This window comes from Lonchura striata, chromosome 25 (assembly GCF_050655825.1).
Source record: "Lonchura striata isolate lonStrDom1 chromosome 25, ASM5065582v1, whole genome shotgun sequence".
Lineage (NCBI taxonomy): Eukaryota > Metazoa > Chordata > Aves > Passeriformes > Estrildidae > Lonchura > Lonchura striata.
In genome coordinates, this window is record NC_140727.1 from 1,259,072 (window position 1) to 1,391,990 (window position 132,919).

The 132,919-nt window shown below is 58.3% G+C and overlaps 11 protein-coding genes across 23 annotated transcripts in view; 5 read left to right on the forward strand and 6 right to left on the reverse strand.

The window, feature by feature from the left end:
• The first annotated feature begins 754 nt into the window (after positions 1-754).
• On the forward strand, positions 755-24,560 carry MEX3A (mex-3 RNA binding family member A). The gene is made up of 2 exons (XM_021532198.3): positions 755-1,464; positions 12,260-24,560. Exons 1-2 carry the CDS (start codon positions 996-998, stop codon positions 13,363-13,365), a joined length of 1,575 nt encoding a protein of 524 aa, XP_021387873.1. The 5' UTR covers positions 755-995; the 3' UTR covers positions 13,366-24,560.
• Positions 13,420-31,431, reverse strand: LOC110471567 (ras-related protein Rab-11A-like). The gene is made up of 5 exons (XM_085561010.1): positions 31,290-31,431; positions 27,620-27,815; positions 27,354-27,547; positions 27,193-27,273; positions 13,420-26,953 (listed from the first exon to the last, which is right to left on the reverse strand). Exons 1-5 carry the CDS (start codon positions 31,327-31,329, stop codon positions 26,814-26,816), a joined length of 651 nt encoding a protein of 216 aa, XP_085417136.1. The 5' UTR covers positions 31,330-31,431; the 3' UTR covers positions 13,420-26,813.
• A 559-nt stretch (positions 31,432-31,990) lies between these two features.
• On the reverse strand, positions 31,991-35,772 carry RAB25 (RAB25, member RAS oncogene family). The gene is made up of 5 exons (XM_021532206.4): positions 35,089-35,772; positions 33,995-34,190; positions 33,689-33,882; positions 33,462-33,542; positions 31,991-32,701 (listed from the first exon to the last, which is right to left on the reverse strand). Exons 1-5 carry the CDS (start codon positions 35,126-35,128, stop codon positions 32,571-32,573), a joined length of 642 nt encoding a protein of 213 aa, XP_021387881.1. The 5' UTR covers positions 35,129-35,772; the 3' UTR covers positions 31,991-32,570.
• A 94-nt stretch (positions 35,773-35,866) lies between these two features.
• LAMTOR2 (late endosomal/lysosomal adaptor, MAPK and MTOR activator 2) lies at positions 35,867-38,056 on the reverse strand. Its single transcript, XM_021532208.3, has 4 exons — positions 37,960-38,056; positions 36,572-36,734; positions 36,368-36,457; positions 35,867-36,094 (listed from the first exon to the last, which is right to left on the reverse strand). Exons 1-4 carry the CDS (start codon positions 38,025-38,027, stop codon positions 36,038-36,040), a joined length of 378 nt encoding a protein of 125 aa, XP_021387883.1. The 5' UTR covers positions 38,028-38,056; the 3' UTR covers positions 35,867-36,037.
• Positions 38,057-38,429: 373 nt separating this feature from the next.
• Positions 38,430-49,844, forward strand: UBQLN4 (ubiquilin 4). Of its 2 annotated transcripts, XM_021532196.3 has the most exons (11): positions 38,430-38,602; positions 40,444-40,595; positions 42,778-42,983; positions 43,303-43,565; positions 44,663-44,821; positions 45,481-45,706; positions 46,081-46,220; positions 46,668-46,751; positions 47,344-47,459; positions 48,087-48,264; positions 48,669-49,844. In XM_021532196.3, exons 1-11 carry the CDS (start codon positions 38,447-38,449, stop codon positions 48,819-48,821), a joined length of 1,833 nt encoding a protein of 610 aa, XP_021387871.1. In that variant the 5' UTR covers positions 38,430-38,446; the 3' UTR covers positions 48,822-49,844. The 2 variants fall into 2 exon arrangements, with proteins under 2 accessions (XP_021387871.1, XP_021387872.1); XM_021532197.3 differs by lacking the exon at positions 46,668-46,751 and having other exon boundaries at positions 38,432-38,602.
• A 3,669-nt stretch (positions 49,845-53,513) lies between these two features.
• Positions 53,514-56,230, forward strand: GPATCH4 (G-patch domain containing 4). The gene is made up of 7 exons (XM_021532199.4): positions 53,514-53,945; positions 54,232-54,305; positions 54,385-54,477; positions 54,663-54,770; positions 54,887-54,987; positions 55,100-55,150; positions 55,273-56,230. The coding sequence occupies exons 1-7, from the start codon at positions 53,870-53,872 to the stop codon at positions 55,886-55,888; spliced, it is 1,119 nt and encodes a 372-aa protein (XP_021387874.2). The 5' UTR covers positions 53,514-53,869; the 3' UTR covers positions 55,889-56,230.
• On the reverse strand, positions 56,175-58,810 carry NAXE (NAD(P)HX epimerase). The gene is made up of 6 exons (XM_021532204.4): positions 58,535-58,810; positions 58,279-58,387; positions 57,248-57,358; positions 56,997-57,110; positions 56,764-56,911; positions 56,175-56,681 (listed from the first exon to the last, which is right to left on the reverse strand). The coding sequence occupies exons 1-6, from the start codon at positions 58,768-58,770 to the stop codon at positions 56,479-56,481; spliced, it is 921 nt and encodes a 306-aa protein (XP_021387879.2). The 5' UTR covers positions 58,771-58,810; the 3' UTR covers positions 56,175-56,478.
• A 56-nt stretch (positions 58,811-58,866) lies between these two features.
• Positions 58,867-63,322, reverse strand: TTC24 (tetratricopeptide repeat domain 24). Its single transcript, XM_085561012.1, has 10 exons — positions 62,429-63,322; positions 62,139-62,357; positions 61,930-62,058; positions 61,687-61,808; positions 61,454-61,570; positions 61,238-61,308; positions 61,079-61,143; positions 60,833-60,965; positions 60,430-60,606; positions 58,867-59,827 (listed from the first exon to the last, which is right to left on the reverse strand). Exons 1-10 carry the CDS (start codon positions 63,033-63,035, stop codon positions 59,728-59,730), a joined length of 1,740 nt encoding a protein of 579 aa, XP_085417138.1. The 5' UTR covers positions 63,036-63,322; the 3' UTR covers positions 58,867-59,727.
• A 2,228-nt stretch (positions 63,323-65,550) lies between these two features.
• Positions 65,551-82,542, forward strand: IQGAP3 (IQ motif containing GTPase activating protein 3). 2 transcript variants are annotated; one of them, XM_085560979.1, is made up of 38 exons: positions 65,551-65,687; positions 66,958-67,045; positions 67,386-67,542; positions 67,815-67,888; positions 68,038-68,114; positions 68,253-68,320; positions 68,588-68,701; positions 69,106-69,284; positions 69,579-69,666; positions 69,922-70,085; positions 70,264-70,351; positions 70,494-70,657; positions 70,806-70,966; positions 71,202-71,326; positions 72,222-72,385; positions 72,565-72,655; positions 72,735-72,902; positions 73,019-73,161; positions 73,238-73,408; positions 73,712-73,795; positions 74,264-74,335; positions 74,894-74,963; positions 75,306-75,514; positions 75,716-75,868; positions 75,981-76,144; positions 77,001-77,225; positions 77,309-77,449; positions 77,912-77,996; positions 78,265-78,497; positions 78,585-78,717; positions 78,998-79,100; positions 79,256-79,400; positions 79,544-79,631; positions 79,881-80,093; positions 80,203-80,369; positions 80,523-80,624; positions 80,983-81,091; positions 81,259-82,542. In XM_085560979.1, the coding sequence occupies exons 4-38, from the start codon at positions 67,865-67,867 to the stop codon at positions 81,370-81,372; spliced, it is 4,599 nt and encodes a 1,532-aa protein (XP_085417105.1). In that variant the 5' UTR covers positions 65,551-65,687; positions 66,958-67,045; positions 67,386-67,542; positions 67,815-67,864; the 3' UTR covers positions 81,373-82,542. The 2 variants fall into 2 exon arrangements, with proteins under 2 accessions (XP_085417105.1, XP_085417104.1); XM_085560978.1 differs by having other exon boundaries at positions 65,552-65,687; positions 67,811-67,888.
• A 9,518-nt stretch (positions 82,543-92,060) lies between these two features.
• On the reverse strand, positions 92,061-103,402 carry LOC146765361 (uncharacterized). 2 transcript variants are annotated; one of them, XM_085561009.1, is made up of 3 exons: positions 100,552-103,402; positions 100,025-100,427; positions 92,061-99,028 (listed from the first exon to the last, which is right to left on the reverse strand). In XM_085561009.1, the coding sequence occupies exon 1, from the start codon at positions 102,941-102,943 to the stop codon at positions 101,933-101,935; it is 1,011 nt and encodes a 336-aa protein (XP_085417135.1). In that variant the 5' UTR covers positions 102,944-103,402; the 3' UTR covers positions 92,061-99,028; positions 100,025-100,427; positions 100,552-101,932. The 2 variants fall into 2 exon arrangements, with proteins under 2 accessions (XP_085417135.1, XP_085417134.1); XM_085561008.1 differs by having other exon boundaries at positions 100,025-103,402.
• A 3,609-nt stretch (positions 103,403-107,011) lies between these two features.
• Positions 107,012-132,919, forward strand: part of MEF2D (myocyte enhancer factor 2D) — a 77,917-nt gene continuing 52,009 nt past the window's right edge. For 4 of the 10 annotated variants that reach the window (XM_085560996.1, XM_085560997.1, XM_077789381.2 and 1 more), the window contains exons 1-2: positions 107,447-107,604; positions 131,624-131,692. The gene's annotated coding sequence lies outside the window, so the exon portion shown is untranslated. Of the gene's footprint in view, positions 107,151-107,445; positions 107,605-131,623; positions 131,693-132,919 lie in introns of those variants that run through there. The other 6 variants (XM_085560991.1, XM_085560995.1, XM_085560998.1 and 3 more) reach the window with 3 other exon arrangements.

Here is a 132,919-nt window from a genome sequence, read left to right on the forward strand (position 1 = left end):
TGCAGCCTGCTCCACCCATGGCACAGTGGTCCCACCACAGTCCCTTCCACCCATGGCACGGCTGATCTCCTTCCATCATCCTCCAGCCGTGGCACAGCACCTTCCCACGCAGTCCCCTCCACCCGTTCACTGCACGGCTGGTCCCCTCACACCTCTGTCACCCGTGTCACAGCGTGTACCCCCACCCCACGTCACGGCATGTCCCTCTGCAGCCCCTCCACCGGTGACATGGTGGATCCTCCTGCATTCCCCTCCGCTGGTGGCACCGCGTGGTCCCCCTGCAGCCCCTACACCCGTGACACAGTGCGTGCCCCTACAGCCCCTCCGCACAATGTGTCTCCCCACAGCGACGCCCCCTCCGTGTCCCGGGCGGTCCCCCGCAGCACACTCCACCCGTGTCACCGTGGGTGCCGTGCAGCCTCTCCACTCGTGTCACCGTGGGTCCCCTGGAGCCCCCTCACCGTGTCCCCCCACATCTCGCATCCAGTCGTGTCACCGTGGGTCCCCACATCCCCCTCCCGGTGTCCCATCCCGCCCGCTCCCGCCGGCTCCGCTCGCCGCCGCCCCGGTCCCGCCGCCCCGGTGCCCGCCGCCGCGGGCGGGGGTGTGCCGCCGCCGGACTACATCCCCCATCAGCCCGCGGGCCGGGCCGCTCCCGCAGCGCCCAGCCGCCTTCAAACAAAAGAGTTTCCCCCCGCGGGGCCGCGCTCCGCTCCGCGCCCCCCGCACCCCCCGCACCCCCCGGCGGCGGCGGCCGGGGGCGGGGGCGTCGGCGGGGGGACCGCGGTGGAGGCGGCGGGCGCGGGGCTCGGGTTACACGGGAAAGGGGCTTGGCCAGGCGGGGGGCGGGGGGCGGAGGGTCCTTTTCTCTCTCTCGTTCTCTCTCTCTGCCTTTTTTTTTCCCTTCTCCCTCCCGAGCTCTTTGTGTCCCCCCCCTCCCCTCCTCTCGCCCCCCCCCCCCCAGCCCCCAGCCCCCTCCCAAGCCTTTGTTAGCCATGCCTAGCCTGGTAGTCCCAGGGATAATGGAAAGGAACGGGGGTTTCGGCGATTTAGGCTGTTTCGGTGGGAGCGGCAAAGACAGAGCGCTGCTTGAGGATGACCGGGCGCTGCAGCTCGCCCTGGACCAGCTCTGCCTGCTGGGGCTAGGCGAGCCTTCCTCCTCCTCCTCCTCCTCGGCCGTGGTGCTGGTGGAGGACAGCAACAACAACAACAATAACCCGCCGCCGCCGCCGCCGCAGCAGCCCCCGCCGCCGCCGCCGCCGCCGCAGCAGCCGCCGCCGCCGCCGCCGCCGCCGCCCCCGGCGGCCCCGAAGGGCTCGGCGGCGCCCAGCGCCGGGGCGGCGGAGCCCAAGTTGTGCGCGCTCTACAAGGAGGCCGAGCTGCGGCTCAAGAGCAGCTCCAACACCACCGAGTGCGTCCCGGTGCCCAGCTCCGAGCACGTGGCCGAGATCGTGGGACGGCAAGGTGAGCGCCGGGCCCCCGGTACCCCCGATCTCCCCCGGTGTCGCCGCTCGCCGGCCCCGGGACACTCCCCCGCGGCCGGGGGGCCCCGCCGCCGCCCCCGCCGCTCCCTCCCGCCCATTGTTCGGGGCCGGGGCCGCTCGGCCCCGCCGGGGACAAAGCCCGGGGCTCCCGGGCCGTGGGCGGGTGGCCGCGCTGCCGGCACGGAGGTTTTTGGGCAGGGTGGGATGGGGGGATCTGCGGGAACGCTGCGGGGGCTTGTCCGGCCGCCGGCACCGGAGCCCCGCGCGCCGCTCGCCGGTTCTGCCAAAGAGCAGATCTCGACCGCGCTCTCCTTAAGAAAAAAACTGGGAATAAGGCGGGGGAAGGGCGGGGGTGCGGGCTGAGCCCGGCCCCGCGCTCGGAGTGCCCCTTTGTTGGCCGGGCGGAGGGGGTGTGGTGGTGCCGGGCTCGGTCCGAGCGGCCGGTGAGCGGCTGGGAGCCGAGCTCCTCCCGCCGCCCCGGGAGCGGGGGGACCCCGGAGCGGGGGGACCCCGGAGCGGGACCCGCCGTCCCGCGTGGGCCCCCCGCAGCCGCTGCCCGCGCGCCGCCACAGTGATGCTTTTGTTCTCACGGCTCCGTTCGGAGCGAGGTGGAATGGAGGAGGGCTTTAAAAAAAATTACATATATATATATCTATATATATATATATATATCTCCATACCACACCCACTCTTAAGTCACCCCTCGCCCACCCCCACCACTCCCGGGTGTGCGGTGCGGGGCCCCGCGCCTCCCGTGGGCACTGCGGGAGTCGGGGCACGGCGCTGGTGAGAGAAGTTTTGTGTCGCTACAGAGAAAAAAAAATAATAATAGTGCGGCTAAGTGTTGGGCTTTTTTTTTTTTCTTTCTTTCTTTCTCTGAACAAGTAACTTGACGCTCTGGAAGTGCGATGGGCAGAGCCTGCGGCTCCATGGGCAGATGCTCCCCTGTGGGTTGGGATGGAAGGGCCTGAGCAGAGGGTTTGTGGTGGGATCCGGGGGGTGATGACCCCCAGTGCCCCGAGAAGGGCTGAGGTGGGCAAGGGGAAGCCACGGGGAGAGGGGCACAAATGGCTCCTTGCTGGACATCTCTGACGCTAGGGCGTGCGGTTGGAACAATGGGGCCTGCGGAGGCTCTGCTTGCTCCCAGCCCTGGAGCAAGGGTCCCGTTCCCACGGACCGGCCCCGCTTCTCCGGGATGGAGAGTGGGCAGGAGTCCGGGGGGGGCTGACCTCCCCAAAACTTGGGGCGTCTGCAGCCGAGGGAAGCGCTCTTGCTCTGGCGTTCGCACTGGGATGGGGGCCCCTCACTGGGGAGATGGGCAGGAAGGGGTGAAGGTCTGGCCCAGGAGATGCCACTGGCCCTGATCCCGATCCTCCCTGTGCTGCCCTCGCTGCCGGGAGTGGAGCACGGGCAGACACGGCGGGGCTCAGCACCAACTCTGCGCTGCTGTGTGTGAGGGCATGGAGAATCAGGCCCCCTTTGTTTAATAAAGTTGGGAAAGAGGATTCGGCAGGCGGAACCAAGGGGAAATGTGCCAGGGCTGTTTTCTTCCAGGATCTCACTGCTGCCCCAGACTCCTGAGAAGGGGGTGTGTTTCGATGCGTTCAGAACGCAGCACGTGCCTGTTGTGTCCAGAGCGATGGAGAGGAACGTGGAGACCTGGATTTTTTCCACCATTTTTTGTGTGTGTGAGGCTTTTCCCGCATCTGGGAAACTGAAATGTCAGTGTGCTGGAGCTGGGGGGATGCAGCTGTGCCTGTGCTCCTTTGGCTGGTGGGGCAGATGGTGCAGCCTGTGCCCCATCATGGGGGTGGGGGGACAGATCCTGTGCTGGGGATTCCTTCAGCACAGTCCCTGTAGCTACGGCTCTTCACTCCAGCAGAGATCGTGGCCCACACTTGTTTCTGAAGGCCTGTAGGAATGTCTCCACTGTTTCCTGTGCCTTGTTTTTGTGTAGAAGGCCGGATTAAGAGGGTCTGGATCTGGGTGTGGGGCTCCCAGGGCATTGATTCCTGGGCTCTCATGGATGCCTGACCAGGAATCCCAGAATCCCAGATTGTCATCCCTTGGTAGTACCGCTCCTGTGGCGGATGGTTTTCTAGGAATATAATTGTTTTATGGGTACCTGTGAACAGGGTAATAAACATCTTGAAAGAGGGAGAGGGGGAAAAAAGTAATCATGAAATAAAGATTATTTCACAGCTTTACTTGGTAACAGGGTTTAGCTTTTTCTTCAACTCATTTATTTTCTGAAGAAACATACTATCCCTTCAGATTATTTTATAATAATGTCAACCATCTATGAAAGTGTTCCTCACAGACAGGCATGGATATGAGAGGCCTGGATCTGGGCACGGCGGCCCTGGTGCACACACTTGACCATGGGAATTCCACCTGCTATCAGGCCACCCCTCACTTTGCCAAAGGAGTGAAAAGGCACTTAAGTGTAAATAAGGCTCAATCCCGATATATTTTTATTGGAATGTCTGTAAGGCTGGCTTGTGAAGAGGTGCAATCGTGGCAGAGGGGGTGGCTTCACTGCGAGCCAGAGATGCTGCAGGAACTCAACCTGAGCTTGGCAGCTCCTGCTTTCCCCAGGAGCTGTGAACGTGCCCTGGAGGAGCCAATCGCCTGCTGGAAACCTTGCTCCAGTTTGCGCTGGGGCTGCTTTGTGCGCTGAATTTGAGCAGCACGGCCACGAGCCCGCCAGCCTGGGGGACTGGCTGGGATGAGGTGGTGGGCTGTGGAAAGGGGGGTTGGTGGGAATTGTCCAGGCAGGCTCCTCCACACCGTGCCCCAGGGTCAGTGGCAAAGAGTTGGGTGGCTGGTGGGATGTGCCAAGGGCTGCTTTGCAAACCGGAGGGCAGGAAACTGGAAAAGGAAGAATGAGGGGATGGAGTCACAAGAATCCCTTTGACTGGTGCCTAGGACCCTTGGGCATGGTTGGAGGTGGAGCCATGACCTCCACCCCTGTCCTGCTGTTGCAGTGAGGGGCAGGGGTGAGTCTCTGCCTTCCCCTGGCATCTGTGGGAACTCCAGCTGTGCTGAGTTTGGGCAGCTGAACCTCCTGCGTGTGCTCCCTGGTTCTGGAGCCAGGCCAGGCCTGTGTGGCACACCAGGGTGCTTGGTGACTCTTGTATTTCTCCTCCCAGCTCGTGTTGTGGGTGTCCTGCCTGTGCTGGCTCTCACGGCCATGCCGATTAAATTGTGAAGACAAAGCACCGGAGGGGTTTGCAGGAGGTTTTTTAGGAGATGGTGGGACATCAAGGGATGTGGGTTGAGAAGGGGTGTGGGTGCTGGGAGGAATGGAGAGTGTCTGAAGGGCATTATGTTTTGGTTGTGCAGACAGTGAAATTAGGAAGGGGCAGAAATCGTCAGTCGTTGCCGTTCTTCCCTAGAAGTGACCCGAGGTGGGTGTGGATTAGCAGAATCAAGATTTGTATCCAACTTTTCTGCCCGCTCCCACAGACAGGCTGGGCTTCTGTCAGTGGAGCCAGGGGAGAGGCTGAAGGGCACATTTAGGGCCAGATGTTGTGGTTAGGGAGACATGGTGCTGGTTCTTTGTGTGTCTGGTGTGTGCAGGTGTCGGGAGAAGGTGTGGGGTTGCTTTGGCTTCATGCTGCGCCCACTGCCAGATAAGACTTTCCCCGTAAGGGTTTTTGGACTCTCTAAGGATTTTTGGCCCTTCTAAGGGTTCTTGGTCTCATCACAGTAATAGCATCCATTGTCACCTGTACTCACAGAAACCCTTTGATGCAGCACCTCCCAGCCTGCTCCAACCAGCCTGTTGTCACCAGGAATGAGATTATGCCAGAGAGGATCTTAACATAAATTGCTCTTTCTTAGCAAGGCGAAGTCAAATAACAAGAGGCTCCACTAAACCCAGGTGATTGGGTTCTTTGTGTAGCTCCAAACATGCTCCAATGCTTTCAGCATTTAAAAATAGTCCGAGGAAAGCCTTTTCCATTGAGGAAGTCTGATGATGGCAGCTCCCCCACCCACCCTGTGGAGGTGGATGTATGTACAGCATCCGAGGAGCAGCGAGGGGAGCAGATCTTCTCGTCTCCTTGCTTCGCCGAAATCTTGGCTCGAAAGCCGCCCGATCTGGTGGGGTCTGAGGACAACCTCCGCACGCTGCTCTGGCAGCTCGGGATGGGCCTTAAAGGGAGAGAGATTGCAGTCGGTGTCGGGTTGTTACAAAGTGTTAATGAGAATCGGTCGGAATTTACACCAGGGAAAAGTGCGGAGCGGGATCGACTTTGTGCCGTTTGTGGTGGAGGTGGGAGGAGAAAACGGGTCTGGGAGAGAGACAAAGGGAATTTTCTAGGGAGACACGCACGCTCCCCCGCGCATCCCAGCGGGCTGGGTGCCGCGCTGACCGAGTGAACCGCAGCGCAGCCGCCCGGAATCTAGGGCAGTGGGAATCTGCTGCCATTGGGTGGGGGCCCCGCCTTTGTCTGGCAGCCCCCTCCCCGCGCCCCCGCCGCTCGCCGTGCCCTGCCCGGCTCCGCTCGGCTCCGCTCGGCTCCGGCGCGGCCGCGCGGGATCGTGCCGTGCGGGCACACCCACTCCACGCCAGGCATCGCTGCCGGGGCTGGGGCTTCCCCTTCCCAACTTTCCAGGCGGTGATTGTCTGCGGCGCTTTTGGGTGTTTTGGTGGGCTTTTTTTTTTTTTTTCCTTTGTTGTGGTGTTTTTTTTTTTTTTCCATAAACAACTTTCATCGCAATGTGAAAAAGCGTAAAATCGCCGCGCTGGAACAAGGCAGTTGCTGGTTTTCCTGGCATGGTGTGTTGGGTGGTGTTTTTCCCCTTCTTGTAAACACAACTTGCATCATCAGGACAATAAACCCTCCGTGCCAAGAGATTTAGTTGGTTGGTTGTGGTCCTTTTGTGTGCGTTTGTGTTTTTTGACACCACTTTCATCAGGTCTTCAATGCAGCAAAACCTTACCCCACAGGCCGTCAGGAGGGTTTATTTGTGAAGTTCTTTGTGTGCTTGTCTTTTAACAAGGCTTTCATGTTAACGGGGAAAAGAATGCCCCACCTTACCCGAGGTAGCTGAGGGTTGTTTATTTTATGATCCTCTTCAATTTTATGACTACAATAGAAAAAAAGACCAAGTTCTAATTTGCCCTTAGACCCTCTTGCACCCCACTAGCAGTGCCAGAAGGGTCTGCGTGGGGTATTTGCAGGTGTAATTGTAATTTGTATCTGTGCAGTGTAGCGGTGCCTTGCCATAAATGAGAAGAGGGATAAAAAGCTTTTGTCTGTAGCGATTACTTTGTATCTGATGAAAACAAGAAATATCAGGACCTGGAATGATTTGTGGGGTGTGTTTTCCAAAATAAAACCACAACACAGTCAATCAAACAAAAAGATCCAGCTCAGGGTTGGCTCCGGAGCTGTTTGCTGTGGCTGGTACAGCTCCTCTGGTGCTTCCAGGGTCAGGGTCGTGCTCCTGGGCTGGAGGTGCCAGTTGGTGCCCGGTGGGAGCCTCTAGACTGCATCAGTAGCAGAATATACCTGTGCAGGATCTGGCCTTGTGGCAGCACCAATGAGAAGGTCATCAGCAGGTCTAACTCTGAATTTCCACCAGAGTGAAATTATGTGAGGGATCTGCTCGGCACGCACAGCTGTGTGTGATGGCACTGTCCTGGTGGCATTGTCACCCTGGTGCTGTGCTGGGCACATCCCTTCCTGCTCTGATCATCCTCTGCCCGCTGATGGAGCAGCGCCTGGGAGCCTCGGGGCAAACCCTGCTGAGGTCCCGTGCAAACACGCTGGTTTGGGGCTGCTCGGAGGAGAACATTTGGGATGGGTTCGTGCCAAGGAAACGACAGCTAGATCAGATGCATCCAGCACCCTCGTGTCCCTTGTGAGCAGCTGTCTTTGCTGGAGAGGTGAACCAAGCTCCTAGAGCTTTCTCTGTTAATTTTGATGGATTCCTTGCCATGATGCAGGGGAAAGCAGAGAGGAGAAGGTGGCTGTGCATCCAGATCTCCCCCTGACCTCCACCACCCATCTTGGCAATGTCTAGACTCAATTTATTTATATGTTTTCAGCCAGAGATGGCTGCTCTGCGGATTAATTCCAGTTAGCTGACTGGTCTGGGCACCAGAGGCTCTCCACTCCTCCAGGGTTTGGTCCTGTGTGGGAATGTTTGTGATGTATTCTGGTAATTTGCAAACACGTTTACTTTGAGTCAATTGGTAATCAGTGAAATTAAAGAGAAAAAAGGGTAAGGGGAGGAACTGAGCTTATAGCCTCCTTCATGAAATGCTTTGGGATCTGCATTATTGACAAAACCCAGGATAATAGAAGGTAGGCTGTGGAAACACAATGAGAAAGGGCTTAATTCTCTGTTTAATATAAAAATCTAAGTGGCAGGGATCCGTCAGGGATCGACACGCTGATGTCTGTGCTCTGTCATAACGAGGAGAACATACACCAAGTTATATATTGGTGCTGCTTTCATGGGTCTCTTTCTTCCCTTAGCTTCATTTTGACACCACCTGCTAGGCAATTCCTTCCCTTCCACCTCCCTCCCCTTTGAACAGTCCCCTGAGTGAAATGCTTTGTTACATGGTGTTTTCAAATTTCAGTTATGCAGGAAGGGAAAGTGTCAAAAAAACACCCCATGCAGGACAAATTTTGTTTGGAATAAGCACATCGGGGTGTGCTGCCCATCTGGCTGGGATGTCATGGGCCACGTCCTGATCCAGATGTGCTCCATCAGAAAAAGGTGATCTCAAAGCAGGCTCAGCCCCTTTTTAGTGTGCAGAGCGGTCAGGCATGGGGCTGAGATGGGCCCGGAGCCTTGGCACTAAGTGAGTAAATCACATTTAAGCCCAGCCTGGTTTTAGCTGATGTAAACCAGAGCAGCGCCCCTGGAAGTTGTGGAGCTCTCTGGATTTGGGCTGCTGATGGTTTGGCCATTGTCTGTGCCAGTTCAGAGCTGCTGGAGGCCGGGGCCACTGAGCCCGCTGGGCTTGCTGGAGTTGGTCTAATTTCCTAGGAGGTGATTTTCTCCCGTTTTTAAGCACAGGATCTCCATCTGTCTGTCTCCACAAAGCTGGCTTTCCCGTCTGCAGGCCTGCACAGAGATCCTCCCTCCTCCTCCCCCCCTTCTCACACCACCGACTGCACCACGCGTCCTTTTGTCCGCTCCAGATCCTCCTTCCCCTCCCTCTTGCCATGCTCTCTCCTTGCCCACCTTCCTTTTGCCGTTTTGGGGTGTCTTGGCTTTGCTCCCACACACCTCATTCTCCTCTCTTGGAGGAATCGGGGTGTGCCCCTCCCTCAATTTCCACCACCTTTGCTCCATCCCTAACTCCCTTCCACTGCTCCAGCTCCCGTAACGCGCTTACATTTGCCCTCATTCATGTGTATTCCTTGCCACTGCTCCCTTCCATCTGTCCCCAGCATGGAGCCCCCGTCCTTTGTCACCGCTCTGCCTGCCTGACCCTCCCTGTCGGCTCGGCGATTGTTTCCTGTCCTGCCGGGCTCAGATCCCTCTCCCCCACTCGGCTCAGAGCAGCGTGGAGCCCAATCCCAGCCGTGCCTCACGCCTGCCCGGGGTCCTTTCTGCACAGGAGAGCGAGCCCGGCGCTCCAGAGGCAGAGCGCGGGTCACTGCGGAATTCCACGGCGCTCCCGCAGCCTGGGGTGATGCATGGGGAGGCTTTTGCAGCTTGATGCTTGCTGTGAGCACCCCTGTCTCTCCATGTGATGCTCTGGTGATATCCCTGGGGAAATGGTGGCATCTCGGTTAATCTTCCTAAGATGGAATCTCCCTCTTTGGAGAGGGAGTGAGCAGCACAGGAGGGGGCAGGGAAATGTCTGCCAGCGGTGGGTCAGGGACAGCCCACCCTGCCGTGGGTGCCAGAGGGCATGGGCGACCTCTCAGGGTTTTATCCAGCTCTCCTTGGGATGAACCTTTATTATGGATTTTGCCTGCCTGGGTTTATCCTATAGTTGAGCTGTGCCTGGCTCCATGAGGTCCTGTCCTTTGAGTTTCCGGAGAATTAATAGCACACCACTGGGTGACCGCTGGTCCACATGGGCTGTTTGAAACTTTGCTAAACAAAGCATCACAAATGTACCTCATGGTGCAAACTCTGGGGAGTAATCCATGAGCTACACTGGATTTGGCAGGGGGTAGATTTGGTTTGGATTTGGGGATTTTCCCAGATCTTTCTTTGTGCCAGATCTGGCATATCCGTTCCCCAGGAACATGGAATTCCTGTTTCAGAGATGGGTTTATTGCAGCAGTGCTATGATGTGGAGCTAAGAGGAAACTTTGCAGGAGCACAAGGCAGGAGACAGTTATTCCTGCTCCAGAAATGGGAAATGAGGCGCTGGGACCTGAGGTGGCTCTGAGGAGTTAAAAATCACAGTGGGAGTTGACAGTGAAGTTCTGATTTACCAGCATGTGTCCTGTGCTGTGCCATGCCCGGTGCCTGTGTGGTGCCTGGTGTCCGTGCAGTGCTGTGCTCAGTGCCTGTGAGGTGCCATGCCCAGTGCCTGTGCACTGCTGTGCCCAGTGCCTGTGCAGTGTCCGTGCCATGCCCAGTGCCTGTGCACTGCTGTGCCAATTGCCCGTGCAGTGCCCATGCAGTGCCCAGTGCCTGTGCAGTGCCCGTGCCATGCCCAGTGCCCATGCCGTACCTGTGCAGTGCTGTGCCCATGCCGTGCCCAGTGCCCGTGCCATGCCCAGTGCCTGTGCAGTGCCCGTGCCGTGCCCGTGCCATGTCCAGTGCCCATGCCATGCCTGTGCAGTGCCTGTGCAGTGCCCATGCCATGCCATGCCTGTGCAGTGCCTGTGCAGTGCCCATGCTGTGCCGTGCCTGTGCAGTGCTGTGCCCGTGCCATGCCCGGTGCCAGCGCTGGCCGGGCTGAGCGGGCTCCACGCTGGGCACTGCTGGATGCACCTGTGAGCCCAGGGAGTCCCAGCTGCCAGCTCTGGTGGCACCAGGCCGTTTCCATCACCACAGGTGGGGGCTTCGGTTCCTGCCGATGATACGGGGTGCTGGGATCGCTGCTCTCCAGGGAGCACCCTGATGTCACCAGCCTGTGTCTCACACGGGGAGCTGTGGCAGCGCTGAGCTCCCAGCCTGAGAGATGCTGTTATTTATCAGGATCTCTATAAATAATAATGTTCCAGCCCAGGAGCTGAGGAATCTGCATTTGGTGGTTGCAGAGGCATCGTTTGCAGGTCATTGTGCGTTGAAACGTGGTGTCAGTGGAGTGTGTGGAGGAAAACCTGCTGGTGCTAGGTAGAGGAGTACAGGAGATGGTCTTTTCTGGGCAGAGAAGGTGGGGTAGGAGGTGCTGGGGGATCTCACAGAAATCCCAGTGCTGTGTCCTCATCCTCTGGTGCTGTGAGCCCTGCATCAGACACCCAGATCCTCGGGAAACCGCAGCAAAGTGCTCACCTCACTTCATCTGCATGGGAGAACCACAGGTTTTAACTTTTCTTTGAGATCTGAGCTCAGAGCACACCTCCTGCAGAGGAACCCCCAGCCTGCACTGGAGCTTGGTGCCAGGCTTCAGAAATGCCTCAGGGCACCAAGTGAGGCTTTTTGGGAGAGGGGTTTGAGGGGCAGGACAGCAGCAAGGAGGGGGTCCAGGAGTAGTTTAGAGAATTGTGCCACATCTGTAAAAACTCTTAGTTGCTTGATGGCATCCTGGTGTCATCTGGAAACCTGAAGCCAATCAGCTGCATCAAGACCCTCCAAAACATCATTTTGGAAGACAAAACACACTGGAAAGTCTTTTGCCCTTTTTGGGAAAGCAGAAGGCTGTTTTCTGAGCTATGAGGAGCTGGGGGAATGGGCTTGGTCGGTTCTAGGGTTTGGGGAATGCGTTCAATGGGCTCTGGGATGTGGATACTGGTACCAAAAGCACTGCTTGGCGGTGATCTCGAGAGAGGGCTGAGCACCTGGAGCAGGAGCCTTTGCACAGCCTGATCTGGGGCTCACGGGAGGGCAGCCCTGCCCCATTTCTTCCTGTTTCAGCCCCAAAGCAAATCCTGCCTCCTGCTGCCCCCGGCCATCTAGCTCTGCTGGCATTTGCACTCCTGCCATATCTGCAGTGGGGAGGCCCAAACTGCTGCATCTCTGCAACTCCCCTCCAGGCTTGTCCCCCTGAAGTTCACAGCATTCACCCTAAAACCTCCTCAGTAGTACCAAAATCCTCTGGCTCTCTGGAGGGCGACTCCCCCTGGGAGCTGGCACAGGGTGGCCAAGGGGCTCCACATTGGCCATCCAGGCTGTGGGACTGGCATCCCTCTGTTCTCCTGTGACCCCCAGGCTGCTCCATGCATTGCCCCTGTCCCCAGAGCCCAAGGATGACCATTGTCTCTGGGGGGCCACCCCGGGGCTCTGGGGACAGCCTCTGTCACAGAAAGCACTGACACCCGGGGTGGGTCCCCCGTTTCTCCGCGGTGTTGGGGTGTGTGGAAGGGAGATCTTAGGGATGACTGCTGAGGGAAGGCAGTCGGGGGCATGGTGTGGTGAGGTGCAGCACACGAAATGGTGATCCCCATTGTGGGGGATAAGGGAGCACGGCACTCCTGAGGGAGGGAGTCTCTGGGCATGGTGAGGGGGGACCTCCCTCTGGGTTAGGGGGGGTAGGGCCTTTCCCTTGTTCCACGTCCCGCGCAGTGGCTGCCAGGTGGCACAGGAGATTGTGGCTGCTCAGCCCAGTGTCCTGCAGAGCAGGGCGAGCGGCGGGACATCCCCGTTAACTGCTGTGCCTTCTTCTCTCTCTTCCCAAGGCTGCAAGATCAAAGCCCTGCGGGCAAAGACCAACACCTACATCAAGACCCCGGTGCGGGGGGAGGAGCCGGTCTTCATGGTGACGGGGCGGCGGGAGGACGTGGCCATGGCCCGGCGGGAGATCATCTCGGCGGCCGAGCACTTCTCCATGATCAGGGCCTCCCGCAACAAGGCGGGCACCACCTTCGGCAGCGCGCCCACCCTGCCGGGGCAGGTCACCATCCGGGTGCGCGTGCCCTACCGCGTGGTGGGGCTGGTGGTGGGCCCCAAGGGAGCCACCATCAAGCGGATCCAGCAGCAGACCAACACCTACATCATCACGCCCAGCCGAGACCGGGACCCCGTCTTCGAGATCACCGGCGCGCCGGGCAACGTGGAGCGCGCCCGGGAGGAGATCGAGACTCACATCGCCGTGAGGACGGGCAAGATTCTGGAGTACAACAACGAGAACGACTTCCTCTCCAGCAGCCCTGACTCCGGCATGGAGAACCGCTACTCAGAGGCTTGGCGGGTCCACACGCCAGCGCCGGGCTGCAAGCCCCTCTCCACCTTCCGCCAGAACAGCCTGGGCTGCATCGGCGACTGCTCTGTTGACCCCGTCTACGAGACCCCCCGGCTGAACGACCAAAACGACTTCAATTACGGTTACCTCTTCCCCAACTACGGCGTGAACAAGCAGGATTTGTACTACGGCGTGCCGGAGTCAGGGGCCCCGATGTGGGCCGGGCAGGAGAACACCAACCCCGTCTCGGTGCTCTTCTCGAAGCAGCAGCGCTCCAGCAGCACCGGCGCCATCCACCCCAACTCGCACCGCTCGCCGTCCTCCTCCATCCCGGAGCCCGGCCTCTCGGGGCTGCCGCGGCGGTCGCAGGGGGAGCCGCTGCAGGGCTTTTCCAAGCTGGGCACGCCCGCCGCTGCCCGGACGTCGGTGGCCAGCAGCCGCGAGTGCATGGTGTGCTTCGAGAGCGAGGTCACGGCCGCGCTGGTGCCCTGCGGCCACAACCTCTTCTGCATGGAGTGTGCCGTGAGGATCTGCGAGAGGACTGATCCCGAGTGCCCCGTCTGCCACGCCGCAGCCACTCAGGCCATTAGAATATTTTCCTAAAGAGACAGAGCAGGGCGTTGGGGGGGTGGGGGTAGGAAGGGAGAGTGGGGGGGGTCCATGAGAGAAAAATGATGATGATAATAATAATAATAATGATAATAATAATAATAATGATAATAATAATGATGATGACATCTGAAGAACAAAAAAAATGAATGAAAGAATAAATTAATTTAAAGAAGAAGAAGAAGAAAAAGAAGAAAAGAAATTATTTTACAAGCAATGTATGTTATTTTTTAAAAAAAATAAGTGAATAATAAAATTAAAGTGAATAGCAAAGCCAGAAATTTTGAAGGGCGAACAATGCTCCAGCCTGCAATGTCTTTTGTAAACCAAGTACTCAGAACGCACACTCGGATCTCGCAAGCAAAGCAGTTTAGTTCAGTTTTTTTTGGTGGTGAGATTGGGACTTCTTGGTGATGACCAAGCCAGGCCACCTGGATCGACTGGGGAGGGAGCAGGGATGCAGGGAGGGCCCTGCCAGCCTTTCTCCAGCCACCTTCAACCTTTGTCTTGGCCTGAAGCCCCCACTCTCCTCCCCCCAGGGTTGTCGGCCCAACTGGGAGCTCAGAAAGAAACAACAGAAAGAAAGGAAAACGGATGACAGGGATTTAGAAGAACAAGAAAGAAACCATCAACCTCTGGGAACCTGTTAGAACGAGGGCACAACTGTATTACCTCAAAGATTTAAACAAAAAAAAAAAATCACAGCTAAAGAACTTTTATTGTTTTCCTTTTTTTCTAAAAAAAACCCAAACAAAAAACACAAAAAAAAGAAAATCAAAAAAAGAAGGTGAAGAAATAAAAACGACGCCAGTGAAACTGAAGAAGGTTTGGAAGAACCTATTGGGATCACACCAGGCGACGAGCATTTATTTTGTTATTCTGAGCCACCGTGGAGTCTGGAACTTTGTTCTTTTTTCCTTATCCAAGCAGGGATTTGTTCATCAGTCCAATCAGGAGTCACTAACAGGGTATTTCCAAAGCATTCCCGAGTTCCCGTCCATGGGGGGAGTGCATCGACTTCCACGTTTCCGTAGGTCACTCTTCATTCTTTCCTCCAAGTGATGCCAGCTGCAGCTACACACACCACACACACACACAGAGAACATTGTGCTTTTCTTTTCTTAAAAAACATACCTATTGCACCAAAACCTAAGAGAGACGATCATGCAATACAGGCAATGAGCCCATATGAAACCAACATGCATCCCAACAGAGAGCAAAAAAAACCCCCGAGTTTATAGAGATAATTTTGTTGTCGTCGTTTTTAAACTGGACCAAAACTTTTGTTACCCAAACCAAGTAGGGGAAAAAAAAAAAAACAAAAAAGAAGAAAAAGTATTTCTTTATGGACCAAAACCTCTTCAGCTGTCCTTTTCCTGGATCTTCCTGAGGTTGGCCACTTTTATATATTATATTTTTTTCAGAACGAAACAAAACAGAAAAAAAATTGCCTTGTTGAACATCCTTTAATCATTTCAAGACTCCTGGTTTTGTTAAATGAAATACTTTGAAACCATTGGGAAGTGGGAAAGGATGGGCTTCAGATCTGGCTCCCGTGCCAACGCATGCAAGGTGCAGGCCAGCACCTTCGCTCCATCAGGTTTGTTCAGCTGGTCTGTGGATGCCAAAATGCTGTGATGTTAAAAATGTGTTGGATTGACCTATTGAGTACCAGTACACCCAGCTATAAATATATGTGTGTATATATATATATAGGCACTTAATTAATCAAGCACCTATATATATATATATGTGTGTATATAAACCCATATATATAATTTTTCTCCCACTACCACCACTTCCCCATTTCCTACCCCTCAACTTCTGCTCACAGATCCTGGACCCTGATTTAGAACTGAACCAACAAGTTTCACAACTTGGCACAGACAGTTCTAACATCAAAAGAAAACAAAAAAACAAGCAAAAAAAATCGCCTGAGATTTTTTTATTCCCTTCAGTTACAGGAGACTTTATTTTCATCGTGATAATGTTCCTGGGAACATCCTCCCTTCTGCTTGGTTTGCTGCCTGTGCCCCGGCACGGTGGGCTCAGGCCAGCTGTGGCTGCAGCCGCTGAAGGGGCTGAGCTCACTGTGCTGGGGCAGGTGGTGCTGGTGCTCTGTGCTGATAAAGATCCACTTCTGATCTTCAGATACCAGTTGGAGGGTTTGAAACGATGGCGGGATGATGGGATGCCTCCACTGTTTTGCATCAACAGTAATAGATTCCGAAGGGGCAGATTGGAGGGGTGGACAATGGTCCCAGGCTGTAGCAGATGCTGATGTTTTGGAAAAAGTAAAGACAAAAGTAGCAATGCCGTGCTAGCGGGACACCGTCAGGCAGGATCGGTACTCCCCTCCTCCCCAGAGCTCTGAGAAGCCCCTGGGCGTGCGGCACAGCCCTTCACATGGATGTGAGCATTTCCTGGGGGAGGGCGCCGTGTTTTGCACCCTCTGGTGTGGAGCCTGGAGGGTGATGGAGGGTGGGGTGCTCTGGATGAACCCCCAGAGCCCCCACGGCCCGAATTGTCCTGCGGCACAGCCGTCCCTCCCCATGGCAGCGCGGCTTCAGCAAAGGCTTTGGAGCCCCGGCCAGCACTGGCCACATCCTTCCTACAACTGACCCATTCTCATCCAAAATCTGGCCTCAGTTTGGTCCCAGTGAAGGGAAGGGAGAGGGGGACATGGCTGTTCTCTGGGAACCTCTCCCCTCCCCGGTGCCACCTTCTCCATCACGCGCTGCCCTCCCCACCCCAGGGTTGTACTTTATCCGTTCATTGCGCAAAATTCTCCCGCTGAGGTAGAGAGAGTGGTTGAAGCACGAGCTGGGGGGCGGGGGGCGGGGGTCGGGGGTGGGCAGGGGGATCAGCCACCCCTCCGAGGGGCGCTCAGAAATGTTGGTGTTGGTGCTGGAGGGGCTGAGCTGGAGGCGGTGGTGGCCGCAGCCCCGCGCCGCTGTGTTAGTGAGTGAGTAGTCGTTCTTGGCTGAGTGGAGTCTGTTCGTGGTAATGTGAGCAAGTTCTTGATCAATGTCTTTATTTGATGCCAGGTTGTGAAGAGGTGGGTGGGAGTGGGGAGGGGGGAAGGAGACCCCTGTGGTGGGGACCTGGGGTGGGGGGACCTGTTCTAGCACTGACCGTAGGGGGTGAGGAATGGGGAGGGTACAGGGGGCTCGCTCTGCTCCTTGTACCTCCTCCCTCACCTTAACAAGCGAAAACGATGTAAAAGCCTCCTGCATGCTGAAAAAATGTTAGAGAAAAAAACAAAACCCCTTTCTTTAAAAAAAAAAAAAAAAAAAAAAAGAAGGGAAAAAAAATTAAATCATGACCCAAACAAACGTCCAATGCTTGCTGTTGGGAACCAGAGTGGGGCTGTCCTCGATGGGCTGCCCCTCTCTGCAGTTGAGGTTCCTACTCAAGTCTCCAAGTTGGCCTTTAATAAAATCTTCAGTTCCAATAACCTTTATATATATATATATATATACACATATATATATACATATACATATATATTAAAAAAAAGCTTGATGTAGCAGTTCTAGTTTAAAATGAATAGAAGTATTTCGGCCCCTGTTTTATTTTGATTTTTCCCTGTCCCCTGCTTCCCGCTGTACCCCCCACCGACTCCATATTTTGATGTAGCAACTTTGGAAGAAAGAAAAAACAGGCGCTGTAAATGCACCGAGAGCTACCTCTGCCTCGAGTGGGGGCTGCAGGGAACTCGGGGGGCTCGGGCCTCTCCCTGGCCCCATGGGGCACCCAGAGAGGGGCAGCCCGGGCCCTGCCTGTTGGCATCCATGGGGAGCCCGGTTGCGGGGCTTAAACAACAAATTTGCGTAATTTTTTTTCCTCTTTTTAAATATATGTATATATATAAAAATCTTTAAAAAAAAAAAATAAAAACAAAAAACAAGAAAAATGCCCATGACCTTAACTATTTGCTCTGACTTGTATCTTCCTTGATAGGTGACTAAAAATGGCTTGTTGGTCTAATTCACCAGCAATAACGATAACTAAATACGGCCCCCTCCTCCTGCACCCATCCCTTTTCTGCAGCGCCCACCAAGCCGGGTCCTTGCACTTCTCCCCTTCCCTCCCACTCGAGGATGCCCTTGGTGACCCCTTCTTGCAGTGTGAACCAACTGGACTGACCCTCGCTGCCTTCAGCTGCCCCCACGATCCTTCCCAGGCTTTTGGGGTAACCCCCTCGGGGTGCTGAAGCGACGGGGACACCCCACTTGTGCCTGGGCTGGAGGGAGGCGGGTGGAACTGGGACCCGAGGCGCCAAACTGGGTTCCTCCCTCTGCATTAGGAGCAGCAGACCCTTGTGGGAAGCCTGGTCTGTGAGACCTCTGTGCTGCAAAATCACACCCCACCAAAGCAGGGTCGGGTTTTGGGAGCGGTGACAGGACACGGGCACTCCCAGGGCGGCAGTGCCAGCGGGTGCCGCTGGCTTCCCCTCGGCCTGGCTGGGCAATGGGGAGATCCCCGGGGTTTGCATCAGCCCCTGGGGCCGCTGGAGCCGGGCTGGGGACCGAGGTGACCCGTGCCGTGCCGTGCCGTGCTGTGTGAATACTGGTGGTGTCTTTGCGAGGCAGCAACACGAGGGTACAAGCAGTGGCACCGAGGGCAGGTGCCCAAAACCTGGGGCTGGGAGCAGAGAGGGCAGAGCTGCGCTGGAAAGTGCTGAGCTGATGGCAGGATGTGTCCAGGTCTGGGCAGGACGTGTCCACGTCTGTGCAGGACATGTCAAGATCTGGGCAAGACGTGTCCAGGTCTGGGCAGGACGTGTCTGGGTCTGTGCAGGATGTGTCCAGGTCTGGGCAGGACGTGTCTGGGTCTGTGCAGGATGTGTCCAGCTATAGGCAGGACATGTCCAGGTCTGGGCAGGATGTGTCCAGGTCCAGGGGGGATGTGTCCAGGTGTGGGCAGGATGTGTCCAAGTCCATGCAGGACACATCCAGGTCCAGGCAAATTGTGCCCAGGTCCAGGCAGGACGTGTCCAGGTCTGGGCAGAACATGTCTGGGTCCGGGCAGGACATGTCCAGGTCCATGCAGGATGTGTCCAGGTCCATGCAGGACATGTCCAGGTCCATTCAGGATGTGTCCAGGTCCATGCAGGACATGTCCAGGTCCATGCAGGACATGTCCAGGTCCAAGGACGTGTCCAGGTCCGGGCAGGCTCAGCCTGTGGGGGGACAGAGGGGCTGTAACGGGGTGCCCACCCAGTTCAGCACTGGGATTTCCACTCGTGCTTTGCCAAACCGCCGCCAACTTCGGCGCTGGATGCAAAGGAGGAGCGAGGGCGTCGGGCTGTGCTGGATTTGGGACTCATCCTGTGAGTTTTCCTTGTGGACGAGACCTCCTGGGTGGGACCAAGCTGTGACAGAGCTGTGGGAGCCAGGCCCCCCAGAACTGCGTTTGTGGGCAGCGTTTGTGAGCTGCCACGGCGGGGACAGCGACTGCTGGACAGGGGACGGTGCTGGGGAGCGGGTGACAAAACGTAACCAAGGGAAACGGAGGGATAAAGTAATATCATGCTGTGATGTCATCCTCATCGACATAAATTATATAGAGAATAGTGTGTATTATAATGCATAACAAAAGAAAGAAAAAAGAACCAAAATTGGATTTATAGTTAATGAGGAGATACTATAAAAATATCTTGTCCTAGCTCCCATTTGCAAAAGTATTTTTCAGCTGGAGGGATATCTATTATTTTTTTCTCTTTTCTTTCTTTCTTAAAAAAATAATAATCTTCATACATACAAAGGCTCAGACTGTTAATATTGTTAACCTCTGAAATCAAAATACTCCAACCTGTTTTGTTTGGTGTTTGAAGGGTTTATTTTGATGCATTTCCTGGTGTTTTTTAAAGAGAGAGAGAGGAGGGAAAAAAAGATTAAGATTTTAAAATTAGAACATTTCTTTATAATTTAATATTCTATTTTAATAAATGCATTTATTACATGTAAATGTAGCAAGGAACTGGGCTAATAAAAATACTTTTTATTAGGTAATTTATTATAAGAAAAAAGGATATTTTATTTTATGATAAAGTGATCCTTAAAAGTTTAGAAGGTTTAGAATATATGTAGGTTAAAAAATACATTTGTATCCAGAGTATTGCTTAAAAAGTGTTTTTAATATATGTTTCATTTTTCGTGTGTGCGTGTGTGTATGTAAAGGTGATAGTTATGGTGCAGATAGCCCTTTCCGCAAATAAGAAATTAACACAGTTGGATGTATTTAAACAAAAAAAAAAGATAAAAAAAGGTAATTAAAAACAGAGAAGTAGAAGAGAAAAACCACTATAAACCCAAGACTGTGCCCCCATGCTGTGGCTGCTCCATCTGGGAATCCCCTTGGAAAGGGTCGAGGTCTGGGTGGATTTTGGCTCGGGGCTGGCTCTGGGGCAGTCTTTGGGCAGCATCACCCCGCGCTGGCCCTGGCGAGCCCCGGCCCTGCTGTGGCACAGAGGGAGCTGTGGCACAGCCCTTCCTGGGCATCCCTGGGCACCTGAGCATCCCTGGGCATCCCTGACCCGACCCGACTCGCCTGGGGACCAGATTCTCCTCCTGCTGTGGCTCCCTGGGACAGGGGCTGCCCGAGAGCCGCGGGCTCGCAGGGCAGAGCTGGCACTGCCCCGCTCCCTGCCCTCCTCCTCCTCCTTGTTGGCAGCACTGCCAGGCTGATCCCATCCCGGGGAGCCAGAGGAGCTTTGGCCTTGATCTGCTTGCAGGATCCATGGTGCTTTCCACAGCCTGGCCGGGCAGGACTGATGCTCGCTGCTGGCACAGACCGGCCGCGCTCCTGGGGGCTCTGGGTGGTCCCTGGTGCCTCCTTTAGGCTTTGGCTCCGTCTCTTCCTGTGCTGGGCGGGTTGCAGGGACAGCAGGGTTTGGTGCCAGTTTTCAGGCCAGGATCTTGAGAACATCCATGGTCATTCCTTTGTGCCACACCAGGGCCGTGCCCTTGCCATGGTGCTTTGGCCAGGCGGGGGCTGAGCTTACACAGAGCTCCCAGCCAGCTCCAGCCCGTGCTAGGTGGGAACAGGTCACCCCAGCTGCTCCCCAAGGCCCTGTGGGCACAGCTCCTGCTGGGCACCCACGGCAGAGTGCCCCTGGCTGGGTTCTGAGCTTCTGTGGATCCGGGAAAGCACTTCAGCATGGCTCCAGCACATCCTGAGGTGTTTCACAGGATCCTGTCCCAGGGCTGCTCGAGGGATTTGCTGAGCAGCCACGACCTCCCCGTGGGCTGGGGAGTGGGGGACGTCTGTCCCCCTCACACCCCGAATCCAGCCCCTGCCCTGCTCCCCCTCCCAAAGCAGCAGGATGACGGGGTGATGTTTCTGCTCTGTTGCCTTTCAAAGAAACATTTTTAAATAATTTGTTTTCTGTTTGTTTGTTTTTAACCAAAAATGAGAAAAAAAAAAAAAGTTTGCGTTGATGGGTATTAAAAAAATGTTAATAATAATAAACACTCAAATTTATTTCATATAATCCTAGAGTAAAGATTAAAAAAAATTAACTAGTTCAAATAGTAGATGCTATCCATATTGTTTAATCTATAGTAGATCCAAGTGATCCCAGACAGAGCAGAATGTAAAATAAACTTGTGAACACGATCATTGTTAACTTCCCCAGGAATTCTATCTTTTTTTGGTACTATTTTTCTGAAGCAAACAAATAAATGACCGAAAGCCTAACAAAATAACAACCACCAGCTGGTACCTTCTGTCAATCAAAGTCCTGAAGTTATTTTTATAGAGGGGAAAAAAAAAGACAAAAAAAAAAGGGATCTAATAATATGTATTTTTTTAAAAAGATACGTTTGGGGGTTTATGTTGCTTTTTTAATAAAAATAGACAGATTTGGCTAGTCATGGAACAAAATAAGGAAGTTTTAGGCCATTAATTTTTTGCCTTATTCTGACTTCTAGCCTTGGGCTTGGAGCAGGAAATTGCAGAAAAATGTTCCAAGTTGCTGTTACTTTCCTTGGGCTGTTCTTGGTTTTTGAACTTCTCCAAGCACCAAAGGTGTGGGAAGATCCTGGGATGGGCAGGTGGGACCATCCCAGGTGGGCAGGAGAAGGAAAGGAAGATTGGGTGATCTCCCCTCTGTAAGGTGACAGACAGAGCTCGAGGGCAGCGAGGTGCCAGGCGGAGGCTCTGCCCTTGCACTGGGCAGTGCCAGGGCATTAGGGTTGGTTTGTTCCCTCTTTGTTTTCTTTCTTTTCCTTGGTTCTCTCTCACCCCGGTGGCGTTGCACCGGGACGTGCTGTGCACCTCCAGGTGAGCTCGCTTGTTTAGCGCGTGGCATCTTCCAGGAGATTTGGTTTGTTGGGTGTTTCTTTGTTCGGCCTCCAAACATCAGCTTTGAGCAGTGGAGCTGCGGGTGAGATGTCTGGAAAAGCCTCTGCTGGCCCCAGAGGGCATCCCTGATCCCACAGCTTTGCTTCCTGGCAGCTGCCCTGGCGCTGTCCTGCTCGCGGGACAGTGACACGCGTGGCACGCCCCCGGGTTTGGGCTGCAGAAGCACGGGGGAGGCCGAAGGCTGTTCTTAGCCAGCACAGCATGGTGGCTGTGGATGGATCCTGAGTCCCTGCAGCGCCGAGAGCACGAGCGAGGCCTCCTGGAGCTGGCAGCAGGCAGGGGTGCCGCGATGGCAGAGCCACTCTGAGCGCTGCAGGGCAGGGCGGCACAGCCCTGGCACCAGCACTGGGGCAGGGCATGGCCCATGCCCCTGCCAGCTGCTCCACTCGTTCCAGAGAGAGGCCAGCACTTTTCTCCAGAGTTCTGGTGATGCTTTTCACTGCACCAAAATCTCTGCTTAAAGGAGAGAACTCAGAAGGAAACACCCAAGAGGCAACGTTGTCATTAGCAAAGCCGAGTGCCGCAAAGAAAACACCCTTGGAAGTTGCTTCCCTCTGGGTTTAGCCTTTGCTCCTCTCCTCTGAGTTGTGGCTCAGCTGTAGCAAACCCACGGATCTCCTGCAGCTTGGGAGCATCCACACCGATGCCTTCCAGAAGCACGGGGGCCGCCCCTTGCTCCCTGCCTGCCTCGGGGGGCTGGGGCAGCCTCTACCAGCATTCATCACTCAGCAAAGCCATGCAATAGGTCAGGACAGGAATGAAGACAGTTCTCATTCGGTTTCTGCATATAAATAGCACTGTGAATCTGAGATCCCTCCCCGGGACCCTCCTGGCGTGCTGGGGCGTTTCGGGAAGCAGGGCACGATGTCTCCTGCCCTTCCAGGGGGGTTCATGCTCGGTGAATCAAGCCTGGTCCTCCCCTGCCGGGGCGGCGAGGCGGCCTGTTTGCTCTTTCAGTTTTGTTTTACCTCATTTTGTTTATTTGATACTTGAAGAAGCGTCAGTGGTGGACATTGTACAGTGGTGCCCTGGACTGGAGGTGGATGCACTTTATCGTCACCTGTGTACCCATCCGAGCCCCAGCAAGGTGTCCTTGGTGGCAGCAGAGCCAGCGTGGGCTGGTTCTTCCAAAACCCTGTCTAGGATGTTAGGGAGCAATCTCTGTGTTTTAGTGTGGGGTTTTCACATCCTGTAGGAACTTGAAGTCATGTTCTGCTGTCAGAACCCAGTGAAAAATGCAGCTGGAATTGTGCTAGGCAGACTTCGGTTTGCCTGTGCCGTGCCAGCAGGAGACAGCAGAGGTTGGGCAGCTCCCGCCTCCCTCCCCTGTGGCTCCCCTGTTCCAGTGGGTTACCCTGCTGGAATCTGGAGTCACTGCAGCCCTGGCAGGCTGCAGCATCCCTCCCTGCTGGATCTGCTCCAGCATCGCTTCAGGGCTGCTAATGGAGCAAATTGAAAGTCACCCCCAGTAAAGTGACACTAATGTAAAATCTGGAGTAGTTCCACTACTGTCTGTGCGAAAATGAAGTCCCCCTCCAATGGTGGCACCGGGTTACTGACAGCAGGATGTGCTTTCTGGGCTGATGATGATGCTTTTGAAACAACTTGCAGAGAAACGGAGCGGTGAGATGCAGCAGTGTGGTGTGGCCTTTGAGATCTGCTCTTGGCTCCCAGCAGCTGGGACACAAGACGTGGTCACAGGCTGTTTTGCTTATCTGTGAAACCATCAGCATTCTTTTTTCCTTTTTCTTTATGAATTCTGTTCAAGATAATCATAAAAAAAAAGGGGGGGGAAAAGACCAGGGGCTGGATCCTGTTCTGCAGTATGGGATTTGCTCCCGGGTTAGAAAGCAGTGTTAAGCAAACATGAAAGGCAGTGGGCACGAGGGCTGGCAGCGCTGCAGAGCCGGCTCCGATCTCAGCCCCCGGCAAGCCAAGGAAATCCCCAGGGATGCCCAGAGCAGCCCTCTGCTGCTGCAGAGGACTTCCTCTGGCTCTGCCCTGGTATCAGACACCCAGGCTCCGGCTGGGACTGTGGCAGAGCAGCTCAGTGGCATTTCCCACCTGAGAGCTGCTGAAACGAGCCCCAGGCTGGGCTCCCTGCAGCAGCAGCCCTCCCCAGCCCAGCCCGCGGTGGCTTTGCTGGCACAGCATCACCCTGGCTGGTGGGCAGGGCAGCACGGCCCTCCCCAGCCCAGCCCGCGGTGGCTTTGCTGGCACAGCATCACCCTGGCTGGTGGGCAGGGCAGCACGGCCCTCCCCAGCCCAGCCCGTGGTGGCTTTGCTGGCACAGCATCACCCTGGCTTCCTCCTGCTGAGTGATGCCAGGTTGGTGTGATCCGCCCTCCCTCGCTCCGGGCGCTGTCCTGCCCGCGCTTCTCCCACCTCGTGCTGAGCCAGCTGCCACGGAGTCGCCCGACTCTGTGGCCCTTCCATTGAAAGTCCATTTCCTATTATTTGTGTTCGTTTTTTTTTTTTTTTTTTCCTCTTTTAACATCATAGGAAACCTGTAGTCGGGATTGTTACTATTGGAAACCGATCACATGTTCCATCCAGGTATTTTCATCTCTCTGGCGTTACACAAAAATAAAGGCCTGAGAGAGAGATATAACCGAACATAGAAGTAGAGTTAGGCTTGTTGTCTGAGTTTTGAGGCATATAGTATAATGGGAGAAGGAAAAAAAAAATTAAAATAAAATAAAATTAAAATAATGATGTTGCACAACTTGTAGAAAACAAAGAAGGGAAAGGGTTAATGTATTAAATGTGCTAAATTACATTAAGAACTTAATTTTATTAAAGTATTATTACTTAAGAAACTTGGTTTCTGCTCTTGATTTGTGTCTCTTCATACTTTAGGAAGGGGCAGGAGCAGTGGTTGAGAACAAGGCCCTGCTGGGCTGAGTTCCAGGGCAGTGGGGCTGGACCTCCCTCTGCCACCCCTCCTGCGTCTCCCACTGCTCACCTGCTTTTGGCAGCACTTCTGGGGCTCATTAAAGCACCTGTGGGCTGATGAGCCTCCTGAGGCAGCTGCTTCTCCCGGAGCTGGGGCCAGCGGGTCCCACGGGTGTGAGCCACCCTGTGCCACATTTCACCCTTCCCACTTCTTCATCCCAGCAGAAAACATCCACAAACTGGAAAGCCTGGAACAAAGCTGAGTTGCCGAGCCCCAAAGCGCCTCCATGAGTCTGAATGAACTGGTGATGGCATATCCAATGGCAGTGAGGCCCGAGGGACACTTGGCTCAGCCCTGGCCCTTTGTGGAGCAGCATCCATCCCCCTGTGCCCACCTCCCCAGCCGGTGGGGCTGACATCACCTCTTGGCACCGTGTTTTGCTGTGGGCAGATGGTGTGGGAGGAGGTGGTGCTTGGCAGCTCCTGCACGTTTCCAGGGCTTTTCCAGCTGAGGTGGGCAGGGGGTGAAGTGCAGCCTGTGGGGCAGGGGCCACCATTCACCTGGGGACAGACCCAGCTGCAGTCAGACCCAGGGCATTACAGAGAATGGGTCTGGCCAGCTCAGGGATGGGGCTGCCTCGGTGTAGGACACAGTGCCAAGGGGCTGGAGCCAAGGTTGAGGTGCTGCAGGGCTGGGGTGGCTGCAGTGGGTGGATAAAAAGGGGCACCCATATGGTGTGGCTGCTTCTGCACCCCATTTGTGCATCCCTGCCCTGCCCCGGGCCAGCAGCAGGATCCCATCTGTTCTAATCCTGAATTTCAAGCTTTCCCCTCTGGCCTCCCAGCAGGACACCCCCTTGCCCAGGTTACAGCCCTCCTCCTCCTCCTCACCCTTCATTGCCTGTGGATGCTTCCCAGCTGCCCCATGTGGGACTGGCACTGCTCTTGCCTCAAGGAGAGATCTGGCAGAGAGAGGAAAGGCTTCAACAGCAGCTTTATTTGGGGATTTTGCCTCAATTTCTGTTCTATCAACAAATCATGCCCCAAGGGGAACCATGGCCCAGGTCCTACTGGGACAACCAAGTGAGATGCAGAGTCTGGGGGCAGCTGTGGAGAGAGAGATCCCCCAAAACCCCACACAACAGAGGCCACACTCCCAGTACTGGGTCAATTCAAGCCTTCCCACCTGCACCCCTCTTGACTGATGGCTGCCAATCACCCCGACAGCAGCACGGGCTCAGCACAGTCTGTCCTGGTACCCTGGGTGATGCCCACCTTGGGAGGTGGCTGCTGTCCCCCAGGCAGGGGACAAGGCCACTGTCACCCTGCTGCTGCAGCAGGCACTCCATCCAGTGGTGGCATGTCCCAGGCTGGGCCACCAGCCACAGTGGCCAAACACTCGAGCAGGGAAGGGCTGAGCTACGCCAGGGGGACCTGGAGGGGGTCCCCAGTGCTGCCACCGGCTCCCGCACAGGGAGCTGTGCAGAGGGACCATGTGTCTGCCCTCAGCACCTCATCCCTGCCCTCAGCCCCCAAATCCCTGCTGCCCCCTTGTCCCCTCCTCAGGGCTTCCCAAAGGCCCAGCCCCTGCTCCCATCTCTTTCCATGGCAGAGTCACAGCTTTGCCCTTTGCTGGGGTCATGCCACAGGGAGGGGGTCACAACACAAAACCAGTGTCACCCCCACACCCCTCCCTGGATGGCCCCAGCGGCACCCAGAGGTGCTGCAGGGACAGGGCTGGGCACCACCAGCCACATCCCTGCTGGTTTCACCGGGTGGGAGAAGGAGGCACCCAGTGTCCCCCTCACACCCATGCCACAGGGCTGCACACAGGGCGTCACCCAACAGGGACTCGCCACGTTCGGGCTCGTTCAGTGCCACCCAGTCACCCAGCAACTGTGCCTGCAGGGCCAAAGGGAGCAGGGACACGGGGGATGGCAAGCCCCCAGCCTCGGGGGGAGAGGGGAGGCCCCCTGATGCTCTGCCTCCCCCGGTTTTGTTGTCCTACATAAAGACAGGCAGAGCAGCACACGGGCAGGATGCTGGCACACGCAAGAGCAGCCAGAGCTCGCTGCACTGCTCGGAGAGCTGCGGCGGGCAGAGGTGCAGGCTGGGGGGACACAGGGTGCCACCATGTGCTGGCAGCTGGGGGGTCACGCTGGGGGCACCCCAGGGGCTCAGATGTTCTGGCAGCAGGGTGCCTGCCGGCCCTCCTGCTGCGTGGGCAGCACCTGGATGGGTTCAATGGTGGTGGCGGGGCCAAACTCCGACTCCGCCTGGCCCGTGATCTGCCTCTGGGACACGATGCGGTAGATCTCTGCCAGCAGAGAGAGGGGAAGTGAAAACGTTCTTTAGGTAAGTGTTTCAGTGGGGGATCTGCTCCCTCCACAAACACACGGCTCCAGCGGGGCAAATGCTCACCTCTCCCCATCCAGGGGAGCAGGATTCCAACCCAGATCCCACCCAGGACAGCCAGGCCCCCAGGGGTGTCCTGAGGGGACACAGTGTCCAAAGCCATCTCTCCTCCTGTCCCTCCCTTTCCTGGCTGCCCCTTACCCGAGAGGATGTTGTGGAAGGCTGTCTCCACATTGGTGGAATCCAGGGCAGACGTCTCAAGGAAGGACAGCCCATTCTTCTCTACAAGAACAGAGTGAGCTCAGGTGGGCGCCATGAGCTCCAGGCAGATGGGGAGGGCCTGGCCAGGATGGGGGAGATACCTGCGAAGCTCCTGGCCTCGTCGGTGGGCACAGCCCGCAGGTGCCGCAGGTCACTCTTGTTGCCCACCAGCATGATGACAATGTTGGCATCAGCGTGGTCCTGCAGCTCCTTCAGCCAGCGCTCTGCGTTCTCGTACGTCAGGTACTTGGCGATGTCATAGACCAGCAGAGCTCCCACTGCCCCTCGGTAGTAGCTGGGGGACAGGAGGGGACAGGGTCACAGCAGGGCCCCGGGCAAGGCAGGCCTTGGCAGCAAGGGAACTCACGCGGAGGTGATGGCGCGGTACCGCTCCTGCCCGGCCGTGTCCCAGATCTGAGCCTTCACCGTCTTGTTGTCCACCTGGATGCTCCTCGTGGCGAACTCCACGCCGATGGTACTCTTGCTCTCCAGGTTGAACTCGTTGCGGGTGAAGCGTGAGAGCAGGTTGCTCTTGCCCACCCCTGAGTCCCCAATGAGCACGACTGGTGGGCACAAACACAGCGTCAGCTCCCCCAGCCACCAGGAAAGGCACCCACCCCACAGCCTGGCAGGGATGGGAGCCTCCCCACCTGCCCAGACCCCACCTCTGTCTCATCCAGGAGGAGCTGGCAGGTGAGGGGTGAAGCAGAGCAGGGCCAGCTGCCTCCCCTCCTCCCAGCAGCATCACTGACCGTGAATACCCCTTGAGAAAATCCCTGCCATCACCAGGAAGTTAGCAGAAGTCTTTATCCCTGGGGATGGGAAAGCACCACATGCATTGATATACCCAAAATGGGCAGAAAACCAGGGTCAGGACCCATGCAGGGAGAGCCAGGCCAGAGGCCAGGCAGAGCTGGGGCACCTCTTGACAACCCTGTGTGCCCTCCAGCCCTGTGGGCACACTGGAGGACATGGTTTGAAAGGAAGCATCCTCCTCTGCGGCTGCTGGTCCAGCCCATGAGCAGGGAAGTCCCTGGGTGTGGGTTAAATGCATTTTGTGCCTGTCCCAGATCTGGATGGTTCCTGTAAAACCTGGTGAAACAAGCTCTGGGGAGCTTTATCACACACCTCCCCAGTCAAGTTTGTTGAGTTTATGACTCAACAGGTTTTTGGTTTTATTTTTTAAGTTATTTTTAATTCCTTCACTGCCAATCCTATTCATTCCCCGGCTGTACTCGGACACTTCACCCACCCGTGGGACATGTGTCCCCACCAGGTTTGGACAACACCACCAGTGACCACGGTGGGCAGGACACAGGAACAGCAGCACCAGCAAGGGGCCACTGGGATGCCACACGCTGCAGGAGCCTCAGCAAGACACTGCCACACTCAGCCGAGGCTCAGCAGCCACCACCCTGCAAGGATGTTGCTCCACGTCCTGGATAACTCCTTCCCACCAGCTCCAGCTCGTAGACATGGCTCCCCTGCATGGTGCAAAGCCTCCGACAGTGCAGCCACCCTGCTACAAAACCCTCAGAGCAGGGCAGCCACCAAGCAGCCTGGCGCCAGGAGGCCCAGCAGGGATGGGACAGATCTCTGGGATCACTGAGGGAAGCTGGAAGGCTCCAGAGCACGGGGAGCAATCACTGTGTCAGCACAGCCAGCAGCTGAGAGAAGGGCAGCTCCTCCACAGCTTCACACAATGGTCTGGGTGGATGGGACCGTAAAGCCCATCTCACCCCAACCCCCTTCCACTGTCCCAGGTTGCTCCAAGCCTTGTCCCACCTGGCCTTGAACTCTTCCAGGGATCCAGGGGCAGCCACAGCTTCTCTGGGTACCTGTGCTAGGGCCTCCCCACCCTCACAGGGAGCAATTCCTTCCCAATATCCCATCTAACCCTGCCCTCTGACAGGGAGAAGCCATTCCCCCTTTTCCAAAGTCCCTCTTCACTCCCTTGGAGCCCTTTAGGCACTGGAAGGGGCTCTGAGGTTTCCCCAGAGCCTTTTCTTCTGCAGCCTGAGCATCCCCAGCTCTCCCAGCCTGGCTCCAGCCCTTGGAGCATCTCCGTGGCCTCCTTGATTTCTTTGAGGAGCTGCACACCTTTCCTGTGCTGGGGGTCCCTGAGCTGGAGGCAGCTCTGCAGGGGGGGTCTCACCAAAGAGGGGCAGAATCCCCCCTTTGCCCAGCTGCTGGGGAGACTCCTCAGCTGCTGCCCACTGCAGGGAGCTCTGAGAGGACCACAGCAGCCTGGACTACCCTGGACAAGGCAGTAGGAAATGCAGGCCGGGTTCGTGATCACTTCCCCAGCTCCGAAGTTTTGATGTGAGCTCGGTTTTTTACCAACAGGAAATTGCTGCTTCCCCAGCTCAACTGCCACCATCCTCACCCTGGCAGTGCCATGTTCCACGGCAGGCTCCAAGGGCTTTGCACCACGCCAGGGATGCAGGGAGGGTGCTGCAGCCTGTGGGGGTGATGAGCCTCCTGTCCCTGAGCTTGAGTGGCTCCAGGAGCTGGAGCAGCACCCCCCACCCCAGGCACAAAAGCACTTGACACGTTTTGTCCTCACTGCCTCCAAACATCCTCAGCACACCACATCTCAGTGTAGGAAACAGCCTGGAGCCCCACACAGGGCTCCAAGGAAGGGTCTGAGGAGCAGCCATGCCCAGAGCTGCTCCTCAGCCATCCTGAGCCCCTCCAGCCCAGGGGCCTTGCACAGCTGGAACGTGCATTGTGCTCTGCCACAACTGGTGCTCCCACTTCAGTGGAACTCGGATAATGCTGCTTCCTGCTGTGACAATCTCCCTTTCCTCACGGGGGAGGCTGGGCTCACAGCTGCTGCACCCTGGGAGCAGCTCCATGCCCCTGACCTGCATTCCCCTTCGACTTTGCTCCTGCTTTGGAGGCATCAGCTGCCCTTGCATTGAAAACTGAGTTCTATTTTTTAAACACTCCAGAGACCACCGTGAGACCCAGGAGGGGAATGAAATCCTGTGCTGAACTGCTCCCAGCCCTGGCTCCTGTAGAATGACAGGGGATGGTCAGACACAGGAGGACTATGAGCTGAAGCCCCCTCAGAGCCACGCAGCTGGCACAGCACCGGGTGGGAAGTGCAGAACAAGGCAGCTGGGAGAGCTCCTGCCTGGGCATCCTACTCAAGGCACCACTCAGCATCATCAGAGTTTCCCCCACACCAGAGGAACTCCAGGGAGGAGGATTTTCCTGGGCAGCAGCCAGGGGAGGTGTGCAAGGAGCCAGGGGCCACCAGCACATGGCTGGCTGGAATTACGTCGTGTCGGTGGCTAGAATTACTCGGGGCCTTGCGGGCAGGCCCGTGTGGGTAGGCTGACTCACAGCCACCCACCGGTGAGCTCACACCCTGGATTTTATGGCTCAGGAGGCTGTGGCATTGCCAAGATGCCCCTTTGCTTCCCCAGCACCTGCTTTGGCCAGCCTGCAGGGAAGCCTGGCACGCACAGGGATGGGGCTGCTTCATGGGGATGCTGGGCTCCAGAAATGCCAACGCTGAGTCTCCAAGAGCCCGTCCCTGTCCCGCACCGGGCCCAGCAGTGAGGTCAGAGCATGACCAGCAGCAGCAAGGACCAGCCTGGATCCCTGGATGCTCTCCCTCCACTGCAGCTGGGCAGCAGCATGGCTTTCTCTCCTGGGGGAGGTTACTCAGCTCTCAGACGGGCTCCCTTCACCCAGTGCCGCAGAGCAGAGCACCCACGGGTGCTCAGGGCCCAACACGGCACGCACAGAGTCCCACGGACCAGCCTTCCCCAGCACCCTGCCGTGGGCACAGCCACCCTGCAGGGCGCTGCGCTCCTTCCCGCAGAGTCTAGAGCGGCTGTAACGAGAACGGGGACCACAAACCATCAGAGCAGCCCCAGCGCCCCTTCCAGCACAGCAAGCCCCGCTCCCGTCCCGCGAACTGGGAATTGCGTGCTCCATCCCAGTACGAGCCCCAGATGCCAGTGCCACGCCGGGGGTGCTGCCGGAGCCAGCGCTGCCAGGCTGGCACCGGGCAGCAGACCCACCTTTGAAGAGATAATCGTACTCATCGTCCTTGCCCCGCATCTCGCCCGGCACCGCAGCCCCGCTCCCACTGGGAAATCCAGCTGGGATTTCCGGGCCCTGCCCAGCCCGGGCAGGGGCTGTCCCTGTCCCCCGGCACCCATTGGTGCCACGGCCCTTCCTGCTCCGCACCCATTGGCGCCCGGGGCTGCCCGTCACACCCAGGTGCGCTCACCTGGGCCAGGTAAGGGGGGCAGGGACGGGCCGCCACCCGAGGGTGCCCCGGATGGGGACAGCGCGTCCCACACAGAGCCGTGGGCGTGACACGGAGCTGGGCTGGCACGTCCGGCGTGGGGCACAGGGAAAGCGAGCGCAGACGCGGAGAATCCAGCGGGATCACCCCGCTTCCAGGGGTTTCAGAGCCGGCAGAGGCCGCGTCATCGCTGGAAGTGATAAAGTTCAAGCAGGGGAACTAAACTGGGGAAGGCTGCATGGGGAGGGGGCACAGGGCGAGCACGGCTTTAGGGTGGGAGGGGGCACAGGACGAGCCTGGCTCCAGGGTGGGAGGGAGTGCAGGGGGGCCTTGGCACCGGGGTAGGAGGGGGCACAGGGGAGCCGTGGCATCCAGCTGGGCTGCTTCGGAGGCCGTGATTCTCAGCACATTATGAAGGTGGGGACCCAGGGCGTTGACCACAAACACGCAGGAATTCCAGCTCAGTAAACCTGCATTTCACAAGTCCTTTAATGATTGTGTCACGCCCGTGCTGGACACAGAGCTGCTCCCGGCCCCATGGCACCGGGCCCTGCTGGGACAGCCAAGGGCTGAGTGCTGCCACTTCACACCCCAGAGCAGTCCCTGGTGGGACAGACACCTGTTGGTCAGCCTCATCCTCAGTGCAGGCACAGGGTGGCCCTACAGCAGCACCCCAGGGCCAGAGGGAATCAGAGAGGCTCCTGTTGCTGGCATGATCCTGCCCAGAACCTACTGGCTTCCTCCCCAGAGGTGCTTCAGGGGTGTCCTGGTCATTTTGCCCTGCAGGTCCAGAGGGCTGTTAGGGTGCTGTCGTGACAGTGGTGATGCTAATCAGGGCCCAGCAAAAATGAAACAAGAGAGAGAAGAGCTCCTGGAACTGGTGCTTCTCACTGTTTATGGCAGAATTTGGCCCCTGTCCAGGCTGCTGGTCCCCACCGCACCAGGACAGGGGTGGCACTGCAGGCGGGGTGACACCAGCCTGTGCTGGTGGCCACTGGTGTGTCCTGGCATTGTGGGGTCCCCTGGGGACTTCCCGGGGTGCCCAGCAGGTTCAGAGGGGCACGCAGCACGGGCGCCTCTCTGCCTGTGCTGGGGCTGTGCTCGCAGGGCTCTCACTTGCAAGTGACACCGTGTTGCTTTGGCTGCTCCTCTGCTTCTGCTTCTGCACTTTGTAGAAGATTTCTGCAAAAGAAGTGCCAGGGATTCCATGTGTCAGCCAAGGCCCCCCGAGGATGCAGGGACAGCTTCAAGCCTGCAGCCCCCACTGCTCAGTGCTGGTGGCTCTCCTTTGCTCTACGCAGCACAGGGGTGACTCGAGGGCTGACAAGGGACAAGGCGTGCATCCCTGCGGCGCTTGGGGAACACCCTGTGCTTGGCCCATTTCCTCTTGCCCAACCTGGGATTAGTGCTTCACCCTGTGCTGGGGCTGGCAGCTCACTGGGCCAGGCTGGGTCAGCGCAGCACTGCACAGCATGGCACGGAACAGCACCGCATGGCTTGGCATGGCTCAGCACAGCATGGCACACCTCGCTGCCCGGACACTGCTGGCTGCCATTCCTGGAGAGCTGCTCTTGGACTCCGTCCCTGGCCCCCCAGGCCCCCACAGCTGGTTTGGCAGGATGCTGGAGACACCAAGTCATGAGCCCAAGACAACAGGAAGGAGACTGGAGATTACGGGGCAGAAGCAGCCCCCGGGGCTTCAGGGATGCCCAGGGGCCGTGAGAACAAAGCTTCGGGTGTGGGAAGTGAAACGCCCAGCACCAAAGGCTGAAAACCAAAGCAGCCAGAAAGACAACACCAAAAGACCTCATGAAACTAGCCCCAAATAGCTCAAGTGGAGCAGGGAGAGAAGTGCTGCACATCATCTGCCCAGCCCTGCATCCCTGGGAAAGGGACCCTGCAATGCCCTGGAGCTGCTGAATTACAGCTCCAGTGCCTGTACCCTTCAGGATGGTCTCAAATGCTTCCTCAACGTTGGTGGAGTCCAGCGCCGAGGTCTCGACAAACAGCAACCCGTTGTTGTCTGCAAGGAGAGGAGATCCCTGAGATGAGGACATGCCTCCACTCTGGAGCACCTTTAGAGATGTTCAAGTACCTGCACTGGTGCAGGTCCATGTTGTTGGAGAGGTTATTAAGCCCCCAGCCCTGTGGCGGGGTGCCAGCCTGTACCTGCAAACATTTTTGCCTCTTCCATGGGCACCTCTCGAGCCTGTGCAAGGTCAGTCTTGTTCCCCACCAGCATGACAACGATGCTGGCCTCGGCATGGTCATAGAGCTCCTTCAGCCAGCGGTCCACCACATCGTATGTCTGGTGCTTGGTGATATCAAACACCACCAGGGCACCCACAGCCCCCCGGTAATACCTGTGACAGAACCCTACTATTATTCCATGCTCCAGCTCCCCCCAGCACCCTCACCCATGGGGCTGAACCCAAGCCCCAGGAGAGGCAGGGATTTGAGGCCTCCCATCCTTACGCGGAGGTGATGGCGCGGTAGCGCTCCAGCCCGGCCGTGTCCCAGATCTGAGCCTTCACCACGGCGTCTCCCACCAGGATTGTGCGCGTGGAGAACTCCACGCCGATGGTGGTGCGGCTGTCGTGGTTGAACTCGTTGCGGGTAAAACGAGAGAGCAGGTTTGTTTTTCCCACCCCAGACTCCCCGATCAGGACAACTGTGGAAGGAAGGAGAAATCCCACTGGACTGCCCCAGCTACCAGCACTGGTTGCATTGGCATCGCTCGCTGCTGTCCGGTGACCCCAGACTGGCTGCAGAGGCTGGGCAGCTGTGTGGGTTTAACCCCTGGTGTGGGCACTCCTTCAGCCCAGCTGTGCTCCCTAGTGCTGGTGTAACCCCAGAGCTGGTCAGGGGGCTCAGGGCTACCGGCCTCTGGGCAGCAGGAGCAGGGCAAGGAAGTCGGTGAGCCCTGGGTCACCCTGCTGCAGTGGGCACCCAGGACAGGTGGCACACCAGAGCCTGTCTGTCTCCACTTGCCCAAAGGGAGCACTGAGCTCCAGCAGAGTCCAGCCAATAGTACCTGGCAAAGACCAGGCGGGCCCAAGGAGCTCAGCATGGGAGGCGTGAGGCTGCGCCCCCATTTCTCCAGCTCAGCTTTGACCCCCAGGTCCTCTGCTGTGCCACTGCCCAGGTCACCGCAGCAAGTGACTTTTCAATGCCCACTGCTCTCGGGGGTCACAGGATGTCGTGGCATTTGTCTCACACACTCAGCCCCAGCTTTCACAGCCCCACTATCCCGTAACAGCAATTCGCCTGGCACTGCACGCCTTCAGCCTTGGGGTGAGTGAGGGTCTCCCCGGGTCTCTGTGGACCTTGCTGCTGCTCACCAGCCCTGGCTGGCCTCACTGCTGTCAGCGGACCGTGCCTGGCCCCCAGTCCCCTCACCTTCCGTAGCTCCCGGTGCCCATCACAGCTGCGGGGACAACCAAAAACGTGCCAGCTCAGGACACAGCCACCCTGGGGAACGGGCACCCTCGTTGCCTCCCCGCAGCCCCTGGATTTCTGCTCCACTCCTTTTGGGGAAGGGGAGGGCTGGCACGGAGCGCAGGACTCACCCTTGAAGACGAAGTTGTAGTCCTCCTCGGCGCTGCCCATGTCGCCCCGGCCGCCGCCTGCCCTCGCAGGGCCCCGGGTTTCCTCCGTGCCGCTGCCGAGCCCGAGCAGCCCGCGGGGCGGGCCGGGCTCCCGGGGCGCCGAGGGAGGAGACGGAGCCACCGAGGCTCCTCTGTGCCGGGGAGCGAGCGGGGCCGAGCGGCTCCGGGGAGCGGAGGGTCCGGGACAGCGGCGAGAGGCCGAGCAGGCGACAGCGCGGCGCCCAAGGGGTGGGACCGGGTGTCGCAGCGCAGGTTGGGCAGGTAGCGGCACCCCTGGGACCGTCACGGGGCGGCCGGAGGAGGAGCCAGGGCTGATCGGAGTGCGGGGCAGGCTGGGGCAGCGAGAGCAGCACCAGCAGGATGGGCAGCGCGGGCAGGGAGGGTGCCAGGGCACCGAGGGCACCGCGGGGTGGGACGGCAGCGAGGGCAGCCGTGCCAGGAGCAAACCCCCGCTCAGCCCGGCTCCCGCGGCTGTCGATGTTCCCTCGCCTCTGCTGCCATCGTGTGAAAGCCAGGGAAATAGGGATGGGAAGGAGCCCCCAGCACCCCCAGCTATCCCAGTGTAACAGCAGGGCTGGGTAGGGGCTCGGCTCTCTCGTAACCCCTCTCCTTTGACAACAGCCCCTTGCAACTTGTTGTTTTTCCCCAGGGCAATGGCACCTCCCAAACACTGCCCAGGCACCTCCAGCCCAGTCCGGTTGTGTTACCCCTCAGCTCCCCCAACAACAGACACAATGGACACAAGCATCAAACACACTTTTATTCCCGCCAGCTTCTGGATTCCTGCCACTGCATTCTTAAGACCCCACCAGAGCTCCAGGATGCCCATGGGGCCACTCACGCCCAACCCACGGCGGTGACGGTGACGGTGCTGGAGCCCCGTGGCACCTCAGAGCCCTCCACTGCCTGCTCACGATGCAGCCACCTGCGTGAGCGGCTCCTCCAGGTACTGCACCAGTGCCTGTGCCTGCAAGCAGAGAATGGCATGAGCCACGCTCAGGTGGGTTTTGCAACACGTGTGCCCACTGCCCACTTGCTTATTGTAATTTGTATTTCAGTTTAGGACCTTAAAAAGGTGTGATAGAGTGCCTGGGCAGGCACAGGGGACAGAGGAGTCTCTGCAAGGTCCAAAGAGAGTCCCAGACACAGCAGCTTCCTGAGCCCTTCCATCCCAATCCTCTTCAACAGCTCTTTCCCACACCAAGCAGGGATGCAGCCCTGCCTACACCCCAGCCATTACCTTGGCTTTCAGCATCCCAAATCCGACCGTCTCCTTGGCGTACATGCAGAGCAGCAGGTTTGCCACCCGTGTGATGGCCACTCGCCCCTCCTGCCCAGGGAGAAACAGCACCTGTGGCACCCCAGCTTGGCCTGGACCCCCAGCACGATCCTGGCACCACAGCCACGTCCCCAGGGAGGGCAGGCAGGCTCCAGCCCCACATACCATGCAGTCCATGAGGATGAATTTGAGGTTGTCCTCATTGAACGCCTGGTGCCCATTCTTGTCGTAGGCCACCCAGATGTTGCTGGCGATGGCTGCGGTGACCCTGGCATCAGTGTCCCCATAGCCCGAGTAGGCAAGCAAGGACCCCTCGTTGTTCAGCAGCCTGGGAAGGACACGGTAGGGCAAACCAGACCCTCTCAATACCAGGGGTAGAGCAAACCCCCCCCACCCAGTCCCAAGAACTGCTCCCACAATGCTCCCACTCTGCAGGGGTTTGGCAGGGAGTGGGGGGCTTCAAAGCCAGAAAGCTCTGCAGTGGCCCCAGGCCCGAGCAGGCCAGTGCAGGGCTGTGGTGTATCTGCCTGTTGAAGCAGCAGGACCTGCCACAGGCTGGGCATGAGGAGGACAAACACTGCACAGCCCCAGCCCTTGCACTGTGCATGAGGCATCCCAGCACCAGACATCAGGAACGGTGCAAGGCCCCAGCCCCACACACTGTGCACAGTGCCAGCACCATATGGAGCCCAGCACCGTGCAGGGTGTGTGGTTTCAATCCCACGTGTGCCCCTGGAAGGGCTCGGCCCCTTTGCCTTCCCCAGGCAGGGACAGGGAACATCCCCAGGCAGGGGCAAAGGCAAGGAGCATCCCCGGGCAGGGACAAGGGCAAGGAGCATCCCCAGGCAGGGGCAAAGGCAAGGAGCATCCCTGGGCAGGGGCAGGGGCAAGGAGCATCCCTGGGCAGGGGCAAGGAGCATCCTCAGGCAGGGGCAAAGGCAAGAAGCATCCCTGAGCAGAGGCAGGAGCAGGGGCAAGGAGCATCCTCAGGCAGCAGCAAGGGCAAGGAGCATCCCTGGGCAGGGACAAGAGCAGGGGCAAGGAGCATCCCCAGGCAGGGGCAAGGGCAAGGAGCATCCCCAGGCAGGGGCAAAGGCAAGGAGCATCCCCGGGCAGGGACAAGGGCAAGGAGCATCCCTGGGCTGGGGCAAGGAGCATCCTCAGGCAGGGGCAAAGGCAAGAAGCATCCCTGAGCAGAGGCAGGAGCAGGGGCAAGGAGCATCCCCAGGCAGGGGCAAAGGCAAGGAGCATCCCTGGGCAGGGGCAGGAGCAGGGATAAGAGCAGGGGCTGGGGAAAGGCAGGCAGCATCCTTGGGCTGGAGCAGCATTCCCAGGGCAGGAGCAGGGAGCATCCCCCGCTGCAGGGACAGGGGCAGGCAGCACCTCCGGGCAGGGGCAGCATCCCCGGGGGCACGGACAGCGGCAGCACCTGCCGGGCTGGGTACGAGGGAAGCATTCCGGGCGGGGAAAGCACGTCCCCGCAGCGCCGTCACCCCGGTGCCCGCCGGGCCCACTCGGGGAGAGCCGCCCCCCGCCCGGCCCCCCGCACTCACAGCGTGCTCTGGACGCCGCCGGTGTTGGCCTGGCTCAGCACCTGCGTCAGGGCCTTGGGCCGCAGCATGGCCGCCGCCGGCACCGCGGGCCGCGGGTGGGGCCGCGCCGGGCGGGGCCGTCACGGGCCGCGCCGCGCGCGGCACGCCGGGAGCTGTAGTCCCGCCCGGGCCTGCCGTGTCCCCGTAGGCGCCGGGGCTCCAGAGGGGCCGCGGCAGCAGGAGGGAGCACGGGGCGGGCGTGGCCCTCGGTGCCCGTGGGGATCGGGGATGGAGCCGGTGGAAGGGGGCAGCGGCGGGGCCCTGCGGGCAGCTCCCCCTCCGCAGGCTCAGCCCCGCTTTCAGCCCGCGCCCCGCTCCGGCCGCCCGGCCCGCGCTGCCGCCGTTCCTCCGCGCCGCCGGGAGGCGCCGTCCCGGCCGAGGCGGCGCTGCGGCGCCGCTCCCGGCTCTCTGTGGTGGCGGCGGCCCGGGCTGGCGGCGGGCGGCGAAGATGGCGGAGCCGAGTGGCGGCGGCGGCGGCGGCCCCGGGCCCGGGCCGGGCGGGGACGGCCAGCCAGGGCCCGGCGGGGCGCTCATCCGCGTGACCGTGAAGACCCCCAAGGACAAGGAGGAGATCGTCATCGCGGACGGCGCCTCCGTGCGCGAGGTGGGGGCGGGTCAGGCCGGGAGGCCCGGGGGGCCGGGGCGGGGGCTGACGGGCGGGGGCGGCCGCTCTGGGGGGCTGGGGGACCCAGGAGTGCGGCGAAGGGCTTTTGGGAAGGGAGCCGAGTTTTGGGGCCCGGCAGGAATTTGGGGCGCGCGTGAGGAGCGGGGGAAGGTGCTCGGGGCTGGGGGGCGCTCAGAGGGGCTGGGGGGCTCTTGGAGACCCGGATCTGGGCTGGGGCTGGGCTCGGGGGCAAGCCGGGCTTTCCGCGGCACCCCGGGCCTTTGGGCCTCAGATCGGAGGGAGGACAGGTGCTGGAGGCCTTTGGAGGGGAAACAGCCCCGAGGGCGGCAGGTGTCGGGGGGGCTCACCTGTGGCAGGGGTCGTAGGTGTCGGAAACACAGGAGTTGGGGGCTCGGAGGGCGGCTTTGGGGGTGGTGGCAGTGGGAGGGGTGTGAAGGACCGGGGTGGGGTCTGGGGGCTCGGCCCGTGGGCCGGGCTGCGTGGGAGAGTTTCCTGAGCGGAGGTGTGGGGAAGGTGGTGGGACTGTGGGCAGAGCCGCAGGGGTGCGCGGGGGGCTGCCAGGGGGACACCTGGGGGTCCTGGCGTACCTCGGGATTTCTCTGGAGGCAGATGCCCCTGGCCAGGGGAGAGGAACTGGGCAGATGTTTGGGGCCAGCTTTGGATGAGGTGGAGGGAAGGAAACATCGGCCCTTCCACGGGTGGGCTGGGGGGGCTCTGCACCTGCTAGGGAGCGGGAGAGGGCTGGGATTGCCAAGAGCTGCGCTTAGCGAAGGCTGGGATTGGCAGGGACGCGCTCTAGGGCTGGTCCTGGCATCGAGGAAGTGGCGATGCCCACTGGGACAAGGTGTCATGGGCGCTGCGTTGGGCTGGCTGTGTGCTTTGGTCGGGCGTAGGGCACGAGGTCAGCGTGTGAAGGGCCTGGCAGGGATCTCTGGGCAGCAGTTCATGGCGTGGGCATGCACGTGTGGCCCTCCTGATCCTTTCCCTGGGGGGAGCCCCTCGGACAGGAGGTGTGGAGTGAGGGCTTTGTGCAGGGGGGCCACGGAGCTGTGTGGGGAGAGACACAGACAGGGTGATCTGGGGCCAGGGCTGAGCTGTGCCCAGCCTTGATTTTAGAGTTCGGGTAAACTGAAGCTCTCTCCAGGCTGAGAGCTCTGAAACCACCATGTGTTTCACTCTCCATGCTGGCCTTCCCCTTTGAATTCCCTTTAGTTTGTGTTTCCCAAGTGCAAGGCTTTATTTCCTCCAAATCAATCTGGGGATGCCCCGGCAGGGCCAGCAGTGAGAGTCTTGCTTGCAGGTGTAAATCCCAGCACAGCACACAGTAAGGAATAGGTGTCTATGCTCCGTGGCATGCTCACAGGGAATTCAGTTGCAGAAATAGGAATTGGAGAAGACCTAGTTTATTTCCATTGGCTGATAAAGGATTATTCCCTTTTCCATAGAGCACTGTCCTGTATTAAATCGGAGTTTGGCTTTCCTTAGGAAAAAAAAATCAAATGAACAGATGAAACCAGTTCAGTCGTTCAGCATAAATGGTGTGTTTGGGTTAGGCCTGAAGCACAATTGGTCTGGCTTGGGAAGCCTTCAGCTCTTCTGAGGGAATGGCTCTGTTTTTTTCTGACATTTACTCCATAGTTTGTAATTTCAGAACTTGTCTTTGGTTTGGTTTTCATTAGCACTTCAGGCATCATCAGCAGCTGGTGACTGTGTGATACCTTCATGGGCTGTGAGGATTGTCAGTTCCTTGGGCTGTTCCCAGAATGGATTTATGTTACTGGTACCAGTCCTTTGCCTGAAAAATGCTGTTTGTTTTTCAGTTCAAAGAAGAGATTTCTAGACGGTTTAAAGCCAAACAGGATCAGCTGGTTCTGATCTTTGCTGGGAAGATCCTGAAGGATGGAGACACGTTGAATCAACATGGGATCAAAGATGGGCTCACTGTTCATTTGGTCATTAAGACTCCGCAGAAGTAAGAGCTTAGTCTTGGAGGGGCTGGTGTCAAATGGGGGCTGGGAATAACTGATTGTGATGATCCTGGTGAGCTTTCCCTGCCCCAGCCGTGGGGGTTTGTCACTAACCTGTCCGTGGATGACACAGCTGTGATGGTGTGTGGCAGGTACCTGGAGGGGCTGTCCTTTAACATTACTCATGTGTGTGTCTTGGAAGAGCCCATCAGAAATGTATACTGGTTCTAGCAAACCAGCAAAAGTTCTAGGAAAAGTTGCTGGTAAAAGAAATTACTTTCCCAGTGAGTTTGTGTTGCTGTAGAAGCCAATACCTGGGTTTTCTGTCACCTCCTGCTACATACTCAGCTCTGAGGCTGTGCTCAGGCTCCCCGGGGTGCCACAGGAGGCACACATGCCCTGGTGGGCCCTGCAGGCACGGCTGCACAGGCTGGTGCAGGCAGTGGATGCTGTGCAGCCACGGACATGGGGCAGTGTGGGGTCACCCTGTGCTGTGGTGCACCCGGGCAGTTCCCTGTGGGGATCTGGCTCAGGTGCACCACAGACCTCAGACTGGGAGCAGGACATGGGGCTGACCTCAGGCTCCTGCGGGTTTGGCTCTTCCCAGCACTTTCCAGAGAGGTGGTGGGCATGGAAGGATTTTGGGAACAGCTTCTGTGCTTTAGTTGCAGCCACATTTCAAGGCCCTTCACAGCCGTGCCTCAGGCTCTGGTCACAGCGTGCCCCAGCTCCCGGGGAGCTCCAGGGCTATGTCTCTGTGCAGTTCTGCTGTCCCCTGGGGGAGCTGCACTAATCAAAATAGGCTTTCCCCCCCTTCTTTTTATTCCACCTGTTCTTCTACAAACACAAGGAAGTGTGCTGTCAGGTTCTGCAGCCTCCTTGGATTCTGCCTCTCCAGGTAGCCTGATGCTGTTTCTGCTGTCTCCACTATAAATGTGGTATTGGTGACTGTTTCAAAAGGGGAATCACAGCTGTCCTGGGCTGCTCATTTTTCTCCTGATAATAGTCCTAGAAAAGTGCTTACTGAAGACATTACAGGCTCTTCCTGTGGGAGGAGGTTGAGAGAAACCAAGTGCCCTTTCTCTGGCTTCCTTCTTCCTTTCTTATTCAGCTTTCCATTTGCTTTCCCCACTCTTTGCCTCTCTCAGTGGCCACTGGTTTTCAGCAGCAGTCAGGTCTGTCTGGACAGTGGATAGGGGCCTTCAGGGTTGATTTTTCAAGTTCTAGAAGAGTGAAAAAGGAAAGGGAGAGAAAAGGAATAATTCTTGGTTTTGGAAAAAAAATCAAGGAATCATTGTTCTCACTGTCATAGGTATAATAGCATTATTGAGGTGAATAAAGTGAATTTTGTGGTCTAATTTAATGAAAGCTCTTCAACATGAGTCCAGAGCTTGCTGTTGTGACTGCAGAGGCTTCAGAAAATCTTTAACTGTTCTCTTCCAAATTCCTGTAACACTCTTGACGAGTAACTGGTAAGAAGGTACTAACATGGGTTGGTGTATTCAGCAAAGCTGATGTCCAGTACCTGCTGCGTGGTGGCTTACAGCACAGTGTCTCTTTGGGTGGGTTAAAAGAAGCTCCAGACAAGTTGTGGTGGAGCAGGAGCCTTGCATCAAGGTACAGCCAGTGGCAGAGCAGGAATTTGAAGTCAAATGTTCCATGGCTTTGTGAGACAGGTGCTGGCTGCCTCGTGCCTCAGTTTCCCTTTTTGTACAGTAGTGCTGATGCTTCTTTTTGCCCCAGAAGCACTGATAGGAATACTCAGAAGTGAACATTGTTGTTTACCCCATGCACTCGCCCTTTTGTAACTCCTGGGGTTTCTGCGGGAGCAGCAGAAGGATTTTGCTGTTTGAAGCACACTCATTGCTCAAAGATATGGCTGCAGTAATTAATTCAGTGGGATTCAAGGAAGAGCTGGATACAGCTCAGGTTAAGACCCATCCAGCCACTCTGTGTGGGCCACAACAGCCTGTCAGGGGTGCAGTGCTTCAGGATGGGAGGCAGATTCCAGCAGATGGAAGCACATCTGGGAGCACAGCTGTGGATCAGTGCAGGCAGAGATGGGGTGGAAGCTGGGGCTGGCTGCTGTGCTGGGAGCCCTGTCATTGTGGGGTGCACGTCCTGTGTCCCCACAGAGGACTCCCCTTGCCCTTCCCCGAGGAGTTTAATACCTTTTATCCTTTGCAGGGTCCAAGATTCAACATCTGCTGCTTCTGCCCCCAATGCTGCTTCTGCCCCCACTGCAACCCCTTCTTCTCCTGCTGCCCCATCTCAGCCCTCTACATCCAGCAGTGCTGGCCCGGACACAGGGAGTGGCAGCAGACGGAGCAGCGGGTCGGGGAGCGTGGGAGGTCCTGGAGATGGAGGCCCCAACAGTGCTGCATCCATCCTGTGTAAGTGGGCGCTGTGGGAAGGAGGAATTTTCTGGGATTAGACCAAGGAGTTGGGGTTCTTGACCCCTGTTGTTGTCTCTGCCTGCCATGGGCTTTGCATGAGTCACTCCTGTGGCACACCTCTGTGTCCCTGCTCAAGGTAATGGCACTTGGTGAAGTGTGTGTGTGTGTAGGGATGTCCTTACTCAGAGCTGGCTGCTGGACACAGGATAACTCTGGGTTTGTGGGGATGCAGTTCAGCTGCTGTGCCTGCCCTCTTTTGCAGTTGCTGCCAGTTACTGACTCATACCTCTCTTCCCCTGTGCTGTTCCCTCTCCAGCTGGCTTCGGTGGCATCGCTGGGCTGGGCAACCTTGGGATGGGCTCTGCCAACTTCATGGAGCTCCAGCAGCAGATGCAGCGGCAGCTCATGTCCAACCCTGAGATGCTTTCTCAGATCATGGAGAATCCCTTGGTGCAGAACATGATGTCCAACCCTGACCTCATGAGGCAGATGATCATGGCCAATCCCCAGATGCAGCAGCTCATGGAGCGAAATCCAGAGATAAGCCACATGCTTAATAACCCAGAGCTCATGAGGCAGGTGAGTCACACCAGGGCTCAGTAAACAGGGTTGAGGAGAGTCTTTGTGGACCAACATCAGTGTCTGCACTGCAGAGGAGGAGTGGGAATGCCAGAACAGTGGTTTTGGAGATCTCTTCCTTCCTGCTGTGAGCTCCCCACAAACAGATGGTGGTCTTGAGTTATGTGAATACTAAATACTCAACCCATGTCCTTTCAACTCTTATTTCCCTTTCAGAGCTATTGAATCCATGGTGTATTGTGGAAAAAAAGGGATGCTGGGATTTTTCTAGCATGCTGACTACAAGGCTACTGTATTGTGATTCAGGAATGGGAGTAAAAACAGTGCTGGAGAAGTGAAGCTACTGCAAAAGCTCTTTGTTTCTCTCTAGTTCTCTTGACAGATTATGTAGAGACTCCAGAGCTGTACAGTGTTCCACTACCTGTATCAGTGGGGAGCAGTAGTGTAGGCTGGTATTCCAGAGGGCTCTCATTTTTCCCAGAGCAGAGAGGACCTGTGTCCAAGAGGACTGGCTGTCTGGAAGACCAGAGGTTCATCAGAAGAGAATCCTCAGGGATCAGTGGGAATCTGGGTGTCAATAGCCATTAACAGGACTCTGCTGTTTCCTGGGAAGGCTTGTCAAGAGGGTTGTGCTCAATGGGCCTCATTTCCATCTGCTGCTCACTCATTCTGCTTTCAGCTGTGTTGGCCATACATGAAATTCCAGAGCTGCAGCGCTAAATTTTGAATAATCTGTACTTCAGCAGTTCCTCAAATGAGACCTGGATATTTATTGTGCAAGGGAGGCCTGTCAAAAGTCTGGAGAGGGTGGGAGGATCCACCTTCCCAGTTTCTGTAGGTAGTCCATCCAGACTGAGTGGGAACATTTGATGTTGGATGTCTGGATGTCCTGATACTGCTTAGGAACAGAGCAGTGTCATCCAGCTGAACTGAGGCTGAGAAGGAAGAGAGCTGAGCAAGGCTGGGGAGGAGCCTGGATCCCTGGGCTCTCTTTGCTTGGATAAATGATGTCTCTGCTCTCTGCCTGTGAACTGTGTTAAATTATTGTCTCTCTCCTGGAAGAGGAGCTTGAGCTTTCCACCTTTTCCTTCTCGCAGACGATGGAATTGGCTCGTAACCCTGCCATGATGCAGGAGATGATGCGGAACCAGGACCGTGCTTTGAGTAACCTTGAGAGCATTCCAGGAGGATACAATGCCCTGCGCCGGATGTACACGGACATCCAGGAGCCCATGTTTAGTGCAGCCAGGGAGCAGGTATGGCTGATTGTCACTGGGGTGTAGTGTGGGAAGGGGGTCTTTCCCTGTCCCCTGTGCTGATGGGGCGTTTTCCTACAGCCTGGCTCTTCATCACTCCAGTGCAGGCACTGGCTGGAGAACGTGGTGCAGTGCCTCTCGTGACATGGGTTGAGGTGTCAGAGGAGAGACCTGCTCTGGCTCCTGCAGTCCCCCAGCAGGCTGGATGCCAGCCCTGACCGATAGGCAGGCCCTGTCGCTGCTAGCCCAGCCCTCTGCTCCCTGGATTAGCTGGAGCCTGACGCCTTCAGTACGGAGCTGGCTCAGATCCAGCTGGCTGGTAGTGCAGGAGGAGGGAGCACAAGTCTGGCTGCAGAGGGCTGTGCAGACATACTCCAGTCCAGATTACCTACTGCTATGTCCGGGTGCTGGTTTCACAAGGGCGTTTTGAAGCCCTGCATTTGGGAGCTGAATCTGGGGCTGTGGCCACTCCTGAGCCTCGTCTTTTTCTGAGTGAGGTGTGTTGTGGATTGCAGATTTCTCAGGAGGCGGATCATGGCACATATTTAATAAATTCTGGACTTGGCTGAATATGATCGGCTGTTCTCTGGCTCAGTGCTGGGGTTGGTCTGCTGGGACTAACTGATTCCATCTGTTTTATTTTTTTTTTTTCTCCCTAGTTTGGCAGCAATCCTTTCTCTTCCTTGACGGGGAATTCTGACAGCTCAAGCTCTCAGCCTTTGCGGACGGAGAACAGAGAGCCATTGCCAAACCCCTGGAGCCCCACACCCCCTGCTTCCCAGAGTCAGGCACCCAGCAGTGAAGGGAGCACGGGCTCGGCAACCACCCAGGGCACCCCAACTGTATCCAACCCCTTTGGGCTGAATGCTGCCAGCATCGGCGCTGGTACGTAAGGGAGGAGCCGGAGGGTGCTGCTGGCTGAGCAGGTCACCCAGCTTCCTTGGAGGGCTGGTTCCTCTGGCGTTTGAGCCCTGTCTGTGGCTGATACCCAGAGGAGTGGGTCTAGCCTACTTGCAGACACAAATGAATTATTCTGATGCGCTTGTCGAACGGTTCCTTTGGGAACTCTGCTGTCCCTAAAGCCCTCAGGAGCAGGAGAGTGGCCAGCAGAGCACTGCCATGGCTGTCCACAGCCATGTTTGCTGCTGGTGGGGGGGTGGAGTACAGGCAGTGCTGTCACCTGTCACATTGTATTTCAGGCAATGCAGCGGTGCTCAGGCTCATCAGGGGTTTTTCTTTGTCTTCCCCTCCCCTTGCAGGCATGTTCAACAGCCCAGAGATGCAAGGACTCCTGCAGCAGATTTCTGAAAACCCTCAGTTGATGCAGAATATGATCTCTGCCCCCTACATGCGGAGCATGATGCAAACTCTTGCCCAGAACCCGGACTTTGCAGCACAGGTAAAAGTGTTGCAGTTGTCAGCTGTTGCCAGGCAGGCCATGAGCTCAGTGTGAGGTGTCAGTCTGCTGCTGGGGTCAGACTGGTTCCTCCTGCAGACACCGGAGCAGAGTGAATACACCATTTGGTTGTGTTTCTCGACAGCCTGAAGGCAGCCCCAGCTCTGAGTTCTGCGTGTTTTGCAGAGCCTCTAACACAACAGGTGGCTCTCAGAGGGACATGGGAATGGCCCTTCTCTTTGCTTGTGGCCAGGTGGCCCCTGTTCAACACCGCTGTCAGGAACTGAGCTGTCCTGTTTTGATCCCCCGTAGCAGGGCAGCATGTTGAAAGCCCAGGGAGGGAGTCAGGGGCCCCATGACTGACATGTTTTTCATGGCTTAGTTGCATAGGGTTTGACAGCAAGTGGCAGCAACCCTCTGACCCTACCTACATGTGCTGTCTCTTGCTAGATCATGGTAAATGTCCCCCTCTTTGCTGGGAATCCACAGCTTCAAGAACAGCTCCGCCTTCAGCTCCCTGTCTTCTTGCAGCAGGTAAAGGCCTCTGGCTGGCCCTGTGCTGCCCTCAGCCCCTGGCTCCAGAGCTTCTCCCCCACTGTGGCCCAGGCAGGATCTCAGCTGCTTGGTGGAGTGCACTAGGGAGCATGTGGGCTTGGGGGGCCGGGCTGAGGAAGGAAGGGGGTTGCACAGGGGAGACAATGAGGAAGAACAAGGTAGTCGGAATTAACTTGCCTGAATTACTGAAAGGTAGACTCCAGATTAGGCTTGTGAAGCTACTTGGAACCCGTGTGTAGACAGGCTCTCACTGTGTTGAGTTTGCAAAAATTGCACCGTTAATTGTGCTAGAGCAGCTGGTTCTCAGGTAAATCGGAATCCAAAGGCAAGTGTCCCCAGTTCTAATCTGATTGACCCAGTTCATTTAGGAAGCCTGATGTGAGCTCTGTGAGTGTCCCTGCAGGTGAGCCCTGCAGTCTGGAGCCTCGGAGGAGGATCCAGACACGAAGGCCAGCGCTGGCCACAGGCAAGAGGCTCAGCTTGGCGCTGGCTCAGGTGTGGCAGTGGTGGAGCTCTGGCTGCCTGAGCTCTCCCTGGTTGGTACCGTGGTGTCTCTCTGCCTTGTCCCCAGATGCAGAACCCGGACTCCCTGTCCATCCTTACCAACCCCCGCGCCATGCAGGCCCTGCTCCAGATCCAGCAGGGGCTCCAGACGCTGCAGACGGAGGCCCCCGGACTAGTGCCAAGGTATGGAACACTCCAGAGCGGGGCCATGCAGGCAGAGCTGCTGTGCCCAGCACCAGCAGGCAGAACTGGCTCTGGATTCATCCAGGAGATCTGCCTGGGGCACTCTGTCATGGGGACTTGTGCTGGTGTGTGCCTGCAGGCCCCTCTGAGCAAGCTAATTAGCACTTGCTGCTTGCTTGTGCTTCACCAGGAAGTCCTTGACCCTTTTTGGAGAAAAGGTTTGAAGTGCACTTGGTCCTTCCCCCATCCTTTGTTTGCTGCATTTAGTGTGGACTGAACTCAAGAACTTTATCTCTGGAGAACAGTACGAGATGGACAGACACAGGCACGAGGCTGGGTGGGTGTGCTGGGGCAGGCTGATGTACTCAGCCCTCAGCTCTGTGCTTACTGTCACCACGGGTCACACTCCATCACAGCAGTTCTCTGCAGGCTTCTCTTAGCTCTGCTCACTCCCAGTGCCGTGTGTGACCAGAACACGGATGCAGCTGGTTCCGTTTTCAGAGCTGCCCTGTAGCAGTGCCTTCAGTGAGGGCCAGCCTGGTCGTGCCTGCTGGCTGCCCTGCTGCCCCACTCTGGTGGGTGCCCAATGCCAGTGTCACCCTGAGCATGCCCTGCCTTCCTCTGCAGCCTTGGCTCCTTCGGCATGCCCCGGATGCCCCCGTCCTCCACAGGAGGAAGCACAATCCCGGAGAACCCCGTTCCCTCTGCTTCGACGCCGGCCAGTGCCTCTCCAGCTGGGGGTGGTAACCCTCAACAGCAGCTCATGCAGCAGATGATCCAGCTGCTGGCCGGAGGAAGCTCTCAAGTACGTAAAGCCCAGCGGGTGCTGGCATGGGCAGGGAGGTCTCCAGGGGAGTCCCCACCTCGCCTCACTCGGGGATGTGGTCTCCAGCATTCTCTTTCGGTTGTGGTACTCTGGGCTGGGTTTGGTGTTGGGGTCTGCCTGACCCTTTGGAGTGTTGAACCCTCTAAGAGGTTTAAGCTCAGGGTGCTGAGGATCCTTCTCCCTGCACTGCTGCCACCGTCAGCACCGGTCCAGGACTGACTCTGGTGTGGCTGCTGTGCCACGTCCCAGGGGCACGTGGAGGCTGTCCCCACAGGACCCTGAAGCTGAGCTCGGGGTTCCTGCAGAGCCGTGGCTGCTGGCACTGCCCACGTTGGCATGCTGCGTGTGCTTTGTCTCCAGGGTCTCTGTCCTTTCCCTCGCAGGCGCAGAGTCCCGAAGTGCGATTCCAACAGCAGCTGGAGCAGCTGAATGCCATGGGCTTCATCAACCGTGAGGCCAATCTCCAGGCGCTCATCGCCACCGGTGGGGACATCAACGCAGCTATCGAGAGACTGCTGGGCTCCCAGCCTTCCTAAACTCTGTCCTGCTGCCCCACAGGCGTCAGCACACGCATCCATACACATGCACAGGGGATCTTTCCGGAAAGCCCGCCATCATTTTCATATCTGACAGCTGTCCATGTATTTAAAACAAAAAGATACAGCTTAACCCCTGACCTTCCTACTAAGTTAAGATTTCATGTTGAAATGCTTTTTAACTGGCTTGTATGTGGATTCCAGTTCTCATCGTGGCCACAGAGACTTCAGATGTGTATTTTTTCCTAAATATGCCCTGTCTCAGACACTCTTCTCTCTCTCTCTAGATGGTAGAGGCGATACTTCTAGTTACTTACCTGAATGATTGTGTTTTGAGTAGCTTGATTTTAACTGTACATGATTCCTTTCCCTAGCCCTTCTTTCAGGCAAATATTTAAAAAATTGAGCCAAGTTTGGGGATTGGTTATTTCTCTCAGCGTCTTATTGGGAATGGATCAAAAGAAAAATTGAAATTACCTGAGAATTTCTGATGTCATTTGTCTTAATGTTTCCTGGGATGAGCCGAGCCCGTGTCCCTCGCTCAAGGTGCCTCCAGTCTCCTGGGTGGGTGAGAAACGTGCATTTGAAGTGTGGTCTCTTTACACTCTGGGGTGGTATAATGGAACCCAGGGGTGTGCAGTGACCAGGTGTGCTGTTCTTGAGCTTGAGTTAAAGGTGCTGTGCAGAGGAAGGTGTTTGCAAGGTGTGTTTCTGCCCAGGTCAGAGGTGTCCAGGGGCATTGACTCCTGTGCTCAGTTGGGCTCATTTGTACAAGTGTAAAAACTAAAAAGGAAATGGAAAAATAAGCTAACGGTCTTCTCGCTTCACTGCAAAATGTTGAAGTTCATGTTCTTCCCAGTTTAGATCCATCCTCCCCCCACCTTTCCATTCTGGTGTGTTTGAATGTTCAGACTGTCCAAGAGTCTCCACCAGCAGGGTGGTATTTCCCAGGAGCCTCCATGGCTGTGTAATTTGCATAGACCATTTTTATCAAAGGAAAATAAATGCGCACAACCATCTGTCTCCCTGCATCCCTGTCTCATCCTTGCCTGCCAGTTCCCAGTCACTTGGGACTAATCCGTGCTGTCCTGTTCCCGTGCTCAGCGCAGGCACGGGGGTGTCACTGTCCCTCCCACCTGGCCCGGCTGCCTTCCCTCACAGCCAGGAAACCTCTGACACTCCAGGAATGCTGCTGCAGCTTCCCAAACACTGGCCCTAAAGCGCCGGTTTGGAAGCTTCCTTTGAATTCGAATTGGCAATTAGCAGCTGTTGGAACTGTTGAGAGCTGCGAGTCGGTGTTACTTGGTAGTTTTGAGTTTTCTTTCCGTGTGGGAGGATGGGGCAGAGAGGGAACAGGAGGTTTGCTGCATACCTGTAAAACCTGCTGCACCCAGCCGGCTCCGGAGCTGGAACTGGGCTGGATGGGTGTTGGTGTTGCTGAGAGTGTAGGTGGTGGTGGTGGTGGAGAAAACACGGGGCTGGGAACACTCCTGCCTCTGTGTGTGCATCCTAATGAGGCTGCAATCCCTTGGAGGAGGTTTAGAAAGCAGCTTTAACCTCTTCTGAAGGCTCTGCACAAACGAGTGCAGTGCTTTGTGCAACCTCAGACGTGGGAGGTTTGCACAGAGCTGTGTAGGGATGGGACTGGAGGTCCCGGTTGGCGCTGGTGGGGTCAGAGCTCGTCCCAGATGTTACTGATTGGCCCCTTTGCAGCTCAGAACAGGCTCCTGAAAATGCCTGTGTGAGCCTTGGGATCTCTTCGGTGTCCCCTGACGACATTTAAAGTCTGCACAAGCCAGCTCTTGTGAGGAATGTGCTTGTGGGAGGATGGATGGATGGTGCAAGGAGGGAAGGGAGGTGCACAGCGTCACAGGGAGTGGGGATATAGCCCCATGGTGAGTTTAAATCCCTGAGGAGCAAAATTAGTCCCACCAGTGGTTTTGGCCAGGCAGGAATCATCCTTCCAGCCCCTCTGTGTCAGCAAGGTGTGATGTGGTGATGTCAGTCACCACAGTGCAAGGATTCTGTGCGTGTGTTGGAACAGGAACTTGGAGGGATGGAACAGTGGTGACTCTAAAGCTGGCTGGAAATAAATCCCTGCGTGGTGGAGGAATCCTGCTGCCGTGTGTGCAGGTGGCTGTGAAGCACTGAGGAGAGTCCACAGGAGTTTGAGAATCCTGGAAAGGTTTGGGTGGGAAGAGCCCTCATAGCTCATGTCATTCCACACCCCTGCCGTGGGCAGGGACATCTTCCACTATCCCAGGTTGCTCTAAGCCCCATCCAACCTGGCCTTGGACACGTTCAGGGATGGGGCAACCACAGCTTCTCTCTATGCCAGGGCTTCAGCACCCTCACAGGGAAGAATTTCTCAATATCCAGTGTGAGTCTTCGCTCTTTTGGTTTCAAACCATATAAAAAGACTTTGTCCATCAGTTTAACAAGTTCTCTTTAACTCCTGATAGGCCACAATGAGCCCTCACATGCTGTCCAGTCCTTGGTGTCTCTTGCTTGTTTAAGTGGGGAAACAAATTTCTCCTGTCTCCACGCTGTAGCATCTGCTCCTGTGCCACTTTGGGGTCATTGCTCCCCTGCTGCCAGCCCACCAGCCCAGATGCTGAAATAGAGCACAGGGCAGCCTGCAGCCTCTCGTGCCCATCCGATGCCACCTCCCGGCCCTGCAGCCTCGGCAGCAGCCTGGCAGAGCTGCCCACGAGCTCCCTGTGCTGCTCAGGTACTGGAAGGAGCGCTGGGAGGTCGGGCCTGCAGTTCCTCAGCTCTGGGACAGCCAGGCTGGGGTCACTGGGAGAGGGCTGGGCGTGGGTGCAGCTTCTGCTCTTTGCTACCCACGGGGTGCAGGTCCGGCCTTCCCAGGCTCTGGAGGAAAAGGAGCTTTGAAGGCTGGTGAGAAGGAGCCTTTGAGTGAAATCTTAATCCCCTCCAGAGCTTTCCCTAATCCCTGGTAATGTGCTCTTCAAAGACCCACTTCCAAAGGAATGACTGCACTTTCTCACTCCCAATCTCTCCTTCCCCAAGGAATTGCCCAAAGGTGTTCTCACTGACTGTTTCCTCTCATTTTCCTCTGGTGAATAGAATTAATTATTTTAAAACATAATGAACGAAGCAATTTCTGCAGCAGGTAGTGGCAAATACAGCTGATTTATTGGGAGAGATTTCTACTGTTAAGGATATATTTATACTTCGTTTCACCCCCTTTCCCTGGAGGGGATCTGCAGCCTTTTCCCCCCAATATCCCACTGTAACACTTCCAACTTTGAAATCAAACCTCAAAAATGTGTAGGAAAGATGGCAGGAAACCAACATCTACATTCCTTTCCATAAACCATTTTTTTGGTTACCAAGTTCCATGGCATGGGCAGTTTCCTGTGGCTGCAGCCCTGGCTATGAAGGGCCAAATTCAAAGTGACTCAAGAGAAGGTCATGGATTAGGACAGCTTGGAAAATATGTGTGTGTGTGTGTGTGTGTGTGTGTGTGTGTGTGTGTACAGGTCACCTCTGTGTGTGTCTATCTGTCTGTCCGTGTATCCAGGTCAGCTCCGTGTGTGCCTGTGGCACACCCAGCAGGGGTGTGTGCATCACTCAGCAGGTGAGGAGGGCTGGGTGTAGGTGTGTGTCATGTTCACACACACATGAGTGTGTCCGTGTGTGCGCTTGTGTGTGCACGTGCATGGGTCTGTGTGCGTGAGTGTGAGCACACAGGCTCATGTGTGTGAGCACGTACACATGTGCATGCGTGAGCACATACATGTGTGCCTACGTGTGAGCACGGCTGTAGATGTGGGTACAGGTACGTGTGCACGCGTGTGAACATGGCTGCAGATGTGGGTACGGGTACGTGTGCACGCGTGTGAGCACGGCTGCAGATGTGGGTACGGGTACGTGTGCACATGTGCATGCGTGGTTTTGTTCGTGTGCACGCCCGTGTGTCCCCATCCTGCCTATCCCCGTGCCGTGAATCCCATGCCTCCATGTTCATGTCCCATGTCACCATGACCCCGTGTCTGTGTATTCCCCATCCCCGTCGCCATGTCCCATCCACGTCCCCATGTTCCTCTCCCTGTCCCTGTGTCCATGTATCCCGCCACCCCATATCCCTACCCCTGTCCCCATGTCCCTATCCCTGTCCCCGTGTCCTTACCCCTGTCCCCATGTCTGTGTGCCCCCATATCGCTGTCCCCGTATCCCCCTGTCCCCATACCTGTCCCCATGTCCTCCTGTGTGTCCTCCTGTCCCCATATCCCTATCCCTGTCCCGATGTCCCTCCCCTGTCCCCGTGTCCCTCCCCCTGTCCCGATGTCCGTCTGTCCCTCCCCCGTCCCCGTGTCCGTCTGTCCCTCCCCTGTCCCCGTGTCCGTCTGTCCCTCCCCCGTCCCCGTGTCCCTCCCCCTGTCCCCGTGTCCGTCTGTCCCTCCCCCGTCCCCGTGTCCGTCTGTCCCTCCCCCGTCCCCGTGTCCGTCTGTCCCTCCTCTGTCCCCGTGTCCGTCTGTCCCTCCCCCGTCCCCGTGTCCCTCCCCCTGTCCCCGTGTCCGTCTGTCCCTCCCCTGTCCCCGTGTCCGTCTGTCCCTCCCCCGTCCCCGTGTCCGGCCCCGCCATCGGCGCATTCTCGGCCCCGCCCCTCGCGCATGCGCAGAGCCCGTTCCCGGCAGCCCGGCCGTGACCCCGCCCCGGCCGCGTGCGGCGGTGCCGGGACACACCGGGATATACCGGGATATACCGGGACACACCGGGATATACCGGGGCTAGTCCCGGGACACACCGGGATATCCCGGGATATACCGGGACTAGTCCCGGGACACACCGGGATATCCCGGGATATACCGGGACTAGTCCCGGGACACACCGGGATATACCGGGACACACCGGGACTCCCTCCGGGACACACGGGGGCACACCAGGACACACCGGGACTCCCTCCGGGACACACGGGGGCACACCAGGACACACCGGGACTCCCTCCGGGACACACCGGGGCACACCAGGACACACCGGGACTCCCCGCGACCGTCCGGGACCCCCGGCGCCGCCGGGCCATGAGCGCCGCGGAGCCGCCGGGCCGCGGGATGCTGTTCGCCGAGACGCAGCTGAGGCGGCACGGCTGGCGCCGAGGTGGGGCGGGCGGGGGTCCCCGGCCTGTCCCGTCCCACCCTGAGCGCCCCCGGTGCCCCCAACCCCCGGCTGCCCCCAGACTCCGAGCCCCGAGCCCCCAAGCCCCATCCTGCCCAGCCCCGGGACCCTGCGGCCCCCGGCAGCCCCCGGTCCCCACCCCAGACCCCGGTGGTGCCCCGGGGCCGCCCCCCGCTCCCCGCTGGAGCTCTCCCCGCGCCCTCGGGGTGCTGCAGCCCCGGTGCCCCGGTGCCCCGGGCGCGCAGGGTGACGGGTGCGCTGTGTGCAGGGCAGGGGCTGGGCAGGCGGGAGGACGGCATCGCCGAGGCCATCCGGGTGAAGGTGAAGTGCGACACGGCGGGGGTGAGTCCCGGTCCCCGCCCGGCCCCGGCGCGCTGCCCGCTGCCCCGCGCGGCATCCCGGACTCCTCTGCACCCCGCAGGTGGGACACGACGCGGCGGAGCCCTTCACCTTCCACTGGTGGGACCACGTCTTCAACCAGGCGGCTGCCAACATCGCCGTGGAGGCCGGGCAGGTTGGAGCGCTGGGGGTGGGACGGGGATGGGGTTGAAGGCAGGGGAGAGGGTCTGGGTTCCTTCGGTGACTCCTGTACTGCCACCGTATCCCCTGTGAGGAAGCAGCACCTTGCCGAGGGGCTGTGGTGGTGGAGAGGCGCTGCTTGGACGGGTCATTTCCAAGCCCTTTGCCTTTTCTCGCCAGGATGGCATCTCTGTGAAGGCGCTTTCGGAGCAGGGAGGCAGCATCAGCAATAAGAAGCCGCGCAAGGCTGGCGGCAGCGGGAGCCTGCTGTACGGCCGCTTCGTGAAGGTGACTGGCCCCCGGAGCCTGGCGGTGCACGGCCCCCAGCTCGTTGCTGCTGCGGCCCCCAGAGCCCCGTTTTCTTTGTCCCCCTTGGTCACAGTCCCTGTGTCTCTGTGCTGCAGTCAGCCACGCTCACAGCCTGTGGGGAGGAGTCTGTGACAGCGCCCGGCACCTCTGAGAGCAGCGAGGAGGAGGAGAAGCTGGACCTCTCTTCGGTCAGGAGGTGAGGCTGGGCCCATCCCTTGGCAGGGAGGGACGAGGGCTGACAGGTTCCCTGCCCCAGGCCGTGCTCCCCGCGCAGTGCTGGGCTGACGGGTCGTGTCTGTGTCCCGCAGGCTGACGGACGAGGAGCTGGTGCAGGCGTGCGGGGGCCGCACGGCACACAAGTGAGTGGCTGGGGCTCAGCTGGCCGGGCTGCCCCTCCTTGCAGGGGCTGCTGAGCAGGCTGGGCTGGGGCACACCTTCCCTGCTGGGGAGGTGCCAGTCCTTGCTGCCCGTGGTGTTGCAGGGGTGCCCGTCACGGCCTGACCATGAGTGCCAAGCTGGCGCGCCTGGAGGAGCAGGAACGAGCCTTCCTGGCCACGTACCGGCAACGGGAGCAGCAGCAGGAGCCCCCGGAGAGCAGCCAGGGCAAAAAGAAGAAAAGAAAACAGTCCAGGGACGGAGACAACCCCGAGGTGCTACAGAGCCAGGAACCAAACAGAGAACAGGAGGAGGTGTTGGGAGAAGAAAAGGTTGTGAGGAGGAAGAAAAAGAAGCAGGGGCCAAGCAGAGAAGAGGAGCTGACAGGAGAGGAAGAAGTCATGAGGAAGAAGAAGAAGAAGGAGAAGGTGATCATGGAGCCATGTGGAGAAGAGGTATCAGGAGAGGAGGGGAAGGTCATGAAGAGGAGGAAGAAGCCAGAACTAAGCACAGAAGAGAAGGTGGTAGAAGAGGAGGGGAAGGCTGCAAAGAGGAGAAAGAAGAAAAAGAAGAAGAAGCAGGAAGAGGAGGACCAGGAAGAGGAGGACAAAGAGGAGCCAGCTGAAACAGATGTACCTCTGCAAGAGATGGATGAACCAAACCTGGGACACAGCCCTACAAAGAAGAGAAAGAAGAAGAAGAGGAAGAGGGAGCCAGAGTGAGAAGTGACTTGGCTGCCATGCTGTGCAGCTGCCAGTCCCACCTGGCTGTAAGGGTCCTGATCCCGGTGCTGGTGGGTGCCATGGGCTTCTCTGAGCTTGTTCCAGATGGAGCCCAGCACTGTGGCCCAGCTGCCTGGGGATGCTGGGCTAAGAAAAGCTGGTCTGGAGCTGGATCAAGCTTTACTTCACCACCTCAATTTTCAAGAATGACCCTGGTTTCCCCCAGGCCCTGGGGAAGGGACCCATTTGCCATGGGCCTGCCACAGAAGGACACAAGGACACACGCTGCAGAGTACTGAAATATTTTTTCAAGGGCATGAATAAATCTTTATTGTAATCAGATTATCCCAAAGTGTGAGTGGCGCTGTGAGTGGCAGAACCCCAGGTCACCTTTACACCGGCAGCAGCCCCAAAGAGAGCTCTCCCTGCAGCCCCTCACCACTCCCACATCTACACCCTTCCATCCTGCTGGCTCACACCGAAGCCCAGTGAGGTGTTGAGCACCCTCCCAGCAGAGGCTTGGGCAGAATTTGGCCCTGGTGTGCAGTGCTGAAGCCGAGCCTGGCCCCCCAGCCCCTCTGGCCCCAGCTCTAGGTCAGCTGCAGGACGCAGTCTGTGCCGGGGTACGCTGGCAGGTTCAGAGCATATTTCTCCTGCAGCGCGGGGGGCACAAACCTGCCCCCAAGGAAGTGGTACCGGCCGGTGAAATGCATCGCTGCCTTCTTGGGCGCCGTCAGGGAGATGAGCATGTCGGGCTGGAGGCCGTCTGCCTTCCCCTTCTCCACATCCCAGCCTGCAACGAGCCCCGTGGCCAGGCTGGAGCTGGGACCACCCTGGCCGGGCACCTTCCTCTGGCAGGTGCAGCCACAACTCACCTGAGGGGATGTCGATGCTGGCGATGGGCACCGTGACGCGCTCCAGAGTGCTGAGGATGCTGCCAAAGGGCTCCCGCACTGCTCCCGTGAAGCTGAAGCCGAAAATGGCATCCACCACCAGGCCATAGAGCTCGTCGATGAACGCGGCCTGCGGCAGGGGTGGCAGCGGGTGAAGGGCAGTCCTGGCCACAGCAGCAGGGGCAGGTGCTGCCAGGCTGGGGGCTGCTCCTCACCTCAGTTGGGAACTCGGGGAGGAAGGGAATATCCATCTTCTTGCACTGGGTGGTCAAACCTTCAAAGAGTGGCTTGCTGGAGCGCTTGGGGTAATACACGGTTGGCTGGTAGCCCTGCAAGAGCAGAAGGCACCTGAACTAATCCCACCCTGGCACCAGCAGCAGCCAGAGGAGTGGGACCCTGGAGCCCACAGGGGTGCACAGGTACCAGCACCCTCACGGGGACCCTGTGGCTCCTGCGCAAGACTCACAAACATCTTCAGGTGCCGGGCGCAGACCAGCCCATCGCCGCCGTTGTTCCCTGGCCCGCAGACCACCAGCACAGCGGGCTGGCTCGTGGTGAAGGAGCTGGGTGGGTAGGCCTGATGGGGGGCAAGAGGCGCAGCGTTATGATGGGGAAGTGGGCTGGGATTCGCAAGACCCCCGATTTGGGACTGGCACGCCCATGGGATTGGGATGATTCCCAGGACCACCATCTGCCTCCCTGGTGCCCACCTTGGTGGCAGCACAGTTTGGTACACAATGCCAGGACCCCCAGGACCCTCCCTTGCCCCCCAGGGCCTGCAGGGTGGGGATAGTGGGGATAGGACTCAGCCTGTAGTGCTGGCACTCTCCCCCAGAACCTCCACCCACCTCCTGGCACCCGCCCTGGCAGTGGCACAGCTCAGCCCACCATGTTGGGACCCCCCTGGAGCAGCTCAGCCCACAGTGCCAGGACCCCCAGCTTGCTGCTGGCACTGGTGCAGCTCAGCCCACAGTGCCAGGACCCCCAGCTTGCTGCTAGCACTGGTGCAGCTCAGCCCCCAGTGCCAGGACCCCCAGCTTGCTGCTAGCACTGGTGCAGCTCAGCCCCCAGTGCCAGGACCCCCAGCTTGCTGCTAGCACTGGTGCAGCTCAGCCCCCAGTGCCAGGACCCCCAGCTTGCTGCTAGCACTGGTGCAGCTCAGCCCACAGTGCCAGGACCCCCAGGTTGCTGCTGGCACTGGTGCAGCTCAGCCCACGATGTCGGGACCCCCACCTTGCTGCTGGCACTGGTGCAGCTCAGCCCACGATGTCGGGACCCCCAGCTTGCTGCTAGCACTGGTGCAGCTCAGCCCCCAGTGCCAGGACCCCCAGCTTGCTGCTGGCACTGGTGCAGCTCAGCCCACGATGTCGGGACCCCCAGGTTGCTGCTGGCACTGGTGCAGCTCAGCCCACAGTGCCAGGACCCCCAGCTTGCTGCTGGCACTGGTGCAGCTCAGCCCACCATGTCGGGACCCCCTTCTGCCCCCCAGGACCCCACCTTGGCAATGGCGGTGGCACAGCTCAGCCCCGCCAGCTCCATCAGCTGGTCCACGCTGAACTTGTACTCAGTGAAGAGCTCCTGGTCGATAGCCTGGGCCTCCTCCTGCCTAGGGTGGGAGATGGCACGGCTGGGTGCCCCAAAACCCGCCAGGCCCAGCCCGGAGGCTCAGAGCGGGCGCGGGGCACGCACAGAGCTGAGCCCCGGTTACACCCGCACGCCCTGCCCGCCCGTCTCCCTCCGTCCCGCCGCCTACCCCAGGAAGCGGAGCCCCGCCGGGCCGGGCCCCGCGCTGGGGCCGTGCATGGCGCGGCGGGGAAGGCACCGGCCGCGCTCCCAGCCCCGGCTCCGGTTCCAGCCGCGCTCCCGGCCCCAGCTCCGGTTCCAGCCCCGGCCCCAGCTCCAGCCGCGCTCCGGGCACCGCCCGCCCGCCCGCGCCGCCGCCGCCGCCGCCAGCAGCCCCAAGCCCAGCAGCGCCCGCGGGCCCGGCATGCGGCGGGCACGGCCCGGCACGGCTCGGCACGGCCCGGTACAACCCCGGTACCACCCCGGTACCACCCCGGCACGGCCCGGAGCTGCACGGAGCAGGCGCGGGGCCGCCCCGGGGCGGAGCGCCCTGCACCGCCCGGCGAGCCCTGCGGGCGCCGCCGGACTCCGCGGCCCTCCGGCCCTTCATCTCCTCCCCCGGAGCCCCACATACGCAGTGGGGAACATGCAGATTTTCTTAAATATTACAATGAATATGATATGTGTAATGTTAGAAAGTTATGCTGTATTAATTCTCTTGAGTAGTGTGTTAAATATAGTTTTAGGTTCCAACATAATGTTAAAATAGAGACTATGTATGTGGGGGAGTTTTTGTTGGGTTTTTGTTTTTTTGGTGGTTTTTTTTTTTTTTTTTTTTTTTTTTTTGTTGTTGTTTTGAATGAGATACTCCGAGGAACACCTAAATCTTCCAAGAGAAGAGGAATTGATAGTTTTCTTATCAGAAAAAGTTAATTTCTTCAGGACTTGTTCAACTCAAAGACGCCTTGGGGATTAAAGAAAACAGCTGACATACAACAGAGTTCTTGTTTTAAATAGAATGTATGCATAACCATGAAGGATATATGGATATGCAACAGGCTGTTGTTTTTAAGGTTATTCCTTTGTCCACAAGGTATGTTTTTCCAAGAGCATCCGGATGTGTAATTCTTTGCTTTTTATTGTCTTGTAATTGTCCTAACTCTAAACTTTACTATTTTAATGATATTGTTAATTTTATAACCATTTTATTATTATTAAACTTCTAAAATTTTAAGAACCAAGTGATTGGTGTTTTTCACACGCAGGACGGTGGAAATGGAGCAGGGTCAAAATCGTGTTGGCCCAATGACCCACCTCCCCCAGCCTCCGGTTTGGACCTGCACAGGCCCCCCAAGAAATGGTGTTTCCCCGGTGTCCTCCTGGTCACACGAGGCTGCAGACGAGGGACAGAGTCCTGGTCCCCGTGCCAGGTCCCCGGCGGGGCCAGCAGCCAGCAGCAGTGGCACTGGGGTCACGGGCAAGGCTGCAAGGCCACGGCAGGTCCAGCAGGATGCAAAATGGAATAATCAAATCACCGAGTCACAGACTGGTTTTGGTGGGAAGGGATCTTAAAGCCCATCTCATCCCAACCCCTTCCACTATCCCAGGTTGCTCCAAGCTCTGTCTAACCTGGCCTTGAACTCTTCCAGGGATGGGGCAGCCACAGCTTCTCTGGGTACCTGTGCCAGGGCCTCCCCACCCTCACAGGGAAGAATCCCTTCCCAAAATCCCACTGATCCCTGCCCTCTGGCAGTGGGAAGCCATTCCCCTTGTCCCGTACTTCAGGCTCTTGTCCAAAGTCCCTCTCTAGCTCTGTTGGAGCCCCTTTAAGCAGTGGAAGGCAGGAGTGGGCAGGAGGTTCATACCAGGATCCTGGAAACCACCCTTAGATCTGCTGCCCCATCCATAGACACAGTTTTGGTGTTGGCTACGAAGTGCCAAAATCCCCAGCCCCTGTGCTGTTGGCCTGGGGTCGTGTCCATGCCAAAACACAGCTCTGCTGGGGTCTTCACTCATGAACCCTCCCCTCAGAGGACACTCTGGAGCCCAAACCTCCCTTGCCTACTCCCCCAAGGCATCACCTACCTCTCTGGAGGCTTCAGAGGGAGGGTTTGGTGGTTTCGATGCCCTGTGGAATGCAGTGTGAGACCCTCAGGCCTGGGCTCACTGGAGAAGTGATGTTCTGGTTGTCTGGGGTACTTGTGGAGCTGGAGGCCTGCATGGGGTGGCTTGGCCAGGGGCAGGGGGCTGGTGATCCTCGTGCTGAGAGACAAGTGAACCTCATGTGGGGGTTCTGGACAGCGTCCCTGACAAACTCCCCTGTCACACTGTGACTGAAACCCCCTAGGATCCAGCTGGAATGACCCCAAACATACTCCCAGAATTACATATCGTTAAAAATCTCTGGATTTTCACCATTAAACAGGAGAAGTCCCTTGTGCTGCAGAGGTATTTGGGTGCCAGGGGCTGTACTGAGGTGCCCACCCACCTGTTAGCCTGGGGCTCACTGTGGTACCCTGGAGCTGAGCTGGGACCATCGTCATCCTCCTCAGAGGTGCCCAGGAGGCCACTTGTGTTGCAAGGCTCCAGTGTGAGACCAGCAGTCAGAGCCACTCTTGTGCCTCCAGGAAGGAAGGACAAACAGGCAAGAGCACAGTATCAGATGTGCCAAGGGCTCAGCTCCATCAGGAATTGTCTGATGGCTCAATCCCACGTTTAGTTTGCACCCTCTCACCTGAATACCCGCGATGTGCTCCTGGCATATGCCAATACAGCTCGTCCTCAGCCTGGGCTTTCCCCCTGAAGGACATGGAGTGAAGGAAGGCTTGTCTCCTGTTTCATCTGGAAACTCATTCCAGGGAAGGAGAGAGAGGATGGCAGCTTTCCTACTCACACCTCCCTCCCCTGCAGCTGTGTCCTACAGGCATGGGGCAGTGTGGAGCAAAACTGCAGCTGGCTGGGCTCCTGATGGGATTAACATGTGTTAATCAAACATGTGTTAATCAAACATGTGTTTCCCTGAGCAAACTCGGGCACCTCTTGCCCCAAGCCCTACTGGGGTCCCAGTTCCCATCCCTCCAGAGTGTGCCATGCCCCGGGTGATGCTCACCAGGGCTGGGCTGGGTGCCCAGCCCCCCTGGTAGGAGAGGTGGCTGAGGCGGAGTCGGTGCTGGATGGCATCTGTTAGCTTGTGCACGACCCGTTTGTGGGCAGCTCTGGGGGCGTCCTGTGGTGGAGAGAACCTATATGTGTGATGGGCTAAGTGGGTTCGCCCCAGGGCTGAGGCCAGTGGCCCATGATTCAGGGGAGGGTCCGGCCCTGGGGGTGCCCATCATGCCTTACCTGACAGCGGGAAAGCAAAATCAGAGCCTCCTGATAGTGTCTGATGGCTCTCTGGGGGTCTCCCAGGTGGAAGCACGCTTCACCCAGCCCCTCGCAAGCTTGCCACTGTCCCTGCAGGTCCCCTGGGAGGCAAAGGGCTGCATCGGTCCCTGCACTGCTCAGCCGAGATCCCGGCAGGCAGCCTGACCCAGCCCGAGTCCGCCTGGCTCCGAGGTGCTGCAGGGCTGCCGTGCCTGCCCTCACCCGAGTCCCGGAAGGCTTGCAGGGCGTGCAGGTAGCTCTCCGCGGCAGCGCCGTGGTTCCCGAGCTGGCTGCAGGCGTACGCCAGGTTCCCAAAGCTCTGCGCCTGAGCCCTGCGGTTCCCCAGAGCACCTGGAATTGGGAGCACAGGGCTCCGTGCCGAGCCGGCACACGCGGCAAAGCCGAGAGGCCGAGACGGCGGTGCGAGCTACCGTGCAGCGCGGCCGCGTGCCGGTGCCAGCGCAGCGCGGAGCCGAAGCTGCGCAGGGCGTTGTGGGCAGCGCCCAGGTTCTGCAGCACCGCGGCCTCGCGGTGCCAGGCCCGCTGCGGTTCCGCGCCGCACAGCGCCAGGGCCCGCTCGAAGCTCTCGGCGGCCAGCGAGAAGATGTGGAGCTGCGAGTAGCCGAGGCCGATGTCGTTGTAGAGTTTCCCTGGGGACAGAGAGGAAAAGCAGCGTGGGAGCTGCTCGCCAGGGCGCTGAGGGCGAAGGGCGCGGCGTTACCTCGCAGGGCCGGGTCGGGGATGGTCTCGCAGAGCGAGCGGCACCGGGCGAGGACCCCGGCGATCTCCGGCGCCCGGAACCGCTGGCTCTGCAGCATGGAGCCGCCGGCCCTGCTCAGAGCCACGGCCGCGGCCCCGGGGCTCTCGGCCGCCGCGTAGGCCCGCGCCGCGTCCAGGAAGCACCGCGCGGCCCGCGCCGGCTCCCGCATGCCCAGGTAGCAGCAGCCCAGCTGCACGGCGGTCCCCGCTCGGCTGCCGGCCTCCGCGGCACCGGCCTGCCCGGAGACTTTCTCAGAACACTCCAGAGCCTTTGGAAAATCCTGGAGCCCTTCGTGCGCCGCCCCAATGCTGAAATAAAGGCTCCCCGAGTGGTCCCCGCTCTCCTCCTCCGAGGGCTGGGACTGGAGGAGGAACTCAAAGCCCTTTTTGGGCTTCCCAGTTTCCACGTAGGCGGCCCCCAGGTTGAAGGCACAAGCCCTGTGGAGCTGGGGGCTCTCTGTGTGCCTGGAGAGGAGCAGGGCCCTCCTGAAGCACCCCACTGCCTCCCGCCCGGCGCCCAGGGCCAGCGCCTGATGGCCGGCTCGTGTCAGGCCCTCGATCGCATCCATCCGCCCTGCCGCCTCATCCCCTCCCTCCTGAGCGGCTGCCCTGGCCTCAGCCTGCTTCTTCTTACGGCTCTTCTTGCAGCTGGTGGGGGCAGAGGGGGCAGTGGGGTGTGGGGGGGCTGTGGGGGAAGAGGGGACAGAGGGGACAGAGGGGGCAGTGGGATGTTTGGGGGCAGTGGGATGTGTGGGGACAGAGGGGGCAGTGGGGACAGTGGGATGTGTGGGGGCAGAGGGGGCAGTGGGGACAGTGGGATGTGTGGGGGCAGAGGGGGCAGAGAGGGCAGTGGGGACAGTGGGGGCAGTGGGGTGTGTGGGGGCAGAGGGGGCAGAGGGGACAGTGGGATGTGTGGGGGCTGTGGGGTGTGTGGGGACAGAGGGGGCAGTGGGGACAGTGGGGGCAGTGGGATGTGTGGGGACAGAGGGGGCAGTGGGGACAGTGGGATGTGTGGGGGCAGAGGGGGCAGAGAGGGCAGTGGGATGTGTGGGGACAGAGGGGGCAGAGGGGGCAGTGGGGTGTGTGGGGACAGAGGGGGCAGTGGGGACAGTGGGATGTGTGGGGGCAGAGGGGGCAGAGGGGACAGTGGGATGTGTGGGGGCTGTGGGGTGTGTGGGGACAGAGGGGGCAGTGGGGACAGTGGGGGCAGTGGGATGTGTGGGGACAGAGGGGGCAGTGGGGACAGTGGGATGTGTGGGGACAGAGGGGGCAGAGAGGGCAGTGGGATGTGTGGGGGCTGTGTAGGAAATGGGGTATGTGGATCCTGTGGATCCTGTGGGGGCGGTGGGCTGCGCTCCCAGGTCAGCAGTCTCTTCCGAATCCATGGGCAGGGGCAGCAGCCTGCCTGGAAGAGACAGACGTGCTCAGGCAGCCAAGCCAGCACAGTCCAGCCAGTGAGCACTTCAAATGAGCAGCATATTTCATATAATTTATGAAAAAATTAGGGATGTCTTGTAGGCTGTTTGCTGTTAAGTTTCAGGAAGGAAAAAGTGGACCCCACAAGCCTTGGTGGCCACGACAGAGGAAGGAGGTCACTGAGGGAGGAGGAGGGACAGCACGGAGTGGGAGTGGCTGGGGTGCCTTTTTGGGAGGCAGAATAATGGGTTGCACACACTTACTGTTTGCTCTTCAGGTGCAAAGGGTGCCGAGAGCGGGGAGCAGAGAGACGAGGCATCCCCGCCGCTGCGGCCGCGCTGCTGCCACGAGCCCCGGCTCTGCTGCGGGGCTGGAGGATGTCTGAGGTGCCTCCGTGCTTGGGCTGCCTGGAAAGGTGCCTGGAGCGGGTCACAGCCCCTGCTGACAGACGGCCAGGTTCTGAGACAGGAGCGTGGCAGGTGGTGGCACAGGCTGGGACAAAGCCAGGCCTGCTCCTGGGAAAGCACATCCCACAATGGCCCCGCGGGCTCCAGTTTCAGCCCTGTCACCAGGCTGGTGTGCAGTGCCATGGCAACTCGGTGCAGCAGTGCCAGCGTGAGCCCTGGGATGGATGGATGGATGGATGGATGGATGGATGGATGGATGGATGGATGGATGGGAAAGCTGTGTGGTGGACAGGACAGCCATGTAATGGATGGCACAACCGGCTCCTTGCTGTCACAATTCATGGCAGGTGCTGGGGGCTTGTTCCATGCGGGGGCAGGTTCATGCTTTGGAGCAGGTTGATGGATGGGCTCAGAGCAGGGAGGGTACAGGGCACCCCGGGGCCGGGTGGCACGTCCTTGGTCTGGCACAGCGCTGACCCCTTGGCACAGCCCGTGGAGTCCCCAGCAGCCGTCGCTTGGCCCTGCACCCCGGTGTGTGCCCAGCCCCTGCACCCCAAGGTTCCTCCTGCAACCCGAGGCTCCCCTCGCTCTCTCGGAGTCACCTCCCCGCACCCCCGGTACTCCCGGGGATCCCCAGTGTGTCCCATGCTCTTCCCCCCAGGCGTCCCAGTGCGGCCGCTCTCCACTGTCCCGGGGTCCCGGTGCCCCGGGATCCCAGTGCTGCTACTCCTCGGTGTCCTAGTTTCCCGGGATCCCAGTGCCACCGCTCCCCGGTGTCCCGGTGTCCGGGGGTCTTGGGGTCCTGGTGTCCCTCTGTCCCGGTGCCGCCGCTCCCCGGTGTCCCAGTGTCCCGCTGTCCCGCAGTCCCGGGTTCCAGTCCCTCTGTCCCGCTGTTCCTTGGTCCTTCTGTCCCTCGGTCCCTCTGTCCCGCTGTCCCTCGGTCCCTCTGTCCCGGTCACTCTGTCCCTCGGTCCCGCTGTCCCGGTGTCCCGCTGTTCCTCTGTCCCGGTCCCTCTGTCCCGCTGTCCCTCGGTCCCTCTGTCCCGCTGTCCCGGTGTCCTGCTGTCCCTCGGTCCCGCTGTCCCTTGGTCCTTCTGTCCCTCTGTCCCGGTGTCACTCTGTCCCGCTGTCCCGGTGTCCCAGTCCCTCTGTCCCGGTGTCCCTCGGTTCCTCGGTCCCACTGTCCCTCTGTCCCGGTGTCCCTCGGTCCCGCTGTCCCTCGGTCCCTCTGTCCCTCTGTCCCTCGGTCCCGCTGTCCCGCTCCCGCTGTCCCGGTCCCGCTGTCCCGGGTCCCGCCCGGCAGCCCCCGCGCGGAGCCACGTGTGCAGCGGGAGATTCAAACCGCGGGCGGAGCCGGCAGAGCCGCCGCGGCCATGGAGGGAGCGGGGCCGGGGCGCTGTGAGTGACCGGCACCGGCACCGGCACCGGCACCGGCACCGGGGCTGCGGGGGCGGCTGCGGGCACGGCTGGGGGGCAGGAGGAGGAAGGCAGCGGGCACGCCCGGGGGGACGGGAGGGGGACAAGTCTGGGGTGCAGCGAGCGGGGGGAGGACAGGTAAGTCCGGGGGTGCGGGGATGGGGACAGACGGGTTTGGGGTGCCGGGATTGGGGAACAGACGGGTCTGGGGTACCGGGATTGGGGAACAGACGGGTCTGGGGTACCGGGATTGGGGAACAGACGGGTCTGGGGTACCGGGATTGGGGAACAGACGGGTCTGGGGTGCGGGGATTGGGGAACAGACGGGTCTGGGGTGCCGGGATTGGGGAACAGACGGGTCTGGGGTACCGGGATTGGGGAACAGACGGGTCTGGGGTGCGGGGATGGGGAACAGACGGGTCTGGGGTACCGGGATTGGGGAACAGACGGGTCTGGGGTGCGGGGATGGGGAACAGACGGGTCTGGGGTGCGGGGATGGGAACAGACGGGTCTGGGGTACCGGGATTGGGGAACAGACGGGTCTGGGGTGTGGGGATTGGGGAACAGACGGGTCTGGGGTGGGGGGATTGGGGAACAGACGGGTCTGGGGTGTGGGGATTGGGGAACAGACGGGTCTGGGGTGGAGGGATTGGGGAACAGACGGGTGTGGGGCGGTGTGAGGGCACAGCTAAGCCTGGGGGGCTGTGGGGACAGGTGGGGTGCACGGGGGGACAGGGACTCTGGGTGTGCAGAGGGCTGGGGGAGCGGTCGGATTTGGTGCAGGGGGTTGAGGGGGAACAGGCAGGTCTGCATGTGGGTAGAGGGACTGCAGTGGCAAGGTGCCAGGCCCACGGGGACAAACTGGGGGGGACATCTTTTGAGGAATGGTTTGTTGGGAGGCAGCTGGGTGCCCCCCAGAAGTCATGAGTGCCTCCAGCACGAGCAGCAGTGTAAAAGGACCCTAAACCTGTAGCTGTGTTCCCCACCTCCTCCCGGGATGCTCGATCCGTGCCCTCCCCCACTCCAGTGCCAGCTCCCATGGCCGTTATTTGGGAAAAAGGGAAATTGGAAACTTTCCTCCCACTGCCAGAAGGGCCTGGCTGGTGACGTTGGTGCCACTCCCACGAGGGCTGTGGGAGGCTACTGCACCCAAAGCCTGCCTCCCTTTCCCAAATCTTAGTTTCAGTGGCCATGGGAGCTTCAAAAAACCGCAGAGCAGGGGGCTCTGATGGGATATCCCCCTTCTGCCCAGGTGAGCGCCTGACTGCCGATGAGATGGACGAGCAGAGGAGGCAGAACGTTGCCTACCAGTACCTGTGTCACCTGGAGGAAGCCAAACGGTGGGGCTGCACTTGGGGAGATCCTCGAGCTTGGATTTGGGGGGAAAAGGGGTGTTAAGGGGAGGGACAGGGAGAATGGGTGGGGAGTGGCTTCAAAATGCTGCTTGGGTCCTGCAGTTTTATGGCTCCTGAAAGTTGGCTGGGGGGTTGTGTTTTTTGTGGGAGGACACTCAGCCCAACACCCAAACTGAAAACCACCCAGCAGCAAAATCCTGAGGGCTGAGCTCCCCTGCCAGGGAGGATTTATTGGAATGGGGTTTGGGGGGGGATGTCCTTTGGGTGCTTTTCTGCTGGGTGGGGTGCTGGGGGTCAGTGACGTGCCCTGTCCCTGCCCTGCCAGCTGGATGGAGGCGTGTCTGGGCGAGGGGCTGCCCCCACCCACGGAGCTGGAGGAGACTCTACGCAACGGGGTCCTCCTGGCCAAACTGGGCCACTGCTTTGCCCCTGCCATTGTCCCACTGAAGAAGATCTATGACCCTGAGCAGACACGGTACAAGGTAAGGCTGTGGCACCAGAGGGAAGGTGTAGTACCCCTTGGGGTGTAGCCCCAAACCTTTCCCTTGCTGGTGAGTGCAGAGTGAGGAGGGACTCGCTGGCAGCAGGCCCTGAGGGACTGTTCTGTAGCAGGTGGCTGCAATGGGGTCCCTGAGCTCTGTGCCCCTCTGTCTTTAACCTCCTGCCTCGGCTGGGTTGGTCTGGGGGCAAGGGGGACCCCAGGCATGGGAGAAAGTGGGGTTCAGCCTGACCTCAGCTCCTCTCTTCCAGACAGCTGGGCTTCACTTTCGGCACACGGATAACATCAACTACTGGCGTGATGCCATGAGCCACGTGGGGCTTCCCTCGGTAACATCTCCCCTCCCAAAGGCCAAGGGACACGCTGGCCTTTGCCTTGTGCCAGTCCTGGGGGGGTGCTTTGTCTTTGCCCCCCACTCTTTAACACCAGGGGACTCTCAATGCCATTGCCCCTGACGTGTCTCTGGTCTTGATGGCAGATCTTCCACCCAGAGACCACTGACATCTATGACAAGAAGAACATGCCCCGCGTGGTCTACTGCATCCATGCACTCAGGTGGGTGCCCTGGCCTGGTTCTCATGGAACATGTTCATGCTCATGAGCCCTTTGGTGGTGTCACCCGTCAGCCTCAGGTGACACAGAAGCGTCAGGAGGGAGAAGCAGGTGATGTCACCACGTGGGTTTGTATTTTAGCTTTTACCTCTTCAAGCTGGGGCTGGCTCCTCCGATCCAGGACTTGTATGGGAAGGTGAACTTCACAGGTATGGCACTGTGCAGGGAGACCTGGGCTGGGACTTGCTGAGGGGGGTTTGGCACCGATGCTCCGGGGTCCCGTGGCAGGAGGGATGTGCAGAGTGAGAGTCTTGGATGCGTCTTGCCAAATCTGCCTCAGGGATGCTCACCCCAGTGTGGGGGTTTTCTGCACCCCTCTTGGTCTGGCAGGGCAGTGGGGGCTCTGCTGGCTGCCCCTGCTCCACTGCTGGGCTATGGGGCTGGTGCTGAGCAGTGCTGCCTCTGCTCTGCTCCAGAGGAGGAGATCAACAACATGAAGCGGGAGCTGGAGAAGTACGGGCTGCAGCTGCCTGCCTTCAGCAAGATTGGAGGCATTTTGGCCAACGAGCTCTCAGTGGATGAAGCAGCAGGTGATGGGTGCCTGGTGGGGAACGTGGGGCTGAGTGTCAGTCTGTAGCAGGATCTTGGCCCAGCCACTGAATGCCAAATCTGGGGCCAGCAAACTGGGAGAGGGTGCCCCGGGAGGTGATGGTGCACTGGGATGAAGTGGGAGGCATCTGGTAGTTCTCTTTCAGCCTGCACAAGGCTGCAGGTGCTGGCACAGCCCTCGCTAGGCAGCAGCAGCTGGGGTTGTGCATTCCCTGGGCTTGCTGTGAGACACAGACTTCCCTGCTGCTGGGGACTGCAGCTGGCCTTGTGAACAGGGTGGGCTCCCATCGCCGTGGCACGGCGGGTCCCACTGCAGGCAGGGGTAAAGCAGATGGTCCATTGTGCCCCTCCGTGTCCCAACTCACTCCTCCTCTTCCCCCTCCAGTCCACGCCGCGGTGTTGGCCATCAACGAGGCGGTGGGTCGGGGCGTGGTGGCCCAGACGATGGAGGCCCTGCACAACCCCCACGCCAGGCTGCTGGGGCTGCGCCAGGAGCTGGCAGCTGCCTACCAGGAGGTGCTGCACCAGGCCAAGCTGGAGAAGGGCAGCAATGCTAGAAACAGGGTGAGGAGGGCACAGGGGGCTCTGGGGTGCCTGGGAGAGGAGCAGCCCCTTTGCTGATGGGCAGGTGGGTGCTTTCAGCTGGAGGGGTACCTTGGCCAGAGGCCATAGGGGGCTTGCTGGCTGAAACATGGCCTGGGAGCCCTTGTGCTGAGCAGAAGATGGGGGAGATGGTTCCTCTCTGGGGGCTAGTTCACCCAGGGGGTGGGAAATGAGCCCAGGCATCTACAGGGGACCCCACTGTGCATGGTAGGGTGTGCTTGGGCAGAAAGCTCAGGCTGGGGAGTCCCTGTCCAGTACCCACAGGTGATCCCCGAAGGAGAGGACGTCTACGACTGGTGTCTGACCCAGGCTGAAATCCAAGGGAACATCAACAAAGTGAATGGTGAGCAAAGCTGGGCCTTCCCTCTGGGGGTTCTCCAGGGCTCATGGTGGGACCATGGTAGCCCTGGGCATGGGGAGAGTGGTGGGCCTAGCAGAAATAAGTCTGCTCAGACCTAGAGGGAAGAAGGGCTGGGTGTGCATTTCCAAGGAGAAATTAAAGTGATGGGTATGCAGGCTTTAGCCATAGCTGCCTTTGCTCCCTGGAGCTGTGGGATGATTTACCTGCTCACCTCTGGGGTGAACTGGCCTCTTGTAGTGCGTGGGGCTCTGGAAGAGGTGGACAATGCCCTGGAGAGACAGGATGTGCTGGCACTGCACTGTGCACTGCAGGACCCCATCCTGGCCCTGCGCTGCGTCCAGCGTGACAACCTCGAGCTCTACTTGGAGCAGCTCAGCTCGGACCGGGAGGAGAAGGCACTGGTAGGGGCTGGCAGGAGTCTGGGGTGCTGGGGGTGCTGGGGGGCAGCCCGTGCCCCAGGAAGAGGGAGGTTCTGTGGGCTGAGGAGTTGGCAGCTTTCTGCCAGGGGTCTGAGCACGGCTGCTCTGGCAGCACCAGTGTGGGAGCCGTGAGCCCTGACACCCTCTCTGCCTGTTGCAGGAGCTGGGCTACCTGGAGCTGCTGGAGCAGGAGGAGCTGCAGGCAGGGATCCTGACAGCGAACCGGAGGGACGAGAAGGAGCGAGCCAGTGAGTGCCTGGGCAAACTCTTACTGCAGGCTCTGCTGCCCAGTGCACCCCAGGAGCTGTGGGCCTGCTGGCAGCCTGGCCCTGAGACAGGGCACGGCCACCTCCTGCAGCCACCCTGTGCCAGCCCCCGTCTGTCCCTCAGTGCTGGCAGCTGTCGGCCGGATCAACGCTGCTGTCCGCCAAGGGGTGCCAGCAGAAACCTTGGAAGCTCTGATGGACCCTGCAGCCCAGCTGCCTGATGTGCATGCCCCTGCTGCCTCCCTGTACCAGCACCAGCTGGCCCTGCTGCAGGGCCAGCACCCACGGGTGAGACACCCCAGGGATGGGCCTTGACAGGGGGTGGGTTGGTCCCTCTGCTAGGTCTGGGGTCCTTCCTTTGTTGCTGCTTCCCTGGGGAAGCTGAGGCTGGAGGAGGAGGTTTTGGGGGCTCAGTGCCTCTGCCTGCCCTGTGCAGGGCGAGTTGGCACAGGAGGAGTTGTTTGTGGCTGTGGAGATGCTCTCGGCTGTGGCACTGGTTAACCAAGCCCTGGATGCCAGGAACCCCAACAGGCTCTGGAGCAGCCTGGTCAGCCCTGCCCTGGGCCTCTCAGGAGCTGAGGATGCAAATGCACAGCGGTGAGTTGGGCTCTCTTAGGGCTGGTGTGAATAAATCTTGTGGAAAGGGCTGGTCAGGGGGCTTGGGCTTTTTGTGGGCTTGTTCCAGCAGCCTCCCTGTCCTGTGCCTTGCCTCTCCCCTCTGAAGATCTGAGGCAAGAGCTGCCGTCTTGCTCAGAATGCACCAAGCCCTCCCCGGCATGCACTGAGCCCTGCTTGGAATACTTCAAGTTGTTGCCTTGTGTCCCTCCTGCAGGTACTTTGATAATCTGTTGCAGCTGAAAGGCCAATTGAGGAAAGCAGGAGCTGAGTTCCTGAGCTGGAATGACATTCAGGACAGCATTACCAGCACCAATTCATCAGTGCAGGAGGAAAACGACCGTGAGTCCTGCCCACACGAGGTTTGGGCATGCAGGGGTGTTGGAGTTTTGGCTTGGTTTAGGGGTTTTGTGTGGAGGCAAAGTTTTTCTTCTAATTTGTGTTTTTAAAGAAAATTTAATAGTTTTTTGTTGTTTGGTTTTAAGGCAGTTTGTTGTAAGCTATTTAAAAGATTGTTTTCTTTGGTTATTGTGGTTTGGTTAGTAGTTTAGGTAGAGGCACACATACTTTTGATGCTTTCTCTGACTGTTGTTTTTTTTTTCCTCCCCCTGCCCGTGGGTTGTTGCTATCTTTTATATGGTATATTATGTGATACATGTTTATAGTTTTAAAAAAATATTTATTATTTATATTAAATGGTGTTTTTTATTTTAAACTAATTTATGAGTGTTAGTATTATTAAGAACGTGGAGGTAAGGAAGAAGAAAGAGGAGGAATAGGACTGGCTTATATTCTTCTATCTTAAAACTTCTGACTTCTATGTATAAAGTAAAAATCCTCCTGTATAGGTGTTAAAACTTTTGTATAATACTAATTTTTTTTCTCTTTATTTTGTAACTACTTCTACTATAATATTTAAATTTTTGTGACTTCTTGTTCTACTTGTAAAGTTGATAAATTATTTTATGGCTTAAACTTAAAATTACAGCTGTTTTCAGCTGCCTGTCAGGGCTTTAAATGTTTCTGACTAGGGCTTGGAACCTCTAAAAATGTCTGAGGGACACTTTGAGTTCCAGCAGAGGGGGTCGCAGATGTCCTGGGAGGGAGGGTGCACTGGGATTCCAGCCCCGATAAGGCACCGGAGACTCTCAGCACCCTGGGCTGCGGGTCCCTTGGGTGCCTGGAGTTCGGAGGGGTTGAAAGGCGTGTCCAAGGCATGTCCCTCCCTCCCACGCAGGAGCCCGTGGGCTGGGGCTGCTCCACGAGGCGCTGCTGCGGGCAGACCCCGAGGAGACGCTGGCGGCGCTGCTGCTGCTGGCGCCCGCCCTGCCCGGCCTCGCCCTGCCAACCGCCCCCCGCTACCACGCCCTCCTGGCCCGGGCACGGAGGCAGAAAGCCCAGGTGGGGTGGGGCTCAGGGAGGAGCTCCATGGCAGCCTGGCATCCCCCCTGGGTGCAGGGCACCGCCCTGCTCACAGGAGTGTGAAGTACCCCCCCACCCCAGCAATGCAGCACCCGCGAAGCAGGAGGTGCTCACAGGGGCTGCCCAGCTCACTGGAGCCCATCTCCCCTGTATCACAGGCCACAGAGGACAATGGAGCTGTTCTTAGCTGGGAAGAAGTCCAGGAAGGGGTCTGCCAGGCCAACCAGGACACAGTGGCAGCCAGGAGAAGTGAGTGCTCTCCCCATGCAGGTGCTGCTGGAGGTCAGGGGACAAGAAGGGGCTGATGTGGGCCCCTCTGCTCCCGCAGTGGCTCTGGGCATAGCTGCCATCAACCAGGCCATCAAGGAAGGGAAGGCATCACAGACACTGAGGGTGCTGTGCAATCCTGATGTGGCTCTGCGTGAGGTGGTGAGCACCTGTGCTGACGGCTACCAGGAGCAGCTGGCGGCTCTGATGGCCACCAAGGGACCAGCGGGTAAAACCCTGGGGCTGCAAAACCTCCCCCACCCCGGGAGCCTGGGGTGCACCCCTGGCCAGGGTGTTCAGGGGGAGCAGCACCCTCCAGCAGCTCCCATCCATCCCGGCACGCAGGGAGCACGGAGCTGTCCTGGACCAGGCACAGGCTGCTGGACGGTGCCGAGTTCTACCTGAACCTGCAGACCTTGGAGGGCAGCTGGCAGCGCCCACGCAGCGGCAGCTTCAACACCGCACACCTGAGCCGGGAGGAGATCCAGGTACGGGCAGGACGGGGCTGGGAGGGCACGGCCGGCGCCGCTGGGGCTGAGCTGGCTGTGCCTCGTGTCCTTGCAGTCGGTCGTCGCCCGAGTGACGCTGGCCCACGAGCGGGAGCTCCTGTGGGCGTCCAGCGTGGCGCTGGTGGTGCGGCTGCAGGCGCGGTTCCGGGGATTCCTCGCTCGCCGGCGGCTCGCGGCACGGCGGCGCGTCCTGCGGGAGCAGGGGCCAGCTGCCACCAGGATCCAGGTGACACAGCCAGGGCTGTCCTCCTCTGAACACAGCACACACAGAGCAAGGGCAGCTGCTCACGGCGCCTCCTGGCAGGCTCGGGCAGGGCCAGCGCTTGCTGCGCTGTAGTTTTACTGCCAGGACCTCTGAGGTGCTGCACGGAGTACTGAGGGGCTTGCTTCTCTCACAGTGCTGCTTTGGGTGCTGGTTTCCTCTTTCTCCACGCTGTGTTACTCTCTTTCCTCATGTGCTCCCTGAGAAACCAATGGAGTCACAGTGACCTCACTCAGGTCTCTCTACCTGGTGTCTCCTTGTGCCCAGGCTTGTTGGAGGGGATACAGGCAGCGCAGAGCTTACCTGGACAGGCTGCACTACCTGAAATCCAACACAGAGGCTGCAATCAAGGTTTGGAAGATTCTTTCTTCAGCCTTTGTTCCCATGTTGGGCATTGTCACCAGCTTGTTCAGCTTGTGAGGGTGCAGAGGAGCCAGGGGGGTTTGTGGCAGCTGGGCCAGGGCAGTGTGTGAGTGGACAGGGGAGTTAAAAAATCATAGACTAGAATTGTTACCAAGGGCTCACTGAGGCTGGAGAAGCCCTTGAAGATCACCGAGTCCATTCCAGCACTGCCAAGGCCACCACTAACCATGTCCCCAGGTGCCACATCCCTATGGGTGTTAAATCCCTCCCAGGATGGTGAACCCACCACTTTGCTGGGCAGCCTGTGCCAATGCCTGACCACCCCTTCTATGAAGAAATTTTCCTTAATATCCAACCTATACCTCCCCTAGAAATCCTCATGATTTTTCCCCTCCACCCATTCCCTTTGGCCAAGCAAGTCCTTCCAGAATCCGAATGTTTGAACACCTCTCCCAGATCCAGGCAGCTGTGAGGATGTGGCAGGCACGGAGGAAGTACCAGGAGAGGCTGCGCTACTTCAGGCAGAATGTGAGTGATGGGATGGGAGTCAAACCACTCCTGGGGCTGTGTTGGTGGGGATGTAGGGGGATGATCTGGAGCACGTAGTTGGATCCCTGTCCCTGAATGCTCTCAGTGCAGCTGGAAGAACTGATTCATCCTGGCAGGGGGACAGATGGGAAGGAATAGGTACCTGCTGGGTCTGCAAACCAAGCTCTCAGGTTTTGTAAAGTGTGAGGAGAGCAAAACCACTCCAGTTCCGTAAAAAAAACCAACAATGACTTCAAGATGCCCATTAAGAGGGGAAGGAAATTTTGGGGAGAAAAGGGGGGTTGTCAGCTGTGGGAAGTGAAGTTGCACCCACGGAGTTGCTGCAGCTTCCGATATACAGTGAGTGGAGGGGAATGACCACTGTGAAGGGTAGAAGCCCAAAATCTCTCCTGTGTTGTAGAGACCCTCATTCCAGGCCTTAATACATTCCTGGCAGTGGCACCAGGCAGTGATGTGTTTGTCCAGCTCTCCTTCACTCCCCATATGTGTTAGGACACTATGGAAAAACATCTCCCACCTCCTTGTTTGTCTTGGCAGATTAAAGCTGTAATTAAAATCCAGGCTTTTGTGCGAGCCAACAAGGCCCGTGGGGATTACAGGATGCTGGGTAAGGAAGTGCCTGCTCATTGCTGCTCTGAAGTGTGATGGCTAATTGGGAAGGGCACTCTGCCTCTTCCCTTGCTGGCCCTGCACAGTGGGGAAGCAGTTATGGGCAGGCCACTGGTGGCCCCTTGGCAAGGACAGGAGTGACCAAGGTGGTCCTTGGTCATCAGCCCTGGGGCTGCCTCTGCCCCCAAAAGCTTCCTGGAGGCTGTTGCACAGTGTGGCTGTGTGCTGTCCCATGTCCTGGTGCTTTTTGGGGAGGAGGATGGGGTGTGGGTGAATGCAGTGGGGGTGGCCACTCCATGCACCCGCAGATTATTCATGGCCTTGCTCTGCATTGCTGCAGTCCACAGCAAGAGTCCACCCCTGGGCATCGTCCGGCGCTTCATCCACCTGCTGGAGCAGAGCCAGCACGACTTCTGGGAGGAGTCAGAGGTGCTGCGGCTGCAGGAGGAGGTGGTGAAGAGGATCCGTGCCAGCAGGCAGCTGGAGAGTGACCTGGACCTCATGGACATCAAGATTGGGCTGCTGGTCAAGAACAGGATCACGCTGCAGGTAGAGAGAGGGGAGGACTTGGCTGCCTCATGCGGTCCTGCCCTCCACGGCATCGCAGCTTGGACTCATCTCTGCTTCTCTTCTTAAGCACTTGGAGGGGCTGGGGAGCACTGGGCTGCCTCTGGCTCTCCCCAAAACTGGTCAGAATGCCAGAGCCTGAGGCAGACCCCAGTGCTTCTCTCCTTGCCTGTGTGGCCACAGGAGGTGGTGTCCCACTGCAAGAAGCTGACCAAGAAGAACAAGGAGCAGCTCTCAGAGATGATGTCCATGGACAAGCAGAAGGGGCTCAAGACGCTCAGCAAGGAGAAGAGGCAGAAGCTGGAGGCCTATCAGCACCTCTTCTACCTGCTGCAGGTGGGGCTGGGGGTTTCTGCTGTGTCCCCCACAGCCGGGGGGCCAGTGCAGGGACCTGGACCCCAGCTACCCCACCACACCTGGGCTAGCTCGGTGTCCCTCCTCCCTGCAGACACAGCCAGTGTACTTGGCCAGGCTGATCTTCCAGATGCCCCAGAACAAGTCCACCAAATTCATGGAGTCGGTGATCTTTACACTTTACAACTACGCTTCCAACCCACGGGAGGCTTATCTGCTGCTGCAGCTCTTCAAAGTGGCACTGCAGGAGGAGATCAGGTGGGTGTCCTGGTGTGGGAGCAGGCCCAGGGAAAGGCTGAGCTGCAGCAGCTTGGTGTGAGAACCCCGGGCTTGGTCTGGGGTCTCGTGTGGTGGAAAAGTCTTTCCTCCAACCCGAGCTTCCAAAGAAAAACTCTGCAGCTACTTGTTGTTCGGTCTCAAGGCAGTTTATTGTTGGTTATCTAAAAGATTGTCTTCTCGGGCTGTGGCTGTTTGGTCAGCGGCCCAGACAGAGACACACACACACACTGACATCCTCTCTGTCTGCTGTCTTCTTCTCCTCTCCCCCCACCCAGGGCTGCTGCTATCTTTTCTATGATATATTACGTATTACATGTTTATAGTTTTCCCCCAATACCTACTACCTATATTACAAAGTGCTTTTCTACTCTAAACCAATCTGTGAGTGCCAACATCACCAAGAACATGGAGGCAAGGAAGAAGAAGGAGAAAGAACAGGATCAGCCCACTTTCCTCCATCTTAGAACTTCTGACCCCCATGTACAAAGTAAAAATCCTCCTGGACAGATGCTAAAACCCCCCTGTACAATACTAAAAAAAAATTCCCCTCTGTTTTGTAACTACTTTTACTATACTATCTAACCCTTTGTGACTGCTTGTTCCACCTCCAAAGTTGGTAACTCATTCCATGGCTCAAACTCAAAATCACAGCTGTTTCCAGCTGCCTGCCAGGGTCTAAAATGCTTCTGACCAAGGCCTGGAACCTCTAAAAATGTCTGAGGGACATTTTGAGTTCCAACAGCTCGGATGCTGTTATCTGTCTGCTGCCTCCTGCTTGGAGAGCACACCAACACCCGTCCACCCCCGGGTGCCGTCTGCCCCATTCTGTGCCCAGGTCCAAGGTGGACCACGTTCATGACATCCTGACGGGCAATGCCACGGTGATCCGGCTGGTGGTCAGCTTCTACCGCAGCGTGCGTGGGCAGAACGCCCTGCGGCACATCCTGGCCGGCCCGGTGCAGGAGGTCCTGCAGGACAAGGCCCTCAGCATCCACACGGACCCTGTGGACATCTACAAGGCATGGATCAACCAGACTGAGTCGCAGAGCGGGCACAGAAGGTCAGACCCTGGGTAAGAAGGCTTGGCTCGGCCGCAGGGTGGTGGGCATGCGATGGTGACGGGGTCCTGTCCTCCCTTCACAGCGAGCTCCCGTATGAGGTCAGCCCTGAGCAGGCTCTCAGCCACCCCGAGGTCCAAAGGAGGCTGGACATTTCCATCCGCAACCTCCTGGCAGTAACAGACAAGTTTGTCTCTGCCATCACGTCTTCTGTGGACAAGATCCCGTGAGTGTCCCGACGGTTTCTGTGCACACCCCAGGAGTGCTGTTGGCTCTGAGGTGTCTCCAGCAGGGCCTTAGAAAGGAGGTTGGATTATGGGGGGGCTTTGCTGCTGCAGGACTGAGTTACTGCACTGTCGGCAAGGGGAACCCCAAATATCAGCAGTGCCTCATGGGCTGCTTTGTTTTTCTGCTCCGTTTCTGGGCAGTTTACTGCTGACATTGAGATGTCTGCCAGGAAGAATCTGAGCTTTGTGGTCATCTCAGAGGATGAAGGCCTCCTCCAGAAATGCCTGGGTTGGCAGCAGGGTCAGGGAGGGAGCTGAGGGGTGCTGTAGCTGCCAATCCTACCTGTGGGCTTCTCCATCACCCCGGGCTGGGGGCTTGCTGCTTCTTGGAGGATGGGTAGTAGGACTGGGTCATCAGGGTGGACTCACATGCTGATGGTCCTCTCCCTACCTCTCCTCAGCTATGGGATGCGCTACATGGCCAAAATCTTGAGGATGTCCTTGGCTGAGAAATTCCCCAAGGCCCCAGCAGAGGAGGTTGATAAGGTACCACGGGGCTGGGGCAGCTGTACAGTTTGGTGGGGTTCAGCTGTGTCTGTACACGAGGGCCACAAAAGGTCAGGTCCTCTCGACTTAAAGACCCCTCCAAGTGGACATTTCCTTGAGCCACTAAGGAAATGCCGAGAGCGGCCTTTGGCCCTGCACTGCCATCTCTTCCAGGAGATGCAGAGCAAGGATGAAACATCCTTCCCTGCTGAGGTGTCGCCTCCTTGGGCCCTAAGCCATCTGCCCCCCGGCCTGCCTCTCGTCCTAGGTCGTGGGGAACCTGCTCTACTACCGCTTCATGAACCCGGCCGTGGTGGCCCCCGATGGCTTTGACGTCGTGGAGGTGTCGGCCGGGGCGGCGCTGCGCCCGGACCAGCGCCGCAGCCTGGGCTCCATCGCCAAGGTGCTGCAGCACGCCGCCGCCCACAGGCCCTTCCAGGGGGACAGTGCCCACCTCTGCGGGCTCAACCGGTACCTGGAGCACACCCACAGCAAGTTCAGGTGCGCCCCAGGATGGTGATGGGGCGGGAGGGCGGCCAGGAGCCCGTGACAGGGCTTGGGGCTGACCAAAGGGGTCCCTCCCTGCAGGAGGTTCATCTCTGCTGCCTGCTGTGTCCCTGAGCCCGAGGAGAGGTTCGACATGGATGAGTACTCAGAGATGGTGGCAGTGGCCAAACCAGTCATCTACATCACTGTGGGGGAGCTCATCAACACGCACAAGGTCAGGGCATAAAGCTCATGGCAAGCTCTGCTCCCTCTGCTCCCATCCCCTGGGCTTTCTGCTGTGTTTCCTCCCATTCTTCTGTATCCCACCCCTGGCACAGCTTCCTTCTGCCTGACCCGTTTTTCCCTTCTAAGCAGGGAAATAACCTGGATTCTGCAGGCTTGTCCTTTTGCAAACCTCATATTTTCTCCATCCCCTCTTGCGTGTGAAGGGTGACCCTCCCTCAGTCTCCATTTGCATCCCCCTTTGCCACTGATTCATCCCTTGCACTGTCCAGCTCCTGCTCGAGCACCAGGACTCCATCACATCACACCACAGTGACCCCCTGCACGAGCTCCTGGCGGATCTTGATGAGCTTCCTACAGTCCAGTCCCTGGTTGGTAGGTTGGAATCTGGGACCCACCACCCTCCCTGGTGGGAGGAGGGTGGATGTGGGCACACTTTCTTTGCACAAAGTTTGAGCTGGATTGCTCTGGGCACGGGAAGCCAGCCCTGTAGAGCCCAGCACAGCTAGCAGGGCTCTGTGCCCTCGCAGGGGAGAGCGTTGCCAGCCTGGGAGACAGCAGTGCTGAGCAGGTGATCTCCCAGCTCAGCAGAACAGAGATCTCCCTCACCCTCACCAACAAGCTGGTGCCAGTGGCCAGCAGCGAGGAGAGTGACACCAGGAGCCTGCTGCTGAGGTGAGGATGGGCTCTGGGCGTGTTGGAAGGGTACTGGGGGCTGGGATGCTCAAGGTGGGCAAGAAACCCTTGGGAGGCAACTGAATATTGTGTGGAGGGTGGTGGTCTGGAGCGGATGCCTGACATCTCCCTCTGGTCTCTAGCACCAAGCAGATGCTGGTGGATTTGATCCAGTGCCAAGCAGGAGATTCCCTCCCAGAAATCCTGTGGACACCAGCCTCACAGCATGAGGTGGGATGTGTGAGGCTGCTGCTAGGGATGAACTGATTGTGGGCAAAGGGCTAAAAAGTTCTCAGCAAAAAGCTGCTCCACTCCTCTCAGAGGTTTGGCTACTGCTCTTGTGATCCAGCGGTGCCTGGACCCTGGATTTCAGAAGAATCACAGGTTCTGGGCCAGGAGAGACCCACATCAAAGCGTGGGTGAAGGAGTTTGATTGTTCCCCCTCTGCATCCCATTCCAGCTGTGTTCCCTTCTCCCTAGGAAGCTGCCCACGAGCAGCTGGTGTGCCAGCGGGCGCTGCGGGATGCCCAGCCCTCTGCCCAGCTGAGGCGCCACCCGTCCCTGGCTGCCAACGCCCGGCTCTCCATGGAGGAGAAGAAGCGCAAGGTCACCCGCAACCTGCGGCGCTTGGAGAGCCTGGGGCTGCTGGACCCTGCCAACCAGTACCAGGCGCTCATCGACGAGCTGGCCAAGGTGTGCTGGGGGCTGCTGAGCTGGGGTCACCCCTAAGGCCCCGGAGCTCCTGCCCTGGTAAAGCTCACAATGGCACTTTTTGGATTTCTGGCACCGCTGTTTCCTCCAGGACATCCGGAACCAGCGGCGACACCGGCAGCAGCGCCGCAGGGAGCTCCTGAAGCTGAGGCAGACCCTGGAGGGCCTCGATGCCAAAACTCTGTTTTATGAGGAGCAAATTGATTATTACAACCAGTACATCAAGACCTGCCTTGACAACCTGGCAGCCGGCAACAAGTGCGGTTCCTTGCCAAAAATCAGTAGTTTTTAAGAAAAACGCCATTTGTTTTCATTGCTCTCTGGTTGTTGTGAATCCTGGAGATGCTGGGAATCCAAAGGGTCACGGATGGCTGGAGATGAGCTCTCAGAATGTGCTCCCTTCTCTTCCAGGGGCACTGGGAAGAGCAAGAAGCTGCCATCTCTGCACTACACAGCAGCCCAGCTGTGGGAGAAGGGGGTGCTGCTGGAGATCCAGGACCTGCCACCCAGCCAGTGCGTACCCTGCTCCAGGGCAGGAATTCCTGCTTGGCCTTATTCAGTGCAGGGCCAGGAGTTCATGCACTCTGATCCTTGTGGGTCCCTTCTGGTTCAGGATATTCCATGATTCTATGAAAACTTAGGCAGGAAGAGGAAAGTGACTGAGGAGGAGGATGCACAATGGGGCCGCTGTTGTCCTGCCATATGGGGCAAGTTGTTTTGTGTAGGAGAATGCAGGAAAGCTGGGATTTGCAGTGGGGTTTGGGCTGTGGGTCTGGCTGCTGTGCTGGGGGTGCACTGGGAGGGTGACCTGGTCCTTGGCTGTGTTAAAGCTGTGAAGCCCCTTGGGTAGTGAGTGTCTCTGTCTTCCCAGGCTCAGGAACGTGGTTTTCGACATCATCCCCTGTGAGGAATCGGGCAGGTTCCAGGTGAAAGCCAAATTCATGGGGATCGACATGGAGCACTTCCAGCTGCACTACCAGGTGGGGAGGCTGCACTGCTGGGGGTCAGAGAGATGAGGGCAGCTGGGGCGTGTGGGCTGGGTGGTGCCCCCACACCTGCAGCTCTTGTTGGGGACTGTGTGGAGCCCTGCCTGGAGCTGCTGGGCCAGCCTGGCTGGGCTCAGGGCAGTGACAGTCCCCTCCCACAGGACCTGCTGCAGCTGCAGTACGAGGGAGTAGCAGTCATGAAGATGTTCGATAAGGCCAAGGTCAATGTCAACCTGCTCATTTTCCTGCTCAACAAGAAGTTCTTCAAGAAGTAACAGGGTCAGGGGGGCAATGTAAACCTGCCAAAGAGACCTCAAGGCTGCTGGTCCCAGGGCAGGGAAGCTGCTGCTGGCCATGGAGCGTTCCTGCATGGATGCTTGAGCATCTGCAGCCAGCAGTGCCTGAGTGGGGGCACGGGGCCCAGCCCCAGCCCTGGGCACCCCAAGCTTGGTACTGAACCAGTGCCCGACCTCCCTGCAGGAGGATGCACCTGCCAAAGCTTTTGCAGCATGTGTTGCTTTTAAAATCTATTTTATTTTGGCTGTTTAATTCCTGTGTTGCCAACAGCCAGCTGCCCACTCTGTATTTTTGGACACTACACAGGTTTTACTGATAAAATAAAGGTATCTAATTTATCTATATATCTATCTATATCTATATGTATGTATATATTTCTTCCTTATATTAAGGCATGGGAAATTTTATATGGAGGGGTAGGGAGAGGCCAGAACAGAGAGGCAATAACTGCTTGTGAAGGCAGCTGTGAGCTCCTCTCTAGTACATTGAGGTGCAATAGAAGAATTTTGATTTTAAAGATGAATTTCACTGCTGTTCAGCCAGGCTGCTGTCCCATGGATGTTTTGAGGGACTGAGCAGGGACCACGTCTGGACCACAGTATCTGCTGTAGAACAACCCCACAGCACCATCTCAGCAGGGACGGCGGTGTCTCTGTCCCCTCTTGATTTCATCTGGTGCTTAATCAGTTTTCAAGTGTGGGACAATGACTGTTTTTGGCCATGGCTGCATTTAAAGCACTTTCTCTCCATGTGAGCTCCTCCTGCAGCCCCTTCCCTGGGATGGGAAGGGAGCTGCTGCCAGTCCTAACCCCCTCCCACCCCATCTCCTTCAGGTGCAGGAGCAGCAGGTCCCAAACCTGCTCTGCAAAGGAAGTTTTTTTGAGGATTGGAACAGGAATCTCCCTCTCTGCCTGGTAACTGCTGTGGGACCTTGAGGCAGCTCAGGGGGTACCTGACCTATTGGCATCTCAAGCTCTGTCTTGTCTTTGGAAAGTGATGTTTGTTTGTGAGGTTTTTAGGTGATTTTCTTTCCCTCCTCTCATATAAATGCCTCAAACTATGCTTATTCTATCCCCATCCATGCTGGATTCCTGCTGTGCTGCCTCTGCTTGTTTACTCTAAATAAAGATGTATCAGAAAATGCAGAATTTCTCTGGATGATCATTTCCCTGTGCTCCTCGCCTGCCTCTCCCTTTGTTTGGCAGGGTGTTTGGGGCTGGTGACATCCCTGCAGCCCCCGTTCCCAGACAAGGTGTCCCCTCAGCTCTGGCCAGGGCCCCAGGGAGCACCAGGGCAGTCAGGTGCTGAGGCACAACTCGGCTCTTGCACAGGGAACTTAGGCCACTTGCAGACACACTTAATTCTTAAATAAATACTATGATTACATCTCCTAAAGACTATGATTATATCTCTACAGGAATGAAGTGGGATCAAGCTGCAGCACTTTTCTGTGTTTAAAATAGGACCAGGCTGCCATTAACCTGTTGGGTGCTGCACCATCTGCAGGGACAGGATCCTGGGAAGTTGCTGCTGCACATTACCCATTACCACATGGGTTTTCATCTTCTGGTTGCCATATTTGTTTATTTTTTTCCTTCCTTGCCTTTAGAGGAGGATCCAGCATGTCTCTGGCTGTGGCTCAGTGTGGTTTGTTGCTGCCAGCAGCCAAGCAGCCATTGGCTTTGCACCAGCAGCATTTGGCACGCTGAAAACACTTTTTTTTTGGGGTGCTTTGGGGATGGAGGGGAAGCCTGAGGTAAAGAACTCCACCTAATAATAACAGTCCCAACTGTTCACTAAGCAATGCTGCAGCACAGAGGGGACTCATGTTGCTGTGGAAAAGGTGATTTATTTTTTGGAAGCTGTGCTGTGGCCAGCCATGACTCAGAGCCGGGGTGCCACCTCTTGCCTCCTGCCCTCCGGCTCGGGAGAGGAGGTGGGAGGGGAAGATGAAGCCCCGGGAGCGCTGGAGGAGGCCCGGCTGGCTGAGCTCCTCCCGGCGCAGCTCCACTAGATGTCATTGCAAGCTGGGATAAGGCTCGGGCTCCTCCGTGCCCAGCCCGGGCTCCTCCGTGCCCAGCCCGGGCTCCTCCGTGCCCCGGGCACGCAGCGGCGCTCCCGGGGCGCACGGAGCCGGGCCGGGGCTTGCGGAGCCCGGCGGCTCCAGCGCAGCCTCCCCAGCCCCGTGGCTGTTCCTGCAGCTCCCGGGGCTCTGTGCTGCTGGCCCGGGCTGGCACAGAGAAAGGGACCCCGGGCAAAACCCGGAAAACCCCGAGCTAACGCCGCCCTTAGAAGTGTTATTTGGGAAGGGGGAGAAAAGGAGAAGATTGGGCTCCCTCTGAGCCTTGTGTTTCACACCAGAGAATCCTACAGTGGTTCGTTGGAAGGGACCTGAAAGATCACCAGTTCCACCCCTGCCATGGGCAGGGTCCCCTTCCACTATCCCAGGCTGCTCCAAGCCCCATCCAACCTGGTCTTGGGCATTTCCAAGGGTGCCACAGCTTCTCTGGGCATCCTGTGCCAGGCCTCACCACCCTGGCAGGGAGGAATTTCCTCCCAGTATCCCACCCAACCCTGCCCTCTGGCAGGGGGAAGCCATTCCCCCACGTCCTGGCACTCTTTAGGTAGAGGGAGGTATTATTTCACCTTGAGCAGCTCCAGCACGCCCGTCCAGCAGCCAGACACCTTTCCTGGCCCGCCAGCATTGCCCGCATGGCAAAGGGGATCACTGCCTGCATTGAGCCCCCTCACTGACCTCCCCCTCCACGCCCAGCTGGGCCACAGCATTCCCAGGGCAGCGGCTGTGCCAGGGGCTGCGCTGGAGGTGCCACATCCCCAGGTGCCATAGGGTCCCTCAGCCACACAAGGGACCCTCACTCCTGCTTCCTTACTCCCATAATTGCCTCCAGGAGCACAAAGGAGCTGCCAGATGGGTGTACTTTGGAAAAAAAAATAAAGCAAAAATAAAATGGAACGAGGGAAGGTTGAAAAACCGATGTGTATACATACATGCATGAGAGGAGATCTGCACCAGGGTACAGGATGGGCATTCAGCTTTTCACATCTCACCAGGCTTAAGTTTGGCCTAAGTCCTGCAGCCTGTGGCACTCAGCACGAGGAGGAGAGCGTAAGCCGTGGAGAAAGGTGCCCCACTGGGGCTGCTGCCATGGTGTGGGGTGGGAAAGGGGCGCTGGGACCTCCCGGGCGGTGGGAGGGAGAGGTGAGGGAGAGTGAGGGAGAGTGAGGGAGGGTGAGGGAGAGTGAAGGAGAGTGAGGGAGAGGTGAGGGAGAGTGAGGGAGAGTGAAGGAGAGTGAGGGAGAGATGAGGGAGAGTGAGGGAGAGTGAGGGAGAGTGAAGGAGAGTGAGGGAGAGGTGAGGGAGAGTGAGGGAGAGTGAAGGAGAGTGAGGGAGAGTGAGGGAGAGTGAGGGAGAGTGAAGGAGAGTGAGGGAGAGTGAGGGAGAGTGAGGGAGAGGTGAGGGAGAGTGAGGGAGGGTGAGGGAGAATGAGGGAGAGGTGAGGGAGAGTGAGGGAGAGTGAGGGAGAGTGAAGGAGAGTGAGGGAGAGGTGAGGGAGAGGTGAGGGAGAGGTGAGGGAGAGTGAGGGAGAGTGAGGGAGGGTGAGGGAGAGGTGAGGGAGAGTGAGGGAGAGTGAGGGAGAGTGAGGGAGAGTGAGGGAGGGTGAGGGAGAGTGAGGGAGAGTGAGGGAGAGTGAGGGAGAGGTGAGGGAGAGGTGAGGGAGAGTGAGGGAGGGTGAGGGAGAGTGAGGGAGAGTGAGGGAGAGTGAAGGAGCCTTGGGAGGTTCACAGCGGGGAGCTCGCGGGAATCCCTGCGCCCAAAAGGAACAGAAATGGTTAAACTGGGCTCAGGAAGGTGCTGCTGCCGTCCCTGATCCCAGCAGCTGCCTGGCCTGGTGGAGGAGCTGGGTGCTGGGTGCTGGGTGCTGGGTGCTGGGTGCTGGTGCTGGATGCTGGGTGCTGGGTGCTGGATGTTAGATGCTGGGTGCTGGGTGCTGGTGCTGGGTGCTGGGTGCTGGTGCTGGGTGCTGGGTGTTGGGCACTGGGTGCTGGGTGCTGGGTGCTGGATGTTAGATGCTGGGTGCTGGGTGCTGGTGCTGGGTGCTGGGTCTGGATGCTGGGAGCTCCATCCCAGGGCTCTGGAGTCCTGGGCACCCCCAGACACGCTGGATGGAGCCTGGGCCGTGCCTCCAGCTCCATCCCAGGGCTCTGGAGTCCTGGCACCCCTAGACACGCTGGATGGAACCTGGGCCGTGCCTCCAGCTCCATCCCAGGGCTCTGGAGTCCCAGCATCCTCAGACACGTGGATGGAACCTGGGCTGTGCCTCCAGCTCCATCCCAGGGCTCTGGAGTCCTGGGCACCCCCAGACACGCTGGATGGAGCCTGGGCCGTGCCTCCAGCTCCATCCCAGGGCTCTGGAGTCCTGGCACCCCCAAAGACGCTGGGTGGAGGCTGGGCCGTGCCTCCAGCTCCATCCCAGGGCTCTGGAGTCCTGGCACCCCTAGACACGCTGGATGGAGCCTGGGCCGTGCCTCCAGCTCCATCCCAGGGCTCTGGAGTCCTGGCATCCTCAGACACGCTGGATGGAGGCTGGGCTGTGCCTCCAGCTCCATCCCAGGGCTCTGGACGCGCTGCCCTGCCCAGGGGGAGGATTCCCCTGCCTGTCCAACAGCACAGCCCCGCTCGCCCCGCAGCACCGGGAGGCAGGGGAGCCACTCAAAGTGCCCGTGGCAGGGTCGGGGCTCAGCTCAGCCGTGCCAGGCTCCCCCCGGAGCAGCAGCAATGCCAGGGGTGGCACAGCCTGCACCGAGGGATGGTATTGCTGCTCCCTTGCGATGGCAGCAGCTTCCCTGTGGGAGAGGGGGAAAAAGCACAAAGTGAACGGGGGAGAAAATAAGAGGGGAATGTTTGCCCACTGTCTGCTGCGTGTTGTTGCTGTTTGTTGTGTTTCTGGGGTTGCTCTGGCAACCCTGGGAAGCCGTGCCAGGCTGCAGCACGGCGGGTACCAGCACGGCGTGGTGAGCAGCCGGGGGGACAAGCTGCTGCCCAGGGCCTTGCTGGGGTCACGGCATGGCCCAGCTCAGCTGCTGCTCTCCCTGGAGCCAGGGCTGGGTGCTTGGTTCGCACCCACAGGCTCTCTGAGAGGAGCCTGGCCTGGAGAGGAGTGAAGTGAGGCTGGCTGAAGGGTCCGGGGGACAGCAGCCAGCCCTGCTGCCCCCAGGAGCCCAGGAGCACCCACGGCTCTTTCCTTTTCGGAGGGAACGGGACAGCAAATGTCTGCACTTTGGGATTTTCCAGCCCCCCCGTCAGTGTTGAAGTTGTGTTCCCCCCACCCCAGACAGCTCCAGGTGCCACCAAAGGCTCCCTGCTCCAAGTGGGGAGGATGAGTGGGAGGCAGGCAGACACCCAGCCCCTTCCTGGGTCCCCGGGCTCCACCAGGGCCGGGAGCACGTTCCCAGAACCCAGCAGTGGGAATTTGGTTTATTTGCAATGCAACAATGACCCCAGGACCTGGAGGAGAATGAGCGAAACTCTGGAGTCCTGGAGGGGCAGAGGGGCTGTGGGGGTACCAGGGGGGCTGTGGGGGTGCCAAGAGGGGTGTGGGGGTGCCAGGGGGGCTCTGGGGGTACCAGGAGTCTCTGGGGGTGTCAGGAGGGGTGTGGAGGTGCCAGGGGGGATGTGGGAGTGTCAGAGGGGCTGTGGGGATGCCAGGGGGGCTCTGGGGGTACCAGGGGGGCTGTGGGGGTGCCAGGGGGGCTCTGGGGGTGTCAGGAGGGGTGTGGGGATGCCAGGGGGCTGTGGGGGTGCCAGGGGGGCAGGAGCCACCCCTCTGGGGCTGGGCTCACACACTCCCTGCCGGTGCGTGCAGAAGGGCTGCTCCCCGTGCCGAAGGGAGGCAGGGTGCCAAGGGGCAGCGTGGCCCTGGGGACAGCGGGGCACAGGGGGGACAGCTCGGGGAGGAAGGAGGAGCTCCCCGAGCCCCTCTCAGCCCACAGCTGTGCGAGCTGTCAGAGCTGGAGCCCGCGTGCCCCGTGGCATCCCCCGGGCGCAGCAGTCAGGGCTGGGTGAAGGCTGTGCCCCTGGGAGCCAGGAACGATCCGTGCAGCTCCAGAGATGCCAGTTAACTCTTCGGGGGCTGCAGGGAGGATGGGGCTCCTCGGGGACGTGGGCACTGCCACCCAGAGCCTGCAGACCTCGGGGTCTGGGGGGAGATTCCAATGGTCTGGGGGTTCTGCTGCTTCCCGTCCTGCCTGGCACAAACAGCGTGGAAAGGTCTCAGCCTGTCACTGGTCTGAAGTGCCAGTTTAATTTAATTGTTTCATTGCTGCACCTCCAAATGGTGATTTTTTAACTCGTAGGCCTGATGAGGAGTCCTGCCCTGAACTGGAAGCTGACTCATTCTCCTCCAGGTCCTGGGGTCATTGTTGCATTGCAAATAAACCAAATTCCCACTGCTGGGTTCTGGGAACGTGCTCCCGGCCCTGGTGGAGCCCGGGGACCCAGGAAGGGGCTGGGTGTCTGCCTGCCTCCCACTCATCCTCCCCCCCTCGGAGCAGGGAGCCTTTGGTGGCACCTGGAGCTGTCTGGGGTGGGGGGAACACAACTTTAACACTGACGGGGGGCTGGAAAATCCCAAAGTGCAGACATTTGCTGCCCCGTTCCCTCTCTGAAAAGGAAAGAGTGAGGATCAGGCCCCAGCTGTCTCATCCCTGCTGTAGCCATCAGGCCAGACCCAATTCCCATTTCTCTGCTTGCAGCATCTCTGGGTGCAGCCTCAGCCCCAGTGTTGGGAGCAAAGGAAAACTGAAGAAACGAGAGCTTGGAGCTGGGACTTGAATCCCCATCCCAGGATGGGGGGTGAGGGGAGGGCAGCGTTTCCCCCCCAAAAACCTCTCCACACGGGGCTGAGCAGGAGCTGGAGCCGGCGTGAGTCACCCCGTGCAGCTGCTGCCAAGGCAGGAGCGACCTTGTGCTGCTGAGCCAGCGTGGGCTGAGCCACGGGAAAGGGAAGCTCTGGCTCAGGCCGGATGCTCCGGAGGAAAGAATGAGCTCTGGGGCTGAAACCGCCGGCCGAGGAGGGCCAGAGCAGTGTCAGGGAGGGTCTGGGGTCTGCCCTTCTCTGCTGCAGCAGCGAGCAGGTTTTGGGCGCTCCCAAAATCCCGGGGCTTGGCGAGCGGCGTCTGTGAGCACCCGGGGATGGGGCTGACGCTCCACGAAACTCAGGGAAAACCAGGGAAATCTCCCCTCTGCTCCTGCCACGCTGCCCTCAGCCCTGGGATCCTTCCAGGCTGGCGAATGTTTTCCCCTGTCCCGCTCCTGGGCTTGAATCAGCGGACGTGACTCAGCGGGGAGGAGAGAGGGCTGGGGAGCAGCTCTGTCCCCGCAGGGGAGCAGCACCCGAGCCCCCTGAGCCCCCGGAGCCCCCCGAGCCCCCGGAGCCCCCCGATCCCCCCCGAGCACCCCGATCCCCCGAGCCCTCCGATCCCCCGAGCCCTCCGATCCCCCGAGCCCCCCGATCCCCCCCGAGCACCCCGATCCCCCGAGCCCCCCGATCCCCCTGAGCCTCCCAAGCCCCTGAGCCCCCCGATCCCCCTAGCTCCCCGATCCCCCGAGCACCCCGATCCCCGATCCCCCGATCCCCCCGAGCCCCCCGATCCCCCCCGAGCCCCCCGATCCCCCTGATCCCCTGAGTCCCCCGATCCCCCTGAGCCCCCCGATCCCCCTGAGCCCCCCCGATCCCCCCGAGCCTCCCAAGCCCCTGAGCCCCCCGATCCCCCGAGCTCCCCGATCCCCTGAGCCCCCCGATCCCCGATCCCCCGATCCCCCCGAGCCTCCCGAGCCCCCGATCCCCCCCGAGCCCCCCGCCACCAGGGCTGACACTGCCCTTGTCCCCCGCTGTCCCTCCCGCGCCCAGCCCATGGGTGCAGCAGAGGGGGAACTGGTCCAGCCGGCGCACCCCGTCCCGGCGGAGAGGGGAGATTCCTCTGGCAGGGGGGTGACCCTTGGGGGCCTTTGTCACCAGGGTGCCACCCCGCCCCGGGCGCTGGGGACACGCATCGCCCTGCCCAGGGGAGCGTGGAGCAGGCAAAGGAGCCCAGCACGGGGGTCTGTGCGCTGCGGGCGGGTGGGAGATGGGGAAAGGCTCGGGGGGCACCGTGGTGGCACTGGGTCAGGGGAGCAGGCAGCACACCCTGTCTCGCTGGATTAGAGAGATCAAGCAGCCCGGGGATTAGGGAGTCAGGAGAGCCGGGCCACCTGCGGGGGAGGGAAAAACCTGTGAAGGAGAAGGATGCGAGAGGTGTGCAAGGCTGGGCTTTGGAGCAATTAGATAAGTGAATCAGGGCCTGGGAGCGATTAGAGAAAGAAATCAGGTTTTACACCAATTAGGTGAAGTCCCCAGGCGATTAGACACAGAGGTGGCTGCAAGAGGAGGTCTCCCAGCAGTGCCTGGAACTGATAGGGCCCGGCATTGATTAAAGGAGCATCAGAGGCTGAGAGCAATTTGATAAGAAAACAAAACAGTGGATCAATTAGCCTGGGAAAAAGGAGGCAGCTGGGGTGATAATGGGAATGGGGAAGTGGGGCCAGTCCAAACAACCCCAACAGCTCTGAGTGTGGTGCTGCTGGAGCTGCAGGAAAGGGGTGGAAAGAGGGAAAATGGTCCTAGCTGGAGCTCCGAGGGCTATGGGAACCTGGGGCACTGGGGTGAGATTGTTGGGCTAGCTCAGTTTGGCACTGGGATGAGATTGGTGGGCTAGTTCAGTTTGGCACTGGGGTGAGATTGCTGGGCTAGCTCAGTTTGGCACTGGGATGAGATTGCTGGGCTAGCTCAGTTTGGCACTGGGGTGAGATTGCTGGGCTAGTTCAGTTTGGCACTGGGGTGAGATTGCTGGGCTAGTTCAGTTTGGCCTTAGCACGATGAATTCACACTGACCTCAAGAGGAGTTTGCTGTGGCTGGTGTGAGCCTCACACAGCTTCTTGTGGGCTGCAGTGGAGCATCACCAGCGAGCAGAAGGTTCTGCATTTCACAGCATCTCAGAATCATGGAGTGGTTTGGCTTGGAAGAGACCTTAGGGTTCATCTGCCCCAATGGCCCTGCCAGGGACAGGGACACTTTCCACTATCCCAGGCTGCTCCAAGGCCCAACCAACCTGGCCTTGATCCAGGGATGGGGCAGCCACAGCTCCTCTGGGCAACCTGAGCAAGTGAATTCCAAAAAAACTTTTTGTTTTTGAGCAGCTTTCGCTCTGGGCCCACACTGTCACACACCTGGAGCAATTTTATCCAGTGGGAAGGCAGTGATACCAGGATAACTCAGCCCTGCACCCTGTCTCAGATGCTCTGGGAGTTTCCAGATACGGGTGCCAGACGAATGAGCAATTAAGTAACTCAACGGAGCCTAGAAATAATTAGACCAAGGAATGCAACTCCAGCAGATGAGTTTAGTGAAGAAATGGGAGTATTGGAGAGATGGAGATGAGAAGGGTGATCAGGTCTCAGCACAATTATCTAGAGAAAGTCTGCTCCAGACTGATTAGAGGAAGGGAAAAGAGCTTTTTGGGCAATTAGGTGAGGGAAATCAGCTCTGGGCAGGAAGAAAATAGACTGTGGGAGAGATTGGGGTGGGAGATGGTGAGTTTTCTCTGCCCCTGACTTGGATAAGGGAGCTCGATAAGGGCTTTCTGAGGCAGAGGCAGAAATGGGGATGAGGAGGATTAAGGAGCAGAGGTGGGTGTGCAGCAGATCCCTGGTGCTGGGGAAGAAGGAGTGAGGTGGCAAGGAGAAACTGAGCCCTGCCCCCGAGGAGCAGGAAGACCAAAATCTGGGGGTCAGAGCTAACAAACCTTGAAACAGGGGTGCTGGCAGCTGGAATGGCCGTGGTTAGAGCAGGGAAGGGAGTTGGGGACCGTTTCCAGCCCAGCACGTGGCAGGATCCATCCCTGATCTGTAAAACAGGATTAGTCCCTCGTGCCCAGCACAGCTGAGAGCCAGCAGAGTCTTTCTGCACGAGTGGCTTTGCCTGCAGGACAGAGGGAGCTGCAGGGTGGCAGCGTGACCCGGGACAAGCGTGGGGCTGGCAGCCCCGGGATGTGCCCTGGGCATCCAGCAGCCCCTGACTGAGCCAGGGGAGGGGGCAGCCTGGGGGCACCACGGCAGGGAGCTGAGCCCCAGATTTTGGGGTGCTGAGCCACCGTGAGAGAGGTGACAACCAAGATTGTGCCACAGCAGCAGCAGCTGCAGCTGGACAGTGCTGGATCCTCTGGGAACGCTGCCTTTGCTCTTTAATTAGCCTTGACGGCCGCTGGAGCAGATTTTGCTGGTCCTTTCCTCTCTGGGGCTGGCCAGAGAAGTCGCAGGGTTCAGCGAGGTCAGGCTCCTTTTTCCTTCTCGGCCCTTTTCCTCTCGTCCATCCCTGCTCACAGAAAAGGAGGGAGGGAGGGAGCAGCACCACTGAGGCACATGAGGCTGACTCCGGTGCTGTGGGAAGGGGAAGCTGTGGTTTGGCTGCCAGGTCCCAGCTTGGCCTCTGGAAATGACCCTCTTGGAAAGGGAAGCAGTGTCTTGCCAGGCTGGGCAGGGGCTCAGCAGCCCCCCGGGAAATGTGGCAGAGGGAGTGAGGGACCTCAGCAGCAGCAACCGAGGGCGATGCTCAGCTCCTGGGGAGCAAACCCAGGTTAAAACAAGCACCTGTGAAGGTCACGGAGGATTTTTACATTTTATATATATATATTTAATTATTTATTTTCATTTTTAGTTCAGTGCTTTTCACCACAGCTGCTGGTGAGTGACAGAGAACAGCGCCGGGGCCATCCGGGGAAGGTCCCATGGACACTCGTCCCCCCTGGGCATCACAGCCCTGCTTTTCCCAGCAGGAGGGTGGCTCTGACATATCTCCTTCACCCCTTGGCCTCTGCTGAGCTCGCTGGGACGAGCCTGGTTTCTGTGGCCTGACAGCGTTATCTGGGACACCAGCAGAGCCAGGCTCCACTTGGGTCCCTGCTCCTCGGCTGCTGTGGATATCCTCAGGAGACAGCCCAGCCAGTGTCCCCCCGGGGCTGCACATGCTTCACCTCCCACCCAGGCTGGGCACGGGGATTTACAGCACCAGAGCCCAGCAGAGCCCCCGGGACCCATCCTGGGGCCTTGGGTGTGTCCCCCCCAGGCTCAGACGCTGCTTTTGTTCAAGCCCTATTGTGGATTTCAGTGTTTTCATGGCTTTTACATTTTCCTTTTCCCCTTTCCAATTCTGATGAAAAAATGTATTTGGGGAAAATAGAAATATTTAGACATTTCCCTGACAGGCAGCAGAGCTGGAAGAGCTGTGGTACAGCGCTGTTCACGTGTGCTGATGAAAGCTCAGCACAAAAAATCAGCCTGGGGAACGCAGCACCCTCAGCAGCACCAGACCCACAGGGTGAAGTGCCAGTGCTCACCCCACAAGTCACTCCCCTTGCCAGCAGCCAGCACCAAGCTGCCTTCAAAATCTGGATAAGGAGAAGGGTTTGGGCTGGTTTTGGGGACGTTTTTGATATGTGTGTGTGTATCTCTCTATCTATCTACATATGCATATAAATCTTGTGTGCACAAAAATATATGTAGTACATTAAAACATACTATATAGCATATTGAACCTCACTACGGTAGGAGTTCTGTGTTAAATAAGTAGCAGTCAAAATCTGTATTTTGTGTTATGTTGTGACTCTGTCAGGGCTGGAAAGGGGGGCTGTGTTTGTGTCCATACCAGCCCCCCTCTCCCATCAGAGGGTGTCTGGGCCAGGGGTACCTTGAGAGGGCCAGCGGAGCCCCTCTGAGTGAGGGATGCTGCGGGGAGCTTGGGCGTGTCAGTGAGGGGCAGAGCTGCTCTCCTCTGTGCAGGTGGCTCTGGGATGAGCCCAGACCTCCCTCTCAGGAGGCAGGGAAATCCCCAGCCCCGAAATCTGCCTTCCCCACCCCATTTTTCTCCTGCTCACACCCTCAGGTGTTGATGTCCTGAGCAGAGGGCGGGCACCACACCCGTGCTGCTGGGGAGGTGACAGTCCCCATCCTGCTCCCCACTCCCTTTGTCCCAGCCCTGCAGGCTTCAGCCCATTGCTCTGCCTCATTCCAGGGGGTGCAGAGCCTCCTTCCACACCCAGCGGGGCTGAGCCTGCCCAGGCTGGCCCCTGACCCCCGCCCTCCCTGCAGGGACCCCACCCCGGGAGCTCCCTGGATGCGTGTCCTAGCTGGGACAGAGACAATACAAAGCAGCACACTCCATTTTCAGAAGGCTTCAAGCTGGTTTTATTCTAGAATGCTTTTTCTACATTCTTACAAAACTCATAAATTTACACTTCACTCATTGGCCAGGAGATACAAACAAAGTGCTCATTGGAATAGGGAGTTGCAGGTTTCTTTTATTTATTCTTCTTTCTTTCTTGGTTTCTATGTCAACAACCTTGGTAGAAAATTCTTTCAGGGGTAAACATGGATTTTCTTCTCAAACTTCTCTCTGCTCACAGGAGTTGCTGTAAAACCTCTTCCACAGATGTGGATGCCCCATGCACAGAGCAAGTCTGCAGAACTGGGTGTATGGGGCTCCTGAGCGTTCCTGGGGGAGTGAGAGGGACTGGAGGCCTTGAACTCATGGAATCATGGAACAGCTTGACTTGGAAGGCCCTTAAAGCTCATCTCATTCCACTGTCCCAGGCTGCTCCAAGCCCTGTCCAACCTGGCCTTGGACACTTCCAGGGATGGGGCAGCTGCAGCTGCTCTGGCCACCTCTGCCAGGGCTTCACCATGCTCATTGTCAAACATTTCTTCCTTATATCGAACCTGAACCAACCCCTTTTAGTTTAAAAATGCTCCCCCTTGTTCTATTCATCCTTCTGCTTGGACTTAGGAAGAGGAGCTCAAGGCCCCTGTGCCCAGAGATCTTGCAAAGTCACTTTCCTGCGTGAATTTTGGGGAGTTTCCCTGCAGATCTGTTTGTTGCCTGCTCCCTTCCCTCCGTTTTCTAACTTGTTGCTGATTTGGGAGGAATAAATGCTCTTGAAGAGTTCTGGATTACACAGAGCCCAGGAGCTGCCAGGGTGGAGATGGGGTAGGGCTGCAGCAGTGGCAGCAGTTGCCTCCATCCCTGGCCCCAGCCCCTGCCTTGCTGGAAGGAGCAAGGCATTGATTTCAAAGCACCTGAAAAGCACCCTTGGTGTCCTCGTGTCCCTTTGGGACATGTCCTCGTGTCCCTTTGGCAGAGCTGCTGCAGGAGGTGCAGTTTTCGCCCCACAGTTTTGCTCTGTTCTGCCTGAGCCTCCCTTGCTTTGGGTGGACGCTGTGGTGGGCTGAGGGAGCAGAGGGATGGGAAAGTTGCAGAGGGGAGGTGATGAGCTCCCGGGGCGGGTTCTCGGAGCTGTCCCGGAGCTGGCCCAGAGCACAGCCCGTCTCGGCCGTGCCACACCGAGGGCTGGAGGCAGCGCTGGGGCTGCGGGGGCTGGGGCTGGCTGCCTCTTCCCGCAGCCCCACGCATCCTGCCTCCATCGGCAGCCTGACCCCGGCTTCCACTCCGCAGGCTCCGCAGCGCTGCCGTTGCCCCGGCAACGTGTCGTCGCCACAGCAACCGTGACAACCTTCTGCTCATTAATTTAAAAAGGTTCGCAGCGTAACAAATGAAATAGTTATAAGCTTGTCAGGGTGTTAAGGAGCAGGGGGCTGACAACTTGCCCCCCTTGCCTGTGCTGCCAGAGCAGCCTGGCTCTGCCATGAGGTCCTCGCCCCAGACCTGTCTTTGTCCCAGCACCTTTGGGTGCAGGAATTCCTTCAGGGCAGTCCTTGGAGCATCCTGGCAGTGTGGCATCACTCGGGGACCGCCCCAGGGGACAGATGCAGGTGGGGGCTGTGGCAGAGGTGGCTTTGGGGGGTTTGATGCTTCTGTTGGGCCACTCCTGCTGTGGTGGGGCCGATGTTAGGGATGGAGTCAGAGTTATCCCGTTGTCCTTGCCCAGGGTCAGCACAGGCTCTGTCCTGGAGGATAATTATTTTCGTGCAACACGTAGCTCCTCCGTACCTGCACTATTAAAATGAATACCTTTACCTTTGTACCTAATAGGATTGAGGGGGGGAGGATGAACAGATCAAATACATGACTGTACACACATATATTCCTTAGGAAACCTGGCCAGATCACAGATACCCTGGATATCCTCAGCTGGAGGAAGTTAATCCCAGCTGGCTAAGCCTGGCAGCTGAGGTAAATCAATGTTTCCCTTGAAGTCCTGGGCCAGGTTGCTGACAGGTACAAAGAGGTATTGGAAAGCTGAAGCTGCTGAAGCCAGGGCAAAGGACACCAGTTGAGGATTTGGCTCCTGCTTCATTATATACCATTTTGCTGAAATCTCAGCGGATTTCAAGTTGACCAAACCCCTTTAATCTCAAATAAAGGCCATTCTCTGGCTTTTTGTAAGTGGAAACACGAAAGGAACCGGTTTTTAAAAAAAATCCTGCCATTGCAATTCTGCTTGGCAAGCTGAGAATAAGGTCATTTTTCAGCAAGAAAAGTGTCCGTTCAGTTAAAAATAAAAATGGTGAGTTCTGGGCCACATTCGTTCCTAATGGAAGCTGTTGCTGGGATTGCACTGGTTTCTGTTAGCTGGAACCCAGCATTTCCCAGCCCTTGAGCCAGACAAGTGTTGGTTTGGGAATGGGGCTTGTCCCTCGTTTCAGCTCCAGAGCCACTCTCCTCACAGTGACCCAGCAGTTCCAAAGCCCTGCATCCATCCTGGAATCCATCCCTGCCTCCAGCCCTGCCTCCATCCCTGAATCCATCCCTGCTTCCATCCCTGCTTCCATCCCTGATCCATCTCTGCCTCCATCCCTGCCATCCCTGCCTCCATCCCAGCCTCCATCCCAGCCTCCATCCCAGCCTCCATCCCTGCTTCCATCCCTGCCTCCATCCCAGCCTCCATCCCTTCATCCATCCCTTCATCCATCCCTGATCCATCCCTGCCTCCATCCCTGATCCATCCCTGCTTCCATCCCTGCCTCCATCCCTGATCCATCCCTGCTTCCATCCCTGCCTCCATCCCTGCCATCCCTGCATCCATCCCTGCCTCCATCCCTGATCCATCCCTGCCTCCATCCCTGCCTCCTTCCCTGCATCCATCCTTGCCTCCATCCCTGATCCATCCCTGCCTTCTTCCCTGCATCCATCCTTGCCTCCATCCCTGATCCATCCCTGCCTCCTTCCCTGCCTCCATCCCTGATCCATCCCTGATCCATCCCTGCCTCCATCCCTGCCTCCATCCCTGATCCATCCCTGCATCCATCCCTGCCTCCATCCCTGATCCATCCCTGCCTCCTTCCCTGCCTCCATCCCTGCCTCCATCCCTTCATCCATCCTTGCTTCCATCCCTGCTTCCATCCCTGCCTCCTTCCCTGATCCATCCCTGCTTCCATCCCTGCCTCCTTCCCTGCCTCCATCCCTGCCTCCATCCCTTCATCCATCCCTGCTTCCATCCCTGCTTCCATCCCTGCATCCATCCCTGCATCCATCCCTGATCCATCCCAGCCTCCATCCCTGCCTCCATCCCTGCATCCATCCCTGAATCCATCCCTGCCATCCCTGCCTGCATCCCTGCATCCATCCCTGCCTCCATCCCTGCATCCATCCCTGCCTCCATCCCTGCCTCCATCCCTGCATCCATCCCTGCATCCATCCCTGCCTCCATCCCTGCATCCATCCCTGCATCCATCCCTGCCTCCATCCCTGCACCCAGCACTGGCCAGGCTGGAGCTGGCAGCAGATTCCTGTGCCAAGGGCAGCTGGCAGCAGCTCCAGCCCTGCCCTCTGCCCCTGCCTCAGGAAGGGAAATCCAGGGAGCGCTCCGGGGCCTTGTTTCCTTGCCTTCAACAGATCCTTCAAAACCTTTCTCAATAATTCAATGAGCAAGGCCTAAAAATAGCACCAATATCTATTCTATGTGGCAGAATAATCGAATGGGGAGAGCAGGGCAGGAAGGGTCCTCAGTGTCCCAAACTTTCCAGCCCACGCTCAGCGGGCTCCTGACGAGGGCAGGGAGGCTGCTGGGTGTCAGGGTGTGCTGGCAGGTGCCTGGGATGCCTTCTTCCAAAGCAGCCAGGTTTGGGGACCTTTCATTCCCCAGAAGAGGCTCTTTGGCAGCTTTTCATGCCATGGTGAGTTTTGGAAGGGCACGGCAGCCTCAGCTGTGGCTGCAGTGAGGACGGCCTGGGACATGCACCCATGGCTGGGGCATCTTGCCCACCCTGGGCCCTGGCAGCAGGCACCCGAGGTACCCCAAAACAAGCTGGTGGCACAGCTGGCCGCCCAGCACATGGCGCAAATGCCACTGTGAGTGACAGCCGAGGAAGTGGCAGCTGGAGCCTTAAATCTGCACCTCCTGAGCTCCTGCTTATCTGCAAAGCTCCCAGCACTGAAGTGGGGCTGTGCTGGAGCAGATAAAGCCATGGCTTGGAGGGGCTGCTGGAGCCTTGGCTCGAGGCAAAGGCAGCGAGGGGAGGCCCTGGACTGGGGGAACGTGGCCCTGGGGTGGGCTGGAATTTGGGGCTGAGCCTTGTGGTGCTTGGAGGGAGCTCACAGTGCTCTGACTCACGTGGAGAATCAAAGTGAGACTCGGTGCCAGCAGTACCACAGCACCACAGTGTGAAATGGCACTGCCACAGTGTGAAATGGCACTGCCACAGTGTGAAATGGCACTGCCACAGTGTGAAATGGCAAAATGGCACTGCCACAGTGTGAAATGGCACTGCCACAGTGTGAAATGGCAAAATGGCACTGCCACAGTGTGAAATAGCACTGCCACAGTGTGAAATGGCAAAATGGCACTGCCACAGTGTGAAATGGCACTGCCACAGTGTGAAATGGCACTGCCACACTCAGGGTGGGTGATGATCCCAACTGGGAGCTGGCAGGGGCAACTGGGATGGCAGGCTTAGCCAGGATGGTGTGCCAGGGATAGCCAGGATGCCATGGCAGGGTTACTTAGGATGCAGCTGCAGGATTCACTGGGATTTGGTGGCAGGGTTCACTGGGATTTGGTGGCAGGATTCACTGGGATGCATCTTCAGGATTCACTGGGATTTGGTGGCAGGGTTCACTGGGATTTGGTGGCGGGGCTCACTGGGATTTGGTGGCAGGATTCACTGGGATGCATCTTCAGGATTCACTGGGATTTGGCGGCAGGATTCACTGGGATGCAGCTTCAGGATTCACTGGGATTTGGTGGCAGGGTTCACTGGGATTTGGTGGCAGGGCTCACTGGGATGCTCTGGCAGGGCTCACTGGGATTTGGTGGCAGGATTCACTGGGATGCTGCTGCAGGATTCACTGGGATTTGGTGGCAGGGTTCACTGGGATTTGGTGGCGGGGCTCACTGGGATTTGGTGGCAGGATTCACTGGGATGCATCTTCAGGATTCACTGGGATTTGGCGGCAGGATTCACTGGGATGCTGCTGCAGGATTCACTGGGATTTGGTGGCAGGGCTCACTGGGATTTGGTGGCAGGGCTCACTGGGATGCTGTGCTGGGCACACTGTGAGCTTGAAGAAAGCTCTCCTTGCAGCATGGAGAGGCTATGTAGAAAGGGGCTGAACCCCGGGGGATATCTGGGAAGAGGAGAAGGGGAATGCATTAGGAACGGCAACAGCCCCCGGGGCAGAGAGAGCGTGAGGAACAAGCCTGCAGCTTCGCGATCCCTATTTGGGGCATCCCAGGACCTGCCCATTGCCCGGACAGGGTAGCCAGCCCAGCCTCCCCAAACTCCTCGCGGAGAAAGGCAAACAGCTCAGCCGTGCGTTGCATAACCAGGAAAAAAGGCGTCCTCGTCCTCGGAGCCGAGTGGCTGCCGGCCAACTCCGGCATTAAAGTGGAGCAGAGGATACCGGGAGGGGAGCGCGGATTAGGCGGGGAGGGGATCAAGCGAGCGGCAGCGAGGCCAGGCTGGCCGCAGCCTGACGAGGGTCAGGCTCCGCAGGGCTCCGCAGGGCTCCCCAGGGCTCCCCAGGGCTCCCCTGAGCTCCCCAGGGCTCCGCAGGGCTCCCCTGGGCTCCCCAGGGCTCCGCAGGGCTCCCCTGGGCTCCCCTGGGCTCCCCAGGGCTCCCCAGGGCTCCCCAGGGCTCCCCTGAGCTCCCCAGGTCTCCCCAGGGCTCCCCTGGGCTCCCCAGGGCTCCCCTGAGCTCCCCAGGGCTCCCCAGGGCTCCCCTGAGCTCCCCAGGTCTCCCCAGGGCTCCCCAGGGCTCCCCTGAGCTCCCCAGGTCTCCCCAGGTCTCCCCTGGGCTCCCCAGGGCTCCCCTGAGCTCCCCAGGGCTCCCCAGGGCTCCCCTGAGCTCCCCAGGGCTCCCCAGGGCTCCCCAGGGCTCCCCTGAGCTCCCCAGGGCTCCCCTGAGCTCCCCAGGGCTCCCCAGGGCTCCCCAGGGCTCCCCAGGGCTCCCCTGAGCTCCCCAGGGCTCCCCAGGGCTCCCCAGGGCTCCCCAGGGCTCCCCAGGGCTCCCCAGGGCAGTGCCAGGAGGGCTCCAGCCTCCCTTCCCTGTGCGGAGCCCCGGGCACCTCCCTTCGTGCCAAGGATGGGTCGGAGCCGCGGTGGTGAGGCTGCCTTGACTCACGGGCTACGATAAGGAGCTCAGCCAGGAGAGGATTTGTGTGCGATGGGCTCCATTTGTGCAGGTTGAACTGGCTGGGCGATGGGGAGGCGCCAGGGCCTTTCTTTAGGGTGTGCAGGAATCACAGAGAGCATCTCGAGGAGGAGGGGATGGAGATAACTCGCGTTCAGCACTGATTCACAGCTGCAGAGACCTGGATCTTTGCTTTCCCTGAGCTGCTGAGCGTGGAGCTGCTCTGGATCTCGCACTGATTCAGCAAGACGTGAAGGCTTGTAACTTTGGGGAGTTCTTGGAAATTGGGCTGCTCCCAGTCAGCAGCTACTCCTACACACGGAGGAGATCCACTTGCTTGGGGAGCTTCTGCAGCTCTATCCTGCCTGTACCAGAACGGGGCTGCAGTTTTATGCTGGGGAGAAAAAGGAGAGATCAAGTGAATTTAAAATTGTGAGTGCTCCAAAGTGTGCCCAGGCTCCATTAGCTGATAAACACAGCGCTGGGTTTAAGCCTCCAGGGTGCTAACAGAGGCTTACCTAGCTGACAAACCCCCAGCAGCAGAGATGGGGGTTCTGCTGTGCCTCTTCTGCCCCAGGAGCTGCTGCTGTCCCAGCTGGAAAGCTCCAACACAGACCAGCAAAGCTGCCACCAGCTTGGGCCGAGCTAAACCCCAGCTGGGTTTGCTGCCTGCAGAATCACAGAATCACAGGCCTGTTTGGGTTGGAAGGCACCTTAAAGCTCATCTTTTTTCCACCCCCTGCCATGGGCACGGACACCTTCCACTATCCCAGGTAGCTCCAAGCCCCGTCCATGCTGACCTTGAACACTTGTAGGGATGGGGCAGCCACAGCTTCTCTGGGTAACCATGCCACGGCCTCATCAACGTCCACAGAGAAGAATTTCCTTCTAATATCTCATCCCCTGGACTCGCTCCAGCAGCTCCATGTCCTTCCTGTGCTGGAGGCCCCAGAACTGGAGGCAGCACTGCAAGTGGGGTCTCACCAGAGCCCAGCAGAGGAGCAGAATCCCCCCTAAAGGTGCTGCCCATGCAAATGTGGGACAGCACTGCTTGTATTGGCTGCCAGTTTGTACTGCCAGGTCACATCGAGCTTCTTATTCACCAGCAGCCCCAAGTCCTTCTCTTTTGGACATTTGCCACAGCATTGGCCCTGGTGGTTACCCCACAGCGTGTCGGCCCTGGTGAGCAGATCCCACACCCTGCAGCAAGGTGAAGGCAGCAGTGTTCTGGGCTTGTGGGCAAACAGTCCTGCCCAGTGGCCAGGCCAAGGCAACACCGACACTTTGCAGCAGCAGCGGGGTCCTCCCCCACCCCCTTGAATTTATCAGGTGTTCTCCAAACCTAGCAGCCGTGGTAGCCCAGCCCAGGGTGATAACTGTCCCCTTGGCTCGGTGCTCTCAGGTGTGTCAGGGAGGATGAGGATGGTCTGTCCCCACTGAGTGTGCTGCTGGCCCCGGGGATGCTCTGCCTGCTGCCTGCGAGGGGTGACCCCCACTTAGGGTGGCTGCTTTCTGCAACATGAGTTATTTGAATTTTCCCCCCTCTCTCGCGGTGGCTGCTCCTTGAGGGCTCACCACGATGGGTCCCACTCACCCATCTGAGCTGAGCATTCCGCAGCCCGGGTGCGAGCGCGGCAGTGCCGGCGCTGCTGGAGGCACTGGGCGGGGGCTGGGGATGCTCCAGGGGAGGAGATTCAGGGCTGCTCCACGGGCAGCTGAAGGGCAGCGTGTTTGCTCTCGGCTTTGCATCAAACCCAGGGTCAGAGCCAGGAATCTCTGTCCCCCAAGAGCCTGGCGGTGCCAGCGCCCATGGCATGCTGCCCAGGCTTCCCGGCCTTGGGTCCAGGATCAGGGCGAATCCCGTTTTAAGGCAAAAGGTTATGGGCGGGAAGGAAGCGATCACAAAGCAAACACCACAGCCTTCCCCAACTGCACACGGCTCTGGCACAATAAATAGAAGGAAAGGGACAAAAATAGCCCCCCCCGTGTTGCAGCGTGGACGCAGCGAGGAAGCAGGGCTGTGCTCCGGGGTGTCCTCCACCCACTCCGACACTCACGGCCGAGGGGATGTCCTGCAGTGCTGCGGCTGCCGGGCAATATCCCGGAGCAGAAACCATGAGCGGGCTTCGGGGAAGGTACCCGAGCCCTTGTAAAAGTCACTGCACCCCGCACCTGAGCCCTTGCAAAACCCGCTGCATCCCACGCCCTGGCAGAGCTCTGGCACTTCCCCTGCGTGCAAACCCTGCTCCCAGCCCCCAGGAGCCAGCTGAGCTGCACCGTAATTCGGGCAGAGGCAAAGCCCAGATGTGAAGGCACAAGGACTGGCTGGGGGCCCGGCAGCCGGGGGAAAAAACATGCGAGTCTGGCTCCGGTTTGGGAGCGGGCTCGGGGAGCTTGCAGGGCGAATGCAAAAGTTCTTCCCTGGCCAACAGAGCTCCCGGTCCCCATTTGGGATGGGACTGGAGGACGCAGGCATGGACCTGGGAGCAAAACGCTCACGGTCCCGTGCAAGCCTTGTGGCAGGCGAGAAAAAGCCTCATCTTCCCGCAGCCCGCGCTGATTCCCGGTGCGGCGAGGCAGGAAGCACGTCCCGGCCGCGGCACCGGGAGCCGGGTCCCGTCGGGCGGAGGGCTCGGGGCGGCCCCTCCGCAGCGGCCCCGCTGCCGGGGGGGCGCAGCTGGAGCCCTCCCAGGGCCCTGCCGCTTTAACCTGCCTCTCCCACGTGCTGTCTGGTTGTGCTGGAGACGGTGACGCAGGCAGGACGTCAATGGACGCTGTGGGAGAATTTAGACTTGGAGAGGAAGGGGGGCAGGGAGGAAGGCAGCGCTCGCAGGGGCGGGGGCCGCCGGGGGTGCACGGCCGGGGCAGGGGGGACCCCGCACGCAGCCCGGCAGGGTCGCCCGGGAGCATCGCTGCCAGCCTCGTCCGTGCCACATCGCCCCCCTCCCCGGCGTGTGCTGGGACCTCGGCCAGCCGCCAGGGCAAATAATCCTCCTGCCCTGCCCGAATCCCGGTGGGCGGCGGGGGCCAGGGGCCGCGTGAAGGCGGCGCTGCCCCCCCGCATTGTCACCACACGTGTGCCGCTCCCGTCCCCGCGGCCGGCCGCGCTGTGCCCAGCGAGGCAGCGGGTCACGGGTGGCCCAGGAACGCGGCTGGCACAGACCCTGCGGGTCACCGGGGCTGTCCCCCGGCCGGGGAGCTGGCAGTGACCCCGTGAGCGCCTCTCCGTGCGCGGCTCTGCTCCTCTCCCCGTCCCGAGGTGCCGCTGCCAAGGGCATCACCCCCACCCCGGCCAGGTCCAGCCGATGTGGCATGGCAGGACCCCCATGCCCTCCCTCTTCCAGGGCTTTCAAGGCTCTTGCAGAGCTTTCAGCTCTGCATACCAAGGGCACCGGCAGTGCCAGGGACAAGCTGGAGCAGCACTTCCACGCCAGGGAGGGATGAGATAAGCCATGAACTGTGATTCCTCCCTGCATGCAACCCGTCTTTAGGAGCTAAACTGGTCTCCCCAAAACTCGCATGGAGCTCTGCTCCCACTCGGTTCAGAAGGAGGAACACTGGCAGAGAGACAAAAAGTCGTGGCAAGGAGGCTGGAGATGCTGCTCTGCAGTACGAGATTGCTCTCGGGCTCTTGGCTTTGCCCCCAGCCCTCACCCCACTCCCCTCCCTGAGCTCTGTGCAAGAGAGGGACAAATGTCTTTCCCACTTTAGGTTTTTGGGTGCCTTTTTTTTTTTTTAGTAGCCTGAGGGTGTAGGTGGCTGCATATCTTGGAGGACCCAGGAGTCCTGCCTCCTTCCTGCTGGCATAGGGCAAGGGAAAGCAGTTTCCACTGTCAAGAGGCTGCGCACCAGCTGTACAAAGCAGCAGCCTGGTGTGGGAAGGGAGTTACTCAGCATTTGGTTCCCAAGAGACAAAAAAAAAAAAAAAAAAAAAAAAAAAAAAAAAAAGGCAGCTCAAACTGACTTTCCAAAATACTTTGAGGTTCATAGTAATGTTCTCGTCTTTGTCTCATAAATATCCTGGGTTGGATGGATCCTTCCCTCATTTTCATCCTGTAACTCAGAGAGCGGCACCAGAGCACGGCTGTTGCATGTTATTCTGACTATTTTTATTTTTTATATCTTTGGATACATGAGCTCAGTTGATTGGAAAACAAACCCCAGAGAATCCTTGAGGAGAGACTGCAAACAGCTCTTGGTGAGATGACTAATCCCATCTCTATCTAAACCAACAGCGTCCTAAAAATAGCCTTATTTCTAACAATAAATATAATAAAATAACTAACTGACAACAAACAGCCCCAAAAAGCCAAACACACAGAAAAGTCCACTAGAAATACATACTGGGACGGGGGAAGCAGCCAGCAGGAAACTGTGTCACTGAGTCAGAGGGGTGGCCATGCCACCAGTGATGCTTGGTCAGATCCGGCCTCTCTGCCGAGACCATCGTTGCCTCTCGCTTGCCCTTGTGCCTTTGCTTTCTTTGTCCAAGCTCAGCGTGAGGAAGGCCCACGGGCACCAGACCCAGGGGAAGCTGATCCCAGAGTCACCATCCTGTTCTCCAGCACCCGCTGCAAGCCCTGGAGTGGGATCCCTCACCCCAGCTCGGGGTGCAGGTCCGTCACCCCCAGGGCTGCTCCGTGCCTACCAGCCTCCCCGGGCCCTGAGCTCACCACACACCTTGGATAATTTGGATAATTTGCCACCTACTTTCCACACACCAGGAGCCTCCCACGCCCAGCGTGTTGCAAAACAACCCCCTCAGCTGAGTCACTGGCATCGGGGAACTTCTCCCTGCCCTCCTGGCCTGGGATGGGGCTCGGGGCAGAGCTGGCCATGACAAACAGCTGTGATGGGAGCACACCCCAGCCCATCCCAGGTCACCCCAGGCCTTTGGGGAGGAAATTGGGCGTTTTGGGCTTGTGCAGTGCCCTGTGTTGTGGAGGCCAGTGCACGGGGACCAGGTGCTGCTGCATTGATGGCTATGGGCATCATCTGGGTGAAAAGACGACTCTGCCCCATGCCTGGCAGCTCCCCTGGGCTGGTTTCGTGTTCCAGTGACACTGGGAGCACTCAAATACTCAGCGCTCCACCTGAATGTGACCAACAGGGCTCGAACATCCCTGTCACTGCCCCCAGCCCCCCCTGAGCTGGGACAGTGGCTTTGTATGTGACAGAGCCGTCACTGAGGATTTTTATGGAGCACTGGAGTTGCACCAGCCTCGTGCTGGCTCTGTGTCACCAGTATGGAAGGTGGGCTGCATTCTGCCAGTCAGGGGGGCCCATGAAACATCTGCTGTGGAGCCTCTGACCCCTGGCTCCAGTCTTTTTCTGTCAGAAGCAGTCCCACACCGGCCTGATTTTTATTTTTACTGCTTTGTGTGGCACGTGGGAGCCTGCCCAGGCCTGCCATGCCACATCCATCCCTGGGAAAGGACAGCCTGTGCCCCATGCTGACCCCCAGCTCTGCCATATGGCACTGCTCCAGCATTCCCAGCACTAGGAGAGCTCATCCAGAGGGATCAGCAGCTCCCACCAGTGCAGACCTGGGGTGTAGGTGGGTGGTCTGCATCCCCCCAGCCCCAAGGATGCTTGCACCCACCACCGACACTGTTCTGAGGCTGTGGATAAGCAGCACTGGACATGGTGATGAGACAGGAACAGAACTAGTTACCCAACCCCCTAAAAGCCAGATTCCTGCCCAAATTCACAGCCCCAAACTGTCCTGGCATAGAGAGGGGAGTCTCTGTTTGACCTGTTGGGTTTCTTGCAGGTAGCACAGAGCGATTTATCTGGGTTGCAGCTACTTTGGGGTGGGAGTGGAAAGGAGAATCCATGAGGCCCATCCAGAGGTCTGTGACCTTTAGGAGCTGGGAATGTAGAGGGCTTGGCGCAGGGTCTGGATGCTGTGGCCCTGCTGCCGGGGAGCACGGGGAGCCCAGTGCCGGTGCCATGTGCTTGGCTGAGGATGTGGCACGGTGGGTGAGGGCTGGGAGCCCCGGGAGCCCCAGTGCAGTGAGGCAGGAGCAGCCCCTGGCTGTGTCCGGGCACACCGGCCAGCCTTGTACCCACCAGAGCTCCGTGCCGGTGCTGGACACACAACTGGGACCTTCCACTGCGTCCGAGTGCTGTATCCAGCATCCCAGCAGCACAACTGGCACCTTCCCGGGCAGCCGGTGTCACCTGTGTGGCTTCAGGGACACCTGGACCCCCCCGGTATCACCTGTGTGGCTTCAGGGACACCTGGACCCCCCCAGTGTCACCTGTGTGGCTTCAGGGACACCTGGAACCCCCCTGGTGTCACCTGTGTGGCTTCAGGGACACCTGGACCCCCCCGGTGTCACCTGTGTGGCTTCAGGGACACCTAGACCCCCCCGGTGTCACCTGTGTGGCTTCAGGGACACCTGGCCCCTGCTGACCCGCTGTCCTGAGCCTGACCCCCCATGGAAGCTGGGGCAGAACCCACCATGCCCCCATCGCCCCGCGGGGCCGGGCCAGACACTCCGGCCCACGCTGGGGAACACGAGCGGGGCCAGGCCAGGCTCTGAGGGTGGCAGAGGGCAGCTCCCGGCCCAGCACTCCCCACCGCCGGCCACCGCTGCCCCTCCCCGGCTCAGCGCACCGCCGGGCCCGGCTCGGCCCCGCTAGACCTCGGTTCCCGCAGGTTCAGCCCCCCCGGCCCCGGTCCCGCTCGGCCCCGGTTCCCCAGGCTCAGTCCCCCTGTCCCCGGTCATACCCCGGCCCCACCAGACCTCAGTTCCCCCAGGCTCAGCTCCCCCGGCCCCGCTCGGCCCCGGTTCCCCGGGCTCGGCCCCCCGGCCCCGCTCGGGCCCGGTTCCCCGGGCTCGGCCCCGCTCGGCCCCGGTTCCCCGGGCTCGGCCCCCCGGGCCCGGTTCCCCGGGCTCGGCCCCCCGGCCCCGCTCGGCCCCGGTTCCCCGGGCTCGGCCCCCCGGCCCCGGTCCCACCCCGGCCCCCGGCCCCGCTCGCTCCCCCCCGCCGCGGCCATTGGCCGCCCGCGCCGCCGCCGCCGCCCCTGACGCTGGGCCGGGCCCGGCCATGGTCGCTCCCCGCCGGCTCCGCCGCAGCCCCGGCAGCGGCCGGTCCGCGCCGCGCTCAGGTGGGTCCCTCCCGCTCTCGCGCTTCTTCGCCGTCGGCTTTTTTTTTTTTTTTTCCCTCCTTCTAATTGTTATTTGTAATTATTTTTGATTTCTTTTAACGTTTCGCGATTCTGGCGCTTACTTCCGAGAACGACACCCCCCCCCCCCTTCTCCTTCCCCGGGAGGCCTCGGCGGGGCGCGGAGCCCCGCTCCGCCCGGCGGTGTTTGGGGTGCGGGGAGCGCAGGGACCCCCCCGACCCCCGCGCCGCACGGAGCCGCCCGAGGCGCGGGGATGGGCGGGGGCGGGAGCAGCGGCGGCGGCGGCGGCAGCGGCACATCCTTCCCCCGCGCCCCCCTCCTCCCTCCTCCCCCCTCGGCTTCAAAACAAACCGTCACCAAAATGGTGCAGAGGTGAAGGAGGGAGCGGGAGGAAGGGGAAGAGGTGGCGGCTCGGCCCGGGCGCTGCGGGGACAGGTGAGGGCGGCGCGGGACGCGGAGAGACGCGGGACACCGGGGGTGCGGGGCGCGGGGGGATGCGGGTGCCGGGTGCGGCACACGGGGATGGTCCCGCGGGGTGCTGCCGGTGGGGTGGGGGCCGCACTGGGGGTGCCCACCCCGCTCCGGGGCGGTGGGCAGCGTCCCCGTGGGACCCCCGTGGGGACAGACCGCGAGCCCACCCGCGACACTGCGTCCACCCCGAACGGGACCCGCTGCGGCCTGGCGGGACGCGGGGAGAAGCAGGGCCCGGTGGATTTCGGGGGTGCCCTCCCTGCTATGACATCGGGCGATGGCATGGGGACCGTGGGGGACCCGCCGGCGAGGCTCCGGGTGCCGGCGGGGGCTGCGGTTTGATTGGCAGGAGCAGATTTTGGGAGAGCCGGCGGTAAATCGAGTGCAGGAGCGCCCGTGGCTTGGCCGTGCGCCGGCTCCGGAGCCGACAGCTGGGATTGTTTGTCCGGGGGGGCTCAGCGCCTCGCTCCATCCGGCAGCGGCCGGAGCAGGGTGTCGTGCTGGGGCCAGACCGCGTCACGGCTGCCGCGGCCTCCCCGGGCTGCCGAGCGCTGCCTCGGCCGGAGGGACCGGCGATGCTGAGCGGGGATGCGGTGACACGGCGTCCGGCATCTGCGGCTGTTCGGCATCTGTGACGCCCGCTCGACCGCAGCTTATCCCTTGCCTGCAGCTCCCGAGCCCCTTTGGCTTTGTCGTTGGTTTTTATTCTTTTATTTATTTTCCTTTTCTCCCCTGACGCACAAGAGCAGCACACGGTCAGTTGGGGCACACACGCAGCTCTTAAAGCCCCTGCACCCGTGGAGCCCCATGGTGCCCCCAGCTCTGCACGGCCACCAGCCGGGCTGTCCCCTCCTCCTAATCCTCCACAAGTGTCGGAGCTGCCACGCGGTTTTGGCTAGTGACTCCCCCTTGCTGTGGCCAGGGGTCTGGGCAGGGACAGGGACACCTGTGCTGCTGCAAATTCCCCCGGCACTTCAGCTCAGCGCCTCTGAGCCCCCAACGGGGAAGGCCCGATCCTGGCCCTCTAGAGCCCCTTCTCCTGCAGTGCGTGGCCGTGTATGGATTTTTGGGCTGGCGTTGCTTCTCCAAGGTGGATGTTCTCAAACCACTGTCCCAGGACAGCCAGCCTGGAATCTTGCTGCTGAGGAAGAAGGGGCTGTGCTGGCCTCAGTGAGACGGGGACGCTCACCAGGCCAGGGGTGCAGAATTTGGGGGTAGGTAAGGGTTTATTCTTGTTATGTTCTTTCCTTCCCTGAGCTGATTTGGTGCTGGTGGCCCTGGTGTGGGAGCACTGAGCTGCCCCTGTCTCTTTGGAGCTCCAAAGCAAGCTGCTCTTTCTGCCTGCCCTCAGGATCACCGCCATGGGCTCCTGAAGGTCACAGACCTGTGGATGGGCCTCATGGATTCTCCTTTGCACTCCCACCACCTTGCCCTTCAGCCCCTGCAGTTGTCACGGCTTTGCCGAGCTGAGGCATCTGCACTTGTGCGGGCTCCAAGCAGGTGGCCGATGTGGGGGCCACTGCTCGGGTTTCGCCGGTGCCTCTGCCACAGCAGGGATTTATTTGACGTGCTCGTGTTGAAGGGGCATCAGCTCCCATGTCAGGTGGCTCAGGGCTTCCATTCCTGCCCAGGCTCTCCCCCAACACAAAGCAGCTCGGGGGCTCCTCATGCTGAGTGGTCACGTCCCTGTGTGTGTGCTCAGTCCTGCTGGGGGGCTCTTGGGACCTTGAGAAGTGCTGGCTTTGCCAATAGGTGACCTTGGGCACGTCCCTTTGCTTCCCCACGCTTCGGTGGTGTTCTCGGAATGGGAGAGGTGGTTAATGTGTTTAATTCCCCCCTCCTCACTGGTATGGGGCTCCTGGCCCCTCTTGGGAAGTGCAACTGCGGAGCTGGAAAGGGCTGTTGCTATTTTGTGCTGTCCCCGAGCGGGCAGGGCGGAGGCATGGACGGTGCTGGAGTCACCCAGGGTGGATTTTTCCCAGGCTGCCAAGTGAAACAAGTGGGGTCTGAGTCTCATTCTGCAGCCCTTTACTGTGACTCTGGCAACATAAAGGAGCCTAAATATGGTCATAAACTGCATCCACTTCAAGGTCCCTTCGTGCTGCCAGGGCAGGCTCACGGCGGCTTTGTGAGAGGGAGAACAAAGCCGAAAGTGTCGGACGAAAAGTACGGGAGCGGGACCCGGCTGCCGCGGTGCCGGCGCGTGCCGGGCGCTGGTGCCGGCAGCTGCCCGGCAGGGAGGTGTCAGTGCTGGTGCAGGCCCCGGCTCACGGAGGCAGGATGGATGTGAGGGTGGGGGGAGATGCTGCTTGGCACATCCTGAAGGAGCAGGAGGGCTTCAGCTAGGTGTGGAGTGCTCAGCTACAAGCTATGCGTCTAACACCCTGGGCGAGTCATTTGAACCTAAAAAAGTCTGTGGTGAGGGGCTGAAATTGCCTTTCCCTCTGTTTTTCCAAGCCAGAGTGCTTGCCAGGGTCAGGTTGGCATCGCCTGGAGCGTGCTGGGAAGAACCCGCCATGGGATGCTGCGTGGCATCTCTCCTCTGTGACGGATTGCAGGGACGTGGCCTTTTTGGGAGTGAAGGGGAAAGAGGGAGCGGGCTGTGGGTTGCTGGCATTGATTCCGCTCCCCCGGACCACCGCTGCCCCACTGGGTGCCCCCGGCAGTGGTGCTGAGATGCCATGTGGAGCTGTGATGGTGTGAGCTGCCCTGGAAGGTGGTGCCTGAGGCTCAGGAAGTGAGCAGGCAGCATCCCATTAAATCCTGTTAATACCCGGGAGTGCACATGGAGGTGACCCAAGCCACGGTGAGCTGCACGGGTGGCGATGGGGCTGCCGTGTCGATGCTGTGCTGGACTTCCCCATCTGCAACCAGAGCTAAAAATATCCCCCTGCCTCAGCCCGCCGCCATCCCATCTGTTCGGAGGGTGAACTCCTCGGGCCAGGGGCTCTTTCTTATTTTTATCGCTAGTTTGGCAGTTCCTGGAGGCTGAGCTGTCCCGGGTTCAGAGGTGACTCTATTGTAGATGACAGTCCTGCTCCCGGGAAGGTTTGGCTCTGCTGCTGAGAGCAAGTGAGGAGGAGGAAGGGGAGGAGGAGGAAGGCTGGGGAGGCATGGAAACGTGTGGCTGTGTTGGTGCCATGGGGTGAGCACTGGGTGCCCTTGGCTGTGCTTGCCCTCTCCTTGTGCCAGCAGGACTGTGGGGTGCATCACCTCCCCCCAACACTGGGACTTCACCACTCGATGTGATTCTCAGGGGTTTGGTTTTATTTTTTCCTTTCCTTTTTTCCTCTAATTAGATAAGCTTTCAATAAAAAGCTGAGATTTGTTAATCACTTTGTTTGATCAGAGCTCAGGCAGTGCTGAAGACCTCTAGGTTTTTCCCTCTGCCTGTGTGAGCAGCAGTTTGCTTTTGCTTTCAAGATGGATCTCGCCGTCTGCCTGCCAGCAGCTCTGCCTCCCCGGATCTGTCGGTTTGCATCTTGCACTCCACTTTGCTTTGCTTGTGGTTCTTCTTTAATTTTTCCTTTCCCCTCACTCTTGGTGTCTCCCTGCTGTAGCTTCCCACTGCTTGCAAAACAGACAAGAGCCTGCATCCTTTAAAAAATCCTAAAAAAAGTGCCCATGTGGAGAGCAAAGGTTTGATAAATACTTCAATTTAGAGTGATTTGTTTTGGGGGGGTGGGGTCTAGGTTTGCTTTCTCTTAAATGGGGGCGCAAAAGGCGGGGGACTTGGGCCTCTGAGCTGCATGGGAACAGTTTTTTGGGGAAACTCGGCCTGTTTTTGTGTGGGTCACGACAAGGCTGGAGGGACACAGCAGCTGCTCCATGATTCCCAGGCTATAGGTGAGCATCTTCCCCTATGTAAGAGGGAACAATGAGATGAGGTGTGTGCAATGGTGATGGGTCCTTGCTGCCACCATCCCTGTCACCCGGAGGGCTCCACTCATGGCGAGATGTCCTGGTTGTGGTGGACTTCTGGAATGCTGGAACAGCTGCTGGGGCCTGTTCCCAGTGCTGGGTGCTGCCATGCTGCCCAGTGGGACTTTGAATAGCTCCGTGCTGCAGTCCCCAGCAGAGCAGGCATGCGGTGCCACACCAAAGCCCGAGCGGCCGGAGCGGTGCCGGCCCAGTGTCCCGGTGCCCGCGGTGAGGACGAGCTGGAAGGGCAGGGTGGTGCCTGTGCTGGGATGTGTCAGGAGCCACCGTGGTGTCCTGAGCCGAGGCAGCCGGACTGGACCGTGCCGGGGCTGAGCAGGACTCGTAGGATTTCCCAGATAGCAATCAGCCCTTGCTTTTCCTGGGGGCAGCACATGGCCCTGCTTGTGGTGCACGTGGAGGGCGTCGGCAGCACCCATGGCCCGAGCCTCATGCTGTGAGTGACCAGCACGAGCTGGAATGCAGAGGTGGGCAGCTGAGCCCCTGCCATCTGTGCCGGCTGTGCCCCGTCAGCCCAGTGCTGCTGGCACAATGGCTCAAGGTCAAAGCCATGCACAGCGGCTTTGGGCTGCTGCTGGCGCGGGGTGGAAGCGCTCCCACCTCCTGTCCTGACTCAGTGGTGGTTGGGGTTGGAAAGGGGGTAATTAAATGACCTATTTCTGGGCAGGGAGGAAGAGGAGGAGGAGGAGGAATCGTTTCTCTTTCCAGAGCTTCAAACAGCTTTCTGCAAGCGTCCGGCACAAACCCCAAACCGCTTCCAGGAGGAGGTGGCTGCAGCCCCCCTGGCTGGGGTGCTTGGGGCATGGGTGGGGAGCTGGGGGCTGTGGGGAACAGTGACCTCCCACTGCAGCACTGCTGTTGCATCAGCCTTTTTTTTTGGAAGGAGGCAGGAGAAATCCATGGCTCCTGAATAATTTTTTTACCCTTTTTTTCCATCCCCAAAAAGTAGTAACGAGATTTGGGAAGCGGCACCTGCCTGTGGGGCCAGGTCCTTGACCCAAGCCCAACCCAGGGCTGCCAAGGGATCATTTTAGGATTTCTAGTGGCATTCCTCCTTCTCCTCTCTCCTTTTTGCCATAGGGGGATTATCAGCACCTCCTGTGTGATGGATCCTGCAGCTCACGGCCCTGAGGGTGCTGGGGCTGTGAGCCTGGGGGTTCCTGCTCCAAAGGATGTGGTCGAGTTTCATGTGCAAGATTTTATTGATGGATAAAAACAGTGGTTATAAATATCCCTGCTTGGAAGTTTTCATCTTCTTTTTTAAATGGAAGTGCCTTTTGGAACAAAATTACTTTCTGCCATCCTTTTCGAGAGTATCTTTTTTCTCTTCTTATTTTGAAGATGAAATTTTTCTTTTTACTCTTAAATTTTTTCCTTTCCAATTTTTGGAAGACTTCAGGGAAAAATCGCTAGGCGCCATACCCAGGAACACATCCCATGTCGTGCAGGTGGGGAAAATATGTGGGGTCAGATTCATCTGGTTTGGTTTTCCTTAAAAAGGAAATTGAGAATTGGAAATGTTCATGGCATCAGTGAGAATTTTCTATCAAAGGAGACAAAATCTGAGGGGCAGGAGTTTGCTTAAACCTGCTGCATCAAGTGTAAAAAAAAAAGTTAAATAAATTAATTGGATAAAGAACTTCTGTTCAGTAAAAGACTGGCAACATTTCCATGTTTCTGTCTGGAATTTTTCAGTTGTAAAACCTGAAATCCTCCCCCACTCCTAGCAGTAACCTTGAGACATGGTGCCGGAGCAGGAGTTTCCACTGGCAGGGAAGAAAAAAATTACAATGAAGAATGTGGACAAATTATTTTGACTGACCAGCCTTTTTTTATTTTGCACGGGCAGTCACCAAGACTCCTGCCCGCAGCTGCTATGCTCAGTGCTGGGAGCAGGAGATAAACTACTGTGGTGAGGGGCTGAGGCAGGGAGCGGCAGGGATTGGGCTCCAGGCGTGGGTGCTCTTGGTCCATGGTGGCATCCACGGGGAAGGACCTTCTGCAAGCTTGGACTGCCAGGAAATGCGTGTTTTTCACCCATTTTGGGCATACAGAGGCAGAGAGTGGCTGTGTGCTTGTGTAACTATAGGTGAAGGCTGCGCTGTCGTGCTTTGTCTGAATATCATGATGAACGTCCCCGTGGAGCTGCTACCTGCAGGCTTCTTGTTGGCATCTGAGCGAGCTGCCAGCCCTGGGAGGAGCAGCCACTTTGTCCCAGTGCCAGTGGCTGGGCATGGTGTCCATCCCTGGGGTGCACCCGTGACACCTCCTCTGCCTGGGGACCCTGGTGCTGCTCGGCTCAGTGGTGGGTGGCAGGTTGGGGCGGCTGAAGACCCCACAGTTTGTGAAAATCCCAGTGTTGCTGCAGCCTGGCTCTGCCACAGGCAGCCTCCTCCTGCTGGGAATTCCTGCAGCGAGCTCTGCCTTTGGCTCTGTTGGACACTGAGCCTGACATGCAGCACTCGGACTGGCTCAGAACTTGCTGGAAGAACCATGGGGGAAAGGAAGGGGTTTGTGTGTCACCAAGCGTCTCTGGTGCTGGCACCACTGGGGAGGTCACGGAGGTGAGGAGGTGTCTCTAGGCACAGTTATCACAGACTCGTGGAATGGTACAGGCGGGAAGGGATCTTAAAAATCATCTCATTACAACCCTTGGGTTTATCCCAGGGGATAAACCACATGCTCCCTGGAGACATGTCTCTGCCCCTAGGGAAACCCTGCGGTAGCAGCAAATTGATTCAATAACTGGAACAGGGTTGGGTGAAGGTAGGGCTTACCTGGATGTGGGCTTGGGGCAGTTTTCCATCGAGTATTCTGGTGAGGAGCAGCACTTGGGATCACTGGGACAGCGTGTGCATGCCAGCTCTCCTCTGAGAGCATGCACCAGTGTGGGGGCTCCGGGAAGGGCTCAGGGGGCTGGGATGCAGCCAAAGTCAGGCCTTATCTCCAGCCTCATCCCTTGGGTGATGCTCTCCCAGAGAGCTCCATGTGCCACCAGACGCCTGGCTTTGCATGACTGAGGAGGATTTGACGCCCCATCTCCAGGGTTTTAAGCACAGGGATCAATCACGTATCCATCCTCAACCTTCCCTGACTCGGCGTGGCCGTCCTTCCCACGCGCCGGCAGCGAGCCGCCGGGAAAACTAGCACCTCTCGGCTCGCTGGATCAAAAATATCCCCAGTCCTGCATGGATGCCGTGCCAAGATGGGGAGCGGAGCCTGCGCTGCCTCTTAGCAGAAATCTGTCGCCTTGCTCGGCGGTGGGGAGCTGGGAGGGAGGCTGGGATCTGCGGAGTGCTGAGCCCCAGCGCTTTCGAAAATAGAAGCAGAACAAATGGTTGGAGCAAGATGCTGGTGGTGAAGGCAGCCAAGGCCTCTTCCCGCGGCAGCTGGTGGCTGCTTCTTGCTCCTCCATCAATCCTCTCCCCAGAGCTGGCATTTCCTTGCACGGGGGGAGAGGTGAACATCTGGCTCTTGGAGCAGCCTGGGCCACAGCGATGCTTTATTGGGTTCGGTGTGGCGCCCTGAGGCTTTGGTACCGTTGAGCTTTGAGTGAGCTGTGAGGATGGCAGGGCAGGAGGGGGTTCAGTCGGTGTGAGATCAGGAGATGGTCGGGTGGCGCTGGTTGCTGAAGGGACTTTGTCCCAGAACAGTGGGACAGGTGCTGGGTTGAGCTGCGGGCACGCCGGCTCGGCGCGGCAGCAGGTGCTGCCCTGGTGCCCGACAGCTGAGCACGGAGCTGCTGTCTCTGCTCCCGTGGGAGGGGCGGGGGTCCCGCTGGGCTGAGCTCCTGGTGCCTCCCGGGGGCCCCGGGCTCGTGGGAGCCGCACTGGGGTGCTGCTGGGCAGAGGCCAAGGTTCCTTTCCTCCTGCTTCCCCATGGGCTCCTGAGGGGACAAAGCCACCTGTGCTCACAGCAGCCGCTGGCACCCAGGAGAGGAAAATGGTGAGCCCAGCTCCCAGCACGGATCGAAGAGTTTGGAAAAGTCCCGTTTAGGGCCAGATCTGAGTGTGTGCTTTAGCAGCAGGATTTCACACCTGCCTTTGTGCTGGAGAGAGCTGCTCCAACTGGACGAGGTGGAAGAGGGAAGGTTGGGAAGATGCTTTCCTTATGGGAACATGTTCTTGCCTTGTCCTTTCCAGTGGAGAGGACCAGCCACGGAGAGCTCAGCATCTGCCTGGGTGACCTTCAGCGCCTTTGCTTGGAGAGAGAGGCTGCTTTGCATGTCCTCTGCCCTGCCAGCAGCACTTGCACCAGCATCGGGGTCTTTTTGTTATGCAAATGAAGCTTTGGTTTTAGCTTCTCAGAGATAAATACCTTTGAGGCTAAATTTGGAGCTTGGGCTCTGCTGAAAGCCTCTGATGGCCCAAGGCTGACAGGTCAGATGCTGAAGGTGGTAGTTTGGGTGTTTGGCTCCCCTTCGGGCACAGAAACAGAACAGTCATGGTATTTTTTCCGCCGGGGTTATACAGGATTTTTGGCAGCGGGGAACAAGCACGTTGAGTGCTGGTGGGGGGTCCTTGGCACCTGCTGCCACCCTGCAGCTGGAGTTCCCACTTTTGCAGTGATGTGCTGTGGTTTTAGGTAGGCTTTTAGAGCTCAGGAGACCCTTTTGTCCCAGCATCACTCTGCCCCTTGAGGATCCCCACTGAGCTGTGCCCAGGCGCCGGGGCTCCAGTGCAGGGCTGAGACAGGGATGTCTCAGTGCCCCTGTCACTGGGCACCTGGGTTTTGTGCTCAGGGTCTCTCTCCCAGCCCTCAGAGAGGCTGAGGGGTGCAGGCTGTGTGGCTGGAGGATGTGGTGCCATGCACCAGACCAGAGCTTTTCTCACCTCCCCGCTTGCGCGTGCTGTGGACGTGGCGTCCCCAGGGGCAGCCTGGCTTCCTCTGGGACCCCTGAGTCCCTGGCAGCCCGTCTCTCTTGTGATGGGGTCATGGGCCGTTGGGCTGGGCTTGGGCAGAGGTGTTTGTGTATCATCTTATTTTTATTTGTGCGTCTTTCGGAAATTTTTCGTCACCGCAGGTGCCGGTTCAGTGCCCGGCAGTGGGGCGGGAAGGCTGCGAGCAGGGTGGAAACGTGGCTGAAACTGGTTTGGCTTCTGCTCGTACAGTTTTGCTATTTCTGTGCCACAGGAGAGCTTGAGCTCCCTAGGGTCTGCGGGGGGCTGAAGCCATCGGGTTCCTGGTTCGCCCCTCCTGACCTGTGGGGTCACAGGTCACCTTGCAGCCTGAAAACTCACAGACACCAGCCCAGGGGCTCGCTAGGGCTGAACCAAGGTGGTGGTGGGATGTTAAGAACACCCAGAGGTCTCTCATGCCCTTGCAAAAACACAGGCAGTGGTGGGTTTTATTCCACATCCTGCTCGCAATGGGATACCTTGGGGGCCTGCAGGTGGAAAGGAAAGGTGGTGGGAAACAGAGGTAAAAAGGGCAGGGCAGCTCTTTTGGAGCTGCTTCTTTGTAAAGTTTTGGCATCGTCTGGGTGCTGAGCTGTGCTAAGGCCACCCCAAAATAGGGTATTCCTGCTCAGGGCCACCTCGGGTTCCACAAGGTTTTCTGGGGGATGGATTTAGGATTTGTTGCTATGTCCTGGCAGGGTGGCAGCCTGCATCCCCTGAAGCCCTGCGGGGTCTGGAGTACCCGTGCCCAGGGAAGCTGCTGCACCAGCGATGCCCCAAAGTGGGTACTCTGGCCAAGGCACAGGAGCAGGTCCCCATTCCAGGGAAGAGAAGGCTCCAGGTAAACCTTAGAGCCCTTTCCAGTGCCTAAAGGGCTCCAAGAGAGCTGGGGATGACTTTGGACAAGGGCCTGGAGTGACAGGACGAGGGAGAAACGGCTTCACACTAACAGAAGGCAGGGTTAGGTGGGATATGGGGAAGAAGTTCCTCCCTCTGAGGATGGTAAGGCCCTGGCAGAGGTTGTCCAGGTTGACCCATCACTGGAAGTTCCAAAGGCCAGGTTGGACAGGGCTTGGAGCAACCTAGTCTAGTGAAAGGTGTCCCTGACCATGGCAGAGGATGGAACGAGACCATCTTTATGGTCCTTTCCAACCCAAACCATTCCACAATTCCATGATCCCCTGCATCCCTTCAGCTGTGACATGCCACTGCTCCTCCAGCTTCTGCTGCACCAGCAAAGGTGCTGCCTTGGTTCTTTCTTTTTTTTTTTTTTTTAATTCTTTTTTTCCCCTAAAAATGCATTACCAGTGCAGCTCATCCATATTTCCACCACCTTCTCCCTCCTGTTCTCGCGCTGAAGTCTATAATGCTGAAATTATAGCATCCCCCTCGTCACCATGGCAACGCTCAGGGATGTATTTAAAAAAAAAAAAAAGACCAGAAGCCCTCCAAGGATTATGACTTCAGTGAGGGATCAGGCTGGAGGGGAATCTGGGTCACGGCTGGAGCAGGCTTTTCTTCCAGCCTGTCTTCAGTAATTCCCTTACAGCACCCGGGGCCGCGTCAGGGCAGGGCAGGGCAGAGCTGCTGCTGGCACCCATGGGTGCCCTCGAGGGGGTCCAGCTGCTCTGGGAGGTGCTGCCTCCCTCTCTGAGAGACTGCTTATTGCCCCTGTACACTCTGGGAAAGAGCATCCTCTGCAAGCTCAGTATTCCCACCCAGTACTGAGGTGTTTTAACCAAGGCTTTTGGATTCCCAAACGTGTGGTGCCTGCAGGAGTGCCAGAGCCTCTCTCCCCCTCCACCCCGCTTTGTGCAGTGCAAGCTTTCTCTCTCATCCCCCAAAATAAACAGGACTTTTTAAATACATTTTTTTACTCCTCTTCTTCTTTTTATTTTTTTTCCTCCCTTTTTCCACACCCCCAGAGCCGCTGTTGCTGGTGGCAGGGAGCCCAGACTCTGTAGGAACTCAGAAATGCTGCGAATCCAAGCCCTGGCTGCCCTCTCAGTTTCGCAATCCTTTGGAAGGGGGGAGAGAGAAGAAATAAAATGGGAGGGGATTTTTTTTTCTTTATTAGAGATTTATAGACTTTCCCACCAGTAGGGACAAGGAGCTGGAGCCGAGCGGCCAATTTCCTACAGTAAGTTTCCAACACTGCTCCTCTCTGGCCACTGCAAAACCCTCTGCAGCCTCTCCTATGGTGGGTTGGGTTGGTTAAATTTTTGGAAAACCATCGGAAATGCTGGATTTCCAATGCTGGGGGGGTTGGCAGGGTGAGGGGCTGCTGATGTGGGGGGTGGAGATGCAGCTCAGTGGGCCAGCCCCTCCCATGGGCCAGGTGATGCTGATGGCCAGGAAGAATCAGCTCAGGTGGTGTTTTTTGAGCAATTAAAGCCTTTTTTCTACCCGTTTTTTGGCTTGGGCTTCGTGCTGGTGCCTGACAGCCGCTCATGGCTGCTGGTCCCTCCAGCCAGGCTCACTGCTGCTGGGGCACGTTCCCTGCTGTCCTCATCCCCCTCAGCCATTTGGCCTCTCGAGGTTTGTGGTCCATTTATTTTTAGGTAATTGCAGTGTCCGGGTGCTGGAGAGGCCGGTCGGTACCACGCAGCCGGACAAGGGAGGGGTTTGTTGGCCAGTGTATTTTAAGCAGTTGGTTTCTTACAGGCGAGAGCTTGTCCAGCTCCTTGCACTGGTGTGGTGGGGCCCAGCCAGTGCCACGGTGGCTCCTGTCCCCACAGATGCCACTTAACCCGTGCCTGGTGCTGGACATGGGGCAGGGTGCGAGGATTCAGCTCCTGGCCCTTCTCTGCACCCTCGTGCAGGATCTGACCCTCTGCCCGTGCTCCTGCTGGAGGAAAAAATCCTCCCTTAAGCTGTGCCTGGATGAGATCTGAGTGCTGGCAGCTCTGCTCCCAGTATCCAGTGATTAATGGGATTAAATTGGTGCCCCTAGTGAGTTTTTTTTATTTTGCATCTGGTTTTCTCAAGACTTTTTAAGCAGGGGGAGGCCGGGGCCATGTTGCACTGAGATCTGATTAGATAAGGGAGAGCTGCCTGTGAACAAAATTCCTACCGGATAATTATTTATACCTCCATGTGCGTCACTAATAAACATCTGGATCTGCTCCAAACATCTTCATTTGATTTGTTTTGTAGTCTCTCAACAGGGATGTTTCTCAGCTCCCCACCTCCCTCTTGTCGCGTGGCTTTTGAGGACTTGGCTGAAACGAGGGGTGGGTTTGAGCAGTCGCCCCACTGCTCATGGGACGAAGCCCTCCCCCAGCACCAGCCTTGCTTGCCCGTTTCTCCCTGGGCATTGGCATCTCGGGGCTGCTTTAGCAAATTCCCACTCCTGTGTTCCCATCATGGGGTGACAGTCACGTTGCCCTTTCTCAGGAGGAGAAAATTTGTGGTGTTGGTGGTTGAAGAAAAAAATACGAGTGGTCAAAACAAGCCAAAAAGCAACCCCAGATGTGTTGCCTTCTATTTTAAACATCCTCGTTTGATTTGGGGGCGAACCAGACTCCTGACCTTTCGGAGCACGTGGGGCTGGCAGTCACGCCAAGCTCTCCCAGGCCAGGGCTGACTTCTTGCTCTGTTTGTGTAGAGCCAAGAAATTACTATTAATAACTTTCCCTGAATGAGAGTTGAGTACCTGCTTCCCTGGGGCTCCTTGGAAGGCTCCGGCTTGGGCGGATAACATCAACAGTCATTATGAACGGGACTGAGAGCATCGGGCACAGCTGGGATGCAGATGGGAAGGGACTGATGTGGGAGGGGAGAGATGAAGGAAGCCTCTGGCTGGCTGTGAAGCGCCTTGGGCAGGGCCTGCAGGCGCCACGAGCCATTTTTTGTGTGTTCCTCCATCCTTTTTACAGCCCTGGCCCCTCTTTGCACGAATGCAATGAGAAAACCATCCCGAGGCGCTGGAGCCAGCGGCGAGTGCCAGCTCCATCCCTGTTGGCTCTAATCTGTGTCTCACCTCTGCTGGGCTCTCAGGAGAAAAAAAAAAAAAAAAAAAAAAGTTTCAGTGCTGCACCCAGCCTTAATCTCTTTAAACTGTATTTCGCTAATCCTTCATTAGGATCTCATTGTGAGCTTGTTATCCCGTTAGGGCTGAGCCGTGCGTGGCGGCGCCCGCGGAGCTGGGTGGGAAGGGGCTGTGTTGGCCCTGCCGAGGCCACGTGCCCCACCAGGATGTGCCAGCAGTGCCAGCGAGGTGGGCTCAGCGCTGCGGGGTTCGGTGTCTGTGCTCCGTCCTGCTGCTGGGGTGGGGTGGGTGCTGGGGGGTGCTGGTACCGGGGTCTTTGGTGGGAGCTGTGGGGAAATTGTTTCTGTTTGCCTTCCCATCCGTTCCTTGATGAATGCTGATGAATTCCTTGATGAATGAAATATTGGGAATGTTGGAGCTGGGGAGGGGGGGTGTCACGTAGAAAGTGCCAGCTGTGGTTTGTACCAAGGCTTGGTTCAGTCTTTGGGGTGTTTCTGGGAGCGCCTGCAGCGCCGGGGCCGGGCACCAAGGGCAGGGTTTTAGCTGGGGTTGTTATCCAGGAAGCTCCAGGAGGTGATCCCAAGGGTCTCAGCTGGAGCAGGGCAAACCCGGTGTGTGCTGATCCCCCTTCCTGCTGCCACAGGACCATTAGAAAGGGGCATCAGTTGGACCCGGCATGCACAGGCAGATTCCTTCCTTTAGTGAGGGGTGCTCTCCCGCTGGCAGGGTGCGCTGGTGCCCTGCTTGGTGCTGCCAGGCCCCTGTCCTGGGGGGCACAGCCATGCCAGCACTTCGCAGCACCCAGCCTCGGCCCCCTCCCCTCCACACAGGGACCTTCTCGGAGTGACTGGCAATGGCAACAGCTCTGCAGCACCCAGAGGGCTGGGGTACCTGCCAGCCACGTTTCTGGAAGTTCTTGAGGTGCAGAGCAGCCCCGCGGGAGGCCGTGGCTGGAGAAGTGGGAAGTCCACCCTGCAGGATGATGGAGCTGGGCTGAGCCTTGCAGGCTGTGATGGGTGAGAGAGGAGATGGTCCTGCAGAGCCGGTGCAGAGAGCAAAACAAAACCCACCCACCCACACATGCCCACATGCGCAGGTACACACAGGCAGGGAGGGGCTCTGCCCGCAGCCAGAGTCGAGACTCGAGTTAATTTGGTGGAAAATGAAAACCATTGCGGCAAGCAATGAGAAGGTTCCTGGCTTTTCTTTTTCCTTCCTCAAAGAAAACATTAGGTGGGATTTTTACCTTCCTCAAGTTTTGTTTTGTGCGGAAATGGGGCTCTGAAGAGGAGCCTGGTGGTTAAAAGAGTTGCTGCCTGTTTTATATTTTCCTGCCTGGCCTCTTCCCTGCTGGAAGGTCTTGTGGGCACATGTGTCACCATGTCCTTGTCCACTTCTGCAGTGGGTCGAGGGAGGGAGGTGGCTCCTGTGACATTGCTCAGCAAGTGGCAATGAACTTGGCTCTAAGCCTGCACGTGGCTTTGCCCGAGAGCCTTGGCTGGCATTGAAATTAATGCACGTTTATTGCCTCCAGACTGGGGAGCATCTCTGCAGGTCCTGCTTTTGGGCAGTGCTGGGGCACAAGGGCACAGTGAGGGGCTGGTGGCATCATTCACCTTTAGGAGATGCAGGGGGAGCTGCTCACATTTGGATCTGGTTCTGGCTGGGGCTGGGGTGCTGCTGTAGCTGTGCCGGGGCAGTGGGGGTCTCGCTGCCCCCAAGGGGCTTCCCCTCATCACTTTGGAATTGTGAAGTATTGTGAGATGAGGTGTATGCTGGCTTTCATCTTTCCATCACCTTTCCATCTTTCCTCATCTTTCCAGAAAATGAGGATAGTGAATCCCAGGAGGGATCCCTGGGATTTGCTCTCCTTCCCTGGGTTTTGCAGCCCTTTGGGGTGCTCCTGTCGGGCTTGGCCGTGGCCGTGCTACCCCGCTCCCTGTGGCTGGGAAGGTAGAGCTTTTCCAAATGCCTCTCTCCCCTTTTCCTGTGCCTATAATTAGCCCTGGCTCCCCGCCACCGTATACTGTACGATCCTGGAAAGAGGTCATGGCTTTGCTGAAATTCTTGGGAACAGAGCTGCCTTTGCAGCTGGGAAAGCAGCGCAATTTCCAAGCAGATAAGAAATAGGGCAAATGCAACTCTGTTCCCTGCTGTAATTTATGGGCTCTGGGGATGGCATCCAACGGCCTCCTCCCTCCTCTGGCTCTCCACGTGCTTGGGAGAGTCTGGATGGGTGAAGAGCTTCCAGCTGGTTCCCAGCTCCCCTGTGCTGTCGGGTGGTGGCTCATGAGGAGGGTCCTGTCTTTTCCTGGGCTGCTGGGTCTGGTTTTCCCCTTCTGCTGGATCCTGTTGAGGTCTTGCCCAGGACTGGAGAAGGAAACAAAGGCATTTTTGGGTGTGTGTGGTCCTTTCCAGTTCTAAAACTTCTCATTTTTATGAACTTCCCCAGAATGGAACTTCCCTTTGCAGCAGGAAAAGGATCATCTTCTTGAGCTTAAAGGTCTTTTCCAACTGAACTGATTCTGTAATTCTGTGATTACACAAAGTCTGGGCAGGTGAGGAACAGAACTTGGCTTTTCTCCCAAGGAGGGCAAAGCCCACACAAGCAGCAGGGTCTGCAGTGCCTGGGGAGGGTTTTCCCACCTCCAAATCCTCCTGTGCAAACTGGTGAAAAACTCGAAAGTGAAAAGAGTATTTTTGAGAAGAGAAAAACTCCCCTCTTCAGAAAAGAGAGATAGAAATGCAGCAAAACCCCCTGTTTGAGGTTTCCCAAAGTTTCTCTGCCCCATACAGTTGTTCTGAGGAAAAAAACAGGATAAATCCACCCCAAAAGGACAGGATTGGAGAGCAAGGACATGAATTTCCGTTCCAGCAGGGACTCCACACGTGCTGTATCCCCCTGGCAGCATCCTGCTGCTGAGCCAATGTCCCTTTCCAAAGGAGAGATTAGCTAAAAAAATCATGAGCTTAAAAAGCAAAACACTTTCCATTTGTTGTAATTGGCTTCTGGGCCAGTGAGCTTCTTCCCTTCCCTTCCCTTCCCTTCCCTTCCCTTCCCTTCCCTTCCCTTCCCTTCCCTTCCCTTCCCTTCCCTTCCCTTCCCTTCCCTTCCCTTCCCTTCCCTTCCCTTCCCTTCCCTTCCCTTCCCTTCCCTTCCCTTCCCTTCCCTTCCCTTCCCTTCCCTTCCCTTCCCTTCCCTTCCCTTCCCTTCCCTTCCCTTCCCTTCCCTTCCCTTCCCTTCCCTTCCCTTCCCTTCCCTTCCCTTCCCTTCCCTTCCCTTCCCTTCCCTCTGAATGTGACTTTAGTGACTGAAGGGTTTTTAGGGGAAGAAGCACTGAGGATGCAGAGGTCCATGGGCTTCTGCTCGAGTTTTTCTGGTGATTCTAAGACTTGATAAACCCTCTTTCCTTTTTTTTTTTTTTTTTTTTTTTGGTTTTTTTGGTTTTTTTGCATTTGCTCTTGCCAGTATGTTCAAACTGGGAGCAGCATTTGGGATTTGGAAGTTTCCAAGGATTGCTGCTGTGGTTCTGTTAGAGGGAGGTGATGCCTGTACTGGCCACGGGGGTTTTGTTGCCCCACGGGGGACTGAGTTGTTTGGGGAGCACAGGACAGTCTCCTATGGATCTCTGCTCTTTGGCTGGCTGATTAACCAAATTACACAGAAATGTTATTTTTTCTCTGTAGGTGCCTGTGAACCCCCTCCTGCTCCCCCCTTGCAATGGTGTACGTGGGGGGTGGTGTAGGAGTTGCTGATGACGGCACCGAATGTGTGTTTCTCTGCACCTCGCTGGGGAGAAATGTTTTAATCTTTTTTTTGTTGGTTTTGGGTTTTTTTGGGTTTGTTTTTTTTTTTTTTTAAATAGTGGATCTGAAGTTTGGGGAGTAGACAGCTTCCCCACAGAGATTTGCCAAGGATGTAAAAGGAGCTGGGGCTTGAACTGGGAGATTTGGGTAACCCCAAGGATGGTTTTGTCTCTGGCTCGGGGTTTTTCCCTGCTCCATCAGGATGTGACACCTGCTTTTCTGGATGCAGGCCTGCCCTTGCAGGCAGTGAGGAGCCGTGCTCAGCCACGGGACTCCGAGTGTGTGTGCGGGGTCAGGCTTTGCACACTGGCTCTGGGGTGAACACCCTTTGGCTTCCCAAGGCCGAGCAGCCCTGGCTCTGGCTCAGGTCGGTCTGTGCCAGGTGATTTTCCAGCTGCGTGCAGGGGTTCCTCTGGTGGTGCTGCTGTCCATGGCTGGGCTGGCTGCTGGAGAGGGCAGGAGGGGCTGTGGAAGGTGCTGGAGGCCAGGGCTGCCTCCACTCTGGACACACCAGAGGGGCTGTGGCACAACCCAGAACGCAGTGTGAGCATCCCAGTGCTGGTTTGACAGCAGCCCCCTCCTCCCCACTAAAGGAGCTCTCTTTAGTGGTTTGCAAGTTGCCCTTACAAACAGGTTTTAAAAAACCTCTCAGCTTCCAGCAAGGGCTGCAGGGCTGGGCCTGGATGGGGACAGCAGCAAGGGGCAGGTGGAGCTTTGCCTGGTCCCTCTGCCTCCCATGTGCCCTCCTCCTCCTTCTGCCTTTGCAGTGCTGTTGGAAGGGATTTTGGGGGGATCATCTGGCAGCACTCTGCCAGCCCAGCACGTCGCCCAGTTGCAGCTGAGAGGTGTCTTAGGACCTGCTGCCATCTGTCAGAGCAGGGAGGTGGATGGGCTGGAAGTTTTGGACACAGGTGATCGTGTTTGTTTGGTTTCCATGGGGAGGGGCCGGGTCGAGTGACCGATGGTGCCCTGAGCCACCTGCCGAGGCTGTGGCAATGAAGAAGGTCCCCATGGTTGGTGGTTCCTGACTCAGGTGATGGCAGAGCAAGGCCGTGAGGGGCCTGGGCTTTGCTCTTAGTGATGGTGATTGTCTCCCCCAGCTGGCTTGGCACACCTCACCCGGTGGCCCTGGAGTTTGGACCTGTCTGGCAGAGCCACAGCTGGGGTGGAGACACCCAGGCCGTGCTGTGTCTGCCTGGGGCAGCTCCCAGAGGGTCCTTGGAGACGTGCCCACTGCAGGATCCTTCCCAGAGCGGGGCTGAGAGGAGCTGGTGCCTGCTTGCCAGGGCTCCGTGTGCTTTGCCCGTGCTGGGCATGCACACAGCAGCTCCTGGTGCCCTCCGTGAGCTGCTCACATGGGTCCAGAGCAGCGCTGCAAACGTGTGAGCCCTGCCTGTGACCAAGCCATTGCTGGTGCTGGTGTGCTGGATGAGACTGTGGGTGGGGTCCCTTCCAGCATCACCCACCTGCTCCTTGTGCTGTGCCTCCCAGACCTGCTGCCCTCTGGGGACAGCGGCTCTCGATGTCTGTGCTGAGGAACCACACTCTGTGTTGATTTTCCTCCAGCTCTGATTGTGTAACCCATGGGTGGCTGTGTTGGGCAGTGGCCACAGAGGATGAATTGCTGGTGTATGTCAGTGTGTGTGCAGGTGGGATTTCCACTCCCCCACGCCTCGTGTGGGGTTTGTGTGGATGAGAGGTTTGGATGGCTGGATGCATGGATGGCTGCAGAGGATCCATGTGACAGGAGGGAGAGTATGGCCTGAGAGGTGGGAATTGGATCTGTGGCCTCTGGGGAGAGGCAGCATCAGACAGGAGAGGTTGTTGGGGCATCAGGAAGGTTTGTGGGGAGTCTGGAGGGCAAAACAGTTGGTGGTGCTATCTCTGCTTCACCTCTGCCTTGGGAATGCCAGCAGGAGCTGGAACTGCAGATCTGGAGCAGCTCTCACTGCTGCTGTGAAGTCTCCTGCACCCCTGGAGCAGCACTTTCACATGGTGCTCCAGAGAGCAGGGGAGTGTGAGCAGGGTGAGGGCACCCACAGCTCCTCTTGGCACCTCCAGGATGGGTGTGGCTTCTTGCACTGTCCCAGGTTGCCATGAAGTTGGATAAAATCAGTTCAGGGAACTGAGGAGTGGCCCATTGCACCCGAAGCTGGACTGGACCCAGACCTGATACCCAGCACAGAGCCACTTGCTGTCCCCATCAAGGAAGGTGCCAGCGCTCTCGGCCCCCAGGGCTGGTGCCAGCAGGTGGCAATGTGGCCTGAAGTATTGTCACTGTCACCGGGGTGAGGGCAAGCACTGGGTGCTTGGGATGCGGGGCACCCACATCTTGGTGTCCCTGTGCTTTTGTAGGAGCCTCCATGATGTTCTTGGGGGTTCTGGGCTCAGTTTTGGAATCTTCCTTGAGCTGCTGTGTCAGCAGGTTGGGATAAGCAGGTGAATGGCTTGCTCAGGGGGAGGAAATTGGGGTTTGTGTCCAGCTCTGTGGTTCACGTCCCCTCTCTGTGCCTCAGTTTCCCTGCATTAGGAGATGCTGCTGGTGCTGGGACCGCTCCATGCCGGCAGTTGTGGTCCTGCTGACCAGCACTTGCCCAGTGGGCTGGGATGGGTTAGGGTGTCAATTCCTGGACAGGCTGCTGGAGTGGGGACCTGCCAGCTGGAGCCTGCCCAGGTGTGGGTACCTGCATGCCCAGGGGTATTTCTGCTCCCACCAGATGTGCCGGCTGCGAGAGCTGGGTGGCCCAGCTGTGCAGGGAGGGCAGGAGCAAGATGGGTGCTGTGAGCCAGAGGAAAGCCCTGTCTGCCTCTGCTCTTAGCTTGCCCCGGTGCCCCAGCAGCCTTTGGTCACCGGGGTGTGTGGTGGTGCATGGCTTTGCTCCGAAAGCCGTGCTGCTCCCCAGCCCTCCCGCGCCTCCGGCCGCCCCCACGTCCATACAGCTGGAGGTTTCAGTTCTGCATCTCTGCTGCCCAAGGGGAACTCAGCCAGCGAGAGTGAAACTCGGTGGCTCCAACGGTTGTGCTTGTGCCACCCCCCCAACGCCCCCTCATGTCCCCATGGTCCTTGCAGGGCCAGCAGCCGCTGTTGCAACACTTGCAGCGACAGCTGTGCCACTCGTCTGCTCTGACCTTCCCTGGAGAGTGGCTTCCAGCTCCCTGCCCAAATCCAGGGGCTGGATTTGGTGCCACGCTGGGACCCCTGTGAAGCAACACCTCTGCAGGGTGACCTGGTGGAGCAGGGCTGTGAACCCCAACAGTTCCTACCCTGCCTAGATCTGGGTACCTTCCCACCGTCCCTCTAGGGGTTTGGAGGAGCTCCAGTGGAGCTGGTCACGCTCTGCATGATGCCCCAGCACAGCTGCCTTGTTCTTGGTCCCTGCTCACCTCTGCACTGTCGTGCCGGGCAGCCGAGCCTCCCGTGCCACTGGAGGTGGATTTCCTCCTGCTGTGCTGCTGGACTCTGGCACCACTGGGTGGTTGGGAGCTGGGGCTCCTCACTGTGTTTAACTGCCAGCCCGTCCTGCCTGATGCTCCTGCTCGGAGTGAGATCTCTCCCAGTTTGTTCCTTCCCACCTCTTGGTGTCAAGCCAGAGGAAACCCAACTGGAAAAGGCTCAACAGGTCTAGTTAAACTCTGGGGATACTCTCCGTGGCTGGTACAAACTGAAAGCTTGTACCATCCCATCCATGGCTGGGATGCTTTAGTTTTGTGGACTTGGGAAATGGAGCAAAATTGATAAAGTCCTTTTTTTTTCTTTTTTTTTTAAATTTTGCCTGCTCCTTGGTGTTTTGGGACTCCCTGAGACTGACACGGCACAGCTCTGGGAAGTGGGGTGTAGGGTCTCCCTAGCTTGGGGTGGGAGTCCGTGAGCACCTGGCAGAGGAGCGGCGGGCTGGGTTGGGAGCCCGAGGTGAGGAAGTTTGGGTTTGGCATCCAAATGTTTGCAGCCTGAGCCCGTTGCTAGAGGAAACATGAAAAAAGAGGAAGGAGAGATTGCGGTCACAGCTCTTCCCCTCCGCAATCTGCGCCTCCCTCTTGGCCCCTCCAGCCCCAAAGCTGGTGATTCTACCCATCCAGCCCCCCTTGACATTCCAGCTGTGTGCTTGGAAGACTATTTATTTGGGGGTATTATGTGTATATATGATGTAGGCAGGGGTTATGTGTATTTGGGGTTTATATACGTGGGAATAAATATGTATTTCCCCCACATCTATACATGTGGGGGAACATATATATATATATATATTTGGTGGGTTATATATATGGGAATATGTGTATTTTGTGAGGGCTATGTGTATGGCAATACACATATATTATATGTGTGGGAATACACATATAATATGCATATATTTTGGGGAGTTATATATGTGGGAATATATAAGTGTTTGAGGGTGTAAGCAAAGACTGGCTGTGGCACAGGGACTGCTGAGCATCAGCGGAGCAGATATCCAGGAAAGTCACCAAAAACCATTCCTGCACATCCTCCAAGATCCTTACGAGCAGGTTGGAGCAGCTCCCTGCTGCCTTTTCATGCCAGCCTAACTGCTTCAGTTAAAAATGGGGATCCCAGGAGGATTCCAGGAGGAACCCTAGTTCTCCTGCCCTCAGGAATTTTGGTTTGTTACTTGGTGAAGCCAAAGCTGTGGTTTTCAAATAGGAAGAGTGTTAGCACCTGCTCAATATTTCTGCCCCAAAGCTGAACATAAAGATTGTCTTGTCTTTAGCCCTTTCTCTCCTTCTTTTTTCACTCAGAAAGGGGAATTCACTTGCCTTTGCCACCTCCATCCCTCTCTATGTGTTTTTTCCCTCAGCCTATAAAATAACAAAACTTTGAAAACAGGATGCTTTCCCCCTTCCCTGGGCAGCATTTCTCTGTCTGAAACAAGAAGGTTTTGAAGGCACGTGTGTGGTGGGGTGAGAGCTGGGAGCTGCCCAGGAGCCCTGGGAGTGGCCAGTGGCCTGACCCAGCCCCAGCCCCTCAGCAGGGCCTGCTCTCACTGTGCAGGTCGAATGGTCACCTTTGGAAATCCTCCAGAGTTTCTGGGAGCAGTGCCAGGATACCCGCTGGATGGGGCAAAGGACGTGCCTGGACAGACACGGGAGCTGGCAGTGCCAGTGAGTGGGGGCTTTGCTCCTTTGTACCAGCTCAAAATGTTGCAAAATGGGGACTCGGGGGTTCACTGGGGTTTGCTGGTGCTGGAAGTACCACCAGGTCCAAAGGGCAGCAGCTTCTGCAGCTTGGGCAGGGCGTGAAGCAGCCCTGGAGCTGTCGGGCTGGAGAGGGTCAGGGTCTCAGGACTGTCACCCCACATGTGCTGTTCATCCCTGTCTCAGGTGACACTGGGCTGTAACCCTGTGATGTCAGAACTGCCTGCAGGCTGAACACCCCAAAACCAATCCTGCTTCCCTTGGAGTTCCCCACCTTGGCCCTACAAGGGGCAGCTCATCTGCCAGGTTGGGCTGGCAAAGGCACTGCTGTTAGTTGTCACCATCTGGGGACTGTGGCATGGCCAAGGGCTGCGTGGGGTCAGCTATTGTCCAGAAGTCATTGTCCTGGTGGGCTGTGAGAGCCAGGGATGTGGCTGCTGCTGACCACCAGCCATGGGCAGTTCTGTCAGTGCAGGAGTGGTGAGTGGTGGCTGTGTGGCTGTACCGGCTGTCCCATGGCACCATCCTGGACGTTCCTGGTGTGTCTAGTGGCATCTCCCACTGAGAGAAAACAGCTCTGTACAGACATCTGAGGTCTTGCCTGGCCACACGTCCCCCATTGCATCCTGCTGGGCTGTAGAGCTGACCTCACACCCCCAAAGCAAAGCCAGCCTGGGCACAAAGCTCGGCCACATCCTCCCGTCAGCCTGGCCTGTGGTCCCCGGTCCCCACGTGGCTCTGCCACCAGCCCTGCAGTGTGAGACCGCTGAGAGCTGCTCGGACACCGAGAGGAGCTTCAGGAACCCCCCGAGAGACCCTTGGCCACTTCCCTCGTCCTGGCTGGGAGCGTGGCACGAGCAAGGTGGTGCTTCTTGTGTGGGTGTCCCTGTCCCCAGGTGGTCAGTCACCCTGCAGGACACTGTTTTATTCAGGGAAATAAAGGAGTGGTCCTGGGGGCTGACGGGTTGGTCTGGGCTTAATTGGGTGCGAGTGTGGCAGTAGCTGGAGCCCCCCATCCTTGTGCCCACCGCTCCCCCGCTGTGGAAGAGAGGCTCATCTGTCTGTGCTGGTGAGGGGATCCCTGTGAGTGCTCCATTTGCAGGACTCCAGCCCAAGTGCTGTGAGGTCTGAGGCTGGAAGGCCGCTTGCAGCTCGTCTCTTTAGGGGTGTCCCCTCGGCCTGGCTGCTCCGGAGCGAGGGGAAGGTGCAGCCCCGGCCGGAGCCACGCGCTCCTCGCTCCAGCTTTGTTCAGGGTGAATTTTGTAATGTCAGGAAATGAGCTGGCTGTGGGAGGGGAGGCAGCTGGGGGAGGAAGGCTGGTTTTGTGGTTGGAGCGGAGGATGAGGACGCCGGAAAGCTGAGCACAATTCCTCGCTCTGTTGCAGGTGCTGGGGGTGAGGCTGCAGTTTGGGAGCTGGCGGTGCGTTTGAAGAGCGGGTGCTGGCCTCTGTGCCTCAGTTTCCCTTTTGTTTGGCGCCGTTCTCCTCGCAGGGAACGTTCCTCGTGAGGGAACTGCCTCACAGGAGTGTGCTGTGGTGATGGGCTCTGCACAAGTGCCAGATGCTTGTGACCACCAGCACAAGGCCAGCTGAAACCACTGGGCTTTGCCCCAAGGGTCTCCTCCCATCTCGCAGTGGTGAGTGGGATGAGTTTAGGAGCTGTGTTTCCTTCTGGGCCATGGCAGATTCTCCTTGGGCCAAGCACTGGGACAGTGTCTGAGCAAGAGGGTCAGTGCTTTTTCTTGTGGGATGTGCATGAGAATCTTCCCAGAAAACACAAAGTTCAACTAAACTTTGAGCAACTCTCTGCTGGCCACGCTGTCGGCTTGGGCTGAATCCCTCGTTAATGTTAACTTTTGGTTTATGATTCCTGAACTCTTCTTAATTTCTTTCCCTCTGGTCTCACCGAGATGCTTTCCACATTGCATAGTCCCAGGGCTCCTGGTTCCCTGGATCCCTGCGGGGGCCTGGCCGGGTCTTACCCAGCCTGCATGGCCCTTGCAGCAATGCTAAGGCTCAGGGCAGTGCAGGAGGGGACCTGCAGCCCCTGTCCCATCAGCCAGGTCTGCGGGGGATACTGGGCTGCCCTCGCTGTTCCTCCATCTGGCTGTGCATGGATGGGACATGTGGGGAGTCCTGTCCTTGCCTCTGTCCCCGCCTCTGTCCTCTCAGACTCACAACTGCTTGCTTTGTCTTTGCAGTTGGATTGAGGAGCGGTGGCTGCAGCTCATCCCTGGCAGGAGCAGAAGATGCAGGAGGCTGCGTAGCAGGTATGGGGGAAATCCCAAACTCTGGGTTCCTGCCTTCCCTTTGGGTTTGCTTGGCCGTGTGTGTCTCCCCTGCTGCAGGCTGGCAGCAAGCAGAGGCTCCCACAGAGGATGCAGCTGCATGCAGCTCAGGGCTCTCAGGCTCCCACAGTGGTGCTGACCAGAGGCTGCAGCCCTGCTCCAGTGAGATCTGGTGCAGGAAGGGCACAGGGAGCACCCTGCTGCACTGTGCACCCCTCACCTGCTCTGCACACGGGGGTCCTGGGGTGTGGGGTGGGCCAGCAGAGCCCCCCGAGCAGGGCAGGGAGGTGGTGCCCAGCAGTGCGTGCTGCTGCTGTTCTCCAGTGCCCATCTTCCCCTTCACTTCCCCATCTGATGGCCCCCAGCCGTAGCCACAGCACTGATTTGGGGCTCTCTGGGTGTTTTGCAACACAGCCCTGTGTATCAGTGCAAAGGAGGGCTTTCCTGCCCTGTTTTCTCCCAGTGTGGACAAAATTGTGGCCAAACCTGCTGTTATTTTGTCCCTTGCACTCCTCTGAAATAAGGTGCTGCTAGTAGAGGGCCTTCTGTCTAAGTTTTCTTCCTTTTCAACCTTCTTGGCCCGTTTATTGCTCTTCCAGTAAATGTTTGTGTCTCCTGTGTCTGCAGTGAGGTTGTGGTACAGACACCACTGCGGGCTGGTTTATGAGGGCTCTATGGTTTCATGAAATGCATCTGCTGTACCTGAGAGTGAAATCAATAAAAGGAAAGATTTTTAAAAATAATATGCCCCTAGCTCCTGAACGGAGGGGGCTTTGTCACAACTGCTTAGTGAGCAGTTTTGTGGGGTTGTGGTGACTTTTAGTGCTGGAGATGGGGCAGGTTATTTATTTGGAGGCCTGATGATGGGAGATGGGGGCAGCATCACTGCGTCCTCTGCAAGGTCAACACCAAGAGCTTCATCTGCTGATAGAAACCGAGAGCAGCTCCCCAGGCTGGGCCAGGGGGAGTGCAGCAGAAGGGCCCTGCTGTGTCTCACTGGTGCTTGGTGTGTGCCAGCCATGGGCCATGGTGTGCCCAGGGGACAGAAGGGCTTGAGGGCTTGGCCGGGTCTGTCCCGCTGTGGCTGAGCTGAGTGCTCCAGGAGTGTTTGGGGGGCTGGTGTGGGACCAGCTCTAACCCACTCCTCTGGGCACAAATGAGTATGGGGCACGTTTCGGTGTGGTGAGTGAGTACTTGGCGTGACGGGGC

Coding starts and splice junctions, on each gene's coding strand:
- GPATCH4 (XM_021532199.4), top strand. CDS start 53,870: ATGAGCGCCGCGGAGCCGCCGGGCCGCGGGATGCTGTTCGCCGAGACG. Junction 53,946..54,231: donor GCGGCACGGCTGGCGCCGAG/GTGGGGCGGGCG, acceptor CGCTGTGTGCAG/GGCAGGGGCTGGGCAGGCGG. Junction 54,988..55,099: donor GACCTCTCTTCGGTCAGGAG/GTGAGGCTGGGC, acceptor TGTGTCCCGCAG/GCTGACGGACGAGGAGCTGG.
- IQGAP3 (XM_085560978.1), top strand. CDS start 65,663: ATGGAGGGAGCGGGGCCGGGGCGCT. Junction 79,101..79,255: donor TACAGTCCAGTCCCTGGTTG/GTAGGTTGGAAT, acceptor GTGCCCTCGCAG/GGGAGAGCGTTGCCAGCCTG. Junction 80,094..80,202: donor TCATCGACGAGCTGGCCAAG/GTGTGCTGGGGG, acceptor TGTTTCCTCCAG/GACATCCGGAACCAGCGGCG.
- TTC24 (XM_085561012.1), bottom strand. CDS start 63,035: ATGGATGCGATCGAGGGCCTGACACGAGCCGGCCATCAGGCGCTGGCC. Junction 61,571..61,686: donor TTTTGCTTTCCCGCTGTCAG/GTAAGGCATGAT, acceptor TCTCCACCACAG/GACGCCCCCAGAGCTGCCCA. Junction 60,607..60,832: donor AGTGAGCCCCAGGCTAACAG/GTGGGTGGGCAC, acceptor CTTGTCTCTCAG/CACGAGGATCACCAGCCCCC.
- LAMTOR2 (XM_021532208.3), bottom strand. CDS start 38,027: ATGCTGCGGCCCAAGGCCCTGACGCAGGTGCTGAGCCAGGCCAACACC. Junction 36,458..36,571: donor TCATCCTCATGGACTGCATG/GTATGTGGGGCT, acceptor CTCCCTGGGCAG/GAGGGGCGAGTGGCCATCAC. Junction 36,095..36,367: donor TTGGGATGCTGAAAGCCAAG/GTAATGGCTGGG, acceptor CTCTGCTTGCAG/GCACAGGCACTGGTGCAGTA.
- LOC146765361 (XM_085561009.1), bottom strand. CDS start 102,943: ATGCTCCCGGGCGACCCTGCCGGGCTGCGTGCGGGGTCCCCCCTGCCC.
- MEX3A (XM_021532198.3), top strand. CDS start 996: ATGCCTAGCCTGGTAGTCCCAGGGATAATGGAAAGGAACGGGGGTTTC. Junction 1,465..12,259: donor CGAGATCGTGGGACGGCAAG/GTGAGCGCCGGG, acceptor TCTCTTCCCAAG/GCTGCAAGATCAAAGCCCTG.
- RAB25 (XM_021532206.4), bottom strand. CDS start 35,128: ATGGGCAGCGCCGAGGAGGACTACAACTTCGTCTTCAAGG. Junction 33,543..33,688: donor AGAGGCAAAAATGTTTGCAG/GTACAGGCTGGC, acceptor CTCTCCTTGCAG/ACAACAACGGGTTGCTGTTT. Junction 32,702..33,461: donor ATTTGAGACCATCCTGAAGG/GTACAGGCACTG, acceptor CTTCTTTTGCAG/AAATCTTCTACAAAGTGCAG.
- LOC110471567 (XM_085561010.1), bottom strand. CDS start 31,329: ATGCGGGGCAAGGACGATGAGTACGATTATCTCTTCAAAG. Junction 27,548..27,619: donor TACCGCGCCATCACCTCCGC/GTGAGTTCCCTT, acceptor CCTGTCCCCCAG/CTACTACCGAGGGGCAGTGG. Junction 26,954..27,192: donor CTTCCACAACATCCTCTCGG/GTAAGGGGCAGC, acceptor CTCTGCTGGCAG/AGATCTACCGCATCGTGTCC.
- UBQLN4 (XM_021532196.3), top strand. CDS start 38,447: ATGGCGGAGCCGAGTGGCGGCGGCGGCGGCGGCCCCGGGCCCGGGCCG. Junction 40,596..42,777: donor GTCATTAAGACTCCGCAGAA/GTAAGAGCTTAG, acceptor TATCCTTTGCAG/GGTCCAAGATTCAACATCTG. Junction 42,984..43,302: donor CAGTGCTGCATCCATCCTGT/GTAAGTGGGCGC, acceptor TTCCCTCTCCAG/CTGGCTTCGGTGGCATCGCT.
- NAXE (XM_021532204.4), bottom strand. CDS start 58,770: ATGCCGGGCCCGCGGGCGCTGCTGGGCTTGGGGCTGCTGGCGGCGGCG. Junction 57,111..57,247: donor CCCGGCACCTGAAGATGTTT/GTGAGTCTTGCG, acceptor CTGCTCTTGCAG/GGCTACCAGCCAACCGTGTA. Junction 56,912..56,996: donor TCCCCGAGTTCCCAACTGAG/GTGAGGAGCAGC, acceptor CCCCTGCCGCAG/GCCGCGTTCATCGACGAGCT.